Here is a 121,896-nt window from a genome sequence, read left to right as displayed (position 1 = left end):
AATTGAATGGGTTCTTCTTGGCCCATGTCCCATTCTTCCATTAAGTGTCGTAGGAATCCATCCAGTAGTTTTTGTGTTATTCTACAAACCAACCACCAAACAAAAATAATTGCATCTTGTTGTGACACGGGAAAAATCACTGAAAGTCAGTAGTGAGATATGATTGACTGAGGGAGAGGCTGGGAACCTGTTTAACCTGTCGACCTAAGTCAGTCACAACAATTTCCCCACTGGGATCAATAAAGTTCATCTATCTATCATCTACTTAGTGAAGCGCACAAACCCTCATCATACGCTGGTTCTGCCCCTTAAGATTGAAGTAATTTTCTGAATCACTTGAAGTAGATCTTGTCCTTTGTTGTCAATACATTATGTAGTGGCCATGTTCAGGTGGGAAAACACTTACCTGACGTGCTCTGAGTCGAGCTGGTCTCTGGTTTCAAATGTGGGCTCTGCCGTCAAACCCTGTGATAGTGATCAAACAGCATTACTGAAATTCCTGTTAGACTGAAAAACCAGATCTCCAGACAAAAGCACAAACAAGACTTGTAACCAGAGAGAGAGACATCGGTCATTTGGATCTACCTGTGCTTTTCTACATCAAGGTGAGACTGTTGCTTCAAGTTTATGGCTTTACCTTATAGGTCCAGTGTGTAAGATTTCGGTGAAAGGGATCTATTGGCAGAAATTTAATGTAGAATAATCCTCATGATGTTTTCACTAGTTCGTTTCATCTAAATTGTATAAATTGTTGTTTTCTTTACCCTAGAAAAGCCCCTTTATATTTAAATATTCTATATTTTAATCAAGGGGTCCTCTCTACAGGGGCCGCCATGTTTTTTATATTAGTCCAGACTGAACAGACTAAACACCTTTTGAGTTTTTATGACAACTGAAGCTACCACAGGTTCCCTTTCATGTTTGGGAGGGGAGGGTAACGTGAGGGGTGTTCAGCTGCAACATGCAACTTCAACTCTAGATATCACTAAATTCTAAACACTGGACCTTTAATGGAGTCTCTGTACAATTTCCATATGTTTTATGAAACAAATTAATCCATTTTAATAGTACAGAGCAGTTTGTATGATTTTTCTTTTGTCTGCTTGTGCGACCCTCTCATTGAGAACACACAGAGCATCAAACAAATCTATTCATACTCTATGATCATCGCGTTTTATTAAATTGAAAGAAAGAAAAAAGCTTTTTTTCCATTTTTCTTTAGATTTAAAGTCAATTTGTATTTTAATAGAAGACTTATAAAGCCCTTCTTACTTTTTAAAAAATGTCTGACGCTAGTATAAATTGTCAGGTTCAATAACGCATTTCTCTAGTTATTGGTTTCTTCCATTATAGTTTGGTCATTAGTGTTTGATGTTCATGAAAACACACAGTATCTTTGTCCTTTATTCTCTGCTGTTCCCATAGACGCGAGCTTAGATTTGAGTGATATTCATGGCAGGGCTGTAAAAAATATCTGTAAGGTTCTTCATCTTACTCATGAAGCCACACATCTTTTGATCAACAAAATGTCCATTAACATCACCAAGTGGCCTTACAATTACCGCAGGTCATGTTTACAGTTTCAGAAGGAAAAGCTGAAACTGTTAAAGGCAGTTTTAGAAATGGAAATAAAATGTTATTATATCAACTGATTTGTGGGCTCCAAATCAAGCTGTAGTAACAACATGTGTGTACAGATAAAAACATAGAAAACAACTTCTTTCAAATCAAATGTTCTGTCTTCAATAACCAGATCTTTTGTCTCTCCAGAGGTGAACCATGTCCTTCGCGAGCTGCCAGATGACTCGTCCGCGCCATATTGCCTTCGGCTGCGTACTGTTGTTGTGTTTCCTGGTCATTTTTTTAACATACTACTACACACTTGAAAACAAGTTCCCTGGCGATGATTTCAGTGTTTATCTGAAGAGAGGAAATCATTCTTGTGTGTATCCTGTGGAGGCACAGACCCAGGGCTCAAACCAAAACCGTTCCTCGGAGCAGCACGAGGAAGCACCTACCGATGGTCCCCAGAAGATCCAGGATGTGGAGGTGGAGGCTGAGCCCGACACTCTCCTGTTGATTTGGATGTGGCCATTTAACGAAAAATACGATCTCACTTGCGATACGGTAAATTATAAAGGATGCCGCTTGACTGATGACAAGTCTCTTTACCACAAAGCCCACGGGGTTCTCTTCCACCACTGGGACATTGACGAAAATCTGGAAAACATGCCAAGTGAGCCACGTCCCTGGTTTCAGAAATGGGTGTGGTTAAACTTGGAGCCACCTCCAAACTGCAAAAAATTACCTGGACTTGATAACTTGTTCAACGTGACATCCTGTTATCGCTTAGATTCACATATCCCAGTGCATTATGGGTTTTTGGAGCCACATACATCTGAGGTGGAGAGTTTCCAGCTGCCAACCAAGGACAAGTTGGTTTGTTGGATTGTGAGCAACTGGCATGAGGGGCTCAAAAGAGTTCAGTACTACAACGAACTGAAAGAACACATCCACATAGAAACTTATGGGAAGGCTTTTGGCAAACATGTAGATGATGAAAGCTATGCTAGCATTGTCTCAAGTTGTAAATTCTATCTCGCCTTTGAAAACTCTCAACACACAGATTATATCACAGAGAAGTTATTCACTCCCATGAAACTGGGAGCTGTACCCGTAGCTCTGGGCACAACGAGAAGAAACTACGAAGACCAAGTCCCAGGCGACGCTTTCATTCATGTCGATGACTTTCCCACTCCAAAGGAGCTGGCAGAGAGACTCCTTCACCTTGAACAGAATACTGCTGAATATATGACATTCTTTGATTGGAAAAAGAGGTATAGAATTCAACACTTTTATCATGGAACGGAACATGCCTGCAAAACTTGTCGTTACTTACAAAAAAACAGAAGACACCATGCTTGTCATTCTCTTACTCATTGGTTCTGGGATACATAGTACAAAAAAGAGCATTGATCCAATTATGTTTTAGTTTAGTTCACTGATGACAATGGCCTGAAGGGAACTTTTTGGGTGAAGGAATCGTAATATCAACCGGTGTTTTTTATGGAGGTTAGGTTTTCATTGCTGTTTGTTTGTCTGTTTGAATGGTTATGCAAAAACTACTGAAACAGTTGTATTGAAACTTGGTAGAAGGGTGAGGTCTGGGCCATGGAGGAACTCTACATCGCCAACAGTCTCCTTTAAATAGATTCTCTCATTGTTGTATGTAAACTTCTTTCCTTAACTCTTGTAAGGCCTAACAAGAACAACAATAAATCCTGGAAAATGTGCAATTGTGTGTCTCTCTTGAATTTTTGTTATTAACTATAATCTTTTATGGGAAAACTAAATTTGTTAAAGCTCTAAACAAGAACCATAATTGTCTGGCAGAAATACGTGTTAAGTGCTCTTTTTAAAACAGCATTAAACTTCAACTTCCTAAGACGTACACTTTTAGAACTGTGCAGTATGATATTTCAGACACATGAACAACCAATTGAATACAGATAGATTGTGAGATATTGAGCTCAGTGAGTCTTTGCCAATACAGTAGTAAAGACTCTGGGGCTGTCTAGTGGCCATTTGAATATTTGAATATGCCACAGTAGGAAAGATCCATTCACATACAGTATAACAAAAATAATGATGACTGGATTAAATTTGGCGACCTCATTTTTAAGGCCCTGGTGTTGTGGAGGCTGGCTAACTGGGAAATAAGACGTAGTAGTGGTAGTATTAAAAGTAGGCCAGTAGTTGGATGGATCCTCCAATTGTGCCATATAGAGCACCTTTAGTAGTGCAACATATATTGCTAATAGTAGAGACTGTGCAATGGTCTCCCTAGGACACCACATTTAAATTCACTAGATCCTCTTTTTTATTTGGAGCCACACCAACTTGCACACAAATATATCAGTCTCCTAAATATGCCGGAATTGTTTTCATCATGTCTACGCATTATCCCTGGGAAATCTGTGGAAGTGTCCGAAGACATCCTGAAAATGTTAAAGACAGGGATAAAAGAAACATTCCTGATCTGCCACTTTCTTCAGCTCCATGCCAAAATTGAATGGGTTCTTCTTGGCCCATGTCCCATTCTTCCATTAAGTGTCGTAGGAATCCATCCAGTAGTTTTTGTGTTATTCTACAAACCAACCACCAAACAAAAATAATTGCATCTTGTTGTGACACGGGAAAAATCACTGAAAGTCAGTAGTGAGATATGATTGACTGAGGGAGAGGCTGGGAACCTGTTTAACCTGTCGACCTAAGTCAGTCACAACAATTTTCCCACTGGGATCAATAAAGTTCATCTATCTATCATCTACTTAGTGAAGCGCACAAACCCTCATCATACGCTGGTTCTGCCCCTTAAGATTGAAGTAATTTTCTGAATCACTTGAAGTAGATCTTGTCCTTTGTTGTCAATACATTATGTAGTGGCCATGTTCAGGTGGGAAAACACTTACCTGACGTGCTCTGAGTCGAGCTGGTCTCTGGTTTCAAATGTGGGCACTGCCATCAAACCCTGTGATAGTGATCAAACAGCATTACTGAAATTCCTATTAGACTGACAAACCAGATCTCCAGACAAAAGCACAAACAAGACTTGTAACCAGAGAGAGAGACATCAGTCATTTGGATCTACCTGTGCTTTTCTACATCAAGGTGAGACTGTTGCTTCAAGTTTATGGCTTTACCTTAAAGGTCCAGTGTGTAAGATTTCGGTGAAAGGGATCTATTGGCAGAAATTTAATGTAGAATAATCCTCATGATGTTTTCACTAGTTCGTTTCATCTAAATTGTATAAATTGTTGTTTTCTTTACCCTAGAAAAAAAAAAATATCTGTAAGGTTCTTCATCTTACTCATGAAGCCACACATCTTTTGATCAACAAAATGTCCATTAACATCACCAAGTGGCCTTACAATTACCGCAGGTCATGTTTACAGTTTCAGAAGGAAAAGCTGAAACTGTTAAAGGCAGTTTTAGAAATGGAAATAAAATGTTATTATATCAACTGATTTGTGGGCTCCAAATCAAGCTGTAGTAACAACATGTGTGTACAGATAAAAACATAGAAAACAACTTCTTTCAAATCAAATGTTCTGTCTTCAATAACCAGATCTTTTGTCTCTCCAGACGTGAACCATGTCCTTGGCGAGCTGCCAGATGACTCGTCCGCGCCAAATTGCCTTTGGCTGCGTACTGTTGGTGTGTTTCTTGGTCATTTTTTTAACATACTACAAGTTTGAAAACAAGTTCCCTGATTTCAGTGTTTATCTGAAGAGAGGAAATCATTCTTGTGTGTGTCCTGTGGAGGCTGAGACCCAGGGCTCAAACCAAAACCGTTCCTCGGAGCAGCACGAGGAAGCACCTACCGATGGTCCCCAGAAGATCCAGGATATGGAGGTGGAGGCTGAGCCCGACACTCTCCTGTTGATTTGGATGTGGCCATTTAACGAAAAATACGATCTCACCTGCGATACGGTAAATTATAAAGGATGCCGCTTGACTGATGACAAGTCTCTTTACCACGAAGCCCACGGGGTTCTCTTCCACCACGTGAACATTTACGAAAATCTGGAAAACATGCCAAGTGAGCCACGTCCCTGGTTTCAGAAATGGGTGTGGTTAAACATGGAGCCACCTCCAAACTGCAAAAAATTACCTGGACTTGATAACTTGTTCAACGTGACATCCTGTTATCGCTTAGATTCACATATCCCAGTGCGTTATGGGTTTTTGGAGCCACATACATCTGAGGTGGAGAGTTTCCAGCTGCCAACCAAGGACAAGTTGGTTTGTTGGATTGTGAGCAACTGGCATGAGGGGCTCAAAAGAGTTCAGTACTACAACGAACTGAAAGAACACATCCACATAGAAACTTATGGGAAGGCTTTTGGCAAACATGTAGATGCTGAAAGCTATACTAGCATTGTCTCAAGTTGTAAATTCTATCTCGCCTTTGAAAACTCTCAACACACAGATTATATCACAGAGAAGTTATTCAGGCCAATGAAACTGGGAACTGTACCCGTAGTTCTGGGCACAACGAGAAGAAACTACGAAGACCAAGTCCCAGGCGACGCTTTCATTCATGTCGATGACTTTCCCACTCCAAAGGAGCTGGCAGAGAGACTCCTTCACCTTGAACAGAATACTGCTGAATATATGACATTCTTTGATTGGAAAAAGAGGTATAGAATTCAACACTTTTATTATGGAACGGAACATGCCTGCAAAACTTGTCGTTACTTACAAAAAAACAGAGGACACCATGCTTGTCATTCTCTTACTCATTGGTTCTGGGATACATAGTACAAAAAAGAGCATTGATCCAATTATGTTTTAGTTTAGTTCACTGATGACAATGGCCTGAAGGGAACTTTTTGGGTGAAGGAATCATAATATCAACCGGTGTTTTTTATGGAGGTTAGGTTTTCATTGCTGTTTGTTTGTCTGTTTGAATGGTTATGCAAAAACTAGTGAAACAGTTGTATTGAAACTTGGTAGAAGGGTGAGGTCTGGGCCATGGAGGAACTCTACATCGCCAACAGTCTCCTTTAAATAGATTCTCTCATTGTTGTATGTAAACTTCTTTCCTTAACTCTTGTAAGGCCTAACAAGAACAACAATAAATCCTGGAAAATGTGCAATTGTGTGTCTCTATTGAATTTTTGTTATTAACTATAATCTTTTATGGGAAAACTAAATTTGTTAAAAGTCTAAACAAGAACCATAATTGTCTGGCAGAAATACGTGTTAAGTGCTCTTTTTAAAACAGCATTAAACTTCAACTTCCTAAGACGTACACTTTTAGAACTGTGCAGTATAATATTTCAGACACATGAACAACCAATTGAATACAGATAGATTGTGAGATATTGAGCTCAGTGAGTCTTTGCCAACACAGTAGTAAAGACTCTGGGGCTATCTAGTGGCCATTTGAATATTTGAATATGCCACAGTAGGAAAGATGCATTCACATACAGTATAACAAAAATAATGATGACTGGATTAAATTTGGCGACCTCATTTTTAAGGCCCTGGTGTTGTGGAGGCTGGCTAACTGGGAAATAAGAAGTAGTAGTGGTAGTATTAAAAGTAGGCCAGTAGTTGGATGGATCCTCCAATTGTGCCATATAGAGCACCTTTAGTAGTGCAACATATATTGCTAATAGTAGAGACTGTGCTCCCATGTAGTGGCCTTTTTGAGACATCACAGTATAGGAAAAGTACTGATATAGTACAAATAATAGTATAAATGAATAATAAATAAAATTTAAATAAATAATGGCTGAATTTCATTTAGCTGTTTCAGTTCAGGGTTCTCCTGTTCATGCAGTCTAACTGGCACACAGTCATAGTTTATTAATAAAGAAGGAGTAGTAAGAGTAGTATCGCCAGTATATATGTATATATACACAAACAATTTATTTGACATTATATGAAACAATCTAGAAATACTGCACTGCGGTTGGATGCCTCCACCACTCAGTGCATTCTCCATCTACATAATCTTACTCTGAGATGTAACCAGTTCATCTCTGAGTCCAAGTGACGGTAGATCATAATTGGACAGAGGTGTGCAGAGGGATTCAGATTCAGATCTCAGTGTGATGCTGTGTTGTGGTGAGGTGAGATTGTATACACATGCATTGACTCCTGAGCAATATACAACATTCCCAAACAAATCAAATCTCCAGACAACAATACTAAAAGAGGAACAGTGTTAAATGATCTTTTAAGCATCTTTTGTAGCATGTTATTGAACAACAGTTCTTTGACACCTGTGAAAAGCCATCCCATAATTTAGCTCCTAAATCTAGATGAAATTTGACCTCTACTAGTGAGGAATCAATAGCAGGATGAAGATGTGAAGATTGACGAGTCAACATGGACTGTGAATTTGGTTGGAAGTAATTCTTGAATATGTCAGGGTTATGGTATTTTGTCCTCTTTTATAAAGAGTTTTTTCAGTTCTAGTTTAAATTGTGTTTTTGTTACGTTTTGAATTCATGTCTTAGGTTTGTTCTATGTCCCCTCTGTGTCCCTCGCTTGTGTCTCATCTCTGTGTTCCTCTTAATGTTCTCATGTGTGCCTTCCTGTGTTCATCTCTGTGTTTCTCTTTCTTTGTTTCACCCTTTTTTCCTCTCGTGTTCCCTTCTGCGTTCCTCTGTGTTCCACCCTGTGCTTCTCCTGTGTTCATCCCTGTCATGGTTATTGTATTTTTGTCCTCTGACAACTGAGCCACGCCCACAGAGCTCATCGTTACCGGGTTAGCTCAGGCTAAGGAGCTAGGCTACATGCTACCCGCTACTGCTAACCGGCTAGCGCTGCCGTGTTGTTGCTCCGGGATGGTCGCGGTCGTAACAACGAACCGAACAGAGGTAAGTTACCCTGAAACTAAACAACAACAACAAAACCTATTGATTCATCCATTATCATGATCATACTACATACGCTTACATGCCTCAAGTGGTTTTTAATGTTATCGTGGTAATTTACCGTTTATTGAACATGTCTAATGAACAGTTTGACGCAATTTAACTACCTCATACTAAGTTTTCACATCTGCAGTAAAGAGTTGTGTGTTGTCACTTGATTGTAATTTTAAAAAGCTAACATTAATAAGCTACATGTGTAAATTGCATGTGACAGTAACTATGTTTCACAAATGTTCTGATACAGACTCGTAGAACCACCATTACTATTACAACCTCGTTTTTTTTAGCCTGTTATGGAATTCACAGTGAATTAGACTCAGTGCAGATGTGTAATTATATGACAGTTAAGATGTGATTTTAATCTCCACACACCACTGTTGTAAACAGTGCTCATATTTATTATATATTTATCTGTTTTCACTCTGAGAGAAGTTGAGGGATGTGATGTGGACTGTTATCAACAGCACTGTGAGAGATTATCACCTTGAATATTACAGATGAGGTAGAAAGACATTTTATATATTTGTACAATGTGTTTTTCTTTTAGTACATCAGTTTGGCTGAAATCTGTGGTGCTTCCACCTGCTGAACACAGAATGAACTGTAAGTACCAGTCTTGGCTTCTTAACACAGCTGATATCACATGTGTCAAAAGTATTGTAATTATTGTATTGTACAGTATCTGTAAATAATCTTAAGTGTTGCTCTTATATGTTCCTTATTGTCTACAGATGTGACAATGATTTCAGGATAAAACATCCTTTATCATGACTTGTTTCATTTCATGTCAGGAAGCACTGCAGCACCTGATGTCCTCAGAATCTACTGGAGCTCGGCAGCTTCAGGCTGGTCAACATGAGGCCGACCTGCACACGCTTCATCTGCACAACACTTCATGTGTTCCTCCCTCAACTAAACATGACCTGCAACTGCTCAGATTTGGCAGTCATTGCAAAGTGTCATGAAGAATATAGTAACAGTTATCACAACAATGTTCATCTTTTACTTTCTGATTTGATAAACTTTAGATAAAAACAGGGTTTTCTTTTCTTTTTTGCCATAAGAGACAGAACACACTCAGCACAGCTGTGTCCCTCAGGTTCGTCCTTCCCTAATAAAATGACAGGAAACACAAAAGTATGGCATTATTGCAAAGATAAGTGTTACTTTCAAACAATGTTTGTGTCCTTATATTCTCTGGATATTCAACTATGTATCTGAATATGGTTTGGGATTAAACACTGTACTACCAAGACAATGAATGTTCAGTATGGAGTTCTTCCACATTAAAAGTATTGCATATATTATGTAATGCATCATGTATTATGTGCAATACTTTGCTTTTATTGTTAGTAAGTTATAAAAACAGGTCTGTACCTGGAGTCAGTGCAGAAGTGGTGACTCAGTGTTCAGTCTTGTTGGAGTCTAGTTCTGTCTCATGTAGGACATCCATGGGTGCAGGTTATCTGAGTCACCGACATTCTGCATGTTCACTTAATTGACACTCCAATGACAGTCAGTAAAGTCTGACAAGTTCACGTTTCAGTTGATCACAGTAAATCTGTTCCTGCAGTATGATAATCAAGGTTTTTAGTAATATTAATTATTGTGGTAATAAATCAAGTCCAGCTCAACAAGTTTCACACTGCAGCAGCTGCACTAATGTTGTTTCTGAAACAATAATCTAACAAAACATTAATACTGAAGTTACTCAGTAACGTAGTCAAGCCAAATAGGTGGGTCAGCTAAACAACTTTACATAACCTTAGATATCTAATCTGGTGGAGCTTATTCTCCAAACACACAGTGCCTTCAGTTTAAAAGATATACCACCATAAACTCTTAACGCTTCTCTCTGTGGACCAGTTCATGTCAGTTTAATAACTCCCTGCTGGCATCTTGCCTGGAGGTTAGCGGAGCTAAGCTAACAAGCCAAGCCTAGGACTAGAAACCATTTCTGACTACAAAAGAAAGACCAGCAGTGATATTTGGCTGTGGAGGTACAAGAGGCCCAGGAGGACCGCTGCCCACCTGTAATATCCATGGCAGATGTGTTCACGGACAGCTTCAACCTGTCACTTCTCCAGTCTGTAGTCTCCACATGTTTCAAGGAAACCATCATTGTCCCTGTTCCCAAGACAAACAAAACTCTCTGCCTGAACGACTACCGCCCAGTAGCACTCACCTCCACCATCATGAAGTTCTTTGAGCTGTGAGTCAAATCCTTTATCACCTCCTCCCTCCCTGACTCAATGAACCCACTGCAGTTTGTCTATAGGCCAAATAGGTCAACTGCAGATGCCATCTCACTCACCCTTCATTCTGTCCTCGCCCACCTGGAGCAGAAGGACACATATGTGAGAATGCTGTTCATTGACTATAGTTCAGCGATCAATACCATCATGCCCCTGAAGCTCGTCACCAAGCTCAGAGACCATGTGCTCAACACCGCCCTCTGTGACTGGATACTGAACTTTCTGACGGGCAGACCCCAGGCAGTGCGGATAGGTAACACGACATCCTCCACCCTGACTCTCAGCACCGGCCCCCCCAGGGCTTCGTGCTCACCCTCTCCTGTACTCCCTGTTCATGTAAGACTGCATGGCCACCCACAGCTCCAACACCATCATTAAATTTGCGGATAACATAGGCGTGATCACCGGCGACGATGAGATGGCCTTCAGAGAGGAGGTCAGAGCCCTGTCATCTTGGTGCCAGGACAACAACCTTCATCTCAATATCAGCAAAACTAAGGAGCTGATCTTGGACTACAGGAAGAGACAGGGAGTTAAACACGCCCTCCTATCAATCAATGGGACTATGGTGGAGAGAGTCAGCAGCCTCGGATGACCTGACATGGACTCAACACACACACTCCATCACAAAGACTGCCAGACAGCGGCTCTTCTATCTCAGCAGGCTGCGGAGGCTCAACATGGACCTCAGGATTCTCTGCAACTTCTACAGGTGCACCATTGAGAGTATCCTGACTGGCTGCATCACCGCCTGGTATGGCAGCTGCACCGCCCTGAACCGTAAGGCTTTACAGAGGGTGGTGAAGTCTGCTCAGCACATCACCAGGACAGAGCTGCCAACCATGGAGGACCCTTTCACCCAGCGGTGTAGGAAGAAGAGCAACCGGGTCATTAAAGACCCCTACTACCCAAACCATAGACTGTTCTGTCTGCTGCCATCTGGCCGCCGGTACCGCAGCATCCGGGCCTGCACCACCAGGCTCAGGGACAGTTTCATCCCGCAGGCCATAAGACTTTTAAACTCCTCCCATCTGTCATAATTCATCTCTCTGCACTTTACAATATTTGCACAAGATTTGTACTACTTTTGTATTGGTATTTTTTATTTTTATATTCTATTTAATTTTATATATTTTTGTTCTATTTCATTTTATATATTTTTAGTTCTATTTCATTTTATATATTTTATATTCTATTTTAATTTTTTATTTTCATAAATTCAGAGCATGTCTAAAAGGGGGCCTGGGACTGAAGCATTTCATTGCCAGCAACTGTTAAATGTTATTGTGCATATGACCATATAATCCTTGAACCTTGAACCCTATTTCGAAAGGGTTTTTTTATTGGTGTCTTCATTCAGATATTTACTTTTGTCATTTAATTTCCGCATTCATATGTTCTCGTCGTATTTCGACGGTGCAGGAAAATACCAGCTTGTCAAGCAATAAATTACATTTGAGACTTTACAGCATTTCAGAAAAATGTTGAGCAATTTTTTTACTTTTTAAGAAACTTCTTTTTATACTTCAAGGTGAGATTTTTACTCTCTTCCTCGTATGCAATGGATTCTAGTGGTGATTACAGAGCAGATGTGGAACAAATGGTTAGTTAGTTAGTTCGTTTGGTAACAGGAACAGTATGTATTTGTGTGTTTTTTGGATCATACATATTTACATTTTCAAATGTTAGATCCTGCAACAAAGCTCCTGCTTCATATATTTTATACAGTTGCTTTTCTATTCTATACTTTTACTTTTCCAAATCAATCTAACTAATTACTCCCCTGTTCCAAGCCTTCCATATGTATGTATGGTGGGCAACACTTTCAAATAATACAGATGCAATTTACATTTAATGCGTGTGCAGAACATTTAGGTTGAATGTGGGGTTGTGCACTTTATGCTGCCACAAATAAAGGTGGGTCCATCAAACCAGACAATATCATTTGTATAGGATCAGTTGACTATATGCAAACAAATGTTAAACATGAGGAAACTCAGCAGCTAAAAACAGAAAGAGGAACATCTCAGTCATTGTGATCTACCTGTGCTTTTCTCCATCAAGGTGAGACTGCTGCTTCATGTTTCCAGCTTTACCTTAATGGAGTCTCTGTATATTGTTTTAGAGTTTTATTTTTTTATGTACAGTTTTATGAAAATAATATTATTAGACGGTTTAATTAAATGGAAAAAAGAAATAAGCTTTTCCTATTTCGCTTATGGTTTAAAATCAAATTTTAGTTTAACGTAACACTTATAAAGCCCTTCTTATGCTTCTCAACATGTCTGACAGGTTCAGATGGTTCAGTAATGCATTTTTCTAGTTATTAGTTTCTTCCATTATAGTTTGGTCATTAGTGTTTGATGTTCATGAAAACACACAGTATCTTTGTCCTTTATTGTCACCTCTGCTGTTCCCATAGACGCGAGCTTAGATTTGAGTGATATTCATGGGTGTAAAAAATATCTGCAAGGTTCTTCATCTTACTCATGAAGCCAAACATCTGGTGACTTGCCTGAAGAGAAAAAAACCCACTTTTTGTTGGATTATGTGCTTTTATTCTTAGTGCAATGTATTGTGGCCAATATTTGTTGGAACTTTGGAATTTTTGAGATGAACGTCGAGACATAAAAGATTTCAGGAGTCAAAATGTGTAATGAAGAGAATTTTAATGTAAATAAACAGGCTTGTAGATGCTCCAGTTGGCGGTTATAGGCATGCAGACGAACAGGAAAGTCCAAAAATAGTCAAAGGAACTGAGCAGAAGCACAAGGTGAGACTGGGGAGATTGACGGATGCACAAAGGCTTGTGTGAGATGGACAAGCGATATGTTCAATATTAATAAACTTCAATAAGCAGACAACCAGCGCTCTGTAGCAGCGACGACCTGGACTCAACACCATCAGTGATGTTGTCTTTCACAAGCTGAACTGAATAAACTGAACTTTGAATAAACAGGTGAACAGCTTCATCACAGCTCAGTTAGTGCAGGTCACTTTTACAGTTTCAGAAGGAAAAGCTGCAACCAGCATCAATCCAGGCCAAACAAACAGCCCATTCCAAACTGACAAGTTAAGAACAGACACTGCACTAGTTTACATCAACAGTAGAACTCATATAGAGAAATGTCAATTTAAAAAAAAACATGACACGTCTAAATTTACATGTTCATATTAATTGATTTGTTGGCTCAAAATCAAGTTGTAGTAACAACCTGTGTACAGAAATATTCGAATTAAAACTAAAACGCAACCTTTTGTCTCTCCAGACGTGAACCATGTCCTTCTCGAGCTGCCAGGTGACTCGTCCGCGCCAAATTGCCTTCGGCTGCGTACTGTTGGTGTGTTTCTTGGTGATTTTTTTAACATACTACAAGTTTGAAAACCAGTTCCCTGATTTCAGTGTTTATCTGAAGAGAGGAAATCATTCTTGTGTGTGTCCTGTGGAGGCACAGACCCAGGGCTCAAACCAAAACCGTTCCTCGGAGCAGCACGAGGAAGCACCTACCGATGGTCCCCAGAAGATCCAGGATGTGGAGGTGGAGGCTGAGCCCGACACTCTCCTGTTGATTTGGATGTGGCCATTTGACGAAAAATACGATCTCACCTGCGATACGGTAAATTATAAAGGATGCCGCTTGACTGATGACAAGTCTCTTTACCACGAAGCCCACGGGGTTCTCTTCCACCACGTGAACATTTACGAAAATCTGGAAAACATGCCAAGTGAGCCACGTCCCTGGTTTCAGAAATGGGTGTGGTTAAACATGGAGCCACCTCCAAACTGCAAAAAATTACCTGGACTTGATAACTTGTTCAACGTGACATCCTGTTATCGCTTAGATTCACATATCCCAGTGCGTTATGGGTTTTTGGAGCCACATACATCTGAGGTGGAGAGTTTCCAGCTGCCAACCAAGGACAAGTTGGTTTGTTGGATTGTGAGCAACTGGCATGAGGGGCTCAAAAGAGTTCAGTACTACAACGAACTGAAAGAACACATCCACATAGAAACTTATGGGAAGGCTTTTGGCAAACATGTAGATGCTGAAAGCTATACTAGCATTGTCTCAAGTTGTAAATTCTATCTCGCCTTTGAAAACTCTCAACACACAGATTATATCACAGAGAAGTTATTCAGGCCAATGAAACTGGGAACTGTACCCGTAGTTCTGGGCACAACGAGAAGAAACTACGAAGACCAAGTCCCAGGCGACGCTTTCATTCATGTCGATGACTTTCCCACTCCAAAGGAGCTGGCAGAGAGACTCCTTCACCTTGAACAGAATACTGCTGAATATATGACATTCTTTGATTGGAAAAAGAGGTATAGAATTCAACACTTTTATTATGGAACGGAACATGCCTGCAAAACTTGTCGTTACTTACAAAAAAACAGAGGACACCATGCTTGTCATTCTCTTACTCATTGGTTCTGGGATACATAGTACAAAAAAGAGCATTGATCCAATTATGTTTTAGTTTAGTTCACTGATGACAATGGCCTGAAGGGAACTTTTTGGGTGAAGGAATCATAATATCAACCGGTGTTTTTTATGGAGGTTAGGTTTTCATTGCTGTTTGTTTGTCTGTTTGAATGGTTATGCAAAAACTAGTGAAACAGTTGTATTGAAACTTGGTAGAAGGGTGAGGTCTGGGCCATGGAGGAACTCTACATCGCCAACAGTCTCCTTTAAATAGATTCTCTCATTGTTGTATGTAAACTTCTTTCCTTAACTCTTGTAAGGCCTAACAAGAACAACAATAAATCCTGGAAAATGTGCAATTGTGTGTCTCTCTTGAATTTTTGTTATTAACTATAATCTTTTATGGGAAAACTAAATTTGTTAAAAGTCTAAACAAGAACCATAATTGTCTGGCAGAAATACGTGTTAAGTGCTCTTTTTAAAACAGCATTAAACTTCAACTTCCTAAGACGTACACTTTTAGAACTGTGCAGTATGATATTTCAGACACATGAACAACCAATTGAATACAGATAGATTGTGAGATATTGAGCTCAGTGAGTCTTTGCCAACACAGTAGTAAAGACTCTGGGGCTATCTAGTGGCCATTTGAATATTTGAATATGCCACAGTAGGAAAGATGCATTCACATACAGTATAACAAAAATAATGATGACTGGATTAAATTTGGCGACCTCATTTTTAAGGCCCTGGTGTTGTGGAGGCTGGCTAACTGGGAAATAAGAAGTAGTAGTGGTAGTATTAAAAGTAGGCCAGTAGTTGGATGGATCCTCCAATTGTGCCATATAGAGCACCTTTAGTAGTGCAACATATATTGCTAATAGTAGAGACTGTGCTCCCATGTAGTGGCCTTTTTGAGACATCACAGTATAGGAAAAGTACTGATATAGTACAAATAATAGTATAAATGAATAATAAATAAAATTTAAATAAATAATGGCTGAATTTCATTTAGCTGTTTCAGTTCAGGGTTCTCCTGTTCATGCAGTCTAACTGGCACACAGTCATAGTTTATTAATAAAGAAGGAGTAGTAAGAGTAGTATCGCCAGTATATATGTATATATACACAAACAATTTATTTGACATTATATGAAACAATCTAGAAATACTGCACTGCGGTTGGATGCCTCCACCACTCAGTGCATTCTCCATCTACATAATCTTACTCTGAGATGTAACCAGTTCATCTCTGAGTCCAAGTGACGGTAGATCATAATTGGACAGAGGTGTGCAGAGGGATTCAGATTCAGATCTCAGTGTGATGGTGTGTTGTGGTGAGGTGAGATTGTATACACATGCATTGACTCCTGAGCAATATACAACATTCCCAAACAAATCAAATCTCCAGACAACAATACTAAAAGAGGAACAGTGTTAAATGATCTTTTAAGCATCTTTTGTAGCATGTTATTGAACAACAGTTCTTTGACACCTGTGAAAAGCCATCCCATAATTTAGCTCCTAAATCTAGATGAAATTTGACCTCTACTAGTGAGGAATCAATAGCAGGATGAAGATGTGAAGATTGACGAGTCAACATGGACTGTGAATTTGGTTGGAAGTAATTCTTGAATATGTCAGGGTTATGGTATTTTGTCCTCTTTTATAAAGAGTTTTTTCAGTTCTAGTTTAAATTGTGTTTTTGTTACGTTTTGAATTCATGTTTTAGGTTTGTTCTATGTCCCCTCTGTGTCCCTCGCTTGTGTCTCATCTCTGTGTTCCTCTTTATGTTCTCATGTGTGCCTTCCTGTGTTCATCTCTGTGTTTCTCTTTCTTTGTTTCACCCTTTTTTCCTCTCGTGTTCCCTTCTGCGTTCCTCTGTGTTCCACCCTGTGCTTCTCCTGTGTTCATCCCTGTCATGGTTATTGTATTTTTGTCCTCTTTTATGAGTGTTTTCAGTTCATGTTTCAACAGTGTTTTTGTTACGTTTTGAATTCATGTTTTAAGTTTGTTCAGTGTTCCTCTGTTTCCCGTTTTATTTTCTAGTCTCTGCTCCTGGTGTGTTTCCCCATTTGGCTTCCTGCCCTCATCATGTTGACCTGTTTGTCTTGTGCCACCTGTCCCCATTTACTGATCAGTTCAAGTGTGTATTTAAGTCTTGGTGTTCCCCCCATGTGGTTGTTGGTTCATCGTCGTTTATCGTCATGTTCATGTGTCCCGTCACCTCTCGCCACGTTCCTCCTAAGTTCTTTCATGTATTTCCCTGTTCCACTCCCCTGTTATGATTAGTGCGACTTTTGTTTATTTAAGATTCCTTTTGTTACGTTTACCTTTTTAAATAAAGGGCACTTTTTGTTAAACAGTATTTAGTTTCTGCGTCTTGGTCCCCCCCCACCTACCTGACAGAATGTTCCCCTCAGTGGAGTGTATCTTAATATGAGAACATACAGACTCGGCTCTACAGGACTGCTGCAGAAGAAATACAAAAAGAGGACTTTACTACTCAAGGACAACAACATCAACACGGACACGGTCATCTGCTACGTCAGCAAACGTATCGATGACGTCGTACCGAGGATTACTGTACGGACATTCCCAAATCAGAAGCCCTGGATTAATGGTGACGTCAATGCCAAACTTAAAGCACGGACTGTCGCCTAGAGCTCAGGTGATCTGGAGGAGTACAGGAAGTCCAGGTACGCGCTCCCGAGTGCTATCAGCAGTACAGGGACAGAGTGGAGTCCCACCTCCAGGGCTCCGACCATAGACTGTATATAAAGATGGACGTAGTGTCCGTGACGTCACCCGTTGGTTTCTGAAGAGTGAAAATGTGGCTCGCAGTGGGCGTTTCACCCGGCGCCATCTTGCCGGGGCCTGACTCCTCCTAGTTCCTGGCTAACCCATAAATGGGCAAAGAGGAGGAGCGCGTGTGGACGCTAGGCGTGCCGAGTGAAGACTGACAACTGAGCCACGCCCACAGAGCTCATCGTTACCGGGTTAGCTCAGGCTAAGGAGCTAGGCTACATGCTACCCGCTACTGCTAACCGGCTAGCGCTGCCGTGTTGTTGCTCCGGGATGGTCGCGGTCGTAACAACGAACCGAACAGAGGTAAGTTACCCTGAAACTAAACAACAACAACAAAACCTATTGATTCATCCATTATCATGATCATACTACATACGCTTACATGCCTCAAGTGGTTTTTAATGTTATCGTGGTAATTTACCGTTTATTGAACACGTCTAATGAACAGTTTGACGCAATCTAACTACCTCATACTAAGTTTTCACATCTGCAGTAAAGAGTTGTGTGTTGTCACTTGATTGTAATTTTAAAAAGCTAACATTAATAAGCTACATGTGTAAATTGCATGTGACAGTAACTATGTTTCACAAATGTTCTGATACAGACTCGTAGAACCACCATTACTATTACAACCTCGTTTTTTTTTAGCCTGTTATGGAATTCACAGTGAATTAGACTCAGTGCAGATGTGTAATTATATGACAGTTAAGATGTGATTTTAATCTCCACACACCACTGTTGTAAACAGTGCTCATATTTATTATATATTTATCTGTTTTCACTCTGAGAGAAGTTGAGGGACTTGATGTGGACTGTTATCAACAGCACTGTGAGAGATTATCACCTTGAATATTACAGATGAGGTAGAAAGACATTTTATATATTTGTACAATGTGTTTTTCTTTTAGTACATCAGTTTGGCTGAAATCTGTGGTGCTTCCACCTGCTGAACACAGAATGAACTTTAAGTACCAGTCTTGGCTTCTTAACACAGCTGATATCACATGTGTCAAAAGTATTGTAATTATTGTATTGTACAGTATCTGTAAATAATCTTAAGTGTTGCTCTTATATGTTCCTTATTGTCTACAGATGTGACAATGATTTCAGGATAAAACATCCTTTATCATGACTTGTTTCATTTCATGTCAGGAAGCACTGCAGCACCTGATGTCCTCAGAATCTACTGGAGCTCGGCAGCTTCAGGCTGGTCAACATGAGGCCGACCTGCACACGCTTCATCTGCACAACACTTCATGTGTTCCTCCCTCAACTAAACATGACCTGCAACTGCTTAGATTTGGCAGTCATTGCAAAGTGTCATGAAGAATATAGTAACAGTTATCACAACAATGTTCATCTTTTACTTTCTGATTTGATAAACTTTAGATAAAAACAGGGTTTTCTTTTCTTTTTTGCCATAAGAGACAGAACACACTCAGCACAGCTGTGTCCCTCAGGTTCGTCCTTCCCTAATAAAATGACAGGAAACACAAAAGTATGGCATTATTGCAAAGATAAGTGTTACTTTCAAACAATGTTTGTGTCCTTATATTCTCTGGATATTCAACTATGTATCTGAATATGGTTTGGGATTAAACACTGTACTACCAAGACAATGAATGTGCAGTATGGAGTTCTTCCACATTAAAAGTATTGCATATATTATGTAATGCATCATGTATTATGTGCAATACTTTGCTTTTATTGTTAGTAAGTTATAAAAACAGGTCTGTACCTGGAGTCAGTGCAGAAGTGGTGACTCAGTGTTCAGTCTTGTTGGAGTCTAGTTCTGTCTCATGTAGGACATCCATGGGTGCAGGTTATCTGAGTCACCGACATTCTGCATGTTCACTTACTTGACACTCCAATGACAGTCAGTAAAGTCTGACAAGTTCACGTTTCAGTTGATCACAGTAAATCTGTTCCTGCAGTATGATAATCAAGGTTTTTAGTAATATTAATTATTGTGGTAATAAATCCGATCTCACCTGCGATACGGTAAATTATAAAGGATGTACTCTCTGTGAATGTTGAACTGCTGCTGTGACACAACAATTTCCCCACTGGGATCAATAAAGTTCATCTATCTATCATCTACTTAGTGAAGCGCACAAACCCTCATCATACGCTGGTTCTGCCCCTTAAGATTGAAGTAATTTTCTGAATCACTTGAAGTAGATCTTGTCCTTTGTTGTCAATACATTATGTAGTGGCCATGTTCAGGTGGGAAAACACTTACCTGACGTGCTCTGAGTCGAGCTGGAATCTGGTTTCAAATGTGGGCACTGCCATCAAACCCTGTGATAGTGATCAAACAGCATTACTGAAATTCCTGTTAGACTGACAAACCAGATCTCCAGACAAAAGCACAAACAAGACTTGTAACCAGAGAGAGAGACATCGGTCATTTGGATCTACCTGTGCTTTTCTACATCAAGGTGAGACTGTTGCTTCAAGTTTATGGCTTTACCTTATAGGTCCAGTGTGTAAGATTTCGGTGAAAAGGATCTATTGGCAGAAATTTAATGTAGAATAATCCTCATGATGTTTTCACTAGTTTGTTTCATCTAAATTGTATAAATTGTTGTTTTCTTTACCCTAGAAAAAAAAAATATCTGTAAGGTTCTTCATCTTACTCATGAAGCCACACATCTTTTGATCAACAAAATGTCCATTAACATCACCAAGTGGCCTTACAATTACCGCAGGTCATGTTTACAGTTTCAGAAGGAAAAGCTGAAACTGTTAAAGGCAGTTTTAGAAATGGAAATAAAATGTTATTATATCAACTGATTTGTGGGCTCCAAATCAAGCTGTAGTAACAACATGTGTGTACAGATAAAAACATAGAAAACAACTTCTTTCAAATCAAATGTTCTGTCTTCAATAACCAGATCTTTTGTCTCTCCAGAGGTGAACCATGTCCTTCGCGAGCTGCCAGATGACTCGTCCGCGCCAAATTGCCTTTGGCTGCGTACTGTTGGTGTGTTTCTTGGTGATTTTTTTAACATACTACTACACACTTGAAAACAAGTTCCCTGATTTCAGTGTTTATCTGAACAGAGGAAATCATTCTTGTGTGTGTCCTGTGGAGGCACAGACCCAGGGCTCAAACCAAAACCGTTCCTCGGAGCAGCACGAGGAAGCACCTACCGATGGTCCCCAGAAGATTCAGGATGTGGAGGTGGAGGCTGAGCCCGACATTCTCCTGTTGATTTGGATGTGGCCATTTGACGAAAAATACGATCTCACCTGCGATATGGTAAAATATAAAGGATGCCGCTTGACTGATGACAAGTCTCTTTACCATGAAGCCCACGGGGTTCTCTTCCACCACTGGGACATTTACGAAAATCTGGAAAACATGCCAAGTGAGCCACGTCCCTGGTTTCAGAAATGGGTGTGGTTAAACATGGAGCCACCTCCAAACTGCAAAAAATTACCTGGACTTGATAACTTGTTCAACGTGACATCCTGTTATCGCTTAGATTCACATATCCCAGTGCGTTATGGGTTTTTGGAGCCACATACATCTGAGGTGGAGAGTTTCCAGCTGCCAACCAAGGACAAGTTGGTTTGTTGGATTGTGAGCAACTGGCATGAGGGGCTCAAAAGAGTTCAGTACTACAACGAACTGAAAGAACACATCCACATAGAAACTTATGGGAAGGCTTTTGGCAAACATGTAGATGATGAAAGCTATGCTAGCATTGTCTCAAGTTGTAAATTCTATCTCGCCTTTGAAAACTCTCAACACACAGATTATATCACAGAGAAGTTATTCACTCCCATGAAACTGGGAACTGTACCCGTAGTTCTGGGCACAACGAGAAGAAACTACGAAGACCAAGTCCCAGGCGACGCTTTCATTCATGTCGATGACTTTCCCACTCCAAAGGAGCTGGCAGAGAGACTCCTTCACCTTGAACAGAATACTGCTGAATATATGACATTCTTTGATTGGAAAAAGAGGTATAGAATTCAACACTTTTATTATGGAACGGAACATGCCTGCAAAACTTGTCGTTACTTACAAAAAAACAGAGGACACCATGCTTGTCATTCTCTTACTCATTGGTTCTGGGATACATAGTACAAAAAAGAGCATTGATCCAATTATGTTTTAGTTTAGTTCACTGATGACAATGGCCTGAAGGGAACTTTTTGGGTGAAGGAATCGTAATATCAACCGGTGTTTTTTATGGAGGTTAGGTTTTCATTGCTGTTTGTTTGTCTGTTTGAATGGTTATGCAAAAACTACTGAAACAGTTGTATTGAAACTTGGTAGAAGGGTGAGGTCTGGGCCATGGAGGAACTCATGCCTGGCTGAATTTCATTGAGCTGTTTCAGTTCAAGGTTCTCCTGTTCATGCAAGCTAACTGGCACACAGTCATAGTTTATTAATAAAGAAGGAGTAGAAGGAGTAGTATCACTAGTATATACATGTATATATATATATATATATATATATATATATATATATATATATATATATATATAAGATTAAGATGATTATGCTGCCACACATAAATGGCAAACAATCAAAGCAGGTTGTGTCCTTTTTGTGGCTCTGTTGGCTCAGGCAGGTGAATTGAGGTGAGGAAAGAAGAACATTTTGACTTTGACTGCAGCCTAGATCTGTTAAACTAAAGTTTGATACCAATGGTTCTTGTGACACAGTTACGAACACAGGAAAGTCAATAGTGAGATACGACTCCTCAGGGAGAGGCTCGGAACCTGTTCGACCTGTCGACCTGAGTCATACTTAGTGAAGTGCACAAACCCTCATCATCCGCTGGTTCTGCCCCTTAAGATTAAAGTTTTATTCGAAATCACTTGATTTAGATCTTGTCCTTTGTTGTCAATACATTGTCTAGTGGCCATATCCAGTTGGGAAAACATCTAACTGACGTGCCCTGAGTCGAGCTGGAATCTGGTACAAATGTGGGTCCATCAAACCAGACAATATCATTTGTATAGGATCAGGTGACTATATGCAAATAGATGTTAAACATGAGGAAACTCAGCAGCTAAAAACAGAAAGAGGAACATCTCAGTCATTGTGATCTACCTGTGCTTTTCTCCATCAAGGTGAGACTGCTGCTTCATGTTTCCAGCTTTACCTTAATGGAGTCTCTGTATGTTGTTTTAGAGTTTCATTTTTTTATTTAGAGTTTTATGAAAATAATATTATTAGACGGTTTAATTAAACGGAAAAAAGAAATAAGCTTTTCCTATTTCGCTTATGGTTTAAAATCAAATTTTAGTTTAACGTAACACTTATAAAGCCCTTCTTATGCTTCTCAACATGTCTGACAGGTTCAGATGGTTCAGTAATGCATTTTTCTAGTTATTAGTTTCTTCCATTATAGTTTGGTCATTAGTGTTTGATGTTCATGAAAACACACAGTATCTTTGTCCTTTATTGTCACCTCTGCTGTTCCCATAGACGGAGCTTAGATTTGAGTGATATTCATGGGTGTAAAAAATATCTGCAAGGTTCTTCATCTTACTCATGAAGCCAAACATCTGGTGACTTGCCTGAAGAGAAAAAAAAACACTTTTTGTTGGATTATGTGCTTTTATTCTTAGTGCAATGTATTGTGGCCAATATTTGTTGGAACTTTGGCATTTTTGAGATGAACGTCGAGACATAAAAGATTTCAGGAGTCAAAATGTGTAATGAAGAGAATTTTAATGTAAATAAACAGGCTTGTAGATGCTCCAGTTGGCGGTTATAGGCATGCAGACGAACAGGAAAGTCCAAAAATAGTCAAAGGAACTGAGCAGAAGCACAAGGTGAGACTGGGGAGATTGACGGATGCACAAAGGCTTGTGTGAGATGGACAAGCGATATGTTCAATATTAATAAACTTCAATAAACAGACAACCAGCGCTCTGTAGCAGTGACGACCTGGACTCAACACCATCAGTGATGTTGTCTTTCACAAGCTGAACTGAATAAACTGAACTTTGAATAAACAGGTGAACAGCTTCATCACAGCTCAGTTAGTGCAGGTCACTTTTACAGTTTCAGAAGGAAAAGCTGCAACCAGCATCAATCCAGGCCAAACAAACAGCCCATTCCAAACTGACAAGTTAAGAACAGACACTGCACTAGTTTACATCAACAGTAGAACTCATATAGAGAAATGTCAATTTAAAAAAAAACATGACACGTCTAAATTTACATGTTCATATTAATTGGTTTGTTGGCTCAAAATCAAGTTGTAGTAACAACCTGTGTACAGAAATATTCGAATTAAAAATAAAACGCAACCTTTTGTCTCTCCAGACGTGAACCATGTCCTTCTCGAGCTGCCAGATGACTCGTCCGCGCCAAATTGCCTTCGGCTGCGTACTGTTGGTGTGTTTCTTTGTGATTTTTTTAACATACTACAAGTCAGAAATCGAGTTCCCTGATTTCAGTGTTTATCTGAAGAGAGGAAATCATTCTTGTGTGTGTCCTGTGGAGGCACAGACCCAGGGCTCAAACCAAAACCGTTCCTCGGAGCAGCACGAGGAAGCACCTACCGATGGTCCCCAGAAGATCCAGGATGTGGAGGTGGAGGCTGAGCCCGACATTCTCCTGTTGATTTGGATGTGGCCATTTGGCCACAAATTTGATCTCACTTGCGATACGGTAAAATATAAAGGATGCCGCTTGACTGATGACAAGTCTCTTTACCACAAAGCCCACGGGGTTCTCTTCCACCACTGGGACATTCAGGGAAATCTGGAAAACATGCCAAGTGAGCCACGTCCCTGGTTTCAGAAATGGGTGTGGTTCAACATGGAGTCACCTTCAAACTGCAAAAAATTACCTGGACTTGATAACTTGTTCAACGTGACATCCTGTTATCGCTTAGATTCACATATCCCAGTGCATTATGGGCATTTAGAGCCACATACATCTGAGGTGGAGAGTTTCCAGCTGCCAACCAAGGACAAGTTGGTTTGTTGGATTGTGAGCAACTGGCATGAGGGGCTCAAAAGAGTTCAGTACTACAACGAACTGAAAGAACACATCCACATAGAAACTTATGGGAAGGCTTTTGGCAAACATGTAGATGCTGAAAGCTATGCTAGCATTGTCTCAAGTTGTAAATTCTATCTCGCCTTTGAAAACTCTCAACACACAGATTATATCACAGAGAAGTTATTCAATCCCATGAAACTGGGAACTGTACCCGTAGCTCTGGGCACAACGAGAAGAAACTACGAAGACCAAGTCCCAGGCGACGCTTTCATTCATGTCGATGACTTTCCCACTCCAAAGGAGCTGGCAGAGAGACTCCTTCACCTTGAACAGAATACTGCTGAATATATGACATTCTTTGATTGGAAAAAGAGGTATGAAGTCGAAGGTTCACAATTCGGCAGGGAACATGCCTGCAAAGCTTGTCGTTACTTAGAAAAAAACAGAGGATATCATGCTTCTCATTCTCTTACTCATTGGTTTTGGGATCAATAGCACAAAAAAAGAGAATTGATCAAATTATCTTTGGTTCACTGATGAGAATGGGTTCAAGCAAACTTCTTTGCTGAAGGCATCATAATATCCACTGGATGCTAACCAGGACCCATTATTTTATGAAGGTTTTCACTACTGTCAGTTTGTTTATTGTGTGTAAGTAGGATGAAACAAAAACTACTGGAAGGATTTCCACTTAAGTCAAAGGAGATTACATTTTCATTGCGGGTTTGAATGCTTATGCAAAAACCACTGAACTGATTTTATTATTTTTGTTATTTATAATTAATATAAATTGATTATTTTATTAATATAAGGGTGACATGTGGGCCATGGAAGAACTCATTAAATTTAGGAGCGGATGTGATCAAAGGGGCAGATTCAGAATAATTTTTTTATATCTCAAGAAATGTTGTATCTTTATGAAACGTGTAAATGTGAATGTGTTTGATCTCAATACATATATATTCAACATAATGTGAAAATGACCAAGACCAATACGCCTTGGTGGAGCTCTGTGCTCTCTAAGTGCCTTTATAGTTACCTCTGCCAAGGAGGGTATGTTTTCATCTGTGTTTGTTTATTAGTTAGCAAGATTACAAGAAAACTACTGAAAGAATTAGGTCCATGTGTGTTTATTCAGAATCAGAATCAGAATTCCATTATTGTTCAAAGATTGGGAAATTAACAACGCTAATCAAACAAGCATGAAAAGTGAAGAATATAAAGTAAAGATAAGATAAAACAAAATAAATGACTATGTCAAACGTTTCCACCACAGTGTGTTCATTTCATCTCTCACCCAAGAGGCCTCCTCATTTCAGTGGGTTGGGGTTAGGGTTCCACAGGTCTTGTTAGTATACAGCAGTTTCATTTGTTGTGGCCCAACTTATTTATCTCGTTCCCCAAATTTTTTTTTATCGTGGTCACATAATATATTTTTCCCAAATGTCACCAGGGGCTCCATAACTTACACATTCACACAATTAGAGATGATTTACCAGCTGCTCTTACTGCATTTAGCAGCTGTAACTGTTTATTTTATTCTGGATAATGTGTTAATTTAACAGTTTGATCGTCGTTTGTAAAATATGTGGCTCTGCTGTCAGTTCACTGGTCACTGGTCCCCTAACCCTTACCCTAAACCCTGGGTTGTGGAGATGATAACCACCTTTGTGTGGCCGCTTAGCCAGACTGCGATTGTTTGGTTAAATTCTGCTGGAATCTCAGAAAGATATCCATGGTCATGTTGAACTTGTTTAGTAGTACAGACCCCAGGCAGAGTAGGAAGAACAAAGGAGCTTCTGGCTCAGACTCAGAAGGAAGGATAAGATGTGGGGAAAATAGGGATCCTACGATCAGCTGCAGGGGGCGATCGGAGACACTCCTGCCTCTGCTCCACCAACGCCAGATGTTCTGGGATTAAAGGAGTTTAACATGAGTTTGGGGTGGTATTGATTTGTTTTGGAGCTTGGTTTGTAGACAAGTCATTTTCATTCGGAGACAATATATTGGGACATAAATGTGCAGACAGAGGAGTGGGGAAAAGACCAAAATGAGTGATGGAGAAGTTTTACGTCATGGGGACCACGAGTCCACTGGTCCTGAAAAGGTTATTGTTTATACTGGGAAAGGTCCCAAAGAGGGGCTAAAAAGTACACAAAGATAAACACACACACACACACACACACTAACACTGATATACACACAAGACACAATCACACACACAAACGCAGATAAAAACACAAACACACATATTTACACCTACACAAACACAGATAAACACACACACACATTCAAACACACACAGAGAAACACACATGTACAAACACACAAGTACAAATACACAGATAAACACACACACAGATAAACCCAAACACATATAAATGAAGTGTTTCGAGAAATTGGTCTATCGCCACATCCTATCCTGCCTCCCACCATCATGGTCCGGGAATCCCCTTATTTTGATTTCTATTCGTGTGGTGGATTGTGTCTTGTTTGCTGTATGTTTGTAGGACTGTGCAATGACAATAAAGTATTTTGAATTGAACAAACAGAGAGAACACACACACACACACACACACACACACACACACACACACACACACACACACACACACAAACACACACACACACTGATGTCACATCCGTAAACAAAGACGCCCCACATGAAGCAGATCGGGGTGTACCATATATATCGAGTGTGATACAGTTTGCAACATTGTTAAATCCCGCCTTAAATAAACGTAAAACAATCCACAGCTTCACGTGCGTCGTCATAAAATATACATTCTGAATAAAATAGCACCCGGTGTCACAGACAGTCTGTGTTTTTGTACGGGAGCACCCCCTCTGTCTGTGAGAAATGGTCTCGCCTGTTTGTCCTCGGAGCCAGCTGGGACGCGAAGGATCTTTAAAGCGCAGAACGGAACAGCACGAATCCTCCCTTCAGAGCTCAGCCAATTCTAGCCTTGGCCTTCTTTTCTGGAGATTTCGAATGAGGTAAAATCTACTTTCTTCCGCACATTTGATTCTTCTCACAACCACGAACCAATCGGCGGGCTTCGTTGGCGACTTTTACCACGTCAATCTCTCGCTTTGCCGCGGAGCGGAAACGAAGAGACTCAGTCGTCGAATTATGTCAAAGAGCAGCACGAGTGTGAAGGCTAGTGTCAAAAGTTAGCATGGCATTAGCCAAACTCGGGATTTATGTTCCAGTGCGGAGGTTTTGGTTGAGCAGCAAAGACGTTACTTTAATTAACAACATGACATTTAGCTACAACAAAAGCTTATTTAAACAAAAGCGTGTTTACTGCGCTGTTAGCTCGGTTTCTGTTGTTGGCATAGGAATAAAAAGCTCTGTTTGAAATGTGTATGGAGTTGTTGTTGTGCTCTGTACCAGGGGATCACGTGTACCCACTTCTCACGCGTGTGTGGATATTTTTTTATACATGTGCACAGCCTCCTAACCAAAGAGTTTCCATGTAGGGATGAGTGACGGGGAGCTGCAGCCAATGAGGAGAGTCACTACGTCGTTAGCCCCTCCTCCCTGCTTCACTGCTTTGTTTACATGATGTTGCAGTCGAATCTGGATCCCAGGAGGCTGTCTTTGTTTCTGCAGGAGTTAATGGAACAGCCCGTCACCTGTAGCAGAGCAACTGTGCACATAGAAACTACATTCTGTTCATCTGCTCATATCAGTGTGTGTGTGTCATTCCTTTATTCATAAATGTGGGCAAGGATAATCCGGCAGATTGTGATGATGTTATGAAACCATCCCATCACAATGATGTATCTTGCAGTCAACAGGTTATGATGTATTTAAGTCAATATGTCCACCAAGGACCAATAGTCCCCTTATGAAACCACATTTAAATTCTATGTCAGTGCACACACTCATATTTATCAGTGCCCTAAATATGCTTGATTATTTAAAAAATCAATTCCATGCATTATTTCCTATTACATAAAATGTCAGAACCCCGTATCAAAAAGAAATTAATAAACAAAACTTCCTGTATCCCCACGTTCACTTTCTCCAGCTCTACGCCAACATTTTATGGATAACTTCTTCATGTACGATCCTTCCACCCAGTTTCACTGAGTTTTCGTGTAAACCAACAAACGGTAACAGATTTTTTTCTTAAGTTAATGCAACACACTTCTGTTGTAATAGGAAGAGGAATAGAGAAATATCAGTCCCCAAAATGTGCCTGATTTGTTTCATCAAGATCCATGAATTCTGCAGTGTTAAACAAAGGGGAAACATCTTCTAGATTTGCCTCTTGATCTGTACCAAAATGTATTGGTGTTCCGTCTAGTAGTTTCTTGCTTAATCCTGCTAACTAACAAAAGCAGACAAAACATTTTTAGGTAACATATCTTTTTAAATACAACCATTAAGTATTTTCCTATTTGTCATACAATTAGGTTTTACCTTGTTGTGTACGTCTGCATTTTACTCCGCCCAACATTCAGATTACTTTAAGAGGATTTCTCATAATGAAGCAGTGGATGACAGAGCGAGTCCACCTAATCTGTAATCAGTTTTCTGGACTGCATTGCTCCCATCACTCTGGATAATCGCTGAAAATTGGCCTGCTGCATAGCTGTCAAGTCTAGCAGATGATGTAATGAATGGGCTTTGGGCCATGGCAGGGGGCACACGGAAGTTGCACATGACCCACACCCACCCTCCTAACCCCTCGAGCTATCTTTAAACCAAAAGAGCAGCAAGGGAGTGTGCTTTCATTTTTGGCAGCAGATAACTGAGACCAGGGACAGGAGCAGGAACACCCAAGGGTCACCCTGTCAGCCCGATATGACTGAGATATTATTAGAAAGGCAGACGCCTGTTTTATTGTGGACATTACAATAATCAACATACATGCTTGTGCTTTTATAGAGTTACGTGTTCTGATTTGTTTTTGTGTTTTCAATGATGAAAACATGAACATAACTTCTATGGCACTTACAGTTTGTCTGACTTTATCTCGGTTTACAATAAGGTGTTTGTTTCTTTGTGTGGACAACAGACAGCACCAGGACCGGTGTAACAGGATAGTTTTGACTGTTGAGAAGCCCTCTGTTGTCCCATGTTGCCCTGGAGACACAATAGAAAGGCCTGGATAAAGGGCTTGGGTAACCTGAAGGAATAAGGGTTTTTGTGGAAATTAGCTGCTTTGGTATCCTGACTTTGCAGATTATCGTCATCCCCTGTTGCAGTAAACAGATGGTAAACAACTTCATGCTCCGTGAATTAATTTAATAATATGTTGAATCTCAGATGGAATCTTTCTGTTTCCATAGGACCGGCTTGCCAGCTTTTTTATTATGTGGTGTTTTTGTTTTTCTGTTTACAGCCTTGACAACAGCCACTATTTAGAAAGTCAAAGAAAATGAATTTGCCCTCATTCACCAACCATTACACACTGTGTAAAGCACAGGCTGAACTAAGCTAAAGGTGTCTTTTCTTTGTCTCTCAATACGTCCTGATCTAATTTTTGTCCGCGGACACTGCATTCACGTTTCCTCTGAAAGTTCTATTTCCCAAGTTGTGAAATTGTCATTCTGTGTGTGTTCATGTGCTTTGAAGTCGCAATGTAGAAAAACACTTGGATGCTGTTGAAAAACTGTGTTATATTTATATGTTTAGAGCGTTTAAACAACATCTTGACACCTCTTTACAATCTTTGAATAATAATCAAGAAAACAATTTAAAAATAATACATTCTATCAGGCTTTAGCAACACAGAAAATATTTCTTTGTTGGATAACTTCATGGTTGGTTTTAATCTTTTAATTGGATTTCCTTGGTAACAATAAATATACAGACTGTGTTTTGTTGTGAAAGAAAGACATATCTAGTGAACAGGCTGAGTTAGCAAATTTGTTAGGAATTCCAGTGACTCTTTTTATCACAAACTTCTCATGTTGCAGTTGTAACCCAAGATGCCTCTAAATGATGAGCGACCCTCTTCCACATCCAGCGGTGAGGACCAAGGCAGTGATGTGGAGTCATCGTCAGAACGCTGCGACAGCATGACGTCCACCAGCTACATGGATTGCTCCCGTGAAAGCTTCACCAGCGACTGCTCCAGCAAGCACTGCACGCCATCCTGTGAGTTTGTCTCTGGCACTTCTTTCTCTGGTCTGTTGTCTGTACCGTCCACACCGCTGCCTTCATGAAACTCCACCAGTGACACACTAATTTATTTGTTTTCCACAGCGAGCCCACCCAAAACCTTAACCATGGATGAGGTCATGGAGTCTGTTAGTGACCTCTCCAAACTCAGCCTCGCCCATGAGATCACTGTGAACCGCAACTTCCATCTAGAACCAGTCAGCCGACCACAGGACAGGTAAACCAGCTGCATAACATCTTGTCTCTAATTTTTTTCTATATTTAAAGGTGTTGAGTATATTTCTTATCCTGAATATACATATCAGTTTGTCCTGCTAGCTGATAATGGACAAAAACAACCTCTCACAATGTTGAAGAAAGTGATATTCCATCCTTCCAGTTATTTGTGCAAATGCGTTTATTCATTCATTAGTTTTTGCACAATCCTGCTAACATAAAATAAACAAGGCAATGGACATTGACGAAAACATATCTCCTTTGTCTGAAATAAATACACAGTGGGAAAGTCAATTTTTACAATGTTTATACTTGATGCCGTCTTACATAAATCTCCATCATAAGAGATTTCTTTCCTTCAATGTATTATTAGATCTTATTAGATGTATGTTTTGTTTTATAATCTTGACATAATTATCATGGAAGAGAACTTATATCACCAGATGAGAGTCTTGTTCTGTTGGCTGTTGAAAAGCTGGTACAGAAACGCTTTCTCGCTCAAAGCATTGCTGGGACACTGTGATGATCTGGTTGTTCTACTGTAACTGCTAAATGTTAACGGGACACTCATGTGATTATTCGAACAACCATGAGATAGCAGAAAGACAGAGGCTCCATTATTTGACCAAACTGCAAGAGAAACGGTCAAAACTATGCTGTAAGAACACAGTAAGATAAGAAGTTTAGCACTGAAAATACTGTATTTACATTATGAAGGTGTTTGTCTTCTAATACAAATGATACGTATGCAACTTTAGATCAAGTCAACTTTCTCTATCAAAGTAAAAGAGGTTTGACTCAATTCAGTTAATTATTTTAATAAAAGCTGGTCTTAACCCTGAAACAGCCCATTGAAAGTGGGTAAGAAAGTGAGGACCAGTCAAAATGTCTTCTCTGTCCCAAATTGTCGTCACTCAGAGTTCTAGACCTCACAATGTCTGTACACACACATATTTCCTTTTCTCCTGTATTCAAGAATTTTTCTTGTGGACTAAAAATACAGTTCTTGGTGACGCTCCTTGCCAGTGATAAAAGCATTGGCTGACGGTCATAGCAGCTTCTGACAGATAATATGCAACGCTCAATCCTCCATTTCTTTTTGTCTTTTTCAGCTTATGGAAAATGGTTTCAGACAATGTCCACAAAGCTTTCTGGGATATCCTGGAGGCAGAGCTGAACGATGATCCACCTGAGTATGGCCAAGCCATCAAACTGTTGGAGGAGATCAGAGAGGTCAGCATACACACTATGCTGCTTTCAGACAAGTACTGAACTCTAGATATTCTCCTGATATTATCGTGAAGGGATATGTGTGATAAATCTTTTTCCTCTTTTGACAGATCTTACTGTCATTCCTCAACCCGGGTGCCAATCGAATGAGGACCCAGATCATGGAGGTGCTGGACATAGACCTGATTCGTAAGCAGGCTGACAACGATGCTGTGGACATCCAGGGACTTGCCTCTTACATTATGACCACCATGGGCAAGATGTGTGCACCGATCAGGGATGAGGAGGTGAAGAATCTGCGGGAAAGCACAGATAACATTGTGACTTTGTTCAGGTAGACACAAAGTTTGTTTTAAAAGCATTAAAAACATTAAAGTGCTGAAATTATACATTAAAAACGGTGGACTGTTTCTTTTCATCAGGCAAATTTTTCGTGTACTGGACTTGATGAAGGCGGATATGGTCAATTTTAGAATTGATAACCTGCGGCCTGTGCTGCAGAGGGAGAGCGTTGAATATGAGAGGGCCATGTTCCAGAGCATCCTGGAAAAAACACCCAGTAAGTGAACAAGAAAACCCTTTTCACTTTCATTCCAATAATGTTTTTTTTAATATTTTAATGCTATCTACTGTTATAAGCTGCTTTTAGACATTCACTAAACTCTGGTGAACCTCTGGACATTTTCCAAAGCGGCTGTATATGAAAAACCTAAATGTCCAAGTGACACTCTGTACATTTCTGTGTTGTTGTGAATGCGTATGAGCAGAGAATCTCCTGCTGTGATCTCCGGAGAAAGTCCGGATCCAATCCTGTGGACACCCTGCAGAGTTCATATCTGAAAATGGCTTTACTGAGTTTGTGTGATTACTTTATTCAGATGCTCTGGACCACACCATCTCCTGGATTAAGTCTGTACTGGAGGAACTGCAGTCCACCACAGAGCAGAGTCAGGGGAAAGAGCGAGCTGTGCCGGGGCCTTTCCAGATCCTCAATGCTGCCTTCCTCCATATCCTCATATGGGACTACAGTAAGAGTCCACTGCCTGAGGTAAGATTGTGTTGAACTGGTGTTTTTAAGAGAGAGAGAAAGTTTTTTCTTTAGTTGGCTTTATTTAGGTTGAAATGCTTTCGTGGTATAAGACTTTTCAAACTCCTAACACACAAAGCTGTTATCTGAGGGTCTTTTCTAAGTGTCTCATAGGATTCCAAAGAAATCTTTTTACATCGTGTCACATGCTGTTAATACGTCTCTGTGAAAACAGTGATGTCAGACTTGTTGCTGTGAGATTGTGAAACAACCAAATATTGAGCTTTAAAGGTCCAGTGTGTAAGATTTAGGTGAAAGGGATCTATTGGCAGAAATTTAATGTAGAATAATCCTCACGATGTTTTCACTAGTTCGTTTCATCTAAATTGTATAAATTGTTGTTTTCTTTACTCCAGAAAAGCCCCTTTATATTTAAATACTTTATATTTACATCGAGTGGTCCTCTCTACAGAGGCCGCCATGTTTTTTACATTAGTCCTGACCGAACAGACTAAACTGCTTTTGAATTTTTATGACAACTGAAGCTACCACAGGTTCTCTTTCATGTTTGGAAGGAGAGGGTGAGTTGAGGGGTGTTCAGCTACAACATGCAACTTCAACACTCAATATAACTCAATTCTACACAGTGAACCTTTAAAGGAGCTTGAAAATTTTTGAATTTAGGACAGAGCCAGGCAGAAGCATCTGGGGGCTCATTAAAAGAGCTAATGTTTGACTTCTACCGTCTGAACCTGTTTGTAAAGACAGTAATCGACAGGAAGAGAACATTACAGACGAGATAATCTCCTTTAGTTTTGGCATCAGATGAGTCGGAGATCACAATTGGCCCCACAGCTACAGTGTTGGCTGAGGCAGAGCAGAGCCTAGTGTGTCCTCCAACTGTTAAACATTTACTCAACGCAACAAACTAATCTGTATCCAATAAATGTAATTGTGTGTTTGCAGTGAACTGTGTATTCTTCTTTCTTTCTTTCACCTCTCAGTATCATCCTGTCTTTTCAAACTATTTATTTAAGTCTCTCTTCTTGTTTTCCCTTCAGACGTGGATTACAGATGAAATACGTTTGCGAGAGATTCAGTGGAAGCTCCAGCAGTGTCAGGCGGTGAACGAGGTGCTGCTCATTGTGCACAGCACAATCGGTGGACCTATCCAGGGTTTACCCTCCCTGTCTGACCGCCTGAAGAGGATGACCAGTGTGTTGCTGGATGGCATGCACAGGCCGTCAGTTCACGTTTCTTCCTCTCTTAGATTATCTGCTGTCTTCTTCACATCAAAGAGGAGCTCAAACCTTACCTCTTTTCTTCTTCATCTTTAGGGGCTTTAACCTAAAAGAGGCACTAGAGGGTGTCAGTGCTCAGATCTGCTGTGAGCTCAACAAGTCTCTCACAGAGCGGAACTACCCTGCACTGACCCTGGCGCTGCAGGCCACTCTCACGGGCCAGATCGGCAGCATCACTCAGAAGGACAATCCCATCCGAACTCTAGTTGGTGAGGCAGAGAGAACATCGTTTTTTTTACTCATAAAGAAGATTATAACCAGCCAGAAATCTATGCGGCTGAGATGTTCTAACCTTATGTCATTCTTTTATTTTCTGTGCAGAGGACCGTGTGCAGCAGTACTTCATGATGCTCATCTGCAATCCTAAACCACAAGCCAAACTTGAACAGGTACCAGCTGGCTTGACTTCCATAAAGCCAGAACTCGCATTGATGGGCGCAAAGTTCATCACCCTGGTCAACTATAACAAAAGTGTCTATGGTCCTTTCTACGCGGATATCATCAGGAAGCTGATGTTCAGCGGCAGCCCACCAGCAGCAAACTCTCCTCAGAGCACGGCTCAGGACGCCATTGCCTCGGATTAAAACCAAACATTGGCTCGAGAAGTCTTTCAGCTACTTGATATAGTGGAAGCTAAGGAGGTACCACAGCTGCACAGTACTACTGCTTTGCTCAGCCAGTGCTCTCCAATAGTTGGAGTTACCTTCTGTGTATTACAAATGTAGTTTTTATCGCTACATTGAGCAGTGAAGGCACTGCAGTATAGGCACCCTGCGGTCAACATTTAATGTGGACCTACATCCTTCGTGATCAATGTTCTAATATAGGTTTTCCTATGAGCATCCACAGCTTCAAACCAGACAGTGATTCATATCTGAACCTGAGAGACCCTGCATTGTAAGTTTGTCCATAGACCATAAACTGTATATAAAGATGGACGAAATGACAGCTCCCAAACATGGTAACTGCAGTATAAGTCATAAACTCTGCCTCCTCCTTGTTAGCAGATGTGACATTGACATAACTTACACGAAAAGTTTCTAAGTATCAATCTTTCTTTATATGGTGCTTGACAGCTATACCTGACTCACGATTGATCGAGCATGTGCCACAGCGGGACCTCACAACTGCGGCTCCATCCCTAGTGAGCTCCTACTCTGGCTCAAAGTGATGTCATTTGTGCAAAATGGAAGAGTTTGTATCTGCAGTATTTTGGCTTCATTTCTGTTGAGCGGGAGGATATGGAAACAAGTCGTCCATCCTTATTTACAGTCTATGCCTTTGTCAATTTGCTTCTTTGTCAGAAGGAAAAAAGGGCAAAACCTTTGTATGTCTGAGACATACAATAAGCTTTATGCAGCAAAGATGAATAAAATTCAAGCATATATATATATATGTATGTATATATCTTAAAAATTAGCAGAGTAGCATTTACCTATGGTTAACTATGACCGCCATTAAACATACCAATGCAAATCATGAGGTAGCCCTTTTCCCATTGAGTCAGTCCTTTGATTGTTCTCCCTTTTTTATTTTTTACCAGCCACAGAACCAGACGTTTATCTGTTGTTTGTAATCCACTGATATTATGCTACAGAAATAATTTAGATCTAGAAATGGGTATTTGACGTTTTTAAATAAACAGTTGTCTGCATGAGTAGCTTTTTGTTGGATTTTGTAATTTTTGTTTTTGCTTGTGAGTGTTTGTCATATGTTTTAGTGTTCTACTCTTTTACTTGCATTCTGATGGTGGAATACTTGTTATATTGACGTAGTTGCAATTATTGTTACAGTATTGTTATGTTGGCTGTTAAGGCTGAATTGGTTTTGAAAGGTGCTGAACTCAAAGTGATTTTGTGTCCAAAATTTTCCGCAGACCCAAATATGCACAGAGAAAAAAGCAATTATGTGCTTGGGAAGTTGTTGTACTTTTCCTCTGTACCACAGTTAATATAATAAAAAAGAGACACATTTGAAGTTTGTTATGTATTTTATGTGTGTGTATGCATGTCTGCATGTCTTAGGGAATGTGTGTGTGTGTGTGTTTTACGGGTAAGATGAATTGTGAATTGTGGTTAGATGAGAAGGTTAAGGAAAAATATATTAATTGTGCTGTACCACAATGGAAGTACAAAACCAAAATGCAAAAAACAAGCTATACTGGACTCAAAGTACACAAAATATTAATATGAACATAATATCTGAAATGCACATATAATGCATATGATTCCACATGATATATTTACACTCATCTAATAACATTGTAAACATTCTGATAAAAACATTTGCATAATATTAACAGTGTTTACAGTGCATGTATCAGATTGATAGATAACGTGCTTTTTGCTGAGAACTTTCCTAATATTAGGATCCTTATCGATTAAATATCCTTATCGATTAAATATCCTTATCGATTAAATATGGAATAATAAACACGCTGTCGCCATGCAGCACTGGTTCCCTTTAAGGACCGTCACGAAATTTTTACAACTACCATTTATAAACACAAAACCGCGGAGATCTCATCAAAAATAAACGCGTTTTGCACGAATAAAGTTTACATATTACAGATCTTGTGTGTATTCAGCCCGAATGGGATCTTTTTGTCAGCTCGTTTTCGGTCTCAGTACGAACCCGACGCGTTTAAATTCGTGGAAACAAATTTTCACGAGCAAAATCAACAATCCGCGAAGGCAGCATCAGTTTGCCCAGTGACGGACTCTGGAGACGCATGAGCTCATTTGGTCACGTGGTTTAAATCCCGCCACGCTATTGGCTGCCACGAGCCGGGGCAGTTGTTTTTGTTGTGAATCCGGAAGCGACCCGTGTCTCGGGGCTGGGTGTGTAGTTGAACGTAAATACAGAGAAATAATGAGACTTTCTTCGCTTTGGATGTTTTAAAACTTCGCGTCGACTCCCGGATATCTACACTTCAACACACAGCTTCGTCCCAAAAGAGAGACGAAGACGCCCGTAAGTATCCACAAGTCGTTTCTGCCTTTGTTTCATTTCAGCAGGTCTGAATGAGTGAACTTGTCTAGACATGTATGGGGAGGAGGTTCGTGTGCCAGCCTCATGTAGATTAAAAAGCTGTGTTCAAACATGTAACCACACCTGCATTTGTCCCCGGTTGTGTTTGACAGTGTCTCTTTTTCACTTTCACTGACAACAGAGCTGTCTAAGTAGCCTCCTCACACCATTGTGTTCATATTAGACATTCTCATTATTCTTAAATGAAGCTGGAGCAGTTCTTAACATCAATTTGTGACTGTGTTACTTTAAATCTAGTGGTGAAGAAGACTGCTTGAACTTTGTGTAATGTCACTTCCTTGTTGTGGAGCTGTCTTCTTCTTCTTCTTCTTCTTCTTCTCGGCCTCTCTGAGCAGCCGATAAGAACTTGTCTTTCCACTGTTTGGACCTCCTTCGTCTTTTTCTATTGGTGTCACTTAGTTATAACCAGACAACGATTATCATATAGCCCATCAACAAAGTTTTCATGCCCGGTCATGCAATGTTATTGTAAGGAATCAGTGTCATGAATCACTGGCAGACCTTTGTGACGTGTAGGTAAAATGAAACAGCTGCTAGGGCCTTATCACCCAGTGTCAAAGCCCTTCCTTTCTAATGTTCTTGTGACTGAACTAGAGCAAACAACAGTCAGGGTTCAAAGTCGTGTGGAAAGCGTTCTTAGAAAAGTGGAGTAGCAGCATGTTAATATCTGTGGCTTTGTAATGACACGCTCAACATACAGGTGTCATATACTTTGAGCCGCATAGTGTATTTCACTGTCCTCTCATTGGTGCATCTGTCATTAACCCACATCATCTTTTCATCCTTAATTTGCAGTGCACCGACATCCTGCATGGTTGGTGAGTTACGCAGAGATGGCGCTGGAGGAAGGGGCGCGGAGCTGTCTGCTTCGCTTTCGCCACAGACTCGAAGAAGACATCAAGGCCTCGTACCTGATGGACCACATGATCAGTGATGGTGTCATGAGCGTAGATGAGGAGGAGAGGATCAGGACTCAGGTGAGATCTGGACTCAAGTCTTAACAACTGACTGTTTTGGAAGTGAAATATCAACTTATCTGTCCACATCTCATCTATACTGTCTCTCTCCATCTAGCCCACCAGAAAGGATCAGGCTGTGGCTCTGCTGGAGCTGCTGCTGCGGAAGGACAACCGTGCCTACATCTCCTTCTACAACGCCCTGGTTAAGGAGGCATATGATGATTTGGCCAACATGCTTCACGATGACCTTCCGCAGGTCTCAGAAAATGCACACAAGAGCTACTCTGATGGTTGCACATCTTATGGTGAGGAAGGGGGGGCATCGTGGGTGTAGAGACTGGAGGTTTGGAAGTTTGTTTTATGAGTGTGTAGGTGTGACTGTCGGCAAGGAAATTGTATGTGGGTGGTGTGGTGAAAGCTTGTCAAGTCTCCATGTTTTTCAGTTTTGCGTCCGTGCGTATATGTAGAAATATCTACACGTAAACTGCTCAGGTTGAAATTCTAGTTTTGATGTTGAGCTCACAAATCTGCTAAATGATCTTGTTATTAAACCCATAGGTGTGGGAAAGTTACACCTTTAATATCGATCTCCTTCCTGTTTGTATAACAGTGGTGCTGAGTGAAGGTGGTGTTCCACAGAGGCCTGTGGTGTTTGTCAGCAGACCGGAACTTTTGAACCGGGTAAGAGAGAAACTCTACCGGCTGAAAAATGAACCTGGCTGGGTCACCATCTTCGGAATGGCTGGCTCAGGCAAATCTGTACTGGCCGCAGAGGCTGTCAGACACCAAGGTGTCATTGAAGGTGAGTTATCTTTGACTGATTCACTGAATGCCCAACACAAAAAGCTAAACTATGAAAATCTCCAGTAATCTTGGAGAGATTTTCATTCTCGCTGATGTTACAGTTTCGAACATGGTTGCTTAGTCATCAGCTTCCGGTAGCTTCTCACCTCTTATCCCTTCGACATCTGTCTTTTCACTCTCCGTCCTCCTGCCTCCCTCTGCAGAGTGCTTCCCTGGAGGCATCCACTGGTTGTCTATCGGCCAGCTGGACAAACCAGACCTTCTGGTGAAGATCCAGTCGTTGTGTTTCCGCCTGGAGCAGCACCTGGAGCAGCACCTGGACACACAGTCTCTCCACCGTCCCCTCAACTCTCTGGATGAAGCCAAGGAGCGCCTGCGCTTCCTTATGCTGCGCAGATACCCAAGGTTGTCATGCTTAGATCATCCTGATGTACTTTTCAGTTAAGCTAAATATTACTGTTGAACTTTAGCTGCTGTGCAAATTTCCGAGGTAGAAATGTCCATTTCATTGAATCTGACTTGTTCAGTTTAATATTAAATAATTCCAGTAATGATTTAATAACATGACTGAAAGGAAAACAACATATTAAGTATGCATGTATATCAATTTGACAAATTCATATAATGTATGTCATTATTGGTCTGTTTTCTGCAGAATTAGTTGTAAATAACAAGATAGACACATAAACAAAAACAAGCCAAATGTTAGAGAGGATATATTAGATTAGACTTTACTTGTATGTACTTACATTTTTTGAATACTTGTCTGTTTCCAGTTTATTTTGTCTGATCACTTGTAGGTTTCTCCTCTGGATTTTGTAGATCTCTGCTGATTCTCGACGATATCTGGGACAGCGCGGTGCTGAAGGTGTTTGATATCCACTGTCGGATTCTTCTAACCACCAGAAACAGAAGCCTAACTAATTCTGTCAGCGGTAAGCACCCTGTTGCAAACTTGAATAAAGCGAACCGTAGAAATTGTGTACAACGCAATTGTGCTTTCACTTTATAGGTGCTAAACATGAGGTGGAAGTGGAGAGCGGACTGGATGAAAACAAAGGACTGGAGATACTCGCTCTTTACACCCAAACTAACCCCCTTGGACTGCCAGAGGAGGCTCGCAGCATTGTCAGAGAATGTAAAGGTCTGTAAACTGAAACACACTGAACATGCAATTTGTAAAAATTGCAGAAGTCATAGCGTATCTAATTTTGCCTTGCAAATAAAATATAAACATTTCTTATGGAATTATAAAAGGAAAAAAAATCTCATTAATATGTGTTACAAAAATTGGTGATGTAAATTAACCTTTAAAACCACCAGAAAATAAAAGCATTTATTGAGTCATCCTTCTCTGATTCTGCCGACATATTTTGCTGTAACACAGTTTTTCTCCTCTGTTCCACCACCGTAGGCTCCCCTCTGGTGGTGTCCTTGATCGGGGCCCTGCTCAAGGAGAAACCCAACCGCTGGCGTTACTACCTCTGCCAGCTGCAGCAGAAGCAGTTCAAGCGTATACGGAAGTCCTCATCTTATGACTACGACGCCCTGGACCAAGCCATGGCTGCGAGCATCGAGGTCCTGCCTGACGAACATCGAGAGCTCTACAAGGACCTCACTGTGATGGAGAAGGACATTAAAATCCCAGCTAAGGTTTGGCTGAAAGAAGTGTCTCTCTCTTTTTCCTCCATAGAAGAACTAAATCTCCCAGTCTTTTCAAAGGTCACACAGGGTAAACCATGTTATTCCTTTTCCCAGGTGTTGTCTGTTCTGTGGGACCTGGAGCTGGAGGAGGTGGAGGACATTCTCGAGGAGTTTGTCAACAAGTCCCTGCTTTTTGTGGACACTCACAACAAACCCTGCCTGTATTACCTCCACGATCTTCAGCTGGACTTCCTGGTGGAGCAGAACCGTGCCCAGCTCGAGGTGACATCTAAAACTCTAAAGTGTCAAGTGTTGTTAAATCGGCAACAAGCGTTAAGATCTGATTTACAGACGTGGATTTACAATAGAGGCGTTGGCAAGCATACTGCAAAGTGGCTATAATCAAAACATTTAACCCTCATCAAGACATTCATTTATATTTTTGACCAATTTCAGAGTCTTCACTCTAAAGTGGTGCGTCAGTATCAGCAGCACTACAGAAACGGTCCTCCCATCTCAGGAGACGAGGAGTGTCTTTATTGGATCAGATTTCTGACGTACCACATGGCTAAAGCCAACCTTACCCAGGTAACGCACACACATGCGCACGGACACACATATGCGCGCACACACACACACAGTTGTGATGTTATTGTTTTAGGAATTAGTTTTATAGCTTGATATAAAAAGCCTTTTTTTATATATATATATATATATACACAACAAAGGAACATACATTTTTCTTATAAAACTTAAACTTGATATTTAAAGAAAATTAGAACTGGTTGGTTAGAGCTCTGACATTCCCAGTCTTAATGTACTATCTTTTAGCAAACATATCTTGTCGCAGCAGGTAATCTTGACATGCCTGTTCTAAACCTGCCTTTTGGAATGGGCGGTTTTCTTGGCCTCTGGTGATACCAGTTGCAGTTTTCTTGAAAGTGGCCTGCAGTAATTGAGCCACTGCAAATAAACACATGTCCGAATTGCACCATATTTGACACTGAACTTCCTTGTTCCCTTAAAAATACAGTGTGAAGCTGATTTCCAGATATGCAATCCACATACAGTCAGAAAGAGCTTCCTGGAATTAGTTGATAGTTAAAGACCTTTACCCCATCTCTCCATTGCATTATGTTTGTGGGCTGCGGCCACAACCAGGAAACTGTCATTTTCTTCACTGTTAAGAGCAGAATGCTCAATAAATAAATCAAATCTCCTTCCATCTTATTATCTGGAATAATTCCCAGTAGACAGGCAGAGTGCTCGGTCTGAAGTTTATTTCTTTAAGTTACCGAAAACCTCTCTGATCTCTTCTTGAATACACTTCTAAACATCCAAGATTCTTTCACCACCCCATAATAATGCCTGAAGTCTCCAACCAATGCACGGCCCCTCCACATATGGTTTTTAATATGGTAATACACATTTAATGCATATATCCAAGCCTCACTCTTATACTCATGCACTATATTTAGATGTGGACAGCCACTCCACATGTGGCAACAGCGTTATTTCTTCAGCTTCGCTTTGTTTTTTACCATGACTGTAACTCTGTCTTTTTTCATGGTGTCTTTCTGTCCAGGAGCTCTACTCCCTCATGTTTTCTCTGGACTGGGTCAGCATCAAGGCCAAGATAATGGGTCCAGCGCACCTCATCAACGACTATGTGGAGTATGGACCAATTCTGGACAAAGAGGTCAGCAGATTATACAACTTTACTTTGCATGAAACAAAGTGTGTGTGTGTGTGTGTGTGTGTGTGTGTGTGTGTGTGTGTGGTCACAAGACAAGATTTAAATGATAGAAGGGTCAGAAAGTAACTGTGTCGCTCAAAGCCTTTCATTAAAATGTGAGCTGTATATTATATAAATAAAAATACACAAGTCCCTCCCCTCAGGGAAAATACAAGTTTAGAAGTCCATCTGTCCCTCTTGCCCTCTCCATGAAACTTTGTGAATTAAATAAAAAGTGTGACCATCTGTTATTTTTGCCCCAAAGTTGTTCCTGATTATCTCCTTTGCAAAGATAAGTGGTTTTGCCCTTCTGGATTTTGGTTGTCCCCTGGTCCCTTTCCAATTTCCATCACTGCAAGAGAGAGGGCAGATTTGATAAAGGTTTATCAGACACAAGTGGGGACGTGTGGGGCTACGCAACCGATTAACTAGGACATGTACTGTAAGAGGACATTGTTCTTCTATGAGACAACAGTAATTTAATCTCAGTGCATAATGTTTTTTGAGTAATTTTCAACCTCCTCCACACCTCTAGAGATAAGTAAGTTTATTTATTTTCATGCACCACCATTCAAGAGTCACAAAGTGCATCACTACAAACTAAAACAGAAGTGTTTGAGTGATAAATATGGATATAAAAATATACATGATCATTTCACAAAATTATGTGGGAGACCCAGTAATTACACAGCGATCAAGCTTCTGCCGTCCAAAGACATTGGTCGTTTCCATTTACCAGACTCCAGTGGACTTTTACTTTTCTGTCCTCCCAGAACAGCGAGGTGCGCAGTCAGTTCCAGGAGTTCCTGTCTCTGAACGGCCACCACCTGGAACAGCGTCCTTTCCCCGACGTGGTGCAGCTCGCTCTGTCTCAGCCACACTCATCCGATGTCTATAAACAGGCTCTGCTGCAGGCACAGCACCGGGCCAGCGAGGGACAACTCTACTTTGACTGGCTGTATGCAAGCAAACTATTTTACATGGTGTTTGATGTGTGCTCAAATTATTTGTTGTATATATGCAGATCAGGTGCAATTGTATTCCTACTTGCCTCTCTGTCTGCTTTCAAATTGTTCATGGTGATCATGGGTTGTGTATCCTAGTTTTGACTATTCTTTGTGTGTGTGTGTGTGTGTGTGTGTGTTTGTCCAGGAATAAGAGCAGTGTGGAGACTCTCTCCCGTCTGGTGATCCACCCTCACCAGGGCTCCATCTACTCTGCCTGCTTCTCCCATGACGGAGCCAAGATCGCCACCTGTGGAGCCAGCAAGACACTCAAGGTATCAAAGCAGCACTTGTTTCTTTGCGAATATATAAATGTATATATATTTATGTGTGTGCGTGTTTAAGTGAGATTGCAAGGGAGGATAGAGAGAAAAATAGTTTCCATGGAGACAAAATACTGGAAAATATAATGCAGTAGAATGGGCTTTGTAAAGTGTTTATCTGGTCCTGGGCAACAAATAAGAATTATATAAGATTTGGGTCTGATTGTAAAATCTTATGACCCCCTCAGGGTCATTCACTCGAAAATGTACCAGTTCCATCCCGGGACCTTTGAAACCAGAAGTGAATCTGTAGTAAAGTTGTGCTAATGAGCTCAGTCAGTAACTTACTGTAATGGTACCTGCCTGCTCAGGTGTTTAGAAGCACCACGGGCGAGAAGCTCACAGAGATCCAGGCCCACGATGATGAGGTGCTCTGCTGCGCCTTCTCCCCGGACGACCGTCTCCTAGCAACCTGCTCTAGTGACAGAAAAGTTAAGGTAAGAAGAGAAAGGCTGGGTTGTCCATCATAACCGGCAACGAACCGGCGAGGACAATAAAAACCAATGCTGAAATATCTCTATATCGTTTGGAACAAGGTTTGGAATGTGGAGCGAGCCATGCTGCTGAGGGTCTTTGCGGTGGAGCACGAAGAGCAGGTCAACCACTGTCAGTTCACAAACACGAGACGGCAGCTCCTCCTGGCCACCTGCTCCGACGACAAGTTATTGAATGTCAAGGTGAGTGAGTGTTTTTTATACACTGTCTTGTGACCTTTCTTCCTTTGTGTTCCTCTGTCTCCTTCTTTCCATGGATCATGATGGTGGAGTTAGCTGATCATGGACTGTGATTACAACAAGACTGCTTTATTATCAATATGCCGTCTCACATATTCTACCATTACTGCGAATAACTCCTCCATTTCAATTCTCATTGCTGCTCCCGTCATTTCTATCAAACACTTTCTTATGTATAAATACTTCAAACACTGACACACATTTCCATTATGTTAGAAACTGTTTCTTCTAATCCATGTTGTAAATATTGTAATTTTGTTCATGTGTTCAGCTACACTCGGCATCTATTGCACTTCTGTCCGTCCTGGAAGAGGGATCTCTCACATGTGCCTCTCTCTGAGGTTCCTACATTTTCTTTTACCCTGTTAAAGGATTTAAAAAAATCTTGTTGAGGGTTAAGGACAGAGGATGTTGCATCTTGTTAAAGCCTACGAGACAAATTGTGATTTGTGAATACAGACGATTCTCTCTCTCTGCTCTTATCTCTTTTTTTCTTTATTGATATTTCTCCCTTTTTGCTTGTGCTTTCTCTGTTTCTGTAGTTGTGGAACCTCAACAGACCGTCCTCCCAGAACGCCATGTTTGGGCACTTTGAACCAGTCAACCACTGTTGTTTCTCCCCTGATGACACCTATCTGTCCACTTCTTCCAACGATGGCACTGTGAAGGTGAGTGCTATTAAACTGGATACATGTAGAGCTGTTTTTTTTCCAAGGCAAAGCTTAGTACTTTTCTAAACTGCATGATTTCTGAGCGTTGAAGAGCATGCCGTATTATTTGTAAAATCTGTGCAAAAAAAAAATTCAGTACAGAAGTCATTGATTTTGCCAGTAAAAATGGCCTACTGCGGTATCCTGGTGCCATATGTCAAGATCAAGTGTATCAGATACTAAAAGATTAAGACTCCACTTTTCCACAATTTCTCTGAAATTGGAGGCAGAGCATATGTTCATATGTGATAAGTGAATAAGTTATTCTCTGCTTAAAATTGTCCAAGGTCTTTTTTAAAGAAACGTGTCTTGGATATTTAAAGTTATATCACTGTATCACAAGTCACAGTTTTGCCCGAAAATTACAATTTTCCTCACCTGGCTTAACGAGGTGCGACATCCTTTAACCTTTGACTAGAGTGAGCAAAATACCAGAAAAACCTTTTATCGGGGGGAAAAAGAAGAAACCCCAGAGAGAGTCACAAGTGAGGGATCCCTCTCCTTGGATGGAAACAAGTGCAATGGATGTCGCTTGTCACAAACATCAAAATCCACTAGATCTTCTTTTCATCAAGATCCATGAATTATTTCAGATAAAAGCCTCAGAATGTTAAAGTAAGAGAAAGATAGTTACCAGATCCGTGCCTTTGTTCAGATCTTAGCCAAAATTTAGTGGGGTCTTTCTTTGTCCATGTCCGGTCCTTTCACCGAATTTTTGCATAATCCTTCTGACCCACAAACAAAGAAATGGACCTTCTTGACAGAGGTAATAAAAGATGCATAGTCATTATCTCAATTCTACATCTGACCAATGAAATGAGAGCTTATAACTAATTTAACTTGCACGCTGTTTGTGCTCACATGCTCCAACGTCTGTGTGTTCTTGTGTGAATGCAGCTATTTCAGGTGTCGTCCGCCAACGAGTGGAAGACGATCAACGTGAACAGCATGTTTACCGAGAGCGATGAAGCCGTCCTCGTCAAGTGCAGCACCTGGACTGCAGATGGCAAACGTATCGCATGTGCCGCCAGGAACAGTGTTTTGGTATGTGAATATTATTTTGAAAAGTATATTTGTGCTTTCTGTGGGCGGAGATGCATGACATTGTTTACTGTGTTGCGTTGTTTTGTGGGCATCGTACTTGTCTCAGCCGTACAGATAAATATCCGTCACCTCAAGGTTCAGTTCGTCGTTGTCATTTCGGTGAAGAAGACAGGAACGAGAGGCTGTTTGTCAGGTTGTCTATTATAGAGTCTGAAGAGCGTGTGTCCTGGCTGTAAATGCGAGCAGCCCCTCCTCTCCCGAGCTCTCTGAAATCAGTCAGTCTTGTCCTGCCATGGGTCTGTCTGCAGCCTCTATGTCTCCATTCATTCGAAACAACACAAACACTGCGGAGCTTGTCTCTGAGGAAGAGGAGACTAATGATGAAGTTTGCCTCAGGTTCAAATGTTCAGGCACAAGATGATACTTCTTTTTATAAATACATTGATGTGCCAGATTATTATCTATTGAAACAACTTTGATCAAATTATGGCTTTTTGAAAATGAATTCACCGAGTGCAAAGGCAGAAACTCATCTGCGTGTCTGCGTGTCGCTCTTTCTCAGGTGTTCGATGTGGAGACGTCAGACATGTTGTTGGAGATCAAAACAAATCGTCTGAGCACCGTGCAGTACTGTCACGCCTGTCCGACCAGTAACCTGCTCGCCATTGCCTTCTCAAACTACGCTGTGGAGGTAGAACGCACATGCTATCTCACATACACAATTACACATTTTCATTAAGTGTCTGTTTTTTGTTTTCATATGTCATAATTGATGCAGATTTAGAATTCTATCATATTATATTATAACATTTAAGAAATACATGCAGTTTGTTTATTATGGTGTCCGGAGAGTAAAGCCAATGCAGAAGTGTTTAAAAGCTGTATGACCTGTATGATGTGTGTGTGTGTGTGTGTGTGTGTCTTCCAGCTGTGGGACCTGGAGTCCAATAAAAAGATGGCTGACTGCAGTGGACACCTGAGTTGGGTCCAGTGTGTCCAGTTCTCTGATGACGGATCACAGCTGCTCTCGTGCTCCGATGACCAGACTGTCAGGGTGAGACTGACACGTGTGTGATTCAGCTCTGTTGGGGTGAACTTTAACTGATACTGTCACTTATGTTATAATTGCCTCTAATATTTTCCGGGAGAGATTTCTCAGCCCTAATAAGAAAATTCTCAGGAATGAAAACACAATATAGTACCCAGGCCACACTATACTGATTACTGAATAAGACGAGCTTCATGTTTATGCACTCACGCACCTCTACAAAGTCTGATACCGTATGAGGAGTGTTTTTTTTTTACTCCATTAGGCCTCAATATGCTTTAAATAAAGAACAAACAGCTACTGTATGATTAACGAATTAGCGTTTGCTTGCTTCGGGTGCTTCCTTAATAACTGAGGTTATATAAAAAATGAATTTAGTTATCATCAATAATGTGAAAATGATCCTCTGTGTAAATTTATTTAACCATGAAGTAATTTGAGACGACGAACATGAGAAAAGTGAAACTCAATTTCATATTTTTCTTTTTGTGTTTCTTGTGTCGCAGTTATGGGAGACTAAGAAGGTTCACACCACCTCTGCCGTCTGTCTGAAGAGAGACTCTGACGTTCTCTTCTGTGATGAAGAAATCACCGTATCGGCTGCCGACAACTGCAACAGGCTGCAGGTGAGAAAACAGAAGAAAAGAGCAGTTTACTGGCTGAAGCAGGAATGTTTCTGTGAGCATTACCATCAAGTACAGACATGTATGATTGGTACCAAAATCATAATTTAAAAAAGCTGCTTTCACACATGAACTGATATATATAACAATATCTCAGAAAGAAAATACATAGAAGACAACAAAGAAGATATCAAGAGAGTTTGTGGTGATAAGGGACGACGCCGGCGTCGATATGCTGAAAATAAAAACACGATCTCTTTAGCAGAATTAATACGTTTCGTTCTGCCTCTGCCTGCTGCACCACCCCTCACCCGAAGACTTGTGTTGTTGCGAACGTGTCTGAGCAGAGAATCTCCTGCTGCGTGGTCCAGCACCAAATTCATGTCTGAAAACAACTATATAAATCAATGTGTGTCACAGGTACGTGATGGCAAGACGGGATCAGTGCTGTTCCAGTCAGAGGAGCAGTCGTCCAGGATCAGGTGTACCTGTCTGTGCAAGCAGCCCTCTGCAGTGGCTCTGGGACAAGAGGATGGAACAGTAAAGGTGGAAAACACAGTATTTATGTCTCCTAAACTTTATTTGCTGCCAACATTATTAAACCGTCAATCCGGTGCTTAAAGGATTTGTCAATTTGCTCGTTCCAGCTTCAACAGCCCAAGTTGCATGTGCGTCAGTTTGTATGTGTGTGTGTTACCACGGTTTGTGTGTATAGCTGAGTAAAACACTTGTCCCCGTTGCCTTCGGACGTGTTTTTTTTTTCAGGGCACATTGATTCATGAGATCTGACACAAGCACTGTCGCCTTTTTCTATCTGTCCTGTCAGCTGCTCACCAGGTCAGCCTCTTTCTTTCATCTCTCTTTCTTTGCACTCCTCTTTTTAACCTGTGATTTGTTCTCCCACTATTCTTCCCACCTGCTCTCAAGTCTCTGTCACACACTGCTCTTTCTTTTCAACCCTTCTTTTGTTTCCTTTATCTTTCCTTCTCTTTTTTGTTCCGTCGGCCCCCCCCTGCTCTCCGGGCTCCTCCGCTCTTTGTCTTTGTGATAAATTGTTGTTTGCAGGCAGAGAATGGAGTCCTATTCTGCGTGGTGGCAGGTGTGTGTTTGTGAACGTATGTGTCTGGTGCATGTAAAGCACATGGTTGAGGTCGACTCACTGTCGAGCCAAGAATTTTGCACCAGTGGTGTTAAACACTTTCCCTAACCCTTGTCGTATATCCAGTTTATTTAAAAAATTGCAAATTGAATATAACATATATAACTTATACTTAATCACTTATCTCCAACGACAGTTATAGATTCATTTTTAATCCTGAGGGAGTTTCAGCATTTGCTGTTGTAGTCCCCTGAGCTAACACCAGAGGGAGCTGTGGTGCTACATGGAAGTGCCACTGACTGCTGCAGTGGGAGGAGGCATTTATTTCCTCTTTCCTCCTCTGGTCTTATTTACCATCAGTTAACTGGAGAAAAATAATGACTAATAATTCATGAACTTCATTCACAGCTTCTGATGTCTGAAACACCTTAATTTAAATGTTAAAGTCTTCATGACACACATGCAGGAGAAAACCGAACGTCACTGTGTGTTTCTTCATGATCGTGAAAGTATCTAGGAGTGTGTGTGTCTGTGTGCATGTTTGTGCGTGTGTGTGTATCAGGCAGCAGGACCCACAGCTAGTCAGGGACTGTGGTCGGCCGAAGGGAAAAGTGTAATATCTGTGTGTTTGTTCATTACTTTTTCAAAGCATAACAGCAGAATCGACAGATTATTGTTGTTATTGTATGTGTCATCAATCAGCGCAGCCTCAACACTGACCATCTCGTTCCTTCACCACTGTCATCGATGTTTCTCTGACTTAACATGACTTCAGAGACGTGTTTACTCCCTTGGCAGTGGCACTTTAAACAAGTCTTTCCTCTGGTTTTATACATATATATATATATATTTACATATTCTTTGCCCAACGCCCTCTGGAATGTTTCCTCAATGCACCATCCCAGAAATCTTTGAGCTGGGTGTGTGAAACCTGCCCAAGCGTTTTCTCTCTGGGTCTCTGAGTCTCACGTCTCAGTGCTTAGAGCCTTTGGAAACATGGTTGTCTTACCCCCGGGCTTGTTCTGCTCAGACAGTTTAACCTTGTCCACTGAGATGTAAATATTTCAAACATCACAGGTCTGTCCTTTATACTGTCAGAAATACAGTTGCTCTGCTGCAGTTAAGAAAATGTTGTGCTGCTGTATTTAATTCGTTTTATTCCATTTCCAGGCGACTCCTCTGGTTGGAAAAATAAGTTATTTTCTATAGAAGTCTATGAGAATGACTTAAAAACTAGGAACCAAAGTGGCTCTAGAGGAATTTTGTGTGTGAGTGTGTTTGTGTGTTTCATAGACTGTAAATAAAGATGGATGTCTTCTATTAATTAAGTTGAAATTAAGCTAAAATATATCAGATGCTAACGCTGCCATCTTGCACATAGAGTCTGCTCAGTAGAGACCGGAGGATGGCGCCGTAGTAGCTAGGTCCCATCGTTACATGGGCTCGACCTGTCACCTGTCAGTCTCGCCTCCAAACCAGCATTAAATATCCTGTGAAAGAATCTCTAGGGCTTATTTCTACATTATAACTTTTCCCCCTTTCTCCGCTTTCTTTTTTGATGTGCTTCCAGTCCTCCCTCGAAATGCGACTGCTTGTCAGGATTGTTTTTTAAGGGAAACTCTGGGACAGTTTTCCTCCCCGAGTATAAATCAGATATCATTCAAGACTTGTGCAGATGTTGCCGGGGTTGAACCTTATGTCACCTAAGAGTGGAGAAGCTGAGACGCAGTTTTGCTGTTTACTTGATTATTTTTTGGTTCTTTCTTGCAGGTGTTGGAAGTGCCCTCTGGGAAGCTTCTGGCCACTCTGCTGGGACATACGAAGACGGTGCTGCACTGCCAGTTCAGCCAGAACGGCCAAACCCTGATCACATCCTCCGAGGACACCACCATCAGGGTGTGCAGCTCCTCTTTTCCTCCATTTATGCTTTTTTTTGTTACTCTCTGTCTGCTCCTGTTTGTGTTTCTTCCATTCATCACTCTCTCCCTCACCCCACCATCCTTTTCTTGCCTAATTGATGCCGTGTTCTTTTACCTCCCTCCCCCAACCTGCCTCCCATTTTTCTTCCCTGCTATTGATTATTGTTCACCCTCATCCCCATTCCTCACCTTGAGTAAAACCGTCTGCTCTGCTGAATCGCTCATCCTCACAGTCATTCGGTTCTCTGTGGTTTTCTCACCTTTCCCTACCTGTTACACTCTGCCATCTTTTTTTCCCCAGCCTCTTCACCTCTCCCTTCTTCATCCCCTCTTTCATCTCATTTGCCTTCGGCTGTGTCGCTCTCGATAAATCTTTATCTTCCTCCCGCTCTCGTTTTGACCGGAACTGTCTATGTTTGTGTGTGGGTATGTGTGTGTATTTCGGCCCATTACCCTCTCTCAACCCCCACCCTTCATGCTCTGTTGCTCATTTCCCCTTTCCTCTTCCCCCTCTCATCTCCTCCTCTTCATCTTTTCTTTTCTGCCGACAGACCTGTCCACTGCAGCACTTCCTCCTCTCTCTCCGACAGAGCAGGGCCTCGCTCCGTATTCATGCTGCAGCTTCCTGCAACATCACTTTTCCCGGGTCGTCCGCTGCTTATTCAAATTTATGCTGTTTGACGTGTGCCCGCTCGGAAATGAAAGTGTGTATTTAGATGTTAATGCAGACGCAGAGTGAATGTAAAGAGATCTAATGACACTGATGTTAGCTGGTGATGGATTATAACCTTTGGACACATGACAGAGTCTATTCAGAGAAGGAAAAGTGGCGACATAGCATACGGGCATGATAAAATGATCTGGATGATGCTGTCTGTCCTGACCTCATTGAGCTCAGCTGAACTCTGATCTCGACTCATTCACCTGCTTGTACACAGGCATAAAACTAGCAGTATGTACACCAATGTGAGGTTGCATTGGCATAAATTCTGCACCTAAGACACCCAAAAAAAATGTATAGAATAGAACATGAAATACTGTGATCTGCTGTTCCACAAGCAGTTTCTTCTGCACTCAGAAGCGCACTGATATATTACTTCCCTGTATGTGTGAGGCCGCACTGCAGCATCTATAGCTCCCTCCCTGTCAGATGATTGGTGGATGCTACGTGGCTACAACACATTGCTGTTTGAAAGCAGTTTTTTCTTTACTTCTTTCTTTGCCACTACTTTTATGTCCTTTTCTATCAGCGTGGCTATTTGTAGGTACTTTAAGGAAAAGTCTGGATCCAGGTTTCTTTACAACTTTTTTTCTAACTCACCATTTCTCAGTTGTAGAGATTTAAGAAACACACACCAGTCCGAAATTAATTTTACCTGAATCTCCACTAAAACAAAGAAGCGAGTGTGAACGTACCACCACTGACAAAATGAACACCATCAGGAGAACATTGACAGATTGATCTAGAATGACAACAGTTTTTTTAAATTTAACCAAACTGCACCTAATTACACACACACACCAAGATCAGATCCCTAAATGTGGCCGATCTTATTTTTCATCAAGGTCCGTGAAATATTCGCTGGGAAAAACTAAACGTTTTCAGGTTAGCCCATGTCCCATCCACCGACACAGAGGAAACGGGGGTTTTCACTCATACTGCAGCCTGCCACCGGGCAAGGATCAAGATGCTTCAATGTCATTTTTGGGGGGGGGGGGTGAAGTGAAGAGCATCAGTGTCTAATATCTCTCTTCTACCCCCTGTAGGTGTGGAGGTGGCAGTCTGGCGAGGGTAGAGTACTCCAGGGTCACAGAGAGCAGGTCAGGTGCTTCTCTCGGCTCAACAGCTCAGAGGCCGACACAAGACTGCTATCCTGGTCCTACGACGGTACTGTCAAGGTGACGCTCAGACGCACACGCACACACACACACACACACAAAATAAAACAAATATTGAATCATCTCTGTCTTTCTCGAGGTGTGGGACATAGAAAGTGGAGAGAAGCTGCAGGACATCAACGCTCATCAGGGAGCCATTCTGTCCTGTCATGTCTCTCCAGACGGTTGCTTGTTCGCCACCACCTCTGCTGACAAGACTGCTAAGGTTCAACACACTCACACACATTAATACTAATTTTTACGGGATGAGACATATCTGCTTGTGCTGCCAGTAATGAGGCGACCTATTACACGTCAACGCCTTCCCGCCAGCCTCTTTCCAAACTTGTTACCTACAGCACATAGACGCGTTGCCGCGGGTGATGTCTGAGGCTAAAGGTTTCACCAGCAGGGTGGTGAGGGACCTTAGAGACTAAAGTGTGCAGCAGCGACAGTGTCAGGTCTGGTAAATAAGCTGCTGGTCAGCCGGTCCTTCAACACCCACGTTCAGTGATTATTTAGTCTGACTAAATGGCAGAGCCTGTGGACCTGCTGAACCACCAGCCTGGCAGATGGGCTGACAAGCAAACTGACCCACTTCGCTGTCTGGATGTAGTTTTTGCCAGGATGCTGTTCACCAACACTGCTGTGCTTGACTTTAGCCTGACTTTGACCGACTCTGTAGACTGGATATTGCCTTTTTCCCCAAACTTCTCTTAAATAATTGCTTTTCCTACTCATCGTCCACAGAATACTGAACCATGCTGAACTGCACAAGCTGAACTGCATTACGACTGTGCGCTATTTGAAACTGTCTTATTTTCACTGTCGGGGGTTCAGTGTTAGATTCGCGTCTCTCCTCGCTCATATTCAGACACGGATGACAACTTGTGTTTCTCAGTGTCCAGCATGAACGAAACAATGCAAAGCTGCGAGCAGTTCATCTCGAGCCACTGCCACTGAGTTTCACACGGGAATTTGGGTTTGCTCTTCCTGTAGATTGCAGCCACTAGGTTGCCGTCCAACCTGGCCTCTGTCTGTCAATGGTAGTGAGAGAGAATGTGTGTTTTATGGATTTGGCAAAGATGATAATTGAGCTTCGTGTTTGTTTGTGTGAGTGTGTGTGTGTGTGTGTGTGTGTGTGTGTGTGTGTGTGTGTGGCTGGTTAGCAGCCAGCTACAAAGTCCATGCTTTACAGACTGAGGGGCTTTGGTAGCTCAAAACAAACAAGCCCCGGATCTCTGTCTATCTCGAGGTCCAACCAGAGCGCTCAGCCTTGAGTGTCTTTGTTGAACACCACAAAAAGAGAGACAGTGTGCACTTCTGCTTATCCCTCTTCTTCTGTCTCTTTCTCTCCGTTTTTTTTTCTTTCTTTTTCTCCTGACCTTCATATGAATGGGACTTTGTGTACAGACATAGTTAGCTGGCTGCCAAATGAAGGGTCTAATTATGAGCTGTGTTATTTTCTGTGCAGAACAGGATGCAACCGGGTCAGGATGAAAAACAGTGACAGCAGACTAGGATGGAAAGAGAAAAGAAGGCAGGAATAGAAGATACAAAAAGGAAAAGGGGAGAGTGGGAGAGTGCTCATTAACAGTTGCATTGTTCTTATGCAGTGCTATAACAACATTAACTCTGTATTTGGCACAATTATATGTCCTGTTATTTCCCTGTAAACACTTCTATGTTGGTTTTTCTAATTATACTTCATCTACAGTGCAATATCACTCTCTTTCCCAGAGAAATTCATCCAGTTTAAATGGCCTGTGTTACAGAAAGTACCTAGTCTTATTCTAAATGGGTTACGATAGGATCGTGTTGCTCCCTTCAGTTCTAGTGTAGTGTAAAAATGAGGTAAATCCATCCAGTGCATGCAGACTTTTGCACTAACCAAGTCTGAATATGAACATTTCTGTGTTTTTTAATAATTTGAAAAACTAAAATACTGATTTCAGTTTTTCACTTTTTTTGATGCATTATTTTTTGCTCTTAGCTCTGGCGCTGTGAGTCCTGGCAGTGCCTCCACACGCTAAGCGGTCACCAAGACTGTGTCCGAAGCTGCAGATTCTCCTGGGACAGCCAGTGCCTCGCGACTGGGGACGACAACGGAGAGATTCGGGTGTGTGTTCAGAATGGCAGAATGTGTGTCTATTCTGCCATTTACTTCACCGTTTTTATCTCTTGCTATCCTTCCCTTAATGCAAACAAAAAGATGACGTGTAGAGAGAGGGAAGAAGAATGTTAAAGAGGAAACTGAGGTTGCAAAGAGAAAAGTGGAGGGACTGATGAAGGTGATTTGAGAGAAAAGATAGCGGCTGCAGGAAAGACCTCCTACCTCAAGATACTCACATCAATATGTTCACACTAATAAATGGCATTATGCACTAGTAGGAGAAGTAGTGCAACAAACAAAAACACAATTACAGATGTCAACTTCTATCCCAGAGATTGCCCCATCATCGTTACTGCTGCAGTGTTCAGAGATGAAAAGGTGGCTTCAGGGCTTCCTCTCAGGGTGGGGCGCGGGCGCTGGAGGAGGGGGTGGTTGTCCAAGAAAGTTGAGATGAAGAGAATCAGGCAGAGGAGGAGATGTCCGACAGTGGGAGGCGAAGGAGAGGACTCAGGCTGCCAAATTGGATTTCAGAGGTTTCGGAATTGGCACCGTTCATCTGCAAACACGCGTGCACACACAAATACAAAAGTCCAAATCCAAAGTAAATTAAAAGTTACACTGTGTTCGAAGATGTTAAGCTACGGTAAACCTTTCGTAGACTATGTCAGTCAACAAGGGGTTAATGCCCTTGAGTGGTCTCCAGGCTGAACCTGCTCCATTATCCAGAGAGGTCCCAATCCCTCAGATCCAATTACATAAACCGCACTGAAATCTCACCCCTGTTTCTATGGTAACAAATCTGAGTCATTCAGCACAAAAGCATGCCAAGAGTTAAATATAGCCGTACATGTGATGTGTCATTGTCAAAGGAGCATGGCATCTGAACACTTGCATAACAGCTGCAATATACATGATGTTCTGCACCAGGGATCACAAACCATCATTTCATTATGTGTATATATATATATATATATATATATATGTGGTGCTTTATGGGTAATTTCTCATTTAGGCTAACACAAGGTTCATTCTCGACTCTTATGGTGTCTTTCTGGAGCTTTCAGCCACATCGTATGAAGTTCATGAACATGCTCAGTTGCCATGGAGATGGTTTAGTAATCATCACGTGACCTAAGGATGACATGTTGGTCATATCTGATGCAAGAGTTTTTGTGAAGACTGTGAAGGCCAAACTCTAATGACAGTCTGGCCCACAGAGGATAACGCCGAGCAACATAACTGCAGTTGGACATAACGAGAAAGTTTGAATGCTTCTTGTTTTTTCAACATGTTTCCTTTTAGCTGTTCGCTTAATGTAAAGCGTGATTCTCAAGCATCGGACGGCTCGTCGCTTGCCAGCACCATTACCTCTTTGAAAAACTGTTCGTCACCAAAGCGCAGTGAATCCTGGGATAGGTTAGGCCAGAAGAGATCCACCAGTTGGACGCATTAAAAGAAGCACGCCGCCGCTGAACGTGTCTACAGTGTCCTCTCACACATGACCACTTGTATCACATGATAACTGAACCATCTCTCTGGCAACTGAGCAAAATCCATCCGCTGTTACATGTGGCTGAAAATCAAGTTAGTTGATAGAACAGTAAGGAATACATTTTTATAAAACCTTAATTATTCTGAAAAATCTTTAAATACCAACACAGCTGGCATCTTTGTCATTTGTTAGTGGAATTTTCTTTATGGGTGGTTTATAATGTTTTGCTTTTCACAGCTGTGGAGCGTCAAAGAAGGCTCCTTGCTGAAGATTTGTTCGCGGGACGGTAAAGACGGCATGGACTCTCTCCACGGCGGCTGGGTGACTTGCCTGCACTTCTCCCCAGACAACTCTCTCCTGGTCTCGACTGGTGGCTACATCAAGGTACGATAACACAGGAATCATATGGTTAAGTGCCACGATGTGTTCACTATGAGGAGTCAAAGAGAACTAGAGTGCAGTCACGATGCAGAAACATGTCAATTATGATCTTGAGAAATGGGAGGAATCTGAGCTGAATGTCAAGTGTCACAGGATAAGATGTGAATACTTCAGGCAGTGTGAGTAGAGCCTGATATGGATTTGCGAGGGCCGATGCCAATAACGATGTTGGTGCATGTTTGTGTGAGGGGGAGAATCAAGGTTGAGTGATTTGATTGAGAGGTTTTCAATTTGGCACAGTATCAACAACACAAACATGTCCCAACATGCACCAGTGATATATTGCCAAGAGGACTAAACTGCACGGGTTCAGGTTTATATAAAAACGCTCAATACCTTGGAGGATGATATCAATGCCTCTTTGTGACGAGTCTAGAATAGCGTGTGTGTGTGTGTGTGTGTGTGTGTGTGTGTGTGTGTTTGTGTGTGTTTGTGCACACCTCTTATTGCTTTTACAGGAGATGGGGTCACAGAGCGGACAGTCTCAGCTGGGCTCTGATTGGCTATTTGCTGTGCAATGATGTAATCCTCAAGAGAGAGCAGCTCTGATCGATGAGACTTTATATCTCAGATTACTCCTGATACCGTGTGTGGGGCTGTGCTGTGTGTGTGTGTGTGTCTTTGTTTATACCTGTGTGTGGGTCGACAAAGCTGTTATTCTTGAAGTCAGTGATGCTGCACACTGGCCTGCTCTGATTGAGGCACTCATCCGACACTCGTCAGCTTTGTCTTCTGTTACATTACCACGACAGTCATAATTATTCTGTTAATCAGCTTCTAGATCACTCCATTCCTCCATTATGCAGACTCTTCTTCTCCTCTTCAGTAGAGCATGTGGACTTCAGTGCGTGGATGTGGGAAGCAGTGAGGGATTATTATGCCTGTCTTAAAGGATGAACCCCCGAGTCGGGAGCTTTGATTGATTAATTGTACTTTGTGTCGGCTGGGCAGCTATGAGAGGCCACGCTGCCCGTCACAGTAATCACCATGACAGAGTGTGTACCTCTCGTATAGCCAGCTGAGTGAGGCAGCACGATGATAATCTAGATGTCTATCTGTTTTAATAATCGTTGCCGGGCGTGTCTCCTCGCTCGCCTATTTTACAATTAGCAAATGTCTTGACAAGCCATCTTGGTAACTGCACTTAGACTCGGAACTTTGAATGGACTTGTTAGTACTCCCCTGTTTCTGAGCTGCAGATTTATAGATAAAAAAGGGAGTGGTATTTTTTACTTAAAACTTGGAACAAGAATACCAGCATCAGTCTTGGAAACAGGCTTGGCAATCATCTGAACATCCCCATAAGGGTCTTTGGTGTTTTGTTTATCGTCAGCTGGTGAAAGGGAGAGACTTCGTTATGGAGGATCAGTGGGATTGTGTGAAATGTGTCTTTGAATCATAGTTGTGGGCTGATTGATACTGAAGTTTGGCTTGGATACAATACAGCCACAGAAAGCTCTGAAAGTTAAAAACTTTTTTGTTTGTCATACTTAGAAACTAGAGGTTAGAAATCAATGGTTACCACATGATACTTAGATAATGGGTCAGGTTTAAAATAAAGATAAAACATAAATATAGTATCTCTATGATATAGCATACTTTATATGTTTTATTGAATGATGCTCATGTTGTGTCCATAGTCATGTTGCAGTGGCAAACTAAACTAAAAACTAAAGTTTTAGAACACCTTTGTTTTTGCCTCCAGAAAAGTAACTTGTAATCCTGATCCCACCGTCATTATGTCTTCATCCAGCTACATATCTGTCTTTCTCTCTTCATCCCTGAACAAAACAATAAAGATTTAATTTGTAATGAATGATCTGTACAAAAAGAGCATATGTTGCAGTTGGATAAAGAAAAAAACAGTCAAAATTTGGTGCGGTACATTCTGCTTGATTTCTCAGAGAATTATTCATGGATCTTGATGGAAATAAAATCAGGCATGTTTATGGGACTGATATTTATGAGGGAGGGGTTAAATTTACATTACTTAGTGTCTCAAAGAACAAATAAAAAATTGGAGACAAGGTGAAAAGGGGCTTTGCATTCATCAGCTGGACAGAGGCTCGGGTCCAAACCGATGCTAATATTGCTCTGTGTCTGCTGGATGTGAAAGGCATCTGTTTGTCGTAACAACTTTATAAGATGGCGTGTCAGTGTTTTCTAAATGTGTTCAGTATTATTTTGGAGATGAGAAATAAAGGGATTCAAGCTCAACTTTATTAGACAGCATAAATAAACAGTAATCCAAAGCTCTAAGCTCCAGTAAATTATTGTGCACATACAAAAGAATTTGAAGGCAGTCACAAATCCGTTTTCATGGACCGCTTGTAAATACTGGTGAGATAAGAATATTATGGATTATGTGTTACCATAAACACAGCCCCTCGAAGCATTGTTTGTTTAATTACTATGAGGATAATTTCATTTATCATAATATAGATCAGTTAAAAAATCTACAGCAGATCCTTTACTCCTTTATATTAGTGTTGCAGTGTTCTGGAAGAGAATAACTCAGAAAATAAAGAAAAATAAGCAGAGAAGACATGTTTTTCTTATCATGATAGGATTCGTTGGAGGGTTTTCAGTTCTGAACATCAGAAGCCCTTGTGCACAATGACTCAGTGTGTTGCTGTTGCCGTTAAATGGGATGATGTTGTCATTGGTCGGATAAGAGCAGGAGAAGTGACAGCGGGCGATGTCTCCCGTGGTTATCACTGAGTCAATCAGTTAAAATGATGAAACACGAGGCTCGTAGCGAATCATTTGTCTCTTTCTACTCGGGTCATTGGCTCTACGTATAGAACCATGCTTTTCTGGTTTGTTCCAGTATTTCTTTTTACTCATTTCTGTCAGTACTTCTGCCTTTATCGGCTCTCAAGCTACTTCCTGCTCTGCCTCTCTTCTCTCTGTGTTTCACTCCCTCTGCCTGCATGGTCGGCTGAATGGTGTGCATGTAATTAAAAGCAGCAGGCTGTTGTGTGGGGTGTGTGCTTGCCCAGTCCCCTGTTGTGCATAGTTACCTGTGTAGAGTGTTTAATTAAACATTTCTCATGCTCCTCGTCACCAGCGTTTCACTTTACATAATAAAAACACAACATCCGTGCTTGTGTTGGTGCATTAGGTAGGCGTAGATGCTTGTGAACGGATAAATGTGTGTTTTTTATGTACGTGCGTCAGAAGGTGATGAAGCAGTCCCTCCGACACCGATTCCCATCAGTCCTTTGTCCTTCTGCTCCACATTCGGCTAGGAAATACCTGTCTCTCACCTGTCCTCGACGTGCACGCACGCAAACAAGGACACACACAGGCAAGGACACACAAACAGTAGATGCTGATGAGTCGATCCGTCACAGAGGGATCCAAGAGGGAGGCGGCAGGTGTGAAAAGGCTCATCCTAACTGCAAGAACACACACACACACACACACACACACACACACACACACACACACACACACACACACACACACACACACACACACACACACACACATACACACACAGGCCCAGCAGCCCAGAATAATTCACACCAAACTGTAACAAAGACACAAAAGCACTGAAAAAAAAAAAATCACTCTCTACAAATACTGACCATGGACTGCTTAGCTGCTGTCAGACAGACACTGAATTATTTCAGGAGGTTCTTATCACGCTGATGTTTGTCCAAATGTGCATTTTTTCATGGAGTTTAGTGTGAATTAGTTATTTGATGCATCGCTACTGTGCAGACAACATAACCGCGTTTATATCCGGGATATTTTTCCTAAATTTCTGGATAGTGGAGACACTTTGCACATCTTTATATACATGGCTATGATAATGACACATCTTTCTAATGTTATGAACAGTTTCCCAGATTCTAACGTGTCTTTAATTAATCTTAATCGATATCTCTTGGGTCTACTTCACTAAGCCAGCTGTCTGAGGTGCTATCTCATCAGCAGCGATGTCTGATCTGTTCAGATCTGTTAATCCCCCTGTTTCAATAGGGTCTGACTCACTGATACGTCCATCATTCTGCTGTACACCTTGTGGGTAAATCTTTACGAGGGAAAATAATAAGACTCTTCTTCATACAGGCCGCTGATTTGTTTATTTAAGTCTGAGCAAGGCATCGTTGCCTCAGTCGCGAACAGGCTTTTAAAGAGCTGCATCCATCTTGTGTTGTTAAACACATGGATACTTTTGGTTTCAGAAATTATTATGAGCTGTGCTGTTTACTTGAGCTGCTGGAAAAATATTTGATATCACTGTAGTGAACCTCCCAAGGGTCATATGCTGGTAATAAAATATATATTCACTGTTGTGGAAATTTGTGCCAACTGATTTTCCACATCAGTACTTCATCATGTGACATCCAGGGGGAGCCTCGTACTTCATTTCAAAGCATAAAACTACAAACATTGTGTCAAATGTGTCGGTGGCTGTACTTTATTTATGCCAGTCAGTCGGGACTGGTGCGACCCAACAGGCTACAAGCTGATGAACTCCTCAGCAGTGGAGTGCACAGAGAGTCCCAGTTCATAATGCATAAGTCACCCTAGATATACCTGCAGATCTCTGAGGATGTTCTGCTGTGAAATAAAATATAAAAAAGGAGGCGAGCACACATAGATTATTTAAGTTTCTAGTTTTTCCATCTAATTCTACATCAGAACGTTCCCTGTATATATTGCAATATATGTCAATGACTAACTAAAATGATTAAATCAAATAAATAAAAGAATAAATCTAGAATTGCAGTAAGTACAGTGGATATCGCTGCTAAGGTCTGACAGTCCATTTGAATTAAATCAATATCTTTGCGTTATTATATTTTATGTTTTTCCAAAATCATGCTGACAAATAAACAAACCGGTACAGATATGTGTATTCATAGGACTGTTATTGCCAGCAACTGTTGATCAGTGTAAAGGCCGGATCACAACAGTATTTTAAACATATGTAAATATTAGTGTGGCGTGTGAGATGTCATGGGTGTAGAAAACATTTGCATTAGCTTACATGTTTGTGCACATACACACGTGCGTCCTCAAGACACAAAAAACAATCAAAACGTTGCTCCACAGAACCACTGAAGGCCCAGAAACCCGACAGGATACAAAAAAGATAGATACAATTTCTTTTCTTTTGTCTCCGGGACACTCGTGCGCGGTCAAGCACACGTACACACACTAACTTTAACACCCCCCCACGTTTGCACACTCACACTTCCGAATAGTGTATCCCCAGATGGATGGGAGTGTTTTAGATGACACTTCTCCCCTGCCACCACTGTTGTCAGACATCACTTATCAGCCGAGCCTGTGATGGAAGAGAAAGAGAAACAATTTCACCTTATCTCACCTTCCTACCCCCCCCCTGCGCTTTCACTCCCTATTTCTCTGCCTCTGTGTTCCCACCAGACCTCCACCTTCAGTCTTCTCCTTCATTGTTATCTCTCGTTTTCACACCGTGCTTTTGTTTTTCTCCCACTCTCTGCTGTCACTTTCTTCATCTGTCCATTTTGGTGACCTCACACTTGAAGTCTACCTCCCTCGCTGGAAGTTTAACTTTTTCAGTTTTCACACTCAAATCCCTTTTCAGCGTGATGCTGTGTTTTTTTAAAGGTGCTTGCTTTTTATACCTCCGCGTCTTGAGGGAATTTCCTTAAATTACGTATGAACATTCACCTGGACTTAAAGATGAGCTGATTCGATGTTGGAGGTCAAAGGTCAAGGTCATACAGATATATTTGAAACACCCATCATGCGGAAAATATTCTTTGGAGGACGTCAAAGTTCAACGTCACTGTGAACACACAAAAAACCCTTTTTTGCCTTTTGAACGCATTTTCTGAAAAAGACCTCGGGCGAATCTTTACAAATGTTCACTAATACTGACAAATGAACTGATCAGATTTTAGTGGTCAAAGGTCACGGTGACTTCAAATCAAATCTGGAAAAAAAAAAGCTAGTAGACTGAAACTGATGGAGGCTTTCAACAGCAGGGCAGTTATTCTAGTTTCCAGTGTATCTGACTAAAGCTCTTTCAGATCAGTTGAGCTTGCTTTCACCCAATAGGTGTTAAGTAAACCTCCCTCCTGCCTTCTCAGCCTGAGCCATCATCGTTTAGCGTATCCTAATGAGGCCTCGTGGGGCAATGAACTATTACCGTCAATCATCACGCCAAGCCAGAGTCAAAACGAAGCTGGGGGGAAGGAGGGCAGGGATGAGCGTGATGAAATGAAGGAGAGAAGGTTGATCTGACCTTCCCTCAGGAGATGTTTGATGGACGGCCAATCTGTCAAAGATCAAGAAGCGGAAGAGCGGTGAGCGACTGAAGGCAAAGGATGGAGTGGAGAGAAAAATCAGTCACCTCTCTGAGGGATTGATTGGGTTATCAAGCTGCCAAGATTTTTGTATAATGACATTGGCTAAGCCGTGAGTAAATGTGTCTCCATTTCCTTTAATGGCAGAGCAGATGTTAGGGCTTTTTTATCAAGGATGAACATCAGTCAGTCCCAGTAGTGGAGTTATGTTGCCTGTAGGTGCGACTGCCTCAGGTCTGTTTTTCATTTCTGAAATCAAAAATATACATTTTTGCAAATGCAGTTTCTAATGGTTGAAAATAACACAGCAGGTTATTTGTAAAAATAAAGATTGTATTTTAGATACCAGGAGGTTTGTTTAGTGTCTGAGCAGAGAAACTCCTGAAACACCTCGTCAGCAATCAAGTAGTTAGTAATTTGACCTAAATCTCTTTCAGGACGAAAAATGTAATTCAAGTTTCATTTTTTCGGATATTATTGCGACCGCACAGACTAACTTCATCCTCGGCTTGTGCTTTCATCCCTGTACCGCCCTCCCACTTCCTTCAAAGTTGTAAACAACATTACGACAACTGCTGTCTTCTGAGAGGACATGTATGTATACGACCCGGTGGAACGCAGCCACGGCGTTGGTTCAGGCATCACTTGCACTTTTGATTTTATTCAGCACTTTTCTTGTCTTCATGCCGTTTCAGATGTAAGCACCCCGCAGTGCTGTTGCAGCGTAGCAGCAGACCTACCTCTAAAAATAACTACACACACTCACAAGATGCAAAACAGCCTCTCAAAGTGCATCCAATTTTTTTCATAGCCTGTTGTTCTATTTTTCCACCATCTCCTTTTCCCGTTCCAGAGGTTAGTAAAGATGATTCACACCTTATTGCTCATGTGGTCAAATTGCAACCGGAGTAGATGTAGTTTCCATATGTCCTTGACTTCCTGCTTCGGCATCTGCATTTCTCTCCCTCACACACAAGAGACAAAGCGAGAGTGAAGAACTTTGTGAAAGTTGAGCTCGGAACGAACTTGGCCTGGATTCCGTGCTCTTGTTGTCAGGCTCGGGGTATAAACACAGGCCTGTGAAATATTTATCTGTCTCTGGGAGGCAGTTGTTTCCCCTGCGCTGCTCATTAAGCCGGGGTTAATTGTGTCTCTCACTAAAGAAGAGAGGCCTTTGTGTGTGTGTGTGTGTGTGTGTGTCTGTGTGTGTATGTGTCTCTCTGTGTGTCTGTGTGTGTGTTTGTGTTGAGCACCAATCACACAGAGATGAGATGATGTAGAGTGGAGATGGTAGAACAGTGATGGAGGAGAGGATGGAGGGAGATGTTGATGGCGTTTTCTTTGTAAAATGTATGGCTACACACACACACACACACACACACACACACACACACACACACACACACACACACACAGATAAATATGTTTTCGACATAAAAACTAGATTTACAAATCTGAAGGTCGAATGCACCTAATGAACTTTGAGTCTGATCAAAGACTACATACCTTACCTACTAAACTTCAGTTTGGACTAAACTAAACACAGCCCGTCCGTGTCAGTGAAATCATGTAGATTTCCCATGAGGCTTCAAACGAGTATTTAACCTAACAATCTTGATGTAGGAAGGAGAAACTATAAACTGAAGGGAGGAAAAAACGCCACTTGTCAGTAAAATATTAAATAAATACATTTCCCACATTTTTATGAGGACAACTTTTATCTTTTACGTTTTTTATACCACCTATAAAGTTATAACACGTTTGTCTTTCTGTGGTTGTAAGGACTGTGTTCTGAGAGCAAATGAAATGAAAGCACCAGTGGTTTGTTCATCTTTTGATCTCCATCTATCCGATCCATCAATCCAGATTTCATATTGAGCTCTTACTCTGTACTTCAGCCTCCTCTTTCTCTCCATCATTTTCTTCTTTTTCTCAAACATCATCCTTTTACTCTTATGTTTCTGTGTCATTTCTTCTTACTCCCCAGCTCCTCTTTTTTTTTTCTTCTTTTTTTTTACCAGCTAATATTTTCTCTCTGACTTTCCTATTTGTTCTCTCTCTGTTTTGGATTCTCTGACAAATCTTACATCTACCACTTTCATGCACACTGTAAGGATTGACAGAAAAGAGAGGGGTGTGTATGAGTGAAAGAAAAACAGAAAGAGGAAAAATGTGCTTGAAAGAAGAAAGGGAAAAAAGGAAAGAGGGTGTGGGGGGGGGAAAGTGTGGTGGATTGTGTGAGCATCAATATTTCAGTGGACGGAACCTTGGATGAATAATTCAAACTCAGTGTCACACTGTTTCCCACCCAGCAGGACTTTTGGCCTGGTCACACCCCCCCCCCCACACACACACACACACACACACACACACACACACACACACACACACACACACACACACACACACACACACACAATCAATCATTTTCTGAAGCGAAGGTGGCCTTACAAAATCGCCTAAATCTCCTCCAGCTGGTCTCCCCTCTCTCTGTAATCCCCCTCCCCTCCCGCCTGCTGGTCGTCGCTTGAGTCTTTAGGATTTTTTACAGAGCGTAGAAATCGCACCTATTCCCCCTGGACTCTGTATGTCAGCTATTTATGTAAGAGGGAAGATTAATTACTTCCCTCCACCCTTTTTTGAAAGATGCAACCGTGCGCTCACTCACACACACACACGCATCTCCCATCATCTCCCCGGCCTTTACAAGAAGACACACACACACACACACGGGCAGGTATCTCCGTTATGTAAGCGCTGCTTTCCATCAGGTGGTCTAAATAAGCAGACCTATTTAGCGTCACCAGAGCTAACGCTGAGGGACTGTCGGAGGAGATTTGGTGCCCCTCTGCTGTTCGCTGGATAGAATTGGGGTCACACACGCAGCCACCCCGTGGTTTTGACCCCTGTGTTTGGGAGTTTGACGCTGAGAGGGAGCTTATCTGAGCGTGCAGAGTGTTGTGGCTTTACAGATAAGGGTTCAGTCGCCTTTGTTGTTCTGTGCCATCACGTTTGTGGTCTCTATTTACCCTGTGACATAATTCTTACAATACAACGAGTAAACATGACGCAGAGACGAGATGCAGAACCAGTAGCGAGTCCACGACAGGATCAGGTGCATGTTATCAGTGACAGAAATGACTGAGGGTTTTTAAAGACGAGCTGTGTGACCTGGTCCGGAAATGACCATGAAATGAAAAATTGAAAAAACGTCTAAAACGTAAAATAACAAACAAACAAACGCTGATGAAAACACGACCTCCTTCACAGAGGTAATCAGTTAAATAGCATATGAACTCTGATCCTTGATCCTTGACAGATTAATTAGTGAAGGAAAACCAGTAGCTGTTGTACGGAATCTTCAAAATACTTTTTACTAATTTGCTGTATGAGTTCTACCTTTGTAATCTACACTCTAAACATCAGCGTCAGTGTCATTCTAATGCTAATTCATTCACGTTTTCTCTCCGTATACATTTCCTCTTGGCCCCACTGTGTCTGTTCCTTACATTAGTATTCATGTAATGTGCAGCTCACGTTGTAGCAGCCTCATTTTCCAACCATTCTTCAAGTTAATTTCAGCAGCCTCAGCACAGACTGAAGCCAGGATGCTGCGCTGGATGTTTGGAAATAAAAAAATGAAAAAACAGAGATGGTCACACACACACGGTAAACACACCCGGGGGGTATTGTCCTCTCGCCAGCAGCGCACACTGTACAGTAATTTAGCGTCTACGTGCTCCACTGGCTCTCTCATAAATCAATGGTCCTGTAGTGATGCTGTTGATATCAGCACATCAGCCATCTGCTCCGAGGACATGGGCTCTGTGTCACATACATAGCACTGCTGTGTATTCCCATATGAGACACAAGCCCTTATGGAGCCGGTCTCGCTGTTGTTATGATGAATGTGTTTTCTTTTTTCACCATTTATAGTTTCTCTCATCTTCATTTGTTTCTGTGTTCATATGATCTCTCTTTTCACTCTCTCTCTCTCTCCTCCTCTTCTTCGTCTTAAATCAAAGAAATTTGACTTCTCCTTCGCTGCCCCGTCCTCTCCCTCTCGAGCAGATGCATTAATATGCATTCCACTCAGTCTGCTCTCGCCACCGTCCTCTGGTGTAAATGATTCAACGCAGTGGTTTTCTGGACGTTTTCTTTCTTCTTCTTCTTTGTGGTTGCAGTCTCACTCGGAGGCTAGCGTAATTTTCACACTTTCTGTCCGTCGGTTGACTCTTCCCTCAAACATTTACTCTGCACCAGCTATTGTCTCCACACATCACATCTCCCTGTTAATCCTTTTGTCTGTCAGCAGATTCTGTCTTGTTGTTTCTCGACTTCCTCTCATCTGTGGTTTTTTCAATTCTTATTTTCTGTATTTCTGCATTTATGTGTGTGTGTGTGTGTGTGTGTGTGTGTGTGTGTGTGTGTGTGTGTACGCGGAGGCATCTAAGTATTATTTCTTTGTTTGAGCTGTCAGAGCTTTGGCAGCCAGCAGCCAGATTTCCTTCCATTCAGATGCAATTACAGTTTGGAGTCTCACTCCCTCGTCTCATATCTGCACAGTGTGTATCCTCGTTTCATCCCTCCACCTGTCTATTGATCCCTCCTTCATCACGTCTGTGTTTCTTCATGCAGCCACACATCTGCTTCTCTCTCTTTATCCCTGGATAAAACAAAACAACTTACCATTCATTCCCTGGACACTGGAGACTAATGCCGATCCATCTTATGAGCCTATGTTTGTTTTGCAATAATTAATCAGAGCAAGAGGAGGAAACAATGATATGGTAAATACATTTATATGCATGTATTCATGTATATATTTTTGTGTGCAGAGACAAAATACGAGCTGGGTGAACGGTGGCTCCAGCCCTTTATTATGCAGATGTTTTGCATCTGCTTCTTATCATGTGTGAATTAAAGTCCAGTAATATTCAGGACCGGCAAACACTGGTTTATGTTTATTTTATGTTCAGTCTCTATATGTCTGTATTTACAGACGTCAGAAACACAAAATTAATTCGTGTTGAAATGTCACGTTTGCTCTCTGGTCAGATTCGGCCTCGGCGCAGCAGAGATTTAAACAGCGTTGCAGATTCATCATGGTGCTGCACCACAAACAGAACCAACCTAATAAGACATTATGTAAAGCAGCTTTTTACATTAGTTAGAGTCACTTGAATGTTTCCTGGTAGTGAGTCGAGTTTTTCTAGCAGCACGTGGTGTAAAGTATTTTCCTCTGTGATTCCTGCGTGATTCCAGGTGAGAAAGACACATGTATGAGGAGAGAATTGATTTCTCTGTACACAGTGAATTATTAATCACAGGTTATCAGGCCTCTGACTCCGACAGTTACTTACCAGCTATTGTTGGAACAGAAGATTAAAACAGGTTTATTGTCGGATCTGAGCTGTGTCACGATGTCAAAGTTGCCCCTGATAGCTGACAGTGTGTGAATGGTGCATGAAGCACTGTGCACACACACACACACACACACACAAAAACAAACATGCTTTATAACAAAAACATACACCTCTAAAACTTCCGCCTATTAATTTGACTCATGTCGACTTTCATTTTTTATGATTTTATATTATCAAAGTTGAAAGTGTGCCCCCCCCCCCCCCCCCCTCCTGCCAGGTTATAAATGATTGACTTGATGTGTCTCTGATGAGTCATCTCAGTGAGCTGCAGCTTCAATGGAAAATTTCGACTTTAAACTGAGATTAAACAGAATCACTCAGGAAAACTGCTCTGGGTGTGGTGAGGGGGGGGGTGTATGTGTGTGTGTGTGTGTGTGTGTGTGTGTGTGTGTGTGTGTTTGTGTGTGTGTGAGCCTGTGGCTGTGTGAGAGTTTGAGTCTGATAATATTATTATTAAATCCATCATGTTTTTCTTAGCAACCAATTTGTCTCAGGGTCTGACTGAGATCAAACACTACTTGACTCCTGCCGTTTTTCACCCGTCACAGAGGAAACACTGAAGTCAGCATGAAATTCCCGCTCACTCGCTCGTTACATCGGGTCGTCTGGATCGCACATTGTGACGTCATTAGAAGTTGTCACAGGTTTTTTTTAAAAACTTTTTAATGTCACCATCATTTTTGGAGAATGTTTCAGTGTCTCTTCTTTTCACTGTTTGCCTGCGACAAACTTATACACAGTGTTGACCTCAGTCTGCCCAGACGCTCTGCAGCAGTTTAATGTCAGTGAAGAGCTTTAAAACTCTCTCCTTCTTGTTTCCAGTGGTGGGATGTGGAGCGAGGCGAGGCCCTGCAGACCTTCTATCCAGCTGGAAGCGCTTTGAAGAGGATCCACGTGTCGTCCGACTTCTCCACCTTCGTCACCATCGACGGCATTGGCATCCTCTACATCCTCCAGAGGGTTGTGTGATGACGACAACACTGACGACAAGAGACACACAAAGAAGAGACACAAACCAACCAAACAGAACATGTGGAAAAACGTCACTGTTTGCTCTATTTACTGCACACAAACACAGGGAGTTTACCACTTCATCATTGTACGATGGGAGGTTGTGGAGAAGCGTTGTCTATCTTTTCTTTATATACAGTCAATGTTGTGTAGATGCACCATGAAAGGTTTGACGATTCCTGCTCCAGCCTTTCTGATGTAACACATGAACAAAGGAGAACACACAAAGTTAAAGTTTCGGTGCCTAAAACAGACAAATCTCGTCTACAGTGAAGAAAAGGTGCTTAAAAAAACGCAACATGTTTACTTCCACCAACACCAGCGATCCTGTAAACCACGTCTTAAGATGTCTGCATCATCCATAGCGAATGAAGAGATAACTATCAACAGGGCAAAGATAAATTCAAATGTGAATAAATGTTAATCCATATCGCACTAGTGCTGAACGTTATTGCATGTGATGAGTGGTTTTCTGCTCCGCTGTTGTGCATTTCTTCCCGAGTCGTGCCGACCCACGCGAGGTGGTGAAGTGCATTTGACTCGTCGGTGCTGTTGTTCTGACTCTTAATATTTTTATATCTGTGTGTGAGGGTATGTTTCTGCATCGTTAGTAAAAAAAAAATCATCTGAGCCTGCAGCCTGAATGAGAATATACTGCAGCTACGACAGGATGTGTACGTTTCATTTCCAGGATAGAACGTCTGCTGCTTTTTGATGAGCATTAAAATTTGATTAGCGTGGTTAAGTTTTAATGAGCGCTCATTTAAACTCCAATCCTAAATCTTTTGAAAGGCCTTCGAGTGTGTTTGTATATCCGAATTTGTACTTTAATCGAAGGTAAATGTTTTCTATGGAAGAATCTCGCAGGCTGATTTATAATTTATCAACAAATTTCTACTCGCTAAAGTTAAAAAGCAGTTTTTGTGCTTTGTTAGTGTTTTTTTTCTTGTACCAGTTATTTTTATCTGCACGTTTTCTGAGCCTCTTCTTGTTCCGAGCACTTTGGACGCAGGAGTTACAATCTTTCTCTGAGCTTTTATAAATTGTGGCTTTGTTCAGACAATTGAAAATAAAATTCTTACCATGTCTTTTCCCTTTCCTCTGCTGCAATCTATTAATATCAGAGGACAAGGACAATACATGGACAACGTAAGGATGCGTTTCAACGTCTACAACAATGCTGTTGTCATTTTCACATCGTGCTCTTCCTCGCTGGTGCTTTTAAAGTCACTGTAAATTCAATCAGCAGATTTCCTCCCCGTGTGGAGGTCTCTGTCAAACGTAATTGTTGAAATATCGATGTCTGCTCAGGATGTATTGATGCTGTGATACGTTGTGGTGCAATGTGAGTGTAATTTACAACAAATTAAATTACATACACCATGATGATGATGTTGTTGTTGTTGTGTGTCTGTGTTGATCTGGTTACCTCCCCGACTCTGAGTGATTTCATTTCATGATGCTGTCTGTGTGGAACGATACGTGAGTCCTGCACTCACAGACATCCTCTTCCTCCTCCTCTTCCTCCTCCTTTTTCTCCTCATCTTCCTCTTCCTCCTCTTCCTCCTCCTGCTCCTCCTCTTCCAGTGTTCCAGCTGCTACTCTACGATTTTTTTCTCCAATCTCCAGACTGAGTGAATGTCCATGTCATCCATCTTGTCTCGCTTCACCTCCAGTTTTCACTCCAGATGTCACCCAGTGACTGAGAACATGTATCCACACCTGGAATCAAGTGAGTGCTGTCAAGACAAATGAATGGCACAGCATTCAGTAGCCTGTTGAACAGAATAAAATAAGGTTTTCTTAAAGTTCATGTATAGAAGAAACATGTAATTGAGCTATCCTGTACTGTGCAGTACTTTAAAAAGAAGATTGGCTATAATATCAACACAGTTCAGTGACTTTTTAATAAAACTCGCTGCCTTTCATCTTCATAATTTGTTCCATTGTTTGAACCACTGAGCTATTTTCAGACAAGGAACTTGTCCAGGAAAAACAAATATCTCTGCTTTGTTTTAGTTTAGTTCTGTCATCTCAATCTAACCCTTTAGAGACGAGCCAACGCTGTGAATTCTGGGAAGCAGACAGAAATAAATCACAACATCTGGATCGATCAAGCTCATAGGACTGTTTCAACATCTGCCATTCAGCTGTATACTTTTTTTTATACATTTGATATTTGTATATACTCTTTTTTATGAGATGTAACTAGTTATACACCATGACAGGTTTCCCCTCTTCTATTCAGATCCACTGGATTATTTGAAAAATGTATTGCCACTGTTTATTGCATGAAAAGTTGACATTTTGGAAAGAATGGAATCTGTTGATGTCAATCCTCAGAAAAGAGAAGCAAATACTTCAGCTGTGTTGTAACCTCTTTATATACAGTCTATGGTTGTAACTGATTGTTATGAATCGTACCTGTCGAATAAGGAAATTCGTTTAATGAAAAATTAAGTTAAACTCAGCTCAATAAACAGCAATTGTGAATTATTTATATTGATAAGAATGTTTTTTAAAAATTGAATTAGTTGTGTTACCTCTCCCAGCCACACGGCGACACTGTTGCAAAAAAAAAAAAAAAAATACGGTGAGGATGACCTCAGCGCCTCTTCCGGTTGAGCTCTCATGGCGGCGAACACGAAACAAACAAGAACCCTGAAAACAAACGTGAATGAAAACTGTGACAGCAACGATGAGAACAGTGAAAATAAAAACCCCGGCCACAGTGAAGAAGACGGTTTGAGACACGGGGACTGTCAAAGAAGCTAGCTGGCTAAGCTAACCCCCGAACAATCAGCGCACCTGCTACCGCCCCTCCCCCCCTCCCCCCCCCCAGGTTTGTTGTTGAAGGTAAGTGAAGTACTTTTACTTTACACTCGTGTAGTGCTGCAGCCAACTACTGTGTTCGATGACATATTAATACATGAAGGGTTCGTGTGAATCAGTAAATAGTTGTGTCAGAGCTTCCGGGTCTCATCTCACAAACTGTTCAAAGTTTGTTTGCGTTGACACTAAACAGCTGAAGAGAAAATCCTCTCATATCAGAGATCCACAGTCAAATGTTTGGCTCTTAAAGTCATCGGGAGATGGTCAAAAAAAAGTTGCTGATTAATTTTGTGATCTAATTCATCGGAATGATAAAGTTGTGCACAGCTCTGTGAAGATGTGCTTTGCAGAGAACTCTTGATTTTGTTATTTAATCCAGTCAGACACGCCCTAGTGCAGCTTGTGCTCAGCTGACTGTTCCATTGTATGTGTTTTTATTTATATATATATATTTATATATATATATATATATATATACACGCTGATGTTTATTCAGCTGAGCTCCAAGTGATGAATAGTTATTATCGTAGTCACATTCGACTTAAATAGCAAAACCATCGAGTGCCCAGGAGCTGAAACGACGTTGAGATGGAAGCAACATATAAAACACTTCCCTCTCGAAACGAGACACAACAGCTGCAGATCAAAGATCATGGTGCTGCATCATATATCGTGTGTGTCTGTCTGTGTGCGTGTGTGCGTGTCTGTATATGTATATCATTGATTTACACATGACTGGTCTGCAGTCCATGATGACATGAGGTGTTCACCTTTACTGAGGCACTGATATATGTGTTAGACACACGCCACATTCTTCAGCTAACTCTGGGGGGAACTCGTGTCGCTGGGTGAAGGCAGGGATCCAGTTCTCGGCCGTGTTCAGGGGTCTGGCAGTGATTGATAAAGCTGCAGTGTGATTCATCGGCGCTTAATGAATTAGATTTCTATGTGATGACAGGCAGGTGTGGAGGCCTAACGGGGGATTTGTCGGCTGTCAGTAGTCACCATGTCCGACTGAAGCACGTGCAGCACCAGATGAGAGCTGGTCGCTGTGGATCAAACCTGCGCAACACTGAGGAGGAGTTCCTGAGGTCAGTCCCACAGCTCCTCTGTTGGGTAACTGGGCCACTCGTAAAATGTTTGATAGTGTTTTCTTATTGAAATACATTATCACTCTTTGATATGCACTGCTGCATGTGTTGTCAGTATGTAAATAATAATTAATCCACAAATCATTGTCTCAAAAACATATTCCTGCCATCATTCCACGTATTGCTTTTACTTTTTACTGTACCTGCTTTCTTCTTCTTCTGTTTGAAGTCAGACTCATGTGCTTGTAGAGTTATTATGCTGCCCTCTTCAGTCTTGGAAGAATTACTTTTCCAGTACTTAGTTTTTGGTACTAGAGGAAAATTGGTTCTTTCAGAAATGTTAGACTTTTGGCATCAAGTTTGTTCTGAAGTATCAGTTGTCTTAACATTTATATATAAAGTGTAGGCTGATGAATATTTAAACTCTTTGGGACCCTTTTCTTGTGTTGTGCAAATCAACAGCTCCGGATCTTCAAGTCCTCTGAGATCTTTTTGTGAGGCTTGAAGAAAAACTCCATCTGTAAAAGCCTAAATTTGCCACTTTTCCAAAAATGTACGCAGATCTTAACTGATCTTACGATAATTCCACGCGGTTCACTTACCTTTTTTTTTTTGCTACTGTAAGAAAGCTATCTTGCAAATATCCGACCAATCAAACGTCACTCTGTTGGTGCAACATTAAAAAGACTCCCAGCAGAAAACAAGAAGGTCAGTCAGAGTATCAGGCCACTCAGAGGAAAAAAAAAATCCAGCTATTCCAAAGATCCTCCATGAGTAAAAATACGTCTTTCATGAACTCACCACCTGTTTTTCATCTTGAGGACCAGCTCTGATTACCTGCGGTAAAACTGTCCTTCATATAAATTTAGAATAATGGTGAGCTCCAGTGCACACAACAAGAGGCCCTGTTATCAGGCCAGCACAGAACGACCCTACCCACTTATCCTCTGACAGTAAACTTGAAAGCATTTGTTTCAGGGTCTTTAGACATTCTGGGCGCTGCAGAGCATCATGGCTGCCAGTCACATTTGGGAACTGGTCCAATGGTGGTGCAAGACTTCCAACAGCCATATGACATATGACTGTAATGCAATGTTGCCAGCTGCCCGCGAGACTTCAGTACTTTCTATTTATAAGTTGTCGGTTTAGTGGGTGATGTAGAAGCGGCCTGTTTCTCCGCTGTACAGAGTTCTTTATGAGGTTGTATATTCTCCGTTCGGTTTTATTTCCAGGATTTGAAACAAGAGGAAAGAAAAGATTGTGTCAAATTTAGGGTGTTGTCTTTCAGAGGTGGTGCATTGAATGTCTGCTGCATGAAACACAAGTGACTTAGAGGGAGATTTAGTCGTGTTGCAGCCAGGATTACAAACATTTGCATAAACGCAAGGAAAACTTTGCTGTCTGCATTTAAATATGCATTTAGCCGTCGGTCTATATAAGGAAAGAATGTGAGTATCTTAAATTGTTGCTGAGCTCATCTTTTCCACATTTCCCACCTGTGCATATAGCTTTGCCAAGTTCTGATAATTAGCTGCGATCCTTTTTGCCTTCAAGTGAAAATTAAACATATCTGATACTTTCAGTGCTCGGAGGTGGGATTAGTTTCAAGTATCTGGTTTGGTCTGAAAGAGCAGATTCGTCTGGATTTGTTAGCTTTTAAAAAATCTCTTTATTCGTCTGAGTGCATAAAATGTGTAACAGCATATCTCATGTGGCTTTTTCTAAAAGAAAAACAGGCAACTATTGACTCCTACGACTTGTTTTTTGCCTTTCCAGTGCATCTCATCCTCCCCGCAGTCACCATGGGGATGGTGTGAAGTTTTTAAAGTCTGGTCGAGGTGTGCACTAACCTCATTAATTCTGCGCTCTCTCCTACTTAATTAATCTTTGTCTGCTGCAGAAGTAATTACAGCTATCTGGCTGTCTGAGTGTCTACACACTACTGACACCAGCTTCCCCTCTTGGCTGCAGGATTTCCTTCCTGCAGTCTCTGATGTCTGTCATACTGTAAGCGCTAATTCACACCAGCATGACCCCGAGCAAGAACAGAGCAAAGGATTTGTCCTGAATCCGCCTGGATATGTTCTGTGGCACCAAAATGTTATGTTCTCATTGTTTTCATGTTTAAATGCATTTTTATTTTAGTCTCATTGTTGATTCAAAGTCATAGTAAGAGATATAATCATGAATGGAAATGTGACGTTCAGACACCCACGCGTGAAGTGTCGCGTAATGTGAGGGTGATATTTAAACCTTTTCGTCTCCCTGTCAGAGATGTGCACTTGCATGTGGACAACCAGGAGACTTAAAAAAGGTTCTGTTTCAAAAGAACGAAGCTCCCCTCCGGCTTTTTCTCGCCTTCTTAAGACTTACCATTTGTTTCCGTTCTCTCTCTCTCTCTGCTCCTTTTCTCTTTTCTTTCTCTCATTACATTTTCACTTTGCTATTTTGCAAGCTGGTGGCTATATGCAATGTGCAAGTGTGCAAGTGTGCATGCACATTTTTAAAAAATGTTCTCAGAGAGTCATGAAGCACATCTGAGCTTGTGTGATTCTGTTTGCATGGTAGAGACAAAAAAATAATGTTCTATGGCTGCAAATAAGTTATTTTAAAGACTTTTGGTTGGTTTAAAAAATGAATTGAGCTAGATTCAATTTTAAATCCCATGGAGAGAAATGCACTACTTTTCTTTTTTATCCTTGACCCATTTCTGAAATCCCTGACCCACATTACTCTTTGAAACCTGGTCACAAATATATAGTTTCCCTTTAAAAATGGCTCACTACATTTCTTAAACAGCAGTCGTCGGATGATTTAACCTGTTTATTAGTTATTTTTTAACGAGGAGACTCCTGCCCTCACAGCTACAGCTGAAACCATGACTATCTTGTCCCTGCGAGGATGATAACATTTTATGGATGTTTTGATGGCCCACCGACATGGCAGGATTTCTTCTGGTGCCTGAGTGAGCTGTTGTTCATGTTGCTGCCACAGTCTATGTATATAAAGTTGTTGTACAACTAATTTCTCTGTCCTACTTCGGATTATTGGCCCACATGCAGACGAGGCGCACTTTAAAGAAGCAGTTGGCAAGAGAAGAAACTGAATAAACCAGGCAAACTGAAAAAGGCCTTATCTACCCTTCGTGTGTGTGTGTGTGTGTGTGTGTGTGTGTGTGTGTGTGTGTGTGTGTGTGTGTGTGTGTGTGTGTGTGTGTGTGTGTGTGTGTGTGTGTGTGTGTGTGTGTGTGTGTGTGATCTCTACCTGCCATCAGGCCTGGTGACGGCTGCCAACAGCTACACTGATTACAGGGCTCTGAGCTGCCAGCTCAACACACACACAGACAGTTGTTCCTCTGCTCTTTGACCATCGGGTCAGTGACACCCCTCGAGTAGTAGGTCGCCACATTATCATTCCCCTGTGTCTTTTGCCCATGTTTTAGTGTTACATCCTCACTCCATGTGGCGGCGTGTGTGTGTTTTGGCTGTGTGTGTGTGTGTGCTGTTTCTCCTGACCTTGGCCAAACATTGGTTTCTGTTCCTGTCAGCTGTTGGCTCAGCTGCGTGCCACCTTTATTGCTATCCCTCGTTGAGCCAGAAGGCTGAACGCCAGAACTCATTCCACGTTGGGTCATTTCCCATTTCTCCTTTGCTGCTTCACCTTCACACAACCATCCGCCCAGATGGTTTTTGGTTGATGTAGGCAGCACAGAGGAGGCCACGTCGCACAGAGCGGGCCTGAGAAATGGTAAAAAATCTCTAGTAATCGAGAGGCAAGATTGAGGAGTGTAGTTGGAAAGTGGATGAAGGCCCATGAAGAGCAGATGCTGTGGTGGCCTGTGCATCACCTTGTCCTGTAGCTCCCCCAGTCAGCCCAGCAGCAACCACACTGACACGCCACAGGAAAGAGGGGGAGGAGGAAGAGGGGGAAGTGGCTTCCCTCTTCTTCATCTGTCCAAATGGACGGTATAAAATAGACGGAAGAGATAATGTCCATCACATTGTATATCCAAATATCTTTATGTTGTAACGTGTTGACTCATGTAGCAGCCTTAATTTCTTGTTTTTATTGATGTACTTCCTCATTCAAGTCTAATCTGAGTCGTACAGGTATAAGTCGTCTGCAAATTATTTGACGGATTAACCAATATATTAATTCATTGTATCATCACTTTAGTGTACTTGGACAAAGGCCATGAATATTATACTTTCTCATAATTTTTGTCTTAATAGTAATAAACCTCTCCTAGTATTCTTTTTTTAGAATGGTCTAGTTTCTGTTCATCACTGTGCAATCGTGACTTTTTAAGATTTATTTGAAATAGTAATTCCATGATCATGTAGAGTTTTGACAACATGTACTGAGATCATGAAATAATAAAATAAAGGATCTGTGGGAATATGTGTCATGATTAGACAAATATATCCAGAGTCTATCGGTGCAAACTCACCCAGTCAGTGTTTTATTCTTAATATCTTATTATTACTGCATTGATATCCTCATTCACTTTTTTATTGTTTCTTATTCATAAGGGGTATTTTCAGTCCCAGGAAAACCTGCAGGTTTTTGTGTGTGTTGGATTACGTCTTATTAAAGCAGCAGCAAACAGACATGTATGTCTCACTTATTGAGATTAATGGAGAGGTTCATTGCTGAAGGGCACTACAACCAGCCTGTTGATGATGTGTTTACACACACACTGGTTTTATTCTTATACAAGCTTCATTAGAAACAGACAATCAAAGTGTCAAGTCATTGTAATCAACTCATTTCTCCCATTGTGTCCCTGCAGCCTCTTCAATCACACAGTTACCGTCACTCGTCCACCGACAACATGGCAACAAATGCATGTCAGCTCAGATGTGTTGAATAATTATGGCTGAAAGACAGACCATCGCAGCAGCAGCATCTTTTATGATGAAGCAAGGTTTCGCTCCCTGCAGTTAAACCCTAAATGCACATAAACGCACTGCAGACAGAGGTTTACATTTAAATCTGGTTTTGTACCCGTGAACAATATTCGTGGCAGCAGGGAAAGCGGAGGCCACTGAAAGTTCAGCTGCAGTTTTAAAAGCCTCTTAGAGCTCAGTGGAGCGACAGTCAGCTCTGACGTACCAGCATATGTATGAGACACATATGTTATGCACTGATCAGATTATAAAGTCCCAAGATGCATTTCCTAATGTTTTAGTGCACATGTGTCGTCTTAGGGAGAGCTTAACAAAACTACACTGTAATTTTAAAATCCCAGCTTTTTAAGTTTTTCATCATAGTTATATAAAGATCTCCTAGGGGGAGGGATAAAACCATCTTATTTCTAAAATCTGATGATCTTTAAGTCGTCATTAGGAGAACATGAAGGATGAGCACATGGCAGATTGAATTATGAATCACGCAAAACACAGCAAATATGAACGGTTTCATTCCAAAACACTTTTAATGAATCAAAAGTTCAAATAACGCTTAACCTTGAAATCGCATTGTTATTCCCAGTTGACATCTTCGTCTGCCTCTTCTGTGTACGGCTCCTCTTTGTCACCCGGAGACATTTGTATTCTTTGGTTAAATTCTTTGGATGTTTTGCATCCATCATATGTTAGAAACACGCTGTCAACTTCTCAGACATTTGCATACAACATACGGTCTCTCTGGAAAATTGTCGAGACTTCAGTGCATGTCTGAAAGCAGCTCTATAGAGATTCATTTGTGTTGCAACAAATCCAGGTATTCTCCAAGCTAGGAATTTCATTTCAACCGGATTTGAAGCAATACAAAGGACGTGTAGTCGTAGTTTAATAAAAGGAATGAATTAATTGTGATCGAACTATGATCTTGTATCTTCAAGAAACTTGAAATGCATTTAAGGGTTAAGGTCATTTATTTTCTGTGCAATCATTCTGGTCGGCAGAGCCTGTACAGATTGGATTTCAGTCTGGAATAAATCTAATATGGTCTTTTGTCTTGGGACATTTACTTCTAATTATTAAGACGGCTAGAAACACCAGGGCTTGTGTTCACGGTGCCATGCGAGACTGTGATTGGAATAACTCCACTGGCTGTGGGCACACTGGCAGCTCACAGGATGTTTTGATGAATCTATCAGCACTTTATAGTTGAGATCTTTCTGAAACTACTTGGCTTCCTGAAGGTGAAACTCTTGAATCTAGTCAAGTGAACTTTGTGAAGTTTCAGTGGAGCTGGTTGTGTTGTTGCAAACCAGAGTTTTGTTTGTGTTGCTCCGGGCGAGCAGCTGTCTGAGGTTGTTTTGCTGTGGGGCAGATTTGCTCTCTAGTGTTCATTTTTATGACATTGTGGACTTTAAGATTCTCTCTGCACCTCATAACACTTCATATACACGTTTGTTTTATGGTCCTCAGTGTAGCTGTTGCTTTTGTTTCTCCTGTTTTTGTGGACAATGTTTATTATTTATTTTACGGTGGTATATGATTATATAAAATCCTGTATGTGAGGTCATATCAGTGAATAGAAGAATTTTGGGTTTAACCTAATGCCCGACTGATATCCCTATGTTTGGGGATATACGTGGATATTAACTTTAATTTTACAGAATATTTTATGCAGTAATGATGTGCATTTATGTTTCATTTTACATAAAAAGAAATTCATTAATTCATTCAAGTTAATTCATTGTGCCAGCGCTTTTGAGCCATTTAACATTAAACATTGCTTGTCCCAAACAATTAGTGGCGCTGCAGCTGAGCTCAAATGAAGGCAGACAGAACTGGAGCAGAGCGACTTCAGCAGCCTGACGAGCTGTGGAGTCTGTCTAGCCTCAGGAAGCGTCTGTGTCTGTGCATTCATGCAGTTTATCTGCTTATCTGCCATGTTCCTCTTCTTAAAAATAGAGAAAACTGAAATATGCGTTCTTACAGTTGTAGCAGACATTAGACTGGGATGAACGGTGGTGATGGTTTATCTCTCATGTCTTGAGATTTAACCAATCATGACACCAGATGGCTTAATTTGGCCAAATGGCTCTGTTCTAAGAAACCACTCTGTCTATTCAATGAAGGCTGCTCTTTAAACAGAGCGCCTTAATGTGCCATTGACGTGGAATAAATAGAAGGCACTGCTGTGGTCAGCTGACTGGACCTGGCTGAGATATAGATAGAGACGATGATGAGAAGATCAGAACCATTTTTGCATTAATGATAAAGTATCTTGTTTGTGGTTTGAGAGGCTTTGATTGGAGGTTGTAAGCAAGATCAAAGTAACAGTGGTTAAAACAGAAATATATAATGAGAAATGTTAATTGGATAACCCGATAACAGAATTACAGACTTATTTCAGATTTTGTTTTGGATTCAGTGAAACCCTGTCATGGCCCTAAGTAGTGCTAATGTTTCCCAACCTGGATGGTTCGTAACGCTTGGAAGCGAAGAGACGACTTAAGTGCAAGATGATGCTGAGATAAACTTTACATGGATGTTGTGATTACTTACATTTACAATCACATTTCATTATGTTGCATTAACATCTCATCTGGCTTCTTAGAAGAAGTTTATGTATTTGTTTATAAATCTTGCAAAAAGAAATCTGTTTAGTTGAAAGCTGTTTTAGTAATTTTAATTTAACAACTTAAACAAATGAATAAGTAATTGAAGCAGCTGGTTAGAACTGCAAGTACAAATCTCCTCTCTGTCTAATAAGGATTGAAAAGAAATATGTTTTTTTAAATAAACATTTTTCATAATTCAGCTGAAGTTTCCATTCTTCTCCTCTTGGTAGTAATATTTGATCTCTGCTTCTCTTAATTCGCTGTTGTGTAAAAAACATATTTGTGATCTCTGCCTTGCTGAGTCTTGTGTACAGGAAAGGTGACATAAGCAGCTTTGTGCGACAGCTCGGCTTCACCGCTGTCACTTTTGGTTGACTGCTGGAAGACGACTCGCTATGAGCCACGCAGCGTCGTCTTAGCTCTTGGTGTTTTGGGAGCGGTCGTCAAACTCGGCTGGGATACGCCGGCTCGGAAGAGGCCGTCAGCTCTTATCGCAGTCACGCCAGTTGTAGTTTTTGTGCGGTCCAGGGCAGATCAACATGTAGCTTTTCCCACATGTTTTTACACCACCCACCTTACATTTCCACTCCGCATTCAGCTGCACAAAATGTTACGTAAAATGCTTCCTTTGAGCCTTTTGCAGTGCTGTCAAATCTCATTTTGCTTTAGCACTTAACCTACACGCTTATCCTCTGCTCATGTGGCACTCTGAGCAGATCCCAGCAAACAGATTTGAAGTCTGTTTGATGCAGGATTATTACACAAATCTGCACATTCAGTGAAAACAAACTTGATGCACTTCTCAGGTGATTTTCTGTTTCCACCGTCCCCAATCTCAGGCCTTGTTCCAACTCTTTTTGGACCAGTTCTCCTTGGATTGAACGCAGGCCAGAAGCACTGGTTGTTGTTATGTAAACGTACAGGAGTCTTGCAGTCTCCCTTTATTAAAAAATCACCCAGTGTTACGTTCAGAACCTGAAAGTGACCAAGATTAGTGTAGAATTTCATTTTTAAACTCGATTGAATTATCCCAAAATATTTGCAATAAGTTAATAAGGTGGAAATTTGTTTTTGAGCATTTTTACCCTTGAAAATTGGCGACAACCGAGTGTGTTTCTTTTTGACGACAGAACAAGATCATTTTGTACAGAGACAAAATCTGTGAGTGTGTTTTGTGTCTTTAACAGAGAGAGAGCCTTTTAGTTTTTGCACATTGCGAGCCAAGCCCAGCAGGGTGCTTGTGTGTGCTTACCTTTTGTTCAAGTCCTTTGCAGAGGCAGTGTTTTTCTCGATCACCCACTTTCTGGCCGGTCAATTTCCATGTTGGACTCTTTCAGTACATTCTGATCATGTGAGAGCTGTTGCACCACATCTGTCAGGTGCACACAAAGTGTTTTGTTGGCCGCTCACTCGTTTATCGAATGCAGCAAATAATCTTTATGTAAAAGAGTTTTTTGGTGCAGATCCTCCTCCCACTTCATGTCCTTGTTTATACGTTAGAAGCGTATCGTGTAGTTGTATCACAGACCAGCTGTTTGAGTTTAGTAGTTAACAGCTCTCTGGTTGAAGCTTTCTCTTGAATGATTGCCAATTATTAATATTATGATCATCAATGTTGTTTTTACATGAGCACTTTTCTACATGGCCGTCTCATAGCTGGTAGCTGTGGGCAGCACACACCATCTGGAACTCTGGCCGTCTCCCGCAGTCTGACACAGACGGAGAAACAAAGCATGTACTCTTCCTGTCTTACACTTCACTGCAGACAGTACAAATGTATGAATCTGTTAACAAACCTCCATCTTTCCATCCTAAGTTGTTTTATTTTCATGGTGTTGCATCTTCTCTCCCATGAATTTGCTGTCCTCCTTCATTATTCTCTCCTCATTGTCCCTCTCCGTGCTTTGTTAAGTCCTGCGCCTCCACCTCTGCCAGCACTAAGAATAAAAATCGAGCTGTTAGAGCTTTGGGGGAGTCTAAATACAGCAGCCACTGGACCACTCCGCACTCATGGTCTAATATTCCACAAATAATGTCTTGAATTACCTCCCACTCTCCTCCCGCAGTGGTCTGCTCTTTTCAAACAATAAAATGTTTTGTCACCCCTCAACACAATGCACCAAAATGAAGCCTCCGTCCTTTCTCCTCCAATCACAAAGAGCGACCCAGCGGTGGCTTCTATTGGCTGCAGATTGGAACTGTCCAGGCTACAAACAGATTGCTGGCCTTTTCATTCGGTGGTTTATAGTTCATGACAAATGCTTGTTCAGCCGTTCAGATGCTCACTGTAAATGTCAGCTCGCTGTAGTTTAGTAGACACTCAACCGCAGGCACTCATGCTTACCACCACATATCTTTTTTCTTAATTCAGTGTTATAAGACGGTTATGGGGGGTTGAAGATCTACCAGAGTTGTAAATCCAGGGTTATTCTACAGACTAACACGTTTAAAAATAAATATTGTATTAGTCTGTATGACGGGTTGGGTTTTGGTTGCATTTTATCAAATAGTTTGACGTCTGCATTTGTTTAATTGGGTAATTAGACTTATAAGTTTGAAGTAATTAAAAACTCAAAGATTTAGACTGAATCTTTTGTTGAAAGAGTAAGCAGTGAACGTGTTACTAATCACTTAGTTAATTAACAGAAAATATTGATTATAATAGTAATACTTTTTTCAAGTAAAGATGCCAAACTTTATTAATCTACCAACTCTTTCCCCTGTTAATCGACATGTTTTTTCTGTGCAAAAAGTCCTAAATGGTAAAGACACACATTTGTCATGTTGACCCGAGGTGCTCTTACCTTTTCCACTTAGCGTTGTGGAATATTTGTGACTGTGAACATGGGATGGTTAATTCTCTGGCTGAAAGCTCCGTCAGTCAAATCCGGTTGGACCGTGTGGTGAGAACAGCCAGAGGGGCTGCAGCTCTCAAACCCTGCCAGCCTCTTCATGTTAGTTTAATTAAATCCTGCATGGCGAAGCTTTGTTTGATAGATTTCTTTTCATTTTATTAACAGATCTCTTCAGTTGGCTCATGCTTGTGAATGACTGGTTAAATGCTCATATGTCAGCTTCCGTCTGAAGTTTAAACTCATGTAATATTTCATTCATAGCTTTGTGTGCATATAGTCTTGTGCTGCACCTTTTATTTAATTTGAGTCTGATTTTCAAAGTATAAGGAACGATGTGGTGGACGTTTGGTTTTAGTGTGTTTCTGTGGTGGTTCTATAGTGTAGAAGTTTGGTCTTCATTGCTGTTGGCAGCGTGAAAACTACTGGATCTGTTTTATGAATACTTGGTGGAAGGATGGAGTATGGAAGTAACTATTTCACTTTTGGATTGGAATAGATTAAAAGAGTTGATCTAAGAATTTTTTGTCACATAACCTTTTCAGAAATATTGCAGAGATAATGATGAAGAATTTTTTTTTTTAATGGGAAGATATTGTGTTAGCGGTGGCTTAGGTTTATACCCTCTAGTATAATTGACATGAATCTCTTGCTGTAAACTCAGTTTGAAATGATGTTTACAAAGCATCGTATCTGGTCGCTCAGTGCTTGGGAAAAGAGAAGCAACTGATTGTGTTGTTTCTAATTCAGATATCATATTGTGCTGTCTTGTACAGTAACAAAGTCCCCTTCAGTCAATAACTGGCTGCTGTGATGGAGTGCTGTCTATTTATAATGGCACTGCTGATATATGTTTGTGCTTATGGGTTAACTGTGCAGGGATTTGGTCACCATGGAAACTAGCAATGCGGGAGCCCAGTCTCATTACATCCAGTATCAAAGTATCACTTGGGCTGTCTGAAGGCCAGATAATGTCGTTGATGTGATTTTGGACGTCATACTTCACTATGTCGTTTTTCGAGATTTTGAAAGCCATACTATACTATGTAATTTTTTCATATTTTTGGACTCCATACTAAACTACGTCGTTTTTTCATGATTTTAAAAGCCATCATAAACTATTTCGTTTTTTCGAGATTTTGGAAGCGATATGAAACTATGTCGTTTTTTTCGAGATTTTAGAAGCCTTACTATTCGATGTCGTTTTTTCGAGATTTCGGACTCCATACTATCCTATGTCATTTTTTGGAGATTTTGAAAGCCATAATATACTTTGTCGTTTTTTCGAGATTTCGGACTCCATACTAAACTATGTTGTTTTTTGGAGATTTTGAAAGCCATACTATACTATGTCGTCTTTTTCGAGATTTCGGACTCCATACTAAACTATGTTGTTTTTTGGAGATTTTGGAAGCCATACCATACTATGTCGTTTTTTCATGATTTTGAAAGCCATACTATACTATGTTGTTTTTTTTAGATTTTGAAAACAATACTATACTATGTTTTTTTTTTTAGAGATTTTGGACTCCATACTAAACTATGTCGTTTTTTCATGATTTTGGACTCCATACTAAACTATGTTGTTTTTTGGAGATTTTGGACTCCATACTAAACTATGTTGTTTTTTGGAGATTTTGGAAGCCATACCATACTATGTCGCTTTTTCATGATTTTGAAAGCCATACTATACTATGTCGTTTTTTCGAGATTTTGAAAGCCATACTATTATAATATGTCGTATTTTCGAGATTTTGGAAGCCATAATATACTATGTCGTTTTTTTCAAGATTTCGGACTCCATACTATACTATGTTGTTTTTTCATGATTTTGAAAGCCATACTATACTATGTTGTTTTTTTTAGATTTTGAAAGCAATACTATACTATGTCGTTTTTTGGAGATTTTGGAAGCCATACTATACTATGTCGTTTTTTGGAAATTTCGGACTCCATACTATACTATGTCGTTTTTTTTAGATTTTGAAAGCAATACTATACTATGTCGTTTTTTTGATATTTTAGAAGCCTATGTCGTTTTTTCGAGATTTCAGACTCCATACTATACTATGTCATTTTTTCATGATTTTGAAAGTCATACTATACTATGTCGTTTTTTTCAAGATTTCGGAAGCCATACCATACTATGTCGTTTTTTCATGATTTTGAAAGCCATACTATACTATGTTGTTTTTTTTAGATTTTGAAAGCAATACTAAACTATGTCGTTTTTTGGAGATTTTGGAAGCCATACTATTATACTATGTCGTTTTTTCGAGATTTTGAAAGCCATACTATACTATGTCGTTTTATCGAGATTTTGAAAGCCATACCATACTATGTCGTTTTTTGGAGACTTTTGAAGCCATACTATATATACTGTCATTTTTTCATGATTTTGAAAGCCATACTATAATATGTTGTTTTTTTGAGATTTTGGAAGCCATACTATACTATGTCGTTTTTTCGAGATTTTGGACTCCACACTATACTATGTCGTTTTTTTCAAGATTTCGGAAGCCATACCATAGTATGTCGTTTTTTCATGATTTTGAAAGCCCTAATATACTATGTTGTTTTTTTCAAGATTTTGAAAGCCATAATATACTATGTCGTTTTTTTCAAGATTTCAGACTCCATACTAAACTATGTCGTTTTTTGGAGATTTTGGAAGCCATACTATTATACTATGTCATTTTTTCGAGATTTCGGACACCATACTATACTATGTAATTTTTGGGAGATTTTGGAAGTAATACTATATATACTGTCGTTTTTTCATGATTTTGAAAGTCATACTATACTATGTCGTCTTTTTCGAGATTTCGGACTCCATTATATACTATGTCGTTTTTTGGAGATTTTGGAAGCCATACTATACTATGTCATTTTTTCATATTTTTGGAAGCCATACTATACTATGTCATTTTTTTCATGATTTTGAAAGCCATACTATACTATGTCGTTTTTTCGAGATTTTGAAAGCCATACTATACTATGTCGTTTTATCGAGATTTCGGACACCATACTATACTATGTAATTTTTGGGAGATTTTGGAAGCCATACTATACTATGTCATTTTTTTCATGATTTTGAAAGCCATACTATACTATGTCATTTTTTCGAGATTTCGGACACCATACTATACTATGTAATTTTTGGGAGATTTTGGAAGTAATACTATATATACTGTCGTTTTTTCATGATTTTGAAAGTCATACTATACTATGTCGTCTTTTTCGAGATTTCGGACTCCATTATATACTATGTCGTTTTTTGGAGATTTTGGAAGCCATACTATACTATGTCTTTTTTTCATATTTTTGGAAGCCATACTATACTATGTCATTTTTTTCATGATTTTGAAAGCCATACTATACTATGTCGTTTTTTCGAGATTTTGAAAGCCATACTATACTATGTCGTTTTATCGAGATTTTGAAAGCAATACTATACTATGTCGTTTTTTTCAAGATTTCAGACTCCATACTAAACTATGTCGTTTTTTGGAGATTTTGGAAGCCATACTATTATACTATGTCATTTTTTCGAGATTTCGGACACCATACTATACTATGTAATTTTTGGGAGATTTTGGAAGTAATACTATATATACTGTCGTTTTTTCATGATTTTGAAAGCAATACTATACTATGTCATTTTTTGGGAGATTTCGGAAGCCATACTATACTATGTCGTTTTTTGGAGATTTTGGAAGCAATACTATATATACTATCGTTTTTTCATGATTTTGAAAGCCATACTATACTATGTCGTTTTTTTGGAGATTTCGGAAGCCATACTATACTATGTCATTTTTTAGAGATTTTGAAAGCCATACTATACTATGTCGTTTTTTCGAGATTTTGGAAGCCATACTATACTATGTTGTTTTTGGAGATTTTGAAAGCCATACTATACTATGTCGTTTTTTCGAGATTTTGGAAGCCATACTATACTATGTCGTTTTTTCGAGATTTCAGACTCCATACTATACTATGTCGTTTTTTGGAGATTTCAGACTCCATACTATACTATGTCGTTTTTTGGAGATTTCAGACTCCATACTATACTATGTCGTTTTTTTGATATTTTAGAAGCCTATGTCGTTTTTTCGAGATTTCGGACTCCATACTATACTATGTCATTTTTTCATGATTTTGAAAGCCATACTATACTATGTCGTTTTATCGAGATTTTGAAAGCAATACTATACTATGTCATTTTTTCATATTTTTGGAAGCCATACTATACTATGTCGTTTTATCGAGATTTTGAAAGCAATACTATACTATGTCATTTTTTCATATTTTTGGAAGCCATACTATACTATGTCGTTTTTTCGAGATTTCGGACTCCATACTATACTATGGCATTTTTTCATGATTTTGAAAGCCATAATATACTATGTCGTTTTTTTCAAGATTTCAGACTCCATACTATACTATGTTGTTTTTTCGAGATTTTGAAAGCCATACTATACTATGTCGTTTTTTGGAGATTTTGGAAGCAATACTATATATACTATCGTTTTTTCATGATTTTGAAAGCCATACTGTACTATATCGTTTTTTCATGATTTCGATAGCCATACTGTACTATGTCGTTTTTTAGAGATTTTGGAAGCCATACTATACTATGTTGTTTTTGGAGATTTTGAAAGCCATACTATACTATGTCGTTTTTTCATGATTTTGGAAGCCATACTATATATACTATCGTTTTTTCATGATTTTGAAAGCCATACTATACTATGTCGTTTTTTCGAGATTTCAGACTCCATACTATACTATGTCGTTTTTTCGAGATTTCAGACTCCATACTATACTATGTCGTTTTTTGGAGATTTCAGACTCCATACTATACTATGTCGTTTTTTGATATTTTAGAAGCCTATGTCGTTTTTTCGAGATTTCGGACTCCACACTGTACTATGTCGTTTTTTTCAAGATTTCAGACTCCATACTAAACTATGTCGTTTTTTGGAGATTTTGGAAGCCATACTATACTATGTCATTTTTTCATGATTTTGAAAGTCATACTATACTATGTCGTTTTTTCGAGATTTTGAAAGCCATACTATACTATGTCGTTTTTTCATGATTTTGAAAGCCATACTATACTATGTCGTTTTTTGGAGATTTTGGAAGCCATACTATACTATGTCGTTTTTTCCAGATTTTGGAAGCCATACTATACTATGTCGTTTTTTCCAGATTTTGGAAGCCATACTATACTATGTCGTTTTTTCCAGATTTTGAAAGTCATACTATACTATGTCGTTTTTTGGAAGCAATACTATACTATGTCATTTTTTCATGATTTTGAAAGCCATACTATACTATGTCGTTTTTTGGAGATTTTGGAAGCCATACTATACTATGTCGTTTTTTAGAGATTTTGAAAGCCATACTATACTATGTTGTTTTTTGGAAGCAATACTATACTATGTCATTTTTTCATGATTTTGAAAGCCATACTATACTATGTCGTTTTTTAGAGATTTTGAAAGCCATACTATACTATGTTGTTTTTTGGAAGCAATACTATACTATGTCGTTTTTTGGAGATTTTGGAAGCAATACTATACTATGTCGTTTTTTAGAGATTTTGGAAGCCATACTATACTATGTCGTTTTTTCATGATTTTGAAAGCCATACAATACTATGTCGTTTTTTCATGATTTTGAAAGTCATACTATACTATGTCGTTTTTTAGAGATTTTGAAAGCCATACTATACTATGTCATTTTTTCATGATTTTGAAAGTCATACTATACTATGTCGTTTTTTGGAGATTTTGAAAGCCATACTATACTATGTCGTTTTTTGGAGATTTTGAAAGCCATACTATACTATGTCATTTTTTCATGATTTTGAAAGCCATACTATACTATGTCGTTTTATCGAGATTTTGAAAGCAATACTATACTATGTCGTTTTTTTCAAGATTTCAGACTCCATACTATACTATGTTGTTTTTTCGAGATTTTGAAAGCCATACTATACTATGTCGTTTTTTTCAAGATTTCAGACTCCATACTATACTATGTTGTTTTTTCGAGATTTTGAAAGCCATACTATACTATGTCGTTTTTTAGAGATTTTGAAAGCCATACTATACTATGTTGTTTTTTGGAGATTTTGAAAGCCATACTATACTATGTCGTTTTTTCGAGATTTCAGACTCCATACTATACTATGTCGTTTTTTGGAGATTTCAGACTCCATACTATACTATGTTGTTTTTTGGAGATTTCAGACTCCATACTATACTATGTCGTTTTTTGGAGATTTTGGAAGCAATACTATATATACTATCGTTTTTTCATGATTTTGAAAGCCATACTGTACTATATCGTTTTTTCATGATTTCGAAAGCCATACTGTACTATGTCGTTTTTTAGAGATTTTGGAAGTCATACTATACTATGTTGTTTTTGGAGATTTTGAAAGCCATACTATACTATGTCGTTTTTTCATGATTTTGGAAGCCATACTATATATACTATCGTTTTTTCATGATTTTGAAAGCCATACTATACTATGTCGTTTTTTCGAGATTTCAGACTCCATACTATACTATGTCGTTTTTTCGAGATTTCAGACTCCATACTATACTATGTCGTTTTTTCGAGATTTCAGACTCCATACTATACTATGTCGTTTTTTGATATTTTAGAAGCCTATGTCGTTTTTTCGAGATTTCGGACTCCATACTATACTATGTCGTTTTTTCGAGATTTTGGACTCCACACTGTACTATGTCGTTTTTTCGAGATTTCGGACTCCATACTATACTATGTCATTTTTTCATGATTTTGAAAGTCATACTATACTATGTCGTTTTTTCGAGATTTTGAAAGCCATACTATACTATGTCGTTTTTTGGAGATTTTGGAAGCCATACTATACTATGTCGTTTTTTCCAGATTTTGGAAGCCATACTATACTATGTCGTTTTTTCCAGATTTTGGAAGTCATACTATACTATGTCGTTTTTTGGAGATTTTGGAAGCCATACTATACTATGTCGTTTTTTGGAGATTTTGAAAGCCATACTATACTATGTCGTTTTTTGGAGATTTTGGAAGCCATACTATACTATGTCGTTTTTTAGAGATTTTGAAAGCCATACTATACTATGTCGTTTTTTCGAGATTTTGGAAGCCATACTATATATACTATGTCGTTTTTTCATGATTTTGAAAGCCATACTATACTATGTCGTTTTTTGGAGATTTTGGAAGCCATACTATACTATGTCGTTTTTTAGAGATTTTGAAAGCCATACTATACTATGTTGTTTTTTGGAAGCAATACAATACTATGTCATTTTTTCATGATTTTGAAAGCCATACTATACTATGTCATTTTTTCATGATTTTGAAAGTCATACTATACTATGTCGTTTTTTAGAGATTTTGAAAGCCATACTATACTATGTTGTTTTTTGGAAGCAATACTATACTATGTCGTTTTTTGGAGATTTTGGAAGCAATACTATACTATGTCGTTTTTTCATGATTTTGAAAGCCATACAATACTATGTCGTTTTTTCATGATTTTGAAAGTCATACTATACTATGTCGTTTTTTGGAGATTTTGGAAGCCATACTATACTATGTCGTTTTTTCCAGATTTTGGAAGCCATACTATACTATGTCGTTTTTTCCAGATTTTGGAAGCCATACTATCCTATGTCGTTTTTTCGAGATTTTGGACTCCATACTATACTATGTCGTTTTTTGGAGATTTTGGAAGCCATAATATACTATGTCGTTTTTTAGAGATTTTGAAAGCCATACTATACTATGTCGTTTTTTTCAAGATTTCAGACTCCATACTATACTATGTTGTTTTTTCGAGATTTTGAAAGCCATACTATACTATGTCGTTTTTTAGAGATTTTGAAAGCCATACTATACTATGTTGTTTTTTGGAGATTTTGAAAGCCATACTATACTATGTCGTTTTTTCGAGATTTCAGACTCCATACTATACTATGTCGTTTTTTGGAGATTTCAGACTCCATACTATACTATGTCGTTTTTTGGAGATTTCAGACTCCATACTATACTATGTCGTTTTTTGATATTTTAGAAGCCTATGTCGTTTTTTCGAGATTTCGGACTCCATACTATACTATGTCGTTTTTTCGAGATTTTGGACTCCACACTGTACTATGTCGTTTTTTCGAGATTTCGGACTCCATACTATACTATGTCATTTTTTCATGATTTTGAAAGCCATACTATACTATGTCATTTTTTCATGATTTTGAAAGCCATACTATACTATGTCGTTTTTTGGAGATTTTGGAAGCCATACTATACTATGTCGTTTTTTAGAGATTTTGAAAGCCATACTATACTATGTTGTTTTTTGGAAGCAATACTATACTATGTCATTTTTTCATGATTTTGAAAGCCATACTATACTATGTCATTTTTTCATGATTTTGAAAGCCATACTATACTATGTCGTTTTTTAGAGATTTTGAAAGCCATACTATACTATGTTGTTTTTTGGAAGCAATACTATACTATGTCGTTTTTTGGAGATTTTGGAAGCAATACTATACTATGTCGTTTTTTCATGATTTTGAAAGCCATACAATACTATGTCGTTTTTTCATGATTTTGAAAGTCATACTATACTATGTCGTTTTTTGGAGATTTTGGAAGCCATACTATACTATGTCGTTTTTTCCAGATTTTGGAAGCCATACTATACTATGTCGTTTTTTCCAGATTTTGGAAGCCATACTATACTATGTCGTTTTTTAGAGATTTTGAAAGCCATACTATACTATGTCGTTTTTTCCAGATTTTGGAAGCCATACTATACTATGTCGTTTTTTCCAGATTTTGGAAGCCATACTATACTATGTCGTTTTTTAGAGATTTTGAAAGCCATACTATACTATGTCATTTTTTCATGATTTTGGAAGCCATACTATACTATGTCGTTTTTTCATGATTTTGAAAGTCATACTATACTATGTCGTTTTTTGGAGATTTTGGAAGCAATACTATATATACTATCGTTTTTTCATGATTTTGAAAGCCATACTATACTATGTCGTTTTTTGGAGATTTTGAAAGCCATACTATACTATGTAATTTTTTCATGATTTTGAAAGCCATACTATACTATGTAATTTTTTCATGATTTTGAAAGCCATACTATACTATGTCGTTTTTTCGAGATTTTGAAAGCCATACTATACTATGTCGTTTTTTGGAGATTTTGGAAGCCATACTATACTATGTTGTTTTTTCATGATTTTGGAAGCAATAATATACTATGTCGTTTTTTGGAGATTTCGGAAGCCATACTATACTATGTCGTTTTTTTGGAGATTTCGGAAGCCATACTATACCATGTCGTTTTTTAGAGATTTTGAAAGCCATACTATACTATGTCATTTTTTCATGATTTTGAAAGCCATACTATACTATGTCATTTTTTCATGATTTTGAAAGCCATACTATACTATGTCGTTTTTTAGAGATTTTGAAAGGCATACTATATTATGTCGTTTTTTAGAGATTTAGAAAGCCATACTATATATACTATGTCGTTTTTTAGAGATTTAGAAAGCCATACTATATATACTATGTCATTTTTTCGAGATTTTGAAAGCCATACTATACTATGTCGTTTTTTAGAGATTTTGAAAGCCATACAATACTATGTCATTTTTTCATGATTTTGAAAGCCATACTATACTATGTGGTTTTTTGAGATTTTGAAAGCCATACTATACTATGTCGTTTTTTGGAGATTTCGGACTCCATACCATATACTATGTCGTTTTTTTAGAGATTTTGAAAGCCATACTATACTATGTCGTTTTTTCGAGATTTTGAAAGCCATACTATACTATGTCGTTTTTTTAGAGATTTTGAAAGCCATACTATACTATGTCGTTTTTTCACGATTTTGGAAGCCATACTATACTATGTCGTTTTTTGGAGATTTTGAAAGCCATACTATACTATGTCGTTTTTTTGGAGATTTCGAAAGCCATACTATACTATGTCATTTTTTCATGATTTTGGAAGCCATACTATACTATGTCGTTTTTTGGAGATTTTGAAAGCCATACTATACTATGTCGTTTTTTGGAAATTTCAGACACCATACTATACTATGTCGTTTTTTCGAGATTTTGGAAGCCATAGTATACTATGTCGTTTTTTGGAGATTTTGGACTCCATACTATACTATGTCGTTTTTTGGAGATTTTGGAAGCCATAGTATACTATGTCGTTTTTTTGGAGATTTCGGAAGCCATACTATACTATGTTGTTTTTTGGAGATTTTGAAAGCCATACTATACTATGTTGTTTTTTGGAGATTTTGAAAGCCATACTAAACTATGTTGTTTTTTGGAGATTTTGAAAGCCATACTATACTATGTCGTTTTTTGGAGATTTCAGACTCCATACTATACTATGTCATTTTTTCATGATTTTGAAAGCCATGCTATACTATGTCGTTTTTTGGAGATTTTGAAAGCCATACTATACTATGTCGTTTTTTGGAGATTTTGAAAGCCATACTATACTATGTCGTTTTTTGGAGATTTCAGACTGCATACTATACTATGTCGTTTTTTAGAGATTTTGAAAGCCATACTATACTATGTCATTTTTTCATGATTTTGAAAGTCATACTATACTATGTCGTTTTTTGGAAGCAATACTATACTATGTCATTTTTTGGAGATTTTGGAAGCCATACTATACTATGTCGTTTTTTGGAGATTTTGGAAGCCATACTATACTATGTCGTTTTTTGGAGATTTTGGAAGCCATACTATACTATGTCGTTTTTTGGAGATTTTGGAAGCCATACTATACTATGTCGTTTTTTCGAGATTTTGAAAGCCATACTATACTATGTCGTTTTTTCGAGATTTTGGAAGCCATACTATACTATGTCGTTTTTTCATGATTTTGAAAGCCATACTATACTATGTCGTTTTTTAGAGATTTTGGAAGCCATACTATACTATGTCGTTTTTTAGAGATTTTGAAAGCCATACAATACTATGTCGTTTTTTCATGATTTTGAAAGTCATACTATACTATGTCGTTTTTTAGAGATTTTGAAAGCCATACTATACTATGTCGTTTTTTGGAGATTTCGGAAGCCATACTATACTGTCGTTTTTTCCAGATTTTGGAAGCCATACTATACTATGTCGTTTTTTGGAGATTTCAGACTCCATACTATACTATGTCGTTTTTTGGAGATTTTTGAAGCAATACTATACTATGTCGTTTTTTAGAGATTTTGGAAGCCATACTATACTATGTCGTTTTTTCATGATTTTGAAAGTCATACTATACTATGTCGTTTTTTAGAGATTTTGAAAGCCATACTATACTATGTCGTTTTTTGGAGATTTTGGAAGCCATACTATACTACGTCGTTTTTTAGAGATTTTGAAAGCCATACTATACTATGTCGTTTTTTAGAGATTTTGGAAGCCATACTATACTATGTCGTTTTTTAGAGATTTTGAAAGCCATACAATACTATGTCGTTTTTTCATGATTTTGAAAGTCATACTATACTATGTCGTTTTTTAGAGATTTTGAAAGCCATACTATACTATGTCGTTTTTTGGAGATTTCGGAAGCCATACTATACTGTCATTTTTTCATGACTTTGAAAGTCATACTATACTATGTCGTTTTTTGGAAGCAATACTATACTATGTCGTTTTTTCATGATTTTGAAAGTCATACTATACTATGTCGTTTTTTCCAGATTTTGAAAGCCATACTATACTATGTCGTTTTTTAGAGATTTTGAAAGCCATACTATACTATGTCGTTTTTTGGAGATTTCGGAAGCCATACTATACTGTCATTTTTTCATGACTTTGAAAGTCATACTATACTATGTCGTTTTTTGGAAGCAATACTATACTATGTCATTTTTTCATGATTTTGGAAGCCATACTATACTATGTCGTTTTTTGGAGATTTTGGAAGCCATACTATACTATGTCGTTTTTTCCAGATTTTGGAAGCCATACTATACTATGTCGTTTTTTGGAAGCAATACTATACTATGTCGTTTTTTCATGATTTTGAAAGTCATACTATACTATGTCGTTTTTTGGAGATTTTGGAAGCCATACTATACTATGTCGTTTTTTGGAAGCAATACTATACTATGTCGTTTTTTCATGATTTTGAAAGCCATACTATACTATGTCGTTTTTTCATGATTTTGAAAGCCATACAATACTATGTCGTTTTTTCATGATTTTGAAAGCCATACTATACTATGTCGTTTTTTGGAGATTTTGGAAGCCATACTATACTATGTCGTTTTTTCGAGATTTTGGAAGCCATACTATACTATGTCGTTTTTTGGAGATTTTGGAAGCCATACTATACTATGTCGTTTTTTGGAGATTTTGGAAGCCATACTATACTATGTCATTTTTTCATGATTTTGAAAGTCATACTATACTATGTCGTTTTTTCATGATTTTGAAAGCCATACTATACTATGTCGTTTTTTCATGATTTTGAAAGTCATACTATACTATGTCGTTTTTTGGAGATTTTGGAAGCAATACTATATATACTATCGTTTTTTCATGATTTTGAAAGCCATACTATACTATGTCGTTTTTTCATGATTTTGGAAGCCATACTATACTATGTCGTTTTTTCATGATTTTGGAAGCCATACTATACTATGTCGTTTTTTGGAGATTTTGAAAGCCATACTATACTATGTCGTTTTTTGGAGATTTCAGACTCCATACTATACTATGTCATTTTTTCATGATTTTGAAAGTCATACCATACTATGTCGTTTTTTAGAGATTTTGAAAGTCATACTATACTATGTCATTTTTTCGAGATTTTGAAAGCCATGCTATACTATGTCGTTTTTTGGAGATTTCGGAAGCCATACTATACTATGTCGTTTTTTAGAGATTTTGAAAGCCATACTATACTATTTCATTTTTTCATGATTTTGGAAGCAATACTATACTATGTCGTTTTTTGGAGATTTCAGACTCCATACTATACTATGTCGTTTTTTTCAAGATTTCGGACTCCATACTATACGATGTAATTTTTTCATATTTTTGGAAGCAATACTATACTATGTCGTTTTTTGGAGATTTTGGAAGCAATACTATACTATGTCGTTTTTTAGAGATTTTGAAAGCCATACTATACTATGTCATTTTTTCATGATTTTGAAAGCCATACAATACTATGTCGTTTTTTAGAGATTTTGAAAGTCATACTATACTATGTCATTTTTTCGAGATTTTGAAAGCCATACTATACTATGTCGTTTTTTAGAGATTTTGAAAGTCATACTATACTATGTCATTTTTTCGAGATTTTGAAAGGCATACTATACTATGTCGTTTTTTGGAGATTTCAGACTCCATACTGTACTATGTCGTTTTTTCATGATTTCGGAAGCCATACTATACTATGTCATTTTTTCATGATTTTGAAAGTCATACTATACTATGTCGTTTTTTAGAGATTTTGAAAGTCATACTATACTATGTCGTTTTTTGGAGATTTTGGAAGCCGTACTATACTATGTCGTTTTTTGGAGATTTTGGAAGCCATACTATACTATGTTGTTTTTTGGAGATTTTGGAAGCAATACTATACTATGTCGTTTTTTGGAGATTTCAGACTCCATACTATACTATGTCGTTTTTTTTGAGATTTTGGAAGCCATACAATACTATGTCGTTTTTTAGAGATTTTGAAAGCCATACTATACTATGTCGTTTTTTGGAGATTTTGGAAGCCATACTATACTATGTCGTTTTTTCATGATTTTGAAAGTCATACTATACTATGTCGTTTTTTAGAGATTTTGAAAGCCATACTATACTATGTCGTTTTTTGGAGATTTTGGAAGCCATACTATACTATGTCGTTTTTTAGAGATTTTGGAAGCCATACTATACTATGTCGTTTTTTGGAGATTTTGGAAGCCATACTATACTATGTCATTTTTTCATGATTTTGAAAGTCATACTATACTATGTCGTTTTTTAGAGATTTTGGAAGCCATACTATACTATGTCGTTTTTTGGAGATTTTGGAAGCCATACTATACTATGTCATTTTTTCATGATTTTGAAAGTCATACTATACTATGTCGTTTTTTCCAGATTTTGGAAGTCATACTATACTATGTCGTTTTTTAGAGATTTTGAAAGCCATACTATACTATGTCGTTTTTTAGAGATTTTGAAAGTCATACTATACTATGTCGTTTTTTAGAGATTTTGAAAGCCATACTATACTATGTCGTTTTTTAGAGATTTTGAAAGTCATACTATACTATGTCGTTTTTTCCAGATTTTGGAAGCCATACTATACTATGTCGTTTTTTAGAGATTTTGAAAGCCATACTATACTATGTCGTTTTTTAGAGATTTTGAAAGTCATACTATACTATGTCGTTTTTTCATGATTTTGAAAGCCATACTATACTATGTCGTTTTTTCATGATTTTGGAAGCAATACTATATATACTATCGTTTTTTCATGATTTTGAAAGCCATACTATACTATGTCGTTTTTTCATGATTTTGAAAGCCATACTATACTGTCGTTTTTTCATGATTTTGGAAGCCATACTATACTATGTCGTTTTTTGGAGATTTTGGAAGCCATACTATACTACGTCGTTTTTTAGAGATTTTGAAAGCCATACTATACTATGTCGTTTTTTAGAGATTTTGGAAGCCATACTATACTATGTCGTTTTTTAGAGATTTTGAAAGCCATACAATACTATGTCGTTTTTTCATGATTTTGAAAGTCATACTATACTATGTCGTTTTTTAGAGATTTTGAAAGCCATACTATACTATGTCGTTTTTTGGAGATTTCGGAAGCCATACTATACTGTCATTTTTTCATGACTTTGAAAGTCATACTATACTATGTCGTTTTTTGGAAGCAATACTATACTATGTCGTTTTTTCATGATTTTGAAAGTCATACTATACTATGTCGTTTTTTCCAGATTTTGAAAGCCATACTATACTATGTCGTTTTTTGGAGATTTCGGAAGCCATACTATACTGTCATTTTTTCATGACTTTGAAAGTCATACTATACTATGTCGTTTTTTGGAAGCAATACTATACTATGTCATTTTTTCATGATTTTGGAAGCCATACTATACTATGTCGTTTTTTGGAGATTTTGGAAGCCATACTATACTATGTCGTTTTTTCCAGATTTTGGAAGCCATACTATACTATGTCGTTTTTTGGAAGCAATACTATACTATGTCGTTTTTTCATGATTTTGAAAGTCATACTATACTATGTCGTTTTTTGGAGATTTTGGAAGCCATACTATACTATGTCGTTTTTTGGAAGCAATACTATACTATGTCGTTTTTTCATGATTTTGAAAGCCATACTATACTATGTCGTTTTTTCATGATTTTGAAAGCCATACAATACTATGTCGTTTTTTCATGATTTTGAAAGCCATACTATACTATGTCGTTTTTTGGAGATTTTGGAAGCCATACTATACTATGTCGTTTTTTCGAGATTTTGGAAGCCATACTATACTATGTCGTTTTTTGGAGATTTTGGAAGCCATACTATACTATGTCGTTTTTTGGAGATTTTGGAAGCCATACTATACTATGTCATTTTTTCATGATTTTGAAAGTCATACTATACTATGTCGTTTTTTCATGATTTTGAAAGCCATACTATACTATGTCGTTTTTTCATGATTTTGAAAGTCATACTATACTATGTCGTTTTTTGGAGATTTTGGAAGCAATACTATATATACTATCGTTTTTTCATGATTTTGAAAGCCATACTATACTATGTCGTTTTTTCATGATTTTGAAAGCCATACTATACTGTCGTTTTTTCATGATTTTGGAAGCCATACTATACTATGTCGTTTTTTCATGATTTTGGAAGCCATACTATACTATGTCGTTTTTTGGAGATTTCAGACTCCATACTATACTATGTCATTTTTTCATGATTTTGAAAGTCATACCATACTATGTCGTTTTTTAGAGATTTTGAAAGTCATACTATACTATGTCATTTTTTCGAGATTTTGAAAGCCATGCTATACTATGTCGTTTTTTGGAGATTTCGGAAGCCATACTATACTATGTCGTTTTTTAGAGATTTTGAAAGCCATACTATACTATTTCATTTTTTCATGATTTTGGAAGCAATACTATACTATGTCGTTTTTTGGAGATTTCAGACTCCATACTATACTATGTCGTTTTTTTCAAGATTTCGGACTCCATACTATACGATGTAATTTTTTCATATTTTTGGAAGCAATACTATACTATGTCGTTTTTTGGAGATTTTGGAAGCAATACTATACTATGTCGTTTTTTAGAGATTTTGAAAGCCATACTATACTATGTCATTTTTTCATGATTTTGAAAGCCATACAATACTATGTCGTTTTTTAGAGATTTTGAAAGTCATACTATACTATGTCATTTTTTCGAGATTTTGAAAGCCATACTATACTATGTCGTTTTTTAGAGATTTTGAAAGTCATACTATACTATGTCATTTTTTCGAGATTTTGAAAGGCATACTATACTATGTCGTTTTTTGGAGATTTCAGACTCCATACTGTACTATGTCGTTTTTTCATGATTTCGGAAGCCATACTATACTATGTCATTTTTTCATGATTTTGAAAGTCATACTATACTATGTCGTTTTTTAGAGATTTTGAAAGTCATACTATACTATGTCGTTTTTTGGAGATTTTGGAAGCCGTACTATACTATGTCGTTTTTTGGAGATTTTGGAAGCCATACTATACTATGTCGTTTTTTGGAGATTTTGGAAGCAATACTATACTATGTCGTTTTTTGGAGATTTCAGACTCCATACTATACTATGTCGTTTTTTTTGAGATTTTGGAAGCCATACAATACTATGTCGTTTTTTAGAGATTTTGAAAGCCATACTATACTATGTCGTTTTTTGGAGATTTTGGAAGCCATACTATACTATGTCGTTTTTTCATGATTTTGAAAGTCATACTATACTATGTCGTTTTTTAGAGATTTTGAAAGCCATACTATACTATGTCGTTTTTTGGAGATTTTGGAAGCCATACTATACTATGTCGTTTTTTAGAGATTTTGGAAGCCATACTATACTATGTCGTTTTTTGGAGATTTTGGAAGCCATACTATACTATGTCATTTTTTCATGATTTTGAAAGTCATACTATACTATGTCGTTTTTTAGAGATTTTGGAAGCCATACTATACTATGTCGTTTTTTGGAGATTTTGGAAGCCATACTATACTATGTCATTTTTTCATGATTTTGAAAGTCATACTATACTATGTCGTTTTTTCCAGATTTTGGAAGTCATACTATACTATGTCGTTTTTTAGAGATTTTGAAAGCCATACTATACTATGTCGTTTTTTAGAGATTTTGAAAGTCATACTATACTATGTCGTTTTTTAGAGATTTTGAAAGCCATACTATACTATGTCGTTTTTTAGAGATTTTGAAAGTCATACTATACTATGTCGTTTTTTCCAGATTTTGGAAGCCATACTATACTATGTCGTTTTTTAGAGATTTTGAAAGCCATACTATACTATGTCGTTTTTTAGAGATTTTGAAAGTCATACTATACTATGTCGTTTTTTCATGATTTTGAAAGCCATACTATACTATGTCGTTTTTTCATGATTTTGGAAGCAATACTATATATACTATCGTTTTTTCATGATTTTGAAAGCCATACTATACTATGTCGTTTTTTCATGATTTTGAAAGCCATACTATACTGTCGTTTTTTCATGATTTTGGAAGCCATACTATACTATGTCGTTTTTTCGAGATTTTGGAAGCCATACTATACTATGTCGTTTTTTCATGATTTTGGAAGCCATACTATACTATGTCGTTTTTTCATGATTTTGGAAGCCATACTATACTATGTCGTTTTTTGGAGATTTTGGAAGCAATACTATATATACTATCGTTTTTTCATGATTTTGAAAGCCATACTATACTATGTCGTTTTTTCATGATTTTGAAAGCCATACTATACTGTCGTTTTTTCATGATTTTGGAAGCCATACTATACTATGTCGTTTTTTCGAGATTTTGGAAGCCATACTATACTATGTCGTTTTTTCATGATTTTGGAAGCCATACTATACTATGTCGTTTTTCATGATTTTGGAAGCCATACTATACTATGTCGTTTTTTGGAGATTTTGAAAGCCATACTATACTATGTCGTTTTTTGGAGATTTCAGACTCCATACTATACTATGTCATTTTTTCATGATTTTGAAAGTCATACCATACTATGTCGTTTTTTGGAGATTTCGGAAGCCATACTATACTATGTCGTTTTTTAGAGATTTTGAAAGCCATACTATACTATGTCATTTTTTCATGATTTTGAAAGCCATTCTATACTATGTCGTTTTTTAGAGATTTTGAAAGCCATACTATACTATTTCATTTTTTCATGATTTTGGAAGCAATACTATACTATGTCGTTTTTTGGAGATTTCAGACTCCATACTATACTATGTCGTTTTTTTCAAGATTTCGGACTCCATACTATACGATGTAATTTTTTCATATTTTTGGAAGCAATACTATACTATGTCGTTTTTTGGAGATTTTGGAAGCAATACTATACTATGTCGTTTTTTAGAGATTTTGAAAGCCATACTATACTATGTCATTTTTTCATGATTTTGAAAGCCATACAATAATATGTCGTTTTTTAGAGATTTTGAAAGTCATACTATACTATGTCATTTTTTCGAGATTTTGAAAGGCATACTATACTATGTCGTTTTTTGGAGATTTCAGACTCCATACTGTACTATGTTGTTTTTTCATGATTTCGGAAGCCATACTATACTATGTCATTTTTTCATGATTTTGAAAGTCATACTATACTATGTCGTTTTTTAGAGATTTTGAAAGTCATACTATACTATGTCGTTTTTTGGAGATTTTGGAAGCCGTACTATACTATGTCGTTTTTTGGAGATTTTGGAAGCCATACTATACTATGTCGTTTTTTGGAGATTTCAGACTCCATACTATACTATGTCGTTTTTTTTGAGATTTTGGAAGCCATACAATACTATGTCGTTTTTTCATGATTTTGAAAGTCATACTATACTATGTCGTTTTTTAGAGATTTTGAAAGCCATACTATACTATGTCGTTTTTTGGAGATTTTGGAAGCCATACTATACTATGTCGTTTTTTCATGATTTTGAAAGTCATACTATACTATGTCGTTTTTTGGAGATTTTGGAAGCCATACTATACTATGTCATTTTTTCATGATTTTGAAAGTCATACTATACTATGTCGTTTTTTGGAGATTTTGAAAGCCATACTATACTATGTCGTTTTTTAGAGATTTTGGAAGCCATACTATACTATGTCGTTTTTTGGAGATTTTGGAAGCCATACTATACTATGTCATTTTTTCATGATTTTGAAAGTCATACTATACTATGTCGTTTTTTGGAGATTTCGGAAGCCATACTATACTGTCATTTTTTCATGACTTTGAAAGTCATACTATACTATGTCGTTTTTTGGAAGCAATACTATACTATGTCGTTTTTTCATGATTTTGAAAGTCATACTATACTATGTCGTTTTTTCCAGATTTTGAAAGCCATACTATACTATGTCGTTTTTTAGAGATTTTGAAAGCCATACTATACTATGTCATTTTTTCATGATTTTGAAAGCCATACTATACTATGTCGTTTTTTGGAGATTTTGGAAGCCATACTATACTATGTCGTTTTTTCCAGATTTTGGAAGCCATACTATACTATGTCGTTTTTTGGAAGCAATACTATACTATGTCGTTTTTTCATGATTTTGAAAGTCATACTATACTATGTCGTTTTTTGGAGATTTTGGAAGCCATACTATACTATGTCGTTTTTTGGAAGCAATACTATACTATGTCGTTTTTTCATGATTTTGAAAGCCATACTATACTATGTCGTTTTTTCATGATTTTGAAAGCCATACAATACTATGTCGTTTTTTCATGATTTTGAAAGCCATACTATACTATGTCGTTTTTTGGAGATTTTGGAAGCCATACTATACTATGTCGTTTTTTCGAGATTTTGGAAGCCATACTATACTATGTCGTTTTTTGGAGATTTTGGAAGCCATACTATACTATGTCGTTTTTTGGAGATTTTGAAAGCCATACTATACTATGTCGTTTTTTCATGATTTTGAAAGTCATACTATACTATGTCGTTTTTTGGAGATTTTGGAAGCCATACTATACTATGTCATTTTTTCATGATTTTGAAAGCCATACTATACTATGTCGTTTTTTCATGATTTTGAAAGCCATACTATACTATGTCGTTTTTTCATGATTTTGAAAGTCATACTATACTATGTCGTTTTTTGGAGATTTTGGAAGCAATACTATATATACTATCGTTTTTTCATGATTTTGAAAGCCATACTATACTATGTCGTTTTTTCATGATTTTGAAAGCCATACTATACTGTCGTTTTTTCATGATTTTGGAAGCCATACTATACTATGTCGTTTTTTCATGATTTTGGAAGCCATACTATACTATGTCGTTTTTTGGAGATTTTGAAAGCCATACTATACTATGTCGTTTTTTGGAGATTTCAGACTCCATACTATACTATGTCATTTTTTCATGATTTTGAAAGTCATACCATACTATGTCGTTTTTTAGAGATTTTGAAAGTCATACTATACTATGTCATTTTTTCGAGATTTTGAAAGCCATGCTATACTATGTCGTTTTTTGGAGATTTCGGAAGCCATACTATACTATGTCGTTTTTTAGAGATTTTGAAAGCCATACTATACTATTTCATTTTTTCATGATTTTGGAAGCAATACTATACTATGTCGTTTTTTGGAGATTTCAGACTCCATACTATACTATGTCGTTTTTTTCAAGATTTCGGACTCCATACTATACGATGTAATTTTTTCATATTTTTGGAAGCCATACTATACTATGTCGTTTTTTAGAGATTTTGAAAGTCATACTATACTATGTCATTTTTTCGAGATTTTGAAAGGCATACTATACTATGTCGTTTTTTGGAGATTTCAGACTCCATACTGTACTATGTCGTTTTTTCATGATTTCGGAAGCCATACTATACTATGTCATTTTTTCATGATTTTGAAAGTCATACTATACTATGTCGTTTTTTAGAGATTTTGAAAGTCATACTATACTATGTCGTTTTTTGGAGATTTTGGAAGCCGTACTATACTATGTCGTTTTTTGGAGATTTTGGAAGCCATACTATACTATGTCGTTTTTTGGAGATTTTGGAAGCCATACTATACTATGTCGTTTTTTGGAGATTTCAGACTCCATACTATACTATGTCGTTTTTTTTGAGATTTTGGAAGCCATACAATACTATGTCGTTTTTTAGAGATTTTGAAAGCCATACTATACTATGTCGTTTTTTGGAGATTTTGGAAGCCATACTATACTATGTCGTTTTTTCATGATTTTGAAAGTCATACTATACTATGTCGTTTTTTAGAGATTTTGAAAGCCATACTATACTATGTCGTTTTTTGGAGATTTTGGAAGCCATACTATACTATGTCGTTTTTTAGAGATTTTGGAAGCCATACTATACTATGTCGTTTTTTGGAGATTTTGGAAGCCATACTATACTATGTCATTTTTTCATGATTTTGAAAGTCATACTATACTATGTCGTTTTTTGGAGATTTTGGAAGCCATACTATACTATGTCGTTTTTTCCAGATTTTGAAAGTCATACTATACTATGTCGTTTTTTGGAGATTTTGAAAGTCATACTATACTATGTTGTTTTTTAGAGATTTTGAAAGCCATACTATACTATGTCGTTTTTTAGAGATTTTGAAAGTCATACTATACTATGTCGTTTTTTAGAGATTTTGAAAGCCATACTATACTATGTCGTTTTTTAGAGATTTTGAAAGTCATACTATACTATGTCGTTTTTTCCAGATTTTGGAAGCCATACTATACTATGTCGTTTTTTAGAGATTTTGAAAGCCATACTATACTATGTCGTTTTTTAGAGATTTTGAAAGTCATACTATACTATGTCGTTTTTTCATGATTTTGAAAGCCATACTATACTATGTCGTTTTTTCATGATTTTGGAAGCAATACTATATATACTATCGTTTTTTCATGATTTTGAAAGCCATACTATACTATGTCGTTTTTTCATGATTTTGAAAGCCATACTATACTATGTCGTTTTTTCGAGATTTTGGAAGCCATACTATACTATGTCGTTTTTTCATGATTTTGGAAGCCATACTATACTATGTCGTTTTTTCATGATTTTGGAAGCCATACTATACTATGTCGTTTTTTAGAGATTTTGAAAGCCATACTATACTATGTCATTTTTTCATGATTTTGAAAGTCATACTATACTATGTCGTTTTTTCATGATTTTGAAAGCCATACTATACTATGTCGTTTTTTCATGATTTTGAAAGTCATACTATACTATGTCGTTTTTTGGAGATTTTGGAAGCAATACTATATATACTATCGTTTTTTCATGATTTTGAAAGCCATACTATACTATGTCGTTTTTTCATGATTTTGAAAGCCATACTATACTGTCGTTTTTTCATGATTTTGGAAGCCATACTATACTATGTCGTTTTTTCGAGATTTTGGAAGCCATACTATACTATGTCGTTTTTTCATGATTTTGGAAGCCATACTATACTATGTCGTTTTTTCATGATTTTGGAAGCCATACTATACTATGTCGTTTTTTGGAGATTTTGAAAGCCATACTATACTATGTCGTTTTTTGGAGATTTCAGACTCCATACTATACTATGTCGTTTTTTTCAAGATTTCGGACTCCATACTATACGATGTAATTTTTTCATATTTTTGGAAGCAATACTATACTATGTCGTTTTTTGGAGATTTTGGAAGCAATACTATACTATGTCGTTTTTTAGAGATTTTGAAAGCCATACTATACTATGTCATTTTTTCATGATTTTGAAAGCCATACAATACTATGTCGTTTTTTAGAGATTTTGAAAGTCATACTATACTATGTCATTTTTTCGAGATTTTGAAAGGCATACTATACTATGTCGTTTTTTGGAGATTTCAGACTCCATACTGTACTATGTCATTTTTTCATGATTTTGAAAGTCATACTATACTATGTCGTTTTTTGGAGATTTTGAAAGCCATACTATACTATGTCATTTTTTCATGATTTTGAAAGCCATACAATACTATGTCGTTTTTTAGAGATTTTGAAAGTCATACTATACTATGTCATTTTTTCGAGATTTTGAAAGGCATACTATACTATGTCGTTTTTTGGAGATTTCAGACTCCATACTGTACTATGTCATTTTTTCATGATTTTGAAAGTCATACTATACTATGTCGTTTTTTGGAGATTTTGGAAGCCATACTATACTATGTCATTTTTTCATGATTTTGAAAGTCATACTATACTATGTCGTTTTTTCATGATTTTGAAAGCCATACTATACTGTCGTTTTTTCATGATTTTGGAAGCCATACTATACTATGTCGTTTTTTCGAGATTTTGGAAGCCATACTATACTATGTCGTTTTTTCAAGATTTTGGAAGCCATACTATACTATGTCGTTTTTTCATGATTTTGGAAGCCATACTATACTATGTCATTTTTTCATGATTTTGAAAGTCATACTATACTATGTCGTTTTTTCATGATTTTGAAAGCCATACAATACTATGTCGTTTTTTCATGATTTTGGAAGCCATACTATACTATGTCGTTTTTTGGAGATTTTGAAAGCCATACTATACTATGTCGTTTTTTAGAGATTTTGAAAGCCATACTATACTATGTCATTTTTTCATGATTTTGAAAGCCATTCTATACTATGTCGTTTTTTAGAGATTTTGAAAGCCATACTATACTATTTCATTTTTTCATGATTTTGGAAGCAATACTATACTATGTCGTTTTTTGGAGATTTCAGACTCCATACTATACTATGTCGTTTTTTTCAAGATTTCGGACTCCATACTATACGATGTAATTTTTTCATATTTTTGGAAGCAATACTATACTATGTCGTTTTTTGGAGATTTTGGAAGCAATACTATACTATGTCGTTTTTTAGAGATTTTGAAAGCCATACTATACTATGTCATTTTTTCATGATTTTGAAAGCCATACAATACTATGTCATTTTTTAGAGATTTTGAAAGGCATACTATACTATGTCGTTTTTTTGAGATTTCAGACTCCATACTGTACTATGTCGTTTTTTCATGATTTCGGAAGTCATACTATACTATGTCATTTTTTCATGATTTTGAAAGTCATACTATACTATGTCGTTTTTTAGAGATTTTGAAAGTCATACTATACTATGTCGTTTTTTGGAGATTTTGGAAGCCGTACTATACTATGTCGTTTTTTGGAGATTTTGGAAGCCATACTATACTATGTCGTTTTTTGGAGATTTCAGACTCCATACTATACTATGTCGTTTTTTTTGAGATTTTGGAAGCCATACAATACTATGTCGTTTTTTCATGATTTTGAAAGTCATACTATACTATGTCGTTTTTTAGAGATTTTGGAAGCCATACTATACTATGTCGTTTTTTCATGATTTTGAAAGTCATACTATACTATGTCGTTTTTTGGAGATTTTTGAAGCAATACTATACTATGTCGTTTTTTAGAGATTTTGGAAGCCATACTATACTATGTCATTTTTTCATGATTTTGAAAGTCATACTATACTATGTCGTTTTTTAGAGATTTTGAAAGTCATACTATACTATGTCGTTTTTTGGAGATTTTGGAAGCCGTACTATACTATGTCGTTTTTTGGAGATTTTGGAAGCCATACTATACTATGTCGTTTTTTGGAGATTTCAGACTCCATACTATACTATGTCGTTTTTTTTGAGATTTTGGAAGCCATACAATACTATGTCGTTTTTTCATGATTTTGAAAGTCATACTATACTATGTCGTTTTTTAGAGATTTTGAAAGCCATACTATACTATGTCGTTTTTTGGAGATTTCAGACTGCATACTATACTATGTCGTTTTTTAGAGATTTTGAAAGCCATACTATACTATGTCGTTTTTTCATGATTTTGAAAGTCATACTATACTATGTCGTTTTTTGGAGATTTTTGAAGCAATACTATACTATGTCGTTTTTTAGAGATTTTGGAAGCCATACTATACTATGTCGTTTTTTCATGATTTTGAAAGTCATACTATACTATGTCGTTTTTTGGAGATTTTTGAAGCAATACTATACTATGTCGTTTTTTAGAGATTTTGGAAGCCATACTATACTATGTCATTTTTTCATGATTTTGAAAGTCATACTATACTATGTCGTTTTTTCATGATTTTGAAAGCCATACAATACTATGTCGTTTTTTCATGATTTTGAAAGTCATACTATACTATGTCGTTTTTTCATGATTTTGAAAGTCATACTATACTATGTCGTTTTTTCCAGATTTTTGAAGCAATACTATACTATGTCGTTTTTTAGAGATTTTGGAAGCCATACTATACTATGTCATTTTTTCATGATTTTGAAAGTCATACTATACTATGTCGTTTTTTCATGATTTTGAAAGCCATACAATACTATGTCGTTTTTTCATGATTTTGAAAGCCATACTATACTATGTTGTTTTTTAGAGATTTTGAAAGCCATACTATACTATGTCATTTTTTCATGATTTTGAAAGCCATACTATACTATGTCATTTTTTCATGATTTTGAAAGTCATACTATACTATGTCGTTTTTTGGAGATTTTGGAAGCCATACTATACTATGTCATTTTTTCATGATTTTGAAAGTCATACTATACTATGTCGTTTTTTGGAGATTTTGGAAGCAATACTATACTATGTCGTTTTTTAGAGATTTTGGAAGCCATACTATACTATGTCGTTTTTTCATGATTTTGAAAGTCATACTATACTATGTCGTTTTTTAGAGATTTTGAAAGCCATACTATACTATGTCGTTTTTTCATGATTTTGAAAGCCATACTATACTATGTCGTTTTTTCATGATTTTGAAAGCCATACTATACTATGTCATTTTTTCATGATTTTGAAAGTCATACTATACTATGTCATTTTTTCATGATTTTGAAAGTCATACTATACTATGTCGTTTTTTGGAGATTTTGAAAGTCATACTATACTATGTCGTTTTTTGGAGATTTCAGACTCCATACTATACTATGTTGTTTTTTAGAGATTTTGGAAGCCATACTATACTGTGTCGTTTTTTCATGATTTTGAAAGTCATACTATATACTATGTCGTTTTTTGGAGATTTTGGAAGCCATACTATACTATGTCGTTTTTTGGAGATTTTGGAAGCCATACTATACTATGTCGTTTTTTCATGATTTTGAAAGTCATACTATACTATGTTGTTTTTTGGAGATTTTGGAAGCAATACTATACTATGTCGTTTTTTGGAGATTTCGGACTCCGTACTATGTCGTTTTTTTAGAGATTTCAGACGTTTTCGTCATTTTGGAACGAGAAGCCAGCCAAAGGCCTATCCAGCGTAGACCTGCATGCAGTCAGGGTTGATATTCCAGTGCTCAATGTAGTGAGAAGAAAAAAATAACTGATAACAAAATCATGGTTGTACAAGTTGTATTTTATTTTCATGTGCTTTACAAGGATATAAATAATGGCCAAAATTACAAAAATCAGTGTGCTGGAAGCCCAAGCCTATGTACATTAGTTGGTCAGCAGTGATGTCACCATATAACCCATTTCAGTTGTCACTCAAAATACAATCTCTACAGTCTAACACTTGTTTCTTTTTTAAATTTCCAACCTTTATTTTGGTACCTTGTTTCCAGTGCCATGTACTGCAAGTCCTTAATTCTTTTCTCTTTTACATTACACGTATGAACAATGAGTTGGCAAAATATCTATGTACATTTTATAAATGGATAATTTCTCATCCAAATGATACAGTAATACTGCGTTTAAAATAGTACATCTGCTAGATAAGAGTAGAGCCCCATGAGAAATGATGGAGGGTTGACCTGACAAGAGTTAGCGAGCCATCTGCAACATTCACTCTATGTGTACAATTACTTTCAGCCAGATAAAAGTATTTTTTTAAAGGATGGCCATCATTCTCAAGCTCAACATTTTCATCTCAGCATATCATAGAAAAATAATGTAACATTAAGACAACAGTAGACAAGAATTGCACAAGAATAATCATAATCATCATGGTAATATAATACTCTCATATTAAACATTAAAATGTCGGGCAATACGAATAGAATACTTTTTTTAAACATCAGATGCAGTTTTGTTCACATAGTTTCATCGTCCATTGTGATGAAACACCTGTTGCGGTTGAAGCGTGTTGCAGCTAGTCCAATCACATTGACACGCTTGTGCATATATCTCTATTATTTTCTGACTTTAAAATAAAAAGACCAAAAAGAGCCAGCCAGACGTCCTCAAACACATTCCCATTCCAACATTGACACATGCCCAGTGGTGCCTTTAGCCAGGCCATTGTCTGTTTCCAACAGATGCCCTCTAGCCTCCCATAAAGTTCATGCCTCCCAGCTGGCTGCATAAAACAGATCCTGCTGTAGTTGCAGAAAGTTGAGGCTGCTTCAGATGAGTGTACATTCAGACGTAGTCTGTCGAGATGCAGTCTTGTTAATGTGTGTGTATTGGTCCAAAGTTAACTGTGTCAAACATCGTGTGAATGAATGCGAAATATTTTGTAGTCAACCTTAAACACTGGAGTGGCGTCCATGTTTGTAGTCCTTTGTAGTCCTTTTTGCATTGTAAGTGTGACAAGGTCCGTGTTTAGGGCTGGCTACATTCTTTGTATTCCACAGTAATAGACATGAGCTTCCGGCATTGCCCTGCAAATGAGATGACATCACTTATCGAGAGAGCCCTCACACCCGCCTCTCCACCGGCCCCCCTGCTCAGCAAATCCAAAATGGCCACCATGCGTCTCACAAGCCACATGCTAAACCTTTTATAGACAAGATTTTGTTACCGAAAATAAAATTAGGTTTATGGCCAGGGAGAAAAATAAAATGCATTGTTAAAAGATTCTGATAATATGTACACACGTTCTGAAAAAGGTGCTAAAAAAAATCTAAAATCACCTACATCTTCCTGTGTCACAGGTCAAGTTTAAAGCTGTTTGTCAAAGAAATCAACACGTTTGTTCATATTAAAAAAGAAAAAGAAATCTGATCTAAAGAATCAAAAAGTTTAAATACATTCTGGTAGCCTGCTGGATGAACCAGTTTGAGTCAAAGTTAGACTGTGCTACATCACCTCTCCTCTTTGAATTAAAAAAAGGGTTTAAAAAGTCAGAAGTTTCCTCCAGTTGTCAAGTTCAGACAACATCCCTCAACATTGTCAGCTCCCACACTCGGCTCAACAGACAGCTAAAACACTGTTATGGCTCTAAGCAGTTTTCTGGTTTAATCTCTTTCAGGTTGTTGGTGCAGTAAGGGGCTGAAATCTAGATAAAAGCGAGGGATGGAGGAAGGAGGAGAGAGACGAGTCCAAAGGGTTACACCCATCAAGAGGAAGCAAAAACAAAAAGCAGAACAACCAACTGGTTGACCGCTGACTGACCGGCATACAGGAAGTGGAAAAATGGAGCTGACCATTCCCCCCTACAGGTGGAGACAGAAGTGCACCACACTCTGGGTTCAAAGGTCATGCGCCAGCCCTGCAGGCAGGAGAATTGGGCCAAAAAGGGGGAGAGCAGAAATGAAAGAGACAAGGAAAAGAGAGAGACAGCGCAGCGCCAAGTCATCATGCAGTGGACAATCTCGGCTAATGGGGGCGGGCCGGGATGTTTTGTTTTTTATTTTTCAGCCGGTGAGGTGACACGGCGACGTGCTTCACTCGAGCCCAACTCCGGGGCGGGGCCCCGGTACAGGGCAACCTCTGAAAGGCACACACACAGGAGTGGACAAGGTGGGTGTATGTTAGAAAATAGTGGTCTCGTACTTGGTGTTGACTCCTCTCTTGGCCTCCTGACCCGGCTCCACAATCCACGGCACGTTGGCGTGGCCCTTTTGGTCCATGGACGGCTGCTCCATCTGACAGAGAAAGAGAGAGAACGTTACAATAAAGGAGAAGAAGATGCAAAGAAGTGGGACAAGACAAAATTGATAACGTTTTGCACAATTTAAGGTAAGGACAATTTTCTGATTCAATTTCATACTAATGTCAGTGAAACCAGTGTGATATAGTGGAATGAAAGAGTGGAGGATGTGATGCTGACAGAGTAATGGAATGGAAAATAACTCCAGATGATACAAGTGAAGGCAGTATTGGGGATGACCCCAAAACCAGTATGTTACAATTATATGTTCTTTGAGTCTAGATATTTATACAAGATCGTGCTGATCCTGTACAGTCCACAGTAACTAGTAGAGCAGCTTTAGTGAATCTATTAGTGTATTTTCCGATGATACTGGGGGAGGGGAGATATTTTCTACAAAAAGAACATTAAAGATGTGGGTGGCGTCCAGCAACAGTCATGTTTCTTATCTTCTCTTCACACTGCTACAGCAACAAAACTACTCACAGTAATAATCCAGTTCAGTATTCTCTCTTCACACACACAACCACAACAAGGCCTTATAATCTCGTTATGAGGTTACAGGATTAAGGACAGATGCGCGCTTTTGATCCCACAGCATCTTCCTCACATGTAGCCAGTGACAGAAGATTGTCTTGCCTCCAAAATAAGTTCAACATCAACAGCCTTTAAAGGATTTTCTGAGGAAGGGTCTGAGCATTAATGGAACTAATGCTGCAGAGATTAAATCCAGTGTGATTTACTTCTGTAAACAGCAACCTCAAATACAAAACACACTGTATGCAAATGAAGCCTAGTGCACATTTGAATCATTTGCAGTCCGGTCCTTTTGATGACCCTTTAAAAACTCAGCTGCCTTGTTTGCGAGATAAAGATACGGTGAAGTAGTTGAGTCGAGAATAACCCTCAAGTGCGATGTTATCTCACAAAGCACATTACATTAAAACAGTAGTGCTCAAGTTGAGGTCTCAATATAAAATAAGTGGGTTGGCTTTGCAAGACTGACCAGACTGTCAAATCTGCCTTTTTTTAGTATTTAACTTACTGACTGTTGACATGGAGATAAGAATTAGTCTTCAAAGAATGAGACACAAATACTTACTGCAAACAGGACACACAGCGACTGATTAAAGTGGAAGCACTTACAGATGGTGCTTTCTCCTTAATTAAAAGAAAAGTCATGTGGAAATAAAGGATCAGAGAAGGAAAAGCGTGGAGGACCTGTGACTGAGCTTTGTGAGGAACATGGAAGAGTCGAGGGGGAGGAAGAGAAGGGTGGACAGGAGGCCGGTGAGGGGTGTAAATATGGCCCAGTGACCAGCGGCTGGAGGGGGACATGACCTACAGGGGCAGAGGTCACACATAGGTCAAATTGGGCCTGCGTGGCAACAACAAAAACAGCACGGCAAAACCACAACGATGAAAAGAGTAGCTGCACGGCAACAACACTTCAAAACCACAGCAAAATCCCATGGAAACAACACGGTAGCAAAGTCATCCCCCTGGCAACAGCATCACTGAAACACAGCAAAATTCAAGCTAGACTATTCGCCACGTCACGCCACATTTATATAGCAACTCCTGCATGGCAACAGCACGCCCAGAAAGATGAACACGGCACAGCAAACTTACAAAACATCGCTCTGCAAAAGCACCTTCACACGACCAGACACCATATTTTTTTCTTGAAAAATTCTGCCAATGAGGTGAAATAGCTTGTGGTTGCATTTCAGTTGTGTTAACGTGGCTCCTATGCCACTAAAGACGAGTTGGAAACAAGCTATTTTCACACCACTGGCAAGATTTTTTCACTTTGAGAAACAGAGAATAGTAAAAATAAATCTCATACTGTTAGGGTCATGTATTTCAACGCCATTTTGAAGCTTCACTCAGATTACACCAACATGCCGACGCTGATCAAAGACAACAGTGTCATATCAGACACGCTCACACTCATAAGGGTAAGTTAAGTGGATGTTGAGGGAGATTTACAAGCAGATGTGCTCAGATAACACACACAGGACATAAAAATAATAATGAGAGGGTGTGGAGGAACCGATACTTCTGGGCCGAAAAGACAATGCGACGGTATTGTTAAGCACAGCGGCCGCGGCCCGCGGAGGTGCTGCAGGATGGAGATTATGGCTGGCAGGTGGCAGGAATATTAAGTGAATCCTGCAGAATACCCTGCTGCACATCACAAGCCATTGACTACACACACACACACACGCAGAGGAAACGGTAATTAATAGTTAATGTAACTGTAGCCGAGTCAGCAGATGTACACATGCCATCGTCCATCATCTCCGTAGGCACAGGACCACACACAAGCTTTGCAAAGACACACACACAAGGCACAGGGGTAGAGTGAACACACACAAACACTGCATGTCTCCTCACTTGCTCCAACTATAGAAAGTGAGACCATTCATCCAACACCGATTCTCCCCTATCACCATCTCTTTCTTCCATGACTCACAGTTTGTAAATGGTCCAGACAACGCTGATAATAGCCGCCACCGTAACTCTACACCAGGTCCCTTTGGACAAATGTGCTGCTGTGCCAGCCGATGCGTGTCAGTGGAGGAGGGAAGTGTGTGCAGACAGAGTGGGTTAGCGTGACTATTTTAAAGTTCTGTCGGGGTTAATGGAAGGTTGACAGGTTTGCAGATAGACTCTGTGACGCTTTGGAAGAAAAAACAATTGCTGCTGCACAAATAGACACAAATTCATGATAGAATGTGGGAGAGACGTCTATCTGATATCACAAGCTAGTGCTGGGTGAGCAGTAATATTTTATTGGTATATTGACCATAGACTGCATATAATAGTTTGTGGTAATCAAGATGACTTTGGCCTCAGATTTCGGGGAGCTGTCACGTTGTCCATCTTTATAAAGTCTTTGTTAAAATTATAAGTTAAAGGTACGCTGTCATATGTTTTGATTGTGGATAACATAGGTTTCATACTCAGAAAGTGTAAGTTACTTTTCAGTTTTCAATAAGTCTACTTTACGAATGTTTCACAAGTAAAGAAATAAATTGAACATGTATTTTAGAAGTTAAATTAAAAGAAAACAGGGTTTGTAGAAAAAAGGTTAGAGGATGTATTAAAGTTTCATTCTAGAATTATTTAAAAATATATATATCAAGGCAACTAACCCAAAATTCTACATTTAGCACTCAAATACAGTAAAAATGCTTCACCTCTTAATCATCTTGAAGCAACCAAACAAACTGAACTGTAAAGTGTGACTCTGCTGATAACTTACACTGACGTCACTGAAAGAAACTCCTACAAACCACATTATTGTTGATCTGATGAATTTAACTGTCAATAAATTCATTTTCCAAACAAGGCTGCGGAATCTTCCACATGACGATTATTTATCTTCTTACATAAAAACTCACACACATGCAAACAGGCATCATCTATCAGCCCCATGTGTAAAGTCCGAAGAGACACTCAACAGATCAGATACACACCTACATTACTACACTGCCACAGTCTCCTGGGCCAAGACTCACTCATACAAAACTCAAGCATCTGAGGATAATCCCAGCAAACCAGACAGAGTTGAGAATGATGTGAATGAGCAGGGATGAGCGACTGTGACGAATCAGAGGAGGGGGATGAATTTATGGACAGATTCCAGTGGAGAATGGATGCTGGTTAGGATTAGTTTGAAGCAGAAAAAGAAAAGCTAAATTTTAATCCAAGAGTTTAGAGTTGAGCAGTTAAATGAAGGTGAAAATCCATCAGAAAATATATTCTTCATAACAATAAGTTGGTGATAAAAAAGAGATCCAGCTCCAGACTATCAAAACCACCTGGATTTGCTGATGTGAATTTTACTTTTGGATGGATTTTCCCTTCAGATATTTGAGTGGCTGTGTGGCAGTGATGCTTACAGATTTGCGGATGTTGACGCGGGGTTTGGGAACAGGTTTGTTGGGCTTGCTGTCGAAGCTCTCGGGCAGCGTGGACGACCCGTGGCCACTCTTCCTGGCCTGCAGAGCCAGCTGGTAGGCCACCTCGAAGGCCTGGCCGAGCGTCAGGATGATCTCATAAGCCAGGTTCTGTCAAGAGGAGGCAAAAGTAAACAGGGATAAGAATATGACAAACTTAATGAATTTGAAATTTGTCTGTAAACTCAAAAGCACAGTGTCGGTACGGACCACATCAAAAGCAGTGAAGACGTGGCAGTAGTGGTGACTGGACTTGAGGTCTTTGGTAATGTAGGCGAACGTAGACAGATCCTCTGGATCCTGAGCCGCACACGAGATGTTACGGATCTCATGCTCTGCAATGATATTCTACAAGAGGAAGAAAGATTCAGATCGTCTCCATTGATCCAATTAATATTTCACACTGGAAAGTAAAACAATCACATGGACCATACACAAGACTTCAGGGGTTGTACTAGTATGTCTCATTAAAACACTATCAATCTTATAAAACATCTCTATATTTAATGGAAGTAGAAGTTTAGGTTGTTTTTCAGTTATTATCAAACTAGATAATGAAAGAAGCTAATTCATTCTTTGTATGTAGTTGTTTTTCAAAAGGTTTAGCCTGAGCCAGTTAGTTAGTTAGTTAGTTAGTTGTTTAGAGATGTTAAAATACATTATATAAGTTGTTTGGTTTTAAATTAACTAGTGTCACATTGGTTGTGGTATCAGGAAGAGAGTGGAACAGTGCTTATTAAACACTTAAAATTTGTTTATTCACCTTATTAAAATCCCAGTAAGGATTTATTGGACTAGTAGTTGATTGTTCACATTCATTTACACATTACTGATTATAACCTGATTTTGTTTTGGCTTTCATTCACACCCCATAAATGTTTTAATCTGCCAGGCAGCAGCAGTAATCAGTGCTGTGATCCCAGCCAGACCTGACACCCCCTGATGTCACTAATGTTCACGTTCAAAAGCCGAACCTTTAATGAGTTATTTAGTGGGCGTCGCACAAAGTGAGTGTCACCTTATTTGTGGCGTCGATGAACTTCACTCCTTTGTAGGACACGGAGAGTACGATGGTCGGCACTTTCTTCATCTGTTCTGTCGACTTCTTGGAGTGCGCACATAATAAAAGAGAGAGAGAGAGAGACAGAAAGAGGAGAGAGGCAGAAATTACTTTTGACAGATTTCACACGTATATGACGAAAACAGAAATCAGTTACAGGATTTAGCTTTTTACAATCCACTAAAAATAAAAACCAGTCCCAACTTAATGAATTTCAGTCGGTGAAATCTCCACTGAATTAAATAACCTTTTAGTTTTATACAACACTTAATCCATGTGTTAGAAGCTGCCTCAGGTCTACAAGCATGCGAAAGTTGAATGAATAAAAGAAGCTTGAAGTAAATGAGCTGAATCAACATTCACTCAATTACCAGTTAATTCAAATCATCCCCAAAGATCGAGGGTTGTTTTCAGCCTCATAAAAAAATCAACAGCTCCTGGATTAAATTTTTAAAGTCCAATCGGCTGCAGCTCTACAAATCCAATAATCAGATATCGCATATCTCCACTCATTCCTTTTAATTACATACTGGCTCTTTAACGCGTCTCTATTACCTACATTTGAAGTCAGTCATTATGCAGTGAGGAGCTGCGGAGCAACGTGTGATTTACAGCCCTGTCAGCATCACCTCCTCGCTGTCGTTCTACCTGCCACAAGCTTTAATATATTCAAAGAAATAGATGTGAGATGAGTCCCTTTCCCACAATCTTTCGCCTGTCATCTCCATCTCTGAGTATCCACATTTCTATCATACTCTGTCTTCCCTTTCTCCTCCTGTCGAATCGACTCGCTCCTCTGCTTCGTATCTGTGTCATGTCTTTGTTCTGTTCTCTCCTTCCTTCTCGCAGTGTGTTGCTGCTGCAGTTTCGGCCCTGTCAGAATCAGGTAGTGCCGAAAAGCTGACAAAGGCAGCGCCGCCCGGCTTCGCTGGCAGCCAGGGGCTGTGAAGTTGGGATTTAAACATCCGCAACAGCGGAGGCAAAGAGTGACAGATGAAAGCGGCAAAGCTGGGAACAGGGGCGAGCAGGTGAAAGCTGAAAACAGGTTCACACCGTAAAACATGCCGGAAATATATCATGTGAATTTCACTTAATTACACAACCTTGGTGAAAGAATGAAAGAGGCCCTCTGATGTGGCAACATAAATATGGAGACAGAAGAGGGAGGAGGGGAGGAAGAGGAGGCTTTGCTCAGGAATATTACAGTTTATCTTCACACTGCAGCAGCTCGGGATGAAAATGAGAGATATGAACTGAGGGCCAGAGGAGAGAAGGAGTCAATGTTTCAGTGAGACACACAAGAATTAAGAAGGAAGCTGGAAGAGAAGACATGGATCTAAAGAGACAGCCAAAGTGAGAGATGGAGGAGGGCAAGTAAAGAGTGAGAAGCTGAACAATACAATTCAAGAGAAGGAGATAAGGTGATTTCAAGTAAAATGATGATGAAGGGGAATGGAGCCTCCCAGGTAAGGATATTAAAAATAAATCCCCCAATTCACTTAATCCACAGTCATGACATTTTAAGTTTGTTTAAATTCTAGCAAGTGTGATGGCGCTCAGACTGTGGGACTGTGTCCCAGATTTAAAGGTCCAGGAAGGTTTTTTTTAGCCAGGTGCTAGAAAGGGTTTGACTTGAAAATACTGAAAATAAAGGATCATAATTTAATAAAACTTCTTCTTTTTTTTGGTTGTGTTGCCAGATGTCAGCAGTCAACCTGAGAAGTGAAGTAATAATAGTACCAACAACACCAGATGGCCAAATCTACGAAGAATATAACCGACGTTGTAATAAATAGAATTATCCCACAGGACTTCAATAAAGTCTGTCACAGCAGCAGCAGAAGTTATATGTGCTTTACCCTCATTTTGGCACAAGCATCTTGTGTGGACTCCGTCCCTCTCAGCTCCTTCACCAACATGGAGCCCAGGTACTGTGGAAAACACAAACATGATTATAAATACACAGGGTGTGTAGATGTACCTCAGTGTCTGTTTATATCCATACAACTCAGCAACTTTCAACTTTCAACTTTCAGTTCAGTTCCAGGGAACAAGTTTGAGAAGTTTTCTTTACTCTGTAACTGATTCACCCGGGGTTTGGTTCACAGATTTATATCGATGCTGATCTCTGAACTGAAGCTGAGCCTGTGTCCTCTCAGAGACGTATCCCACCAACATTCAGTTCTCCAAATGAGTTTAAATGGAAATGATCGGCTGCCACAGCTTCTAGCAGTGGTGGATCATGATGAAACGGTCTTAGCGTCACTGGCTAATGATCAGCGAGCAATGCTGCAGCTGAATGTCAAACGAACTGTTGTAGAGAAGGACACTGAAGCACCGCTGCTGACAGGTGACAGCTTTTTTAAGCAGCAACGTCTCTCCTGATATCCACCAGCACCAGTTGTCCTAGATCCACTCACCTCACCTCAGTCTATAGACACTTTTATAAGGATGTCCTACTATTCTACCTTTAATACGACTCCTCTTTATTCTGTCTTTGCACCGAACCATAGACTTCATATTGCTGCCCCCCCGTTGTGATGTCAGCATGTTGGTTTGACATGAAACAAACCAACCAATCAATCTTTATCTTAACAGTATGAATAATTGTTTCTGATATTGCAGATAATTTATAAACACCTTGTTTACAATGTGTTTAAATGCACAGACACACACACAGTGATTAGTTTAACCTTGAGTCTCCTGGAGGAACATTAACACCTTCTGCTTGGACACGACTCTGCGGTCAGGTTCAGCCTCTAACAACGTAGCATGTGATTTAATAAAGAAGCTGCTAATAGTGAGTGTTTTACAGGGACAATGTTTATGTCGACATTAGAGCACCTAATGGGTGTGACATTCACCACCTCCCTCCGCCCGTCCAGCCTTATTCCTGAAGTGGGATTCTAACGAGGCTTTTAGTGAATTAGAGGAGAAATATTTACAGCCTCTTTTATCTCATCTCTTTTATCACCCTCGTCAATGACGACAAAATCAAGTATCAGGATTTGAACGTTGACCTCACTGGATTTATCTCTCTCTTGATTAGAAATACATTTGATTCTTATCCTGTTAAAAAAAAAAGCAT

At 38.9% G+C, this 121,896-nt stretch overlaps 8 protein-coding genes and 3 long non-coding RNA genes across 18 annotated transcripts in view; 10 read left to right on the top strand and 1 right to left on the bottom strand.

The window, feature by feature from the left end:
* The first annotated feature begins 464 nt into the window (after positions 1-464).
* LOC138406806 (4-galactosyl-N-acetylglucosaminide 3-alpha-L-fucosyltransferase 9-like) lies at positions 465-3,296 on the top strand. Its single transcript, XM_069520174.1, has 2 exons — positions 465-605; positions 1,771-3,296. Exon 2 carries the CDS (start codon positions 1,780-1,782, stop codon positions 2,956-2,958), a length of 1,179 nt encoding a protein of 392 aa, XP_069376275.1. The 5' UTR covers positions 465-605; positions 1,771-1,779; the 3' UTR covers positions 2,959-3,296.
* A 1,245-nt stretch (positions 3,297-4,541) lies between these two features.
* Positions 4,542-6,662, top strand: LOC138406807 (4-galactosyl-N-acetylglucosaminide 3-alpha-L-fucosyltransferase 9-like). The gene is made up of 2 exons (XM_069520176.1): positions 4,542-4,671; positions 5,146-6,662. Exon 2 carries the CDS (start codon positions 5,155-5,157, stop codon positions 6,322-6,324), a length of 1,170 nt encoding a protein of 389 aa, XP_069376277.1. The 5' UTR covers positions 4,542-4,671; positions 5,146-5,154; the 3' UTR covers positions 6,325-6,662.
* A 1,587-nt stretch (positions 6,663-8,249) lies between these two features.
* LOC109632747 (uncharacterized) lies at positions 8,250-9,711 on the top strand. Its single transcript, XR_002202947.2, has 3 exons — positions 8,250-8,396; positions 9,001-9,056; positions 9,245-9,711. It is a non-coding gene; the product is annotated as an uncharacterized lncRNA (long non-coding RNA).
* A 4,257-nt stretch (positions 9,712-13,968) lies between these two features.
* On the top strand, positions 13,969-15,494 carry LOC109632694 (4-galactosyl-N-acetylglucosaminide 3-alpha-L-fucosyltransferase 9-like). The gene has a single exon (XM_020092117.2). The coding sequence runs from the start codon at positions 13,987-13,989 to the stop codon at positions 15,154-15,156; it is 1,170 nt and encodes a 389-aa protein (XP_019947676.2). The 5' UTR covers positions 13,969-13,986; the 3' UTR covers positions 15,157-15,494.
* Positions 15,495-18,068: 2,574 nt separating this feature from the next.
* LOC138406763 (uncharacterized) lies at positions 18,069-19,560 on the top strand. Its single transcript, XR_011240133.1, has 2 exons — positions 18,069-18,244; positions 19,094-19,560. It is a non-coding gene; the product is annotated as an uncharacterized lncRNA (long non-coding RNA).
* Positions 19,561-20,252: 692 nt separating this feature from the next.
* LOC138406761 (4-galactosyl-N-acetylglucosaminide 3-alpha-L-fucosyltransferase 9-like) lies at positions 20,253-22,179 on the top strand. Its single transcript, XM_069519729.1, has 2 exons — positions 20,253-20,382; positions 20,856-22,179. The coding sequence occupies exon 2, from the start codon at positions 20,865-20,867 to the stop codon at positions 22,035-22,037; it is 1,173 nt and encodes a 390-aa protein (XP_069375830.1). The 5' UTR covers positions 20,253-20,382; positions 20,856-20,864; the 3' UTR covers positions 22,038-22,179.
* A 728-nt stretch (positions 22,180-22,907) lies between these two features.
* Positions 22,908-25,554, top strand: LOC138406762 (4-galactosyl-N-acetylglucosaminide 3-alpha-L-fucosyltransferase 9-like). The gene is made up of 2 exons (XM_069519730.1): positions 22,908-23,035; positions 24,240-25,554. The coding sequence occupies exon 2, from the start codon at positions 24,249-24,251 to the stop codon at positions 25,416-25,418; it is 1,170 nt and encodes a 389-aa protein (XP_069375831.1). The 5' UTR covers positions 22,908-23,035; positions 24,240-24,248; the 3' UTR covers positions 25,419-25,554.
* Positions 25,555-27,778: 2,224 nt separating this feature from the next.
* Positions 27,779-36,813, top strand: tcp11l2 (t-complex 11, testis-specific-like 2). The gene is made up of 10 exons (XM_020092488.2): positions 27,779-27,920; positions 30,858-31,038; positions 31,147-31,279; positions 32,391-32,511; positions 32,619-32,842; positions 32,931-33,067; positions 33,387-33,556; positions 34,597-34,778; positions 34,873-35,045; positions 35,158-36,813. Exons 2-10 carry the CDS (start codon positions 30,870-30,872, stop codon positions 35,418-35,420), a joined length of 1,572 nt encoding a protein of 523 aa, XP_019948047.2. The 5' UTR covers positions 27,779-27,920; positions 30,858-30,869; the 3' UTR covers positions 35,421-36,813.
* Positions 36,814-37,624: 811 nt separating this feature from the next.
* On the top strand, positions 37,625-71,591 carry apaf1 (apoptotic peptidase activating factor 1). Its single transcript, XM_069519828.1, has 27 exons — positions 37,625-37,809; positions 38,683-38,864; positions 38,962-39,151; positions 39,457-39,648; positions 39,854-40,055; positions 40,473-40,585; positions 40,663-40,794; positions 41,065-41,303; positions 41,409-41,576; positions 41,751-41,882; positions 42,880-42,993; positions 43,803-43,987; positions 44,182-44,308; positions 44,668-44,793; positions 44,893-45,033; positions 45,633-45,758; positions 46,698-46,844; positions 47,407-47,535; positions 47,773-47,898; positions 48,399-48,518; positions 48,936-49,061; positions 51,385-51,510; positions 53,301-53,432; positions 53,512-53,637; positions 55,405-55,530; positions 57,254-57,400; positions 70,017-71,591. Exons 2-27 carry the CDS (start codon positions 38,721-38,723, stop codon positions 70,161-70,163), a joined length of 3,783 nt encoding a protein of 1,260 aa, XP_069375929.1. The 5' UTR covers positions 37,625-37,809; positions 38,683-38,720; the 3' UTR covers positions 70,164-71,591.
* A 39,711-nt stretch (positions 71,592-111,302) lies between these two features.
* anks1b (ankyrin repeat and sterile alpha motif domain containing 1B) overlaps positions 111,303-121,896 on the bottom strand; it is a 253,213-nt gene continuing 242,619 nt past the window's right edge. For 4 of the 7 annotated variants that reach the window (XM_069519469.1, XM_069519471.1, XM_069519473.1 and 1 more), the window contains 7 exons: positions 120,668-120,739; positions 118,767-118,853; positions 117,959-118,096; positions 117,692-117,859; positions 115,002-115,121; positions 113,684-113,775; positions 111,303-112,569 (listed from right to left, as the gene is read on the bottom strand). In XM_069519469.1, the coding sequence (XP_069375570.1) occupies positions 112,521-112,569; positions 113,684-113,775; positions 115,002-115,121; positions 117,692-117,859; positions 117,959-118,096; positions 118,767-118,853; positions 120,668-120,739 (726 nt within the window). In that variant the 3' untranslated portion in view covers positions 111,303-112,520. The remainder of the gene's footprint in view (positions 112,570-113,683; positions 113,776-115,001; positions 115,122-117,691; positions 117,860-117,958; positions 118,097-118,766; positions 118,854-120,667; positions 120,740-121,896) is intronic. The other 3 variants (XM_069519470.1, XM_069519474.1, XM_069519475.1) reach the window with 3 other exon arrangements.
* LOC138406738 (uncharacterized) lies at positions 113,730-120,661 on the top strand. 2 transcript variants are annotated; one of them, XR_011240093.1, is made up of 3 exons: positions 113,730-113,869; positions 119,658-119,836; positions 120,509-120,661. It is a non-coding gene; the product is annotated as an uncharacterized lncRNA (long non-coding RNA). The 2 variants fall into 2 exon arrangements; XR_011240092.1 differs by having other exon boundaries at positions 119,658-120,274.

The sequence above is a fragment of the Paralichthys olivaceus genome, chromosome 23, assembly GCF_024713975.1.
Source record: "Paralichthys olivaceus isolate ysfri-2021 chromosome 23, ASM2471397v2, whole genome shotgun sequence".
Lineage (NCBI taxonomy): Eukaryota > Metazoa > Chordata > Actinopteri > Pleuronectiformes > Paralichthyidae > Paralichthys > Paralichthys olivaceus.
This window is presented reverse-complemented; position numbering and strand designations above follow the sequence as displayed.

What these genes read in the sequence shown, in the direction of transcription:
- apaf1 (XM_069519828.1), top strand. Translation starts at nt 38,721, where the DNA reads ATGGCGCTGGAGGAAGGGGCGCGGAGCTGTCTGCTTCGCTTTCGCCAC. An exon ending in ACATTAAAATCCCAGCTAAG is followed by an intron (nt 41,304 to 41,408) that starts GTTTGGCTGAAA and finishes TCCTTTTCCCAG; the next exon opens with GTGTTGTCTGTTCTGTGGGA. An exon ending in CCGCCAGGAACAGTGTTTTG is followed by an intron (nt 46,845 to 47,406) that starts GTATGTGAATAT and finishes GCTCTTTCTCAG; the next exon opens with GTGTTCGATGTGGAGACGTC.
- LOC138406806 (XM_069520174.1), top strand. Translation starts at nt 1,780, where the DNA reads ATGTCCTTCGCGAGCTGCCAGATGACTCGTCCGCGCCATATTGCCTTC.
- LOC138406762 (XM_069519730.1), top strand. Translation starts at nt 24,249, where the DNA reads ATGTCCTTCTCGAGCTGCCAGATGACTCGTCCGCGCCAAATTGCCTTC.
- LOC138406807 (XM_069520176.1), top strand. Translation starts at nt 5,155, where the DNA reads ATGTCCTTGGCGAGCTGCCAGATGACTCGTCCGCGCCAAATTGCCTTT.
- LOC109632694 (XM_020092117.2), top strand. Translation starts at nt 13,987, where the DNA reads ATGTCCTTCTCGAGCTGCCAGGTGACTCGTCCGCGCCAAATTGCCTTC.
- tcp11l2 (XM_020092488.2), top strand. Translation starts at nt 30,870, where the DNA reads ATGCCTCTAAATGATGAGCGACCCTCTTCCACATCCAGCGGTGAGGAC. An exon ending in GTCAGCCGACCACAGGACAG is followed by an intron (nt 31,280 to 32,390) that starts GTAAACCAGCTG and finishes TGTCTTTTTCAG; the next exon opens with CTTATGGAAAATGGTTTCAG. An exon ending in GTAAGAGTCCACTGCCTGAG is followed by an intron (nt 33,557 to 34,596) that starts GTAAGATTGTGT and finishes TTTTCCCTTCAG; the next exon opens with ACGTGGATTACAGATGAAAT.
- LOC138406761 (XM_069519729.1), top strand. Translation starts at nt 20,865, where the DNA reads ATGTCCTTCGCGAGCTGCCAGATGACTCGTCCGCGCCAAATTGCCTTT.